General features: G+C 35.5%; 19 protein-coding genes and 3 non-coding genes across 28 annotated transcripts; 11 read left to right on the forward strand and 11 right to left on the reverse strand.

Moving 5' to 3' along the window:
* Window positions 1-1,743: 1,743 nt before the first annotated feature.
* LOC145604954 (uncharacterized) lies at window positions 1,744-3,557 on the reverse strand. 2 transcript variants are annotated; one of them, XM_081660952.1, is made up of 2 exons: window positions 3,424-3,557; window positions 1,744-2,512 (listed from the first exon to the last, which is right to left on the reverse strand). In XM_081660952.1, the coding sequence occupies exon 2, from the start codon at window positions 2,465-2,467 to the stop codon at window positions 1,763-1,765; it is 705 nt and encodes a 234-aa protein (XP_081517078.1). In that variant the 5' UTR covers window positions 2,468-2,512; window positions 3,424-3,557; the 3' UTR covers window positions 1,744-1,762. The 2 variants fall into 2 exon arrangements, with proteins under 2 accessions (XP_081517078.1, XP_081517085.1); XM_081660959.1 differs by having other exon boundaries at window positions 1,744-2,532; window positions 3,424-3,551.
* A 1,481-nt stretch (window positions 3,558-5,038) lies between these two features.
* Window positions 5,039-5,902, reverse strand: LOC145578215 (uncharacterized). Its single transcript, XM_081635577.1, has one exon. It carries the CDS (start codon window positions 5,900-5,902, stop codon window positions 5,039-5,041), a length of 864 nt encoding a protein of 287 aa, XP_081491703.1.
* A 2,962-nt stretch (window positions 5,903-8,864) lies between these two features.
* LOC145578221 (uncharacterized) lies at window positions 8,865-10,059 on the forward strand. Its single transcript, XM_081635582.1, has 3 exons — window positions 8,865-8,941; window positions 9,267-9,416; window positions 9,531-10,059. Exons 1-3 carry the CDS (start codon window positions 8,865-8,867, stop codon window positions 10,057-10,059), a joined length of 756 nt encoding a protein of 251 aa, XP_081491708.1.
* A 1,160-nt stretch (window positions 10,060-11,219) lies between these two features.
* LOC145604971 (uncharacterized) lies at window positions 11,220-16,627 on the reverse strand. The gene is made up of 7 exons (XM_081660970.1): window positions 16,201-16,627; window positions 14,868-15,594; window positions 13,830-14,472; window positions 13,641-13,741; window positions 13,470-13,559; window positions 13,258-13,382; window positions 11,220-11,676 (listed from the first exon to the last, which is right to left on the reverse strand). Exons 2-7 carry the CDS (start codon window positions 15,504-15,506, stop codon window positions 11,529-11,531), a joined length of 1,746 nt encoding a protein of 581 aa, XP_081517096.1. The 5' UTR covers window positions 15,507-15,594; window positions 16,201-16,627; the 3' UTR covers window positions 11,220-11,528.
* Window positions 16,628-17,433: 806 nt separating this feature from the next.
* LOC145591651 (membrane protein PM19L-like) lies at window positions 17,434-18,861 on the reverse strand. Its single transcript, XM_081648167.1, has 4 exons — window positions 18,516-18,861; window positions 18,201-18,420; window positions 17,926-17,971; window positions 17,434-17,799 (listed from the first exon to the last, which is right to left on the reverse strand). Exons 1-4 carry the CDS (start codon window positions 18,640-18,642, stop codon window positions 17,677-17,679), a joined length of 516 nt encoding a protein of 171 aa, XP_081504293.1. The 5' UTR covers window positions 18,643-18,861; the 3' UTR covers window positions 17,434-17,676.
* A 602-nt stretch (window positions 18,862-19,463) lies between these two features.
* LOC145604981 (uncharacterized) lies at window positions 19,464-25,946 on the reverse strand. Its single transcript, XM_081660981.1, has 8 exons — window positions 25,497-25,946; window positions 23,442-23,795; window positions 22,537-22,911; window positions 22,055-22,261; window positions 21,336-21,719; window positions 20,664-20,907; window positions 20,428-20,575; window positions 19,464-20,316 (listed from the first exon to the last, which is right to left on the reverse strand). Exons 1-8 carry the CDS (start codon window positions 25,519-25,521, stop codon window positions 19,942-19,944), a joined length of 2,112 nt encoding a protein of 703 aa, XP_081517107.1. The 5' UTR covers window positions 25,522-25,946; the 3' UTR covers window positions 19,464-19,941.
* A 7,331-nt stretch (window positions 25,947-33,277) lies between these two features.
* Window positions 33,278-38,040, forward strand: LOC145604989 (DEAD-box ATP-dependent RNA helicase 24-like). Of its 2 annotated transcripts, XM_081660992.1 has the most exons (5): window positions 33,279-34,038; window positions 34,911-36,139; window positions 36,952-36,991; window positions 37,192-37,597; window positions 37,865-38,040. In XM_081660992.1, the coding sequence occupies exons 1-5, from the start codon at window positions 33,444-33,446 to the stop codon at window positions 37,914-37,916; spliced, it is 2,322 nt and encodes a 773-aa protein (XP_081517118.1). In that variant the 5' UTR covers window positions 33,279-33,443; the 3' UTR covers window positions 37,917-38,040. The 2 variants fall into 2 exon arrangements, with proteins under 2 accessions (XP_081517125.1, XP_081517118.1); XM_081660999.1 differs by lacking the exons at window positions 36,952-36,991; window positions 37,865-38,040 and having other exon boundaries at window positions 33,278-34,038; window positions 37,192-37,428.
* Window positions 38,041-40,590: 2,550 nt separating this feature from the next.
* On the reverse strand, window positions 40,591-43,370 carry LOC145591661 (beta-carotene isomerase D27, chloroplastic-like). Its single transcript, XM_081648175.1, has 8 exons — window positions 43,167-43,370; window positions 42,993-43,085; window positions 42,717-42,818; window positions 41,559-41,658; window positions 41,357-41,448; window positions 41,194-41,274; window positions 41,031-41,099; window positions 40,591-40,929 (listed from the first exon to the last, which is right to left on the reverse strand). Exons 1-8 carry the CDS (start codon window positions 43,308-43,310, stop codon window positions 40,780-40,782), a joined length of 831 nt encoding a protein of 276 aa, XP_081504301.1. The 5' UTR covers window positions 43,311-43,370; the 3' UTR covers window positions 40,591-40,779.
* TRNAK-UUU (transfer RNA lysine (anticodon UUU)) lies at window positions 42,061-42,132 on the forward strand. Its single transcript has one exon. It is a non-coding gene; the product is annotated as a tRNA-Lys (tRNA).
* TRNAG-CCC (transfer RNA glycine (anticodon CCC)) lies at window positions 42,338-42,408 on the forward strand. The gene has a single exon. It is a non-coding gene; the product is annotated as a tRNA-Gly (tRNA).
* TRNAK-UUU (transfer RNA lysine (anticodon UUU)) lies at window positions 42,411-42,485 on the forward strand. Its single transcript has one exon. It is a non-coding gene; the product is annotated as a tRNA-Lys (tRNA).
* A 793-nt stretch (window positions 43,371-44,163) lies between the features above and the next one.
* LOC145605003 (uncharacterized) lies at window positions 44,164-49,814 on the reverse strand. Of its 3 annotated transcripts, XM_081661024.1 has the most exons (5): window positions 49,586-49,814; window positions 47,262-48,999; window positions 47,036-47,160; window positions 46,824-46,924; window positions 44,164-44,729 (listed from the first exon to the last, which is right to left on the reverse strand). In XM_081661024.1, exon 2 carries the CDS (start codon window positions 48,841-48,843, stop codon window positions 47,293-47,295), a length of 1,551 nt encoding a protein of 516 aa, XP_081517150.1. In that variant the 5' UTR covers window positions 48,844-48,999; window positions 49,586-49,814; the 3' UTR covers window positions 44,164-44,729; window positions 46,824-46,924; window positions 47,036-47,160; window positions 47,262-47,292. The 3 variants fall into 3 exon arrangements, with proteins under 3 accessions (XP_081517150.1, XP_081517143.1, XP_081517137.1); XM_081661017.1 differs by having other exon boundaries at window positions 44,164-44,726; window positions 47,036-48,999; window positions 49,586-49,813; XM_081661011.1 differs by having other exon boundaries at window positions 45,374-46,924; window positions 47,036-48,999; window positions 49,586-49,813.
* Window positions 49,815-50,427: 613 nt separating this feature from the next.
* LOC145591671 (pentatricopeptide repeat-containing protein At4g01990, mitochondrial-like) lies at window positions 50,428-53,968 on the forward strand. Its single transcript, XM_081648182.1, has 2 exons — window positions 50,428-50,998; window positions 52,506-53,968. Exons 1-2 carry the CDS (start codon window positions 50,684-50,686, stop codon window positions 53,781-53,783), a joined length of 1,593 nt encoding a protein of 530 aa, XP_081504308.1. The 5' UTR covers window positions 50,428-50,683; the 3' UTR covers window positions 53,784-53,968.
* A 397-nt stretch (window positions 53,969-54,365) lies between these two features.
* Window positions 54,366-59,400, forward strand: LOC145591682 (pentatricopeptide repeat-containing protein At4g01990, mitochondrial-like). Its single transcript, XM_081648191.1, has 2 exons — window positions 54,366-54,825; window positions 57,935-59,400. Exons 1-2 carry the CDS (start codon window positions 54,511-54,513, stop codon window positions 59,159-59,161), a joined length of 1,542 nt encoding a protein of 513 aa, XP_081504317.1. The 5' UTR covers window positions 54,366-54,510; the 3' UTR covers window positions 59,162-59,400.
* Window positions 59,401-59,522: 122 nt separating this feature from the next.
* Window positions 59,523-61,760, forward strand: LOC145591692 (pentatricopeptide repeat-containing protein At1g02370, mitochondrial-like). Its single transcript, XM_081648200.1, has 2 exons — window positions 59,523-60,072; window positions 60,499-61,760. The coding sequence occupies exons 1-2, from the start codon at window positions 59,761-59,763 to the stop codon at window positions 61,726-61,728; spliced, it is 1,542 nt and encodes a 513-aa protein (XP_081504326.1). The 5' UTR covers window positions 59,523-59,760; the 3' UTR covers window positions 61,729-61,760.
* A 7,346-nt stretch (window positions 61,761-69,106) lies between these two features.
* On the forward strand, window positions 69,107-71,717 carry LOC145591702 (pentatricopeptide repeat-containing protein At4g01990, mitochondrial-like). 2 transcript variants are annotated; one of them, XM_081648209.1, is made up of 2 exons: window positions 69,107-69,626; window positions 70,277-71,717. In XM_081648209.1, the coding sequence occupies exons 1-2, from the start codon at window positions 69,321-69,323 to the stop codon at window positions 71,495-71,497; spliced, it is 1,527 nt and encodes a 508-aa protein (XP_081504335.1). In that variant the 5' UTR covers window positions 69,107-69,320; the 3' UTR covers window positions 71,498-71,717. The 2 variants fall into 2 exon arrangements, with proteins under 2 accessions (XP_081504335.1, XP_081504342.1); XM_081648216.1 differs by having other exon boundaries at window positions 69,348-69,594.
* A 2,941-nt stretch (window positions 71,718-74,658) lies between these two features.
* On the reverse strand, window positions 74,659-76,969 carry LOC145605022 (zinc transporter 6, chloroplastic-like). The gene is made up of 2 exons (XM_081661033.1): window positions 76,084-76,969; window positions 74,659-75,069 (listed from the first exon to the last, which is right to left on the reverse strand). The coding sequence occupies exons 1-2, from the start codon at window positions 76,816-76,818 to the stop codon at window positions 74,755-74,757; spliced, it is 1,050 nt and encodes a 349-aa protein (XP_081517159.1). The 5' UTR covers window positions 76,819-76,969; the 3' UTR covers window positions 74,659-74,754.
* A 2,358-nt stretch (window positions 76,970-79,327) lies between these two features.
* LOC145578228 (uncharacterized) lies at window positions 79,328-79,996 on the reverse strand. The gene has a single exon (XM_081635589.1). It carries the CDS (start codon window positions 79,994-79,996, stop codon window positions 79,328-79,330), a length of 669 nt encoding a protein of 222 aa, XP_081491715.1.
* Window positions 79,997-86,797: 6,801 nt separating this feature from the next.
* LOC145605031 (peptidyl-prolyl cis-trans isomerase CYP21-4-like) lies at window positions 86,798-90,251 on the reverse strand. 2 transcript variants are annotated; one of them, XM_081661051.1, is made up of 8 exons: window positions 89,993-90,251; window positions 89,716-89,891; window positions 88,961-88,982; window positions 88,719-88,757; window positions 88,197-88,282; window positions 87,621-87,758; window positions 87,377-87,527; window positions 86,798-87,255 (listed from the first exon to the last, which is right to left on the reverse strand). In XM_081661051.1, the coding sequence occupies exons 2-8, from the start codon at window positions 89,865-89,867 to the stop codon at window positions 87,169-87,171; spliced, it is 675 nt and encodes a 224-aa protein (XP_081517177.1). In that variant the 5' UTR covers window positions 89,868-89,891; window positions 89,993-90,251; the 3' UTR covers window positions 86,798-87,168. The 2 variants fall into 2 exon arrangements, with proteins under 2 accessions (XP_081517177.1, XP_081517169.1); XM_081661043.1 differs by having other exon boundaries at window positions 88,940-88,982; window positions 89,993-90,249.
* A 515-nt stretch (window positions 90,252-90,766) lies between these two features.
* On the reverse strand, window positions 90,767-96,757 carry LOC145591717 (ribonucleases P/MRP protein subunit POP1-like). Its single transcript, XM_081648224.1, has 10 exons — window positions 96,242-96,757; window positions 95,231-95,327; window positions 94,590-94,697; window positions 94,295-94,513; window positions 93,850-93,968; window positions 93,246-93,767; window positions 92,546-92,654; window positions 91,903-92,465; window positions 91,509-91,673; window positions 90,767-91,271 (listed from the first exon to the last, which is right to left on the reverse strand). The coding sequence occupies exons 1-10, from the start codon at window positions 96,673-96,675 to the stop codon at window positions 91,073-91,075; spliced, it is 2,535 nt and encodes an 844-aa protein (XP_081504350.1). The 5' UTR covers window positions 96,676-96,757; the 3' UTR covers window positions 90,767-91,072.
* A 1,319-nt stretch (window positions 96,758-98,076) lies between these two features.
* On the forward strand, window positions 98,077-103,745 carry LOC145605047 (pentatricopeptide repeat-containing protein GUN1, chloroplastic-like). Its single transcript, XM_081661063.1, has 4 exons — window positions 98,077-100,071; window positions 100,730-100,946; window positions 102,070-102,254; window positions 102,834-103,745. Exons 1-4 carry the CDS (start codon window positions 98,165-98,167, stop codon window positions 103,096-103,098), a joined length of 2,574 nt encoding a protein of 857 aa, XP_081517189.1. The 5' UTR covers window positions 98,077-98,164; the 3' UTR covers window positions 103,099-103,745.
* A 9,268-nt stretch (window positions 103,746-113,013) lies between these two features.
* On the forward strand, window positions 113,014-116,442 carry LOC145591725 (stachyose synthase-like). Its single transcript, XM_081648232.1, has 4 exons — window positions 113,014-114,683; window positions 114,805-114,982; window positions 115,180-115,547; window positions 115,743-116,442. Exons 1-4 carry the CDS (start codon window positions 113,187-113,189, stop codon window positions 116,307-116,309), a joined length of 2,610 nt encoding a protein of 869 aa, XP_081504358.1. The 5' UTR covers window positions 113,014-113,186; the 3' UTR covers window positions 116,310-116,442.
* The last annotated feature ends 5,884 nt before the right edge of the window (window positions 116,443-122,326 follow it).

Consider the following 122,326-nt stretch of genomic DNA (forward strand, 5'->3'; position numbering starts at 1 on the left):
GATAGAGGATATCAAAATTTAATAGCTTTGGTCGTTGGTCAAAATGAATAATTGAATATACTTGGTCAAGCTGGCGCAAGGATTGTACAGCCACGTCATAAGACATTAAGTGAAGACATTATCTATGGATGTTACACCCACCTATGTATCTCTGGACACCTTCTCACTAAGGTAAAAATAATTTGGGTCAATTAGATGACTGTGGTGGCGTTAGTCAATTATTGGTCAACAAATAAGTTCATGTCATAAAACTAAGATATTTCATGATATCGTAAGTAATCTTTCATTATTTAAATAATGGAGGATATCGAATTAGTATTGCCATCGCTTAAAGGATTGAGGTTATCGAATTAGTAGTGATTTAATAGAATTGATCAAAATGAATATACTAGGTTAATCTAGCACAAGGCTTGTATAAGCCACGTCATAATAAGACACTATGGATGTCGCTACAACCTAGGTAATTGCTGGACACACCCTTGCTTGGTAATACTCGTAATAGTAAAAAAGAATTTAGGTCAATTGGGTAAGGGAATTGAAAGTATGGTCATTCATTAATCCATTATCGGTCAGCAAATTAGGTCACATTATAAAAGCGTCATATCTCATGATTTTCTTAAAAATTTATCTCCCATCATTTAAAGAATGAGGATATCAAATTCATATAAGACTAATTTAGTAGAGTTGGTAAAAATGAATAAAATAGGTCAAGCTAGCCCTAAACTGGCACACGCCACGTCTTAATATACTAAGTGGAGGCATTATCAATGGACGTTGCTGCCGCCTAAGTTGTATGTGAAACTATGTAAAATTTGGGTATGTTATCATATTAGTCTTAAGATGAACGATTGGTACCTAAGAATAACTCTAATAGTAAGCTAATTGTCAAATTAGTTTGTTATGCCACATAAGTTTTTTTTTTGTTTTTTTTTTTTTTTGAGGGCATGCCACATAAGATTTTTAAGTTTACCTCTTTTATAGCTATTTTGTGCCCCAATAGTTAATTACTAGCTTGGGATTTAAATGAACCTAAAGTTCTAGCTTTTAAAATTACCTTTTAGCAATTAGGTTCATATAATTATGAATGGTTTGGTTACCTGGTTAGCATTTCATTAACTACAAAGTTTATAAGTTTACTAGCTACAAACTTTATAAGTTTACTTCTCTCTGACTTTCCCAATGCCACTTAAAAGTCTCATACGACTCAAAATTTATAAAGTGTGTACATTTTTCATTCTATTTTAATCAAAAGTTGCTACATTTCAAACACCCCCCCCCCCTCTTCTCACTCACTATAATCAAAAGACAAACTCGCGGATGGAGAGGGATTCGAACCCCCAGTATTCCAATGAATACTTCGGTTTTCTACCGACTTCTTCAACCGCTCAGACATCCATCCCCTTCGCCTGCCGTTACGCCTATTTCTTAGGCGTTAATACTTGATTTAACCCACGGCCCTACTAAGCCACTCACAAACCAATGTCCATAGTCCATAGTCCCAATAATTAATACTCCGTACCAAGTGTTACAAATTCTTAGAGACAGAAATTTGCAACAATCACGTACTTAAAAGAGCATATGAACATACTTACATATATGTTAATATGATAATGTTATCAACATGTATTCCTTTCTTATTTTTAGAAAAAATATGTTGATAATGAAAATACTATCAATGCTTTTAAGGACATCTTCCTGCAAAAAATTGTTCTCAAGTTCTAACTCTAGTACTAAATTTTGAGGTAAATGAACGGCTCAACTTTCAAAATTCCAACCATTTGGTGTAGTATACACATGTTACTGGGGAAATCACACCATCAGGAGCACAATGGTTTATTCGGGGACAAACACCACAGGGTATCATAGAGAAATCTCCCACTTTAGCGCGTTGTGATTTGAGTTTGTAACACTCCGCATTGATAGGAAACGATGCCAACTCCCCCATTCCATTGCTCTTCACTCTACTAATCTGCTTCTCCAAAACCAGATTATCAAGTATATCCTTCATCTGTTCGACCGTAAAATCAACTTGAAACACCCCTGTCATCTTAATCTCATGGCGCATTCCATCAGCTGTAGCAACCTTCTGTTTAGAAAGTCTTTGTAAACAAACGCGCTTCAAATTATCAATTAAATCCTCATCAAGCATACCCTCATGATACCATACACCACCAGTTAACTCCTTTGAGGGCTCAAACTCCATAGCCATGAGTCGCTTCTTCCCCTTGGCTTGAACATTAGGCACCTCTTTGATCATTTGCTTCAATAAGAGAGACTTGACACAGTTATCAATTGTCTTTGCGTTGGTGATGTTCAACTCTTTTCTTATGTCTCCCTTCCATATACCCATATCTCCCTTGCTTTTAATCAGATTGTATACATTGTGCTCATCAGCTGTCAACTCCTTTGATCCATTTGAACCTGGGCGCGGCCGCTTGACGCCTGAAATCCCTCCTCTTCCACTCATCCCTTAGAAATCAAACCTCACTACTGGAAGAAAATTGAATATTCCCTAAAAACAAGCGAAAGCAGCTGAAGAATAAATTCTATTAGGTCAAAAACTAAACCCTACACGGCTACACCCTCATAATCAAATCAAAAGAATCAGCAACAATCAAATTAACTAGTTAAGAGAGAGTTCTCAAAATCCTTCATTTGTTTTTGTAATTCGTGCTTAAAATTTAACTTATTAAAGGCCGAATGGGTTGAAGATCACAAGCAATCATTGGCAAGCCAATCGCAGAGCTAGGGCAACTGGGCAAGAGGGGCGGTCAAGGAGAAAATGTACATTAATAAAGTTCCATCCCACAATAAAGGAATTATGATCTTATGAACAACATCCTGCAACACATTCACAACCAAATTTGACTCGTTTATCAAATTAAGCTCCTAAATTACCCTCAAATTCTTCTCGCTTAAGGACATCAACATAGATAGCACATAGTAAAATTCTAGCAACAAAATTGAGGGTTATGAGCAACAGCTTGCAACATATTCGCAACCAAATTGGACTCAAATATCAAATAAGGAACAAAAATCCACATCAAATAATTTTTGCTTAAGAACATCAACATAAATTGCACAATGCATCATTCTGGCAACAAAATCAAGGATTATGAACAACAGCCAACAATACATTCGCAACTAAATTTGTCTTAATCATCAAATTAGGCTCCAAAAATCAAATTTAATTCTTCTCACCTAAGAATATCAACGTCAATTGCAAATAGCTGAATTCTAGCAACAAAATCGATCGTTTTATCGTTCATAACATAAAGTAATTATAATCAGACGTTCAATAATCCAGCCTCGAAGAACCCTAAATTGACTATACTGACAGTTAAGTTAACAATAAACCCTAGATAGTAAAATTGAAATTCGATAACTTTTTTGAATAAAATAAAATAAATAAATAAATCTTACCTGAGAAGTTGCTTCAATGGAGGAGAGAAAGCTCAGAAGCCGCTTTAATGGAAGATCTTCAATGGAAGAGGGAAATGGGTAAGGGGAGGGAGGTTACAGCGTAATAAAAGTGAAAAACTTCAAAAATAAAAAAATGAAAACTTACGAGAAAAAAATATATTGTCAACCGTAGATCTAAATAATATCAACGGTCAATATTCATTTTTGTTATTTATTTTGGGGTTGGTAAGGAGAAGAGCCCTATCGGGCCGGAAGCTGTCACAGGTACACCCAACCCGGGTTAGGAGGCTAGACACTTTGGGAGTGTGGGGAAGGATAAGGGAATCCCCACCCCAAATTGCCTCTGGTGGGGATTGAACTTCCAGCCTCAAAGTTAGAAGGTACAATCTTTTCTATTACACTAACCTTAGCTTAATAATATTCATTTTTGATTAAAGAGCACTTTTTATACTCCATTCTACGGAGTACGATACCTCTACCGCTCTACGCTCTACTACACTATTTTGGCCTAGTGAAAGCGAGAGTATCGAGAATCCCACTAGTGACAATTTGGAGGTGGAATTCTTTTACCTTTCACCCACTCTCGCAAATTGTTTAGCCCACTACCCTGAATCTGGTTGAATTGTGGAGTTGCTCGATAGAGCCTTTCATCTTACCTAATTTTTTTTTTCTATGATAATATAATGAAAATGTTTGTCATCTCTCGTAGCATCTAAAGAAGATAGGTTTATCATCACCACTAGAGATACATTGGAGAGTGGATTTCATTAGTTTTCCCTCTTTACAAGGCCTAACTCATTAATTTGGCAGATTGACTTATAAGAGGTTTCGACCCTTATAACTCAATAGAGCATTTTTCCTTACGTACTATTATAAAAAAAAAAATTATACACAACTATATACTCTTTCTATAAAAAAATAAATAAATAAATATAGAAAGAGTATTTTTTTCTCAAAAAAAAAAAAAAAAAAAAAAAAAAAAAAAAAAAAAAAAAAAACTCTTTCTATAATTTTTATTCTTAAATACAACAAATTGACTAGCTTATTTGTCAAAGGCATAACCTTAACCTTTAACATTCATAATTGTGTTGGATGATGTGTTTTTAATTACTGGTAGTAAAGAAATCAAATCAAAGTAGCTAGTATATATTTTTGGTGATTGAAACTCTGTCTCAAGACAGAACGAAGTTGGTTTTTCATGTATGACCCTATAAACACCATTCTTGCTGTTGAAGCCTCATAATTCTTCTCTACGAAATATTGGCATATATTATTGCCTTACCAACTTTTGATCGAATTGCTTACCAGTAACACCAAATGCAGCTTTACCCTACATTTACTCTATCTATATTTCAGATTGCATATTATATCGGACATAATGAAGATTTTCTTAAGAGACGAAGGGAGTATGGAGTAGTATATATGCAAGATCAATCAATTGCCGGTCAAGCTATAATTGGATCTGTATTACTTCATTTATATCACATTTACAACTTCTCAAAAAGATGTAATACATTATACAAGTTGAAAAACTTCCCACAAATATTTAAGGAAAAAAAAAATTAAAAACTATGAAAAAAAAAAATGTAGTCTTGAAATAGTTGACTTACATCTATCAAACTTTATCTTCATCCTCTCTAATGAGCTCAATATTAGAATCTTGATCATTAATTGTTACCCTCCTTTTAAAAATAGTCATACCAAACCAAATAATTGACTTTATAATCCTAGCCATCCCAATTGCAACGGTCAAATAATACAACCACAACCCAAGAAAGTCACCCAAACCAACTTTCATCATCATTTCCCTCTTAACCTCCACCACCACCACCAATGACTCAACCTCGTCTCGTAACCGCCACCACGACAACGCCCCGAAACAAGCGGCGAGGGCCCACCTCTCGGCCATCCTCTCTTGGCGGGCCCCACCAAAGATGGTGTCATCAACCACGGGCCTAACTATGGTCCTAGACCAATGGATCATGGTCTCATGTAGGCCCAAAAAGAAAACCAGCTTACTCAACATGGACCTTTCATCACCAAACCCTGCCCCATCAACTCCTGCCTTAATAGTAGCCTCAATTCCTAGCCCTACACACACTTGTAAGGTGCATAGGAAGATCCACGCCGCGTGCACCCGGGGCCTAAAAATAGGCCCTGGGAGCTCGCTTATTAGGCTAATACGGCCCGTTAAGGCATGTATTAACGCCGCTAAGCTAATAACGGACACAAGGGCGTGTAGGATGTTTGGATTAGTGTTTAGAAAAAGAGAGAAAACAAGGGATTTCGGAGGCGAAATCGAGGCTAATGACAAGAGGTAATGAGCACTTGATAATCTTGCTAATAGCAAGAATGATAGAGGTAGTAAAAGGCTAAGAAGAGTTATGGAAATTGCATAAAATGGTTGCACCAATAATGGGTAATTAACTATCTCAAATTTGGCTGAAATTGCCTTCTTTTTCCATAATTTCCAACCCATAATTTTATTTCTTGATGTTTCTAATCTCAATAAAGATCAAACTATTTGAAACAAACAGAAATTCACCTAGAATTTGTTGGGAATTTTGGATCAAAAGGAAGATTATATTGTAAAGTTTATATATGAAATGAAGTTTGGTAAGGCAGCTGGTAAAGGTGGTTGCCACGATTAGATGTTAGTTGACTAAGAATCTTTAATCATATAATATAATTATTAATTTGAACGTAATTAATAATTAAATGATTTGTAATATAAGTTGTATGTTGGTGTATATTTGATTCATGAATCATGGTTAGTTTTAATAATCATAAAATCATTTTGCATCATGTGATGCTTTACCAGCATTGTTGTTAACAACTTCTTATAAGGAAACATTATTATTGATAAATTATTTTGAAAAAATTAAATTAAATTAAAAAAGAATTGATTATGAATTGGATTATTATAACTTGATTACATCAATTATTATTAAAGATTATTATGATATCCATCTGGATCAATTAAAGTGTGGCTAATGACAAAATATTATTTTATAGTTTGTTTGTTTTTATTAATTGATCAATCATCAACGTAATACACCAAAAAATAGGTCATATGTACCACAAAATATATAATAAATGAATGAATAGGTATACTCCTTCATTTCATACTTACGAGTGTAAATATATATATATGGACTATGTATTTTGTCATCTAAAGCTCTACGTGATTATACAAAAATGGTTTATGCGTGAACGAAAAATAATCCTAATGCATGCCCTTAATTAATAACGATACAAACAACATGACAATATCTTGAGGTGGGCTAAAAAAACGTGTTATGTAAGAACTAATTAATTTCGGATATAGGGATTATATATCGTATTCATAATCCAAAAAGTCATTAGCAAAGAAGAAAAAAAAAATGTTTTGGACGTTGGCAAGTCACTAGCAACTAGCAAGCATTTGGTATTTGGTAATGCATAATTGCCCAAAATTAGAATTTAATTATTTTAGAGACGTATTATGATATACCTAAGGATGTGTCCAAAGTTTAAGAGATGACATTAATCATGCTTATAATTATATAATTATGAATGTAAATTTTGATTAGCCTATCTAATTCATTCTGGTTTCTCTATGTGTAATGACAGTGGTCCTGCAAAATGTCTTAATTATATTTTGTGTTTCTAAAGTTAATTGTTGGACGACGTTGGCCTGGTTTTTGTGATCAACTTTATATATCCTAATAATTTACTGTACATAATTATATATACTTCCTCCGTTTTTCTTTTATTGCACCATAAGGACTTTTACACTATTCACTTAATTTCTTTGACCATTATTTGTGATTTATCCATTAGGAAAAATATAGTCATGTGGGATCTAGTTAGATTCGTCTCGAAATTATCTTTTCAAATATCAAATTTTTATAATTTTTACAAAAGTAAAATTGGAGATATTAAGTAATGCATTGGGAGGTGTGAAATCCCTCATGGTGCAATAAAAAAAGAACGGAGGAAGTATATGAAAAGTGTTTACAATTAATTTCAAAATATTGCTTTATTATTCTTATAATTCTAATACGAATGAATACTATTGAGGAATTTATTGGTTTTCAACAGAAAGAAAACTAATCCAAGCTTTATTATTTTTATTTTTTGGCAGTGATATATTGGTAATTTATGTTTAATTGAAAAGAAAACTATGAAATAAATATTACATAATAAAAAATTAATAAAAGACATTCGTAACTTGAGTAGTACTTAAAACGAAAATTTGACCTTTGCTTGTTTAAAAAGTCAATATCCTCTTTTCTCTTACATTACATGCTGCTAAAGATCACAAATTCATTCATCTTTCTTAAACTTACATCAAACTGCATCAACAAACAAGATTAAAAATAAAAATAAAATAAAAAATTGAATAAATTAAATAATAATATGAATACAACAAAAACAAAAAAACAAAATATATTTACACCAAACTTACGATAAGAGGGCATCGATTTAATTGGATATATATGATTATATGTTGGGTGGACCAGCTTGTTGTTACTTGTTAATTAAATTATTACTTAGAAAGATGTACGTATATTACACACGAAATAATTATTTATTTTATTCATTGTTACAAGTTGTTTATGTATAATTGTAAGATTCCTTTCAATCATTCTTATCTCCTAGAAAAATATAGATCATAGTTAGACTCCTTGTATTTACATGCATGATTCATGAAATATGGGGTTAAAGTCCGATCCTAATTTAATTAGTTCGATCGAGTCCCCCAGCTATCGCCTAAATTTGACTTAAAACTTACCATTATGATAATAGTATAATGTTACAATTCAATTCAGATCAGATTTAAGAACTGTAATTTATAAATATGTACGTGTATTTGATTAAAATTATTTATGTTCAAGAGACGGGTGTATAGTGTATTCTTATTTTAAAAGTCATACTTCAAAATTCTAGTCTTATTAATCAAAGTCTCCAAAAGCAACATGTTAACTACTTATCTACCACACACATTATCTCAATGTTTTCATAATTAATACAAATAAAATGACATGACTTTACAAATAGAGAATATTAATCCCGAACGGAGAGAACATTACAAGCCGTGCCCTCCAACCCATCCTTTTTGTAAGTTGTTCAATTCTACTTTCTTTTTTTCAAAATCAAAGTTTGTAAATTCTTACCATCAAATTATATAATATACTAAACATGTGTAGTTAGATTGAGTAGTTGCATGACTTTGCATGTATGGAAGTTTAGTTATTATATTTATATACGGAGAAAAATAGAAAATAGAAAATAGAAAGTGGGGTGGGCAAAGTAGCAAAATAAGAGGTGTTATACAATATATTTGTTGACCATATTATATATCAAATTATGTGATTTGACCGTTATATAAATGTACACTCTTTTTGTTCCAAAGAAATAATAATTAGCAAATCAACCAAAAATAAATTGCTCTTATAATGGATGGTTCTTCTACTTCTACTTCTCTAAAACCATGGAAAAGTTCAATGTCCGAAAATCAGGCCTCCAAAAAAAGGTTAGTTAGTTCTTAATTATTGTATCTAATTCTTAATCAAGATGTTAATAGATTAACTTTTATTCTTGCATGCAAGAAACATAAGCTATATATAATAATGAAGGTTTATGCTTCTTAAGTCTTAACAATGTCTTTCTCTGGCTTCGGTCGTCAAATGCTAGTTCAAATTACGCTATCAACATGTCAATTAAGAATGAGGTGTTAAGAATCGATCCCAGGATCACCTGGAACCGAAAGGAGAGCTCTAGCCACTTGAGCTATCCCTCATTCTAAGAAGGTTTCTTTACGATGGTTTGTATTAATTTATTGATACATTTGATTTTAGGAAGCTAGAGGATGATGAGAAGATAGTAGTGAAGGTTAAGATTGAAGCTAAAAAGGGAGATGAACAACAAAAGAATAATGGGCCTCCTTCTGATTCTTGGTCTTGGAGAAAATATGGACAAAAGCCCATTAAAGGATCTCCTTATCCAAGGTAATTAGTAATATGAGTAACTCGGTAACTATTTTACTTACTAGTTGTTAAGTCCGTGCGTTGTCTCGTACTCGTATATCGTTATCTATTAATCAATTGATTGTATTATTGCAGGGGTTATTATAGATGCAGCACAATAAAGGGGTGCTCAGCTAAGAAACAAGTAGAGAGGAGCAAAGAAGATGCTTCAATTCTTGTAATCACTTACACATCAGCCCATAACCATCCTAGCCCACATTACCAAAATACTCCAAAGAAGAAGGCCCAAGACAAAGCCCAAGACCATGTAAGTGAGGCCCACTCTAGCCCCAAAAATGAAAAACCAAGCAATAAGAAAAATAATGTTGAAAATAATCCTTGTGATGAAGGTCACCAAGGTAATTTCCATCACATGCAATCTCCAACTTATAGCTCAAATGAGTGTCAAAAGATGGTAATACAAGATGAAGAAGAGCCTTATGTGGTACCATTTGACAAATTTACCCCTTATTATCCACTAAATAGCTTTTTTGCCACTTTTCCCCTTGTCAAAAATATTACATCAAAAATAACACAAGAAAACTTTGACTTCTTTGATGAACTTGATGAGCTAGATTTTACTACAAACAATAATGTTTTTCATAAAAGAATGTTTCAACAATAAATTCTCTTCTTTTTATTTTTAGGTATGTATCGGTTAAGGTGAAATGAGCCAGAAAGAGGTGCCAACCCTCGATTTTTCTACTTATTTTTTTGCTTTTGTATGTGCTCATATTACTTTGAGGAAATGTATTGTAAATTAATTAGTAAGACATGTTAGATATGCATGATACTCTGCCTTGCATCCAAATACAAAGAATTTATTGTGTTTTCCTAGAAGATACCTCGTACGGTCGTATTGTATATTATAATATTCGAAAAACATAATCACATTTTCTAAAATGGTAATGGTCGTGATTCATATAGCTAGAGTTATTGATAAAATATTGTTATTGTTGAAGTACACAAGGAATTTTATTTTTGAAGGAGGCATTACAATAGTATATAGTATATACTTCCTCCGTTAACTTTTAGTTACAACTTTAGAGTATTTTATATCTCACAAATACGGAGTAATATCCCAAAGTTGCAACTAAAAGTTAACGGGGGTAGTAGTATAACATGCTATCTTTGATTATGATGAGTATGGAGAGGTGATGCACGTCTTTAGTAGAGGGGACATGGTATTTTCCCTAGAGAAACAGATACACTACTTGAAGAATATTTTGTGTTACGACACTCTCTTTATTTGATAATGATATGTGGGCCCAAATGTTTGTGAACAATTTATAAGTAATACTGTAAATTAATTTGGCACTTAATATGAACTATGGGTTAGTCTTTGAAGACATCAATCCGTTTATACTCGACTCAAATACGATTAACCCATATTGTTTGTTAACTCGACAAGAATTTTATATGGGATGATTAATATTCTATTCGTCCTATAATCCATAGTCGCGTATATTTAGTAAAATCACGGTGCATCAACTTTTTAGTAAAATCACGGTGCATCAACTTTGCTATGAAAGTATGAACTCCACCTAAATCGGTGGTAAAGAGGAAAACAAGACGTCCTTTGCCAAGAATATTTAGTAAAATCACGGTGCATCAATTTTGCTATGTAAGTATGAACTCCACCTAAATCGGCGGTAAAGAGGATAACAAGACGTCCTTTGCCAATAATATTTAGTAAAATCACAGTGCATCTTAATTAGAGTATATGGATATGAGACAAAATGAAGGGGTGTAAATTATTGAAATGTAAACTGTAATACTGAGATATAGAGATAAGCTACTATTAATAAAACCAAATACGAGCTGCTAGAGATCTAAACTACACAGTACTATTCTTTCATATGCTGTAAAAATTTACATAATTTGGCATGATTATACCTTATTAATTCCATAGAAATATGAATCATACAATACTACCAAATTATTCTCACCCGTAATAGATCATCACATATTACGGCTTATATTTTCTCGGTGAATGAGGCCTTTGAAGGTGAACCCTGCTAGATATGAGCAGCTGCTGTATATCCTGCAGGACCAACACCGAAGGCAAAGGATAAATGTATGTATCTGTATATATCAGCAGGTAGCAGCTTGGCTTGGTATATTGCCCTGAACTGCCTTGTAACACTGTAGGCTGCAAAGAGGCAGCTTCGTCTTTGAATCTCTGTACTTGTATGGATTCGTACAAGATGGGCCAGCACATCTTTCACGAGGTGGAGGATAACTGAAAATTAATCCCAGAAACCAAGAAGAAAAAAGAAAACAGGGAAATTGTTATAATGATATTTACTTGGAACTCAAACTGTCAATCATAAAAATAGCAAAGTAATCTCACTCAAAACACTATGGAAGTGTCGAACTCACTAGAAATATACGAGATGGGATCACAAGTTATGCATAAGCAGATAAGCTTATCTTCTGTATCTAAATTATCTTTCAAGGATCAGACCAAAGTATTTACGACAATAAATTTGAGAGGCAGATTAAATATAAGAACTAGGCTATACAATACAGAAAAGAGCTAGTATAGGCTTGTAGCATTCCACATTACCACAAAATGCTTCCAAACTACAGCAGGGCATCTTAAAGGCATTCTCAATAAATCAACATTCAACACACAGTAAACCTTTATCAGGAAAACTAATTACATAATACTACTTGATGCAACCAACGATACTCTAAACTTGAGCTTTTAAGAGACGTAGGCTTGTAATTCGTTTTGATTCAATATATAATGTTCTACGGAAATTAGTTTATAAACTTCTACTTTCCCTATATATGGTTCCTTGATACAAAAAATTATTTCATAGGAAGGAAAGAAAGAAAGGATAGAGGAGGAAGAAAAAGGTATGGGGCAAAATATTGTGCCATTCGTTTCTTGAGTTCTTCTGCAAGGAAAAAACAACCCACCCTAGCAAAAATACTACTTTTTACCAAATAAATTATTTGCATCCCTTAACGGCTTTACATTCCAAATGGAGGGGAAAAAAAAGGGAAAAATAATTTTTTAATAATTTTTAAAATGAAATTAAGAGGGGCACTTATAAAGAATGCCAAGACTTTATAGTAAAGACCATCAAAGACTACAAAATCTATATAACTAATAATCCAGAAAAGGGATAAAACATCAATATACTCCCAACACTAAAGGTACTGCTGAGTTTATTAGGACTTGTTAGAACTTATTTAAAGTAAGTTGCACTTGGATAACCCTTTATAACTCTTATCTAAATTTATCTGAAATAATTAGTCTTGAAATACGTGAAATTAGGTGAATTGACTAAGGCATTTAAATCTGCATCAATAGCCTACTCTGATTCTTCATAACCAAGTCTCACTTCTCCTGGGAAGGGATACAAACTCCCAGGTTTTTGGCATGGAAGAAAATAATTTCTTCTAGACAAGTGTTCTTAGAAACATGTGGCTGAAAATAGCTTCAACCACAAACCTAGTGAACATTGCTTCATATTCATATTAGATAAGATCTCCTCCTCATTACTAACATAATATGATCAATATTCTATCCTCATAGCCAGTGTCCAACTTTGACATTAAAGACTCACATATGACTTTGGGACTTTGGGTTCTTTTATATCAAAAATTTAAAAATAAAAGAAATAAATAAACAAAAACAAAAAGACATTTAATCAAGAAGTCAGCTTTGCCAAGGCAACTGCAAGGTAGTGAAAATAACATTTTAAAAAAAAAATTAGCAACAAACTAGCACTTGAATACAGCCACTGTCCACTACACAAGAAAGGAGAGAGTATAACAAAAGATTAGAATGTGATATATACATATATACCTGCAGGGTTTTGGGTCAAAAAAGCTAGGCAACATTTCCTTTGGAAAGGTAACAGTTGTCCCACTAGGTCCCATGATCATTCTGATACTATTTGATGCACGCATAAGTTCATCAGCAGCCCTCTCCTGCATCAAAAGACATCATCAATGATCTCTTCCATGTTATACTACTCTTTAAAAAGGGAAGTAAATAACCCATAAACTATCCAGTACCTGGGCAAGCTCTTTTACACGTTTCTTCTTTTTGTCTTCCCTCTTTTTCCTATTGGAGTCTTGACCGAGTATTCTTCTAATTGCCTCAGCCTGTAACAAAGCTTCAATACTCAGCTCACTTGAAAAAAATGTCAACCTAGTAAAAATAGAAAAGGAAGTAGTTAAAAAAACCTCAGACTCCTTAGCTGCCTTCTCATTTTGCATTTTACGTCTCTGAGCAGCCTCAACTTTCTTCAATTGTTGATCCACTTCCGAAAGTTTCTCTTTTTGCTCTGTTAACCAATTCATATTAAAAATAATCAACAACTGGATCTGAAAAGATATGAGATGATGATAAGCAGAACAGATTAAAAATCATACTTCTAGATGGTGCAGGAGGTAACCCATTTGGAAATTCAACTGCAGTTCCACCAGGTGTAGAGCAATCTCTCCCTGACTGAAGTGCCCGTTGACGAGTTGTAAGAGTCAATTCCCGCTTAGGCTCAACAACTGCATCAACAGGTTCTTTCTTTGCTTTCTTCTTTTTCTTTCCCTCAGCTTCACCATCAGATACAAGTTCCTCCTCTCCCTCATAGTCAGTATCCTCAGAAGGTGATCTCTTCTTTCCATCTTTCCCCGGCCGTGAAGAAGCACCAACTTCTGAATTTTGAGAAACATTTCCTGAAAACTTAGACAATCTTCTGTGTTTTCTGCTAGATTCCTCATCATCCTCTCCAAATCCATTAAAATACTTTGCATTTTTTAGTTTTTCCAAATATCTGATCTCATCATCGTCGTCATCGTCCTCAAAACCATCAAGTGCACGCTTCTTCGATGCTCGTCTACTCTTTCGCGCTGAGTCAGATTTGTCACCTTGCTTTACAGAGCTATTCTTCCCAGCCCCCTTCGTTGAAGATTCCTCCCTTACAAGGGTAAACCCCACTTTGGAGAAATCTTTCCAAGGAATTCCCTGTAATCCACCCTTTTTATCTCCAGAAGGTGAGTTATCAACTTCTGAATTATCCTGAAGAAACAGAATTTATAGTTCCCATTAACCCAAGATGCTTTTCACTACCAAATTAAAATGAGATAACAACAGAATAGCATGTCTTGGTCAAAAAGAAATTGCTTCCAAGAATTAAACGACATGTAAGCCTCCTAAGCCAGCAGAAAGTAGTTCAACATGCCGTATTTCAGACAAGGCGATTCAAACAAGTGCTGATCCTCATACATACATGAAAAAATCTTAAACCAAACAATTTATCTCCAATGGACATACGATTTCTACTAAATTGCAAAACACCACACACCAAATATCCAGCACAAAGTGAGGAAATCGAAAATAAAGTTGTGGCATATAATGGCAAACTCCAGCACTACACAGAATCATATGTTATTGAATATGCAAGAATCACCTACCTTATGCGCTGACTTCTGCCGCACATTTGTAGCATCCGCAGCACGAGAACTCTTAGAATTAGCATCGATGGTACGAGTGACACCGCCAACTTTGAGCTTGACTTTTTTTACCTTGTTGTCATTTCCCGGCTTATCTTGAGATGGACCTACACTATCATCAGCCTTTCTATTCAATGCCATGGTCTTCTGTGGTTCCGGGCTTTCATTTTCCCTGCTTGTACTTCTCCAATTAGCAGGTGCAAGAACTCCTTCGCTGCTTCTTTTGTGATTTGAGCCAGTCCGTCCCTGCTCTGTAGTGTCTCTTGAACCACTATTGCCATATAACTCATTGAGTCCAATATCTACTTTCTTATTCTTTCTCGAAGATTTTTCTCCCTCCACACCACTAGGTCCAGGAAATCTTGATGCACATTGACTAAGACTAAGCTCTTTCCTCCTTGAATTGTGGTCACCACCGCTATTCTCATCACTGGAGCCTGCCTTTATGTCATCCGATGGAGGAGTTGAGGATAAGGATGAAACATCACGTCCATCCGAAAGTGGTTGAGATGCAGGGCGAGGTCGCCTGGAGGTATGGCTCCGTCTCTTTCTGACAGTGTTCCCTATGCTTTCGAACCGAGAAGAATTGTTCTCTTCCATTTAGGAACAGTATAATCAAACAAAACTTCTAGTACAGCCTCTAAAGCCTAGTTCATGAAGTAGTGATTCCCACAGAATCAATACAACACTGCAATACAAATTCAACAAATAAGTCTCATGATCAAGCATGTGCATAAACCAAACTACTAAAAACAACATTTCATAGAATATCTGAATTAATCCAATAACTTAGAAATTGAAATTGAACACACATAAAACAGGCATAAATCCAACAACACAAAAATTTAGCATACAATGTACACTGAAAAAAGAAAATCGAATTCTAAATACAATATACACAACAGCAGATTTGCATTAACAGCATCAATTTAATCAATTTAAGGAACAATGAAACCAATCAACTTAATACGGAGTATAATTTACAAATTAACAATTCCCATTTACACAACGCCCGAAAGCAAGCAAGCATTAAAAGATCACACATAAACCTCAATCAATTACATTAGCAAAACCCTAATAGCCAGGATTACCCAACCAAAATCCCCAAAATAATTCATCACACAACACAATCAAACACAACCCAAAAACCTAAAATTCGAACAACAGCATCAAAAAACTCAAATACCCACAAAATTACTCCATCATACAAAACCAATAAACAAAAACCAGATGCCAAATTACAAATTAAAACCAAAATAACCAAATACAAAAACAGAATTACAAGAAACGTTACCTTTAAAGATTGAAACTTGGAGAGAGAAAACAACACGAAAGAAGCAAAAAATGGAGAGAGAAAGCTGAGAAAAGGGTAGAAGTGAAAAAGAAGAGAGAAAAAATGAGAAAAGGGGGTTGCAAAGGGCTAAAATATGAAGGAGAGAGAAAAGGGGGTAAGCTTATTTTAGGGCAAAGAAGAAGATTTAAGATGATAGTAGTAATTGGAGAAGAAGAAGAGCAAGAAGTTGGTCTAATAATAATCTTCACCATTTTTTCGATACTATAAAGTTTTTTACGAAAAAGAAAAATAAAATAAAATACAACAATAACAAAGACCACAATTCTTCTCTTTCTCTTTCTCTCTCTTAAACCAGGCAAGAAAAGCTTTTTCGTCTTTCTCTCTCCTACAGTTTTCTTCGCTTCGCTTCTACCAGGATTGTGTTGCGTTTTTGTCTGACTTGTGATACTGCGACTATTTGCGCCAACACATGGCTTGTTTTAAGGAGGCATCAGTCTATCGTTGCGAAACTGAACTAGTTTAGTCGGTTAAAATCGTATGAATGGTTAAAGTCGTATGAATGGTTCTGAGTAAATTGTAAGAATTTGAATATTAAATCTAACTTCATTTGTGTTTGTTGTTTCAACTTGTTCAAGAACCCTCTAAAGACTAAAGCTAAATGAGACTAAATTACTCGGTCCCTTTTTGTTTATACTATGGGTCCACCTTTTATGAGAGTTTTAGAATTAAATGGTGCAAACAATAAGAGACGGAGAGAGTACATTACTAGGGAACCCAAGATCAACAATATTATGCATCTTTGGCTCTTTGCTTAACATCACCCTTTGTTTAAAATTAATTCCTCAACTTGCTTTTCAAATGTCAAGTTCTACAAACTTTTACCTTTATCGTAGAAAAGATTGCTTCATGTGAAATTTTATTTAAGTTCCTTATATTGTATCTTTGAAAATAATAAGAGAAATATAATGCAAACAAAAAGGGACGGATGGAATATTATGTATGGTGTTGCAATTTTAAAAAGGGAAAACAAGTAAGCACAATTTGGGCACATACAAAAAATGATTTCCCAACAAAAAATGATCCACGGTCTTACAATTGTTGTTTATCCCTTTGCCGGTCCCAAATTATCTTATTGTGTTTTTTTGTATTAAATCATGTCGCGTCTTGAGCCAACCCAACCTATTAGCATCTTTACTTATTCTTGGCAACACTCACAAGTCACAATTGATCTCATGAAGAATTTTGTTCCACGTGTTTATTTACACGCGTATAATCGAAACATAAAATGCATAAAAATTTGAGAGGAACAAATTTATCAATTGAGAATAAACACAAGAACAATCAAACGCGATGTTGATCACACTTTATCATATACAAATATACAATGTCCATCTTTGAATTAATTCACTCTTTACATGGAAGGAAAATATTTTTTTTTAAAAAAAAAATAGCACACTTGATCAAACTTGTAACAACTTATACTCTTCCACCAAGCATCCTTCTTGTAGCCGCAGCAGTAGACTCAGCTGCAACATTGATTGCACCAGTACATAGCAATTGTGTTCCACTCACAATAATCATGATTACCTCCAAAGTCCTCTGTTTTTTATACCAAAATCAAAGCAACATTTTAGTTTTTGCTTCATTTTCTTTGAATAGGTTAATTTCATGCTAAAGCAAAAAGATCTAAAACATAAATAAAGGTAAAGATTACAAATTACTCACCAAGTTAGCACCAGTATATCCAATATCAATTTCCTTACAGGCCAATCTGCAAGAACAAAATCAAAGGTTCAGTTAATCTTCGCGTAAGACTTGGTGTGGAAGAAAAAAAAAATTGCATACTCCCTTCGTTCATAGAAGATATCCTCTTTCACTATTTGTAACATTAGACCCATATACGTACTGTTATGGTTTCTAAAGTGGACAACTTATTAGGGATCGAGGGAGTAACATTTTAATGCCAAAAATAAAAAAAAAAAATAATTACTAAGACATACCCCATGGCAAGAATAGTGAGTGCAAATGTCCCTAGAGAAGAGGTAGCAGCAGCATACAAACTAGCAACAGTCCATTGCATTACATTGAGCATTCCGAGAACTGAAGTTGTGATGCCAATAACACCGATAAGAAGAGAGAAAATGATGAAGAATCCGGTAGCCATGTTCCCCATAGGAAAGTAGATTGGGAAGATTCTTGCAGGAGTTTGTAGTACAGAAGCTGCAAGCACCAAATATGCCAAACCATATACATTGTTAGTCGCATAAAAAGTCAAAACAGAAAGAACTTTTAAAGACGAAGGGAGTACTCCTTACCTGACTCGTGGGTTTTTTCAATAGCATGATTAACAGCCCAAGCAGAAATCAGCATAATAATGAAATAGAGTACTAGATTGATAACCAAGAGCAGTAAAGCTGCTGATCGTGGGCCTTCTGAAGCCATTAGTAATTAATTAATCCTAATGATCTAGAAATTGGAAGGGAAGAAGAGTGATCTCTTTTATTCTTTTCTGGACAATTACAAGCTAAGTTTAAGGGAGATATATAGGTGCATTATTATGAGTGGTTCTTTGCTTGAATTGTTTGGCATGAAAAGGAGAATAATTGGAAGGAAACAAGAGCTGGATTGGAATAATAGTTCATTTCTTGAAATGTTTAATGTTTGTAATCCCCACTTCTTGGATAAATATGTTTACATATTTGGGTGAAGGTTTCTTTAGGTTGAAGAAAAGGTTCTAAGAGGTCCAACCTCTTGGTTTTTAGCTTTTCCTTATCTAAGGACAAAGGTTCCCCCGAGAGCTTCTTACACATATACCCGAATGCACATAGAAGTAACTGCAATCATACAAAAGCCATCAATTTTTAAGATTAATTATACATATAGAAACATGATTAATTTCATTTTCTCTGTTTCTTCATCATAAGTTATACTACGTATTTGTGAAAATTAAATTCATAAAGGAAGATTAACGAAATCAACAAACAAGAACACAAATTTTAATGTTTTCACTGAGAAGGCGAGAGGAAAGGTTTATTAAAATTGAGGATAATACGGATAACTCAATATCCTATCTATTATGGTCATTCAGTCATTGTACTCAAATGCACAACATATCTGTCATTCTTGCAATACAATACGCAAAATAATTTTGTAACTTTAAAAAAAAAAAAAAAATTAAATGTTTACAGATTCACACTAAAATCTGAAAATATTCAAGTGGAAAAGGCACAAAAAAATTCTGCTAAGAACTTTCTAGTAATCCATGAAGGAAACAGCAGGCTGCACATTTGACTTTAATTAATGAACTCTGACAATTGAAGTTGAATGTACACGGATTTTGTATTTTTAACAAATAGGGTAAAAGAAGGTAATCCCATAAAAGAGAAGAGGATGAATCAGGTGAGTAAAAAAAGGAATGACCTTAACTCATAAATCTTGTAGGCCCTTGAAAGATAATGAAAGAAACTGATCGAACCATAAGCAATTAGCAATATATACATTTTATCACAGAGATGCAGCAGGCCAACAAAACCGCAGCCTCACCGCCTCAATCGGGATATCACAATAATTGTCCATAGAAGATGAGGATTTTGATTTCCTGCTAACTAAACCTCACTGATTACCCACTTCAGCCTTAAAATGCATAGAACCCTGCAAAGCTGACTAACATGAGCCGATTCTTTGCTTTCTCCCTGAGTAAGCAAGTGTGTGGACAGTAAAATTTAACTACCACCATCCTTTTCATCTGCCTTCATGAAGATCCTCAGAGAAAACAGCAGTTCGAGATATGTTTTCATCGAAGGTGCTCAAACCAGAGTAAGGACCTGATGAGAAGATTGAGGAAGTCCCATCGGATTCAAAAGTAGTAGAAGACTGTCTAAGGTTTGGTCGCATGTTAGCAGATCCCGTGGCAGCGTCTTGATACTCAGTAACCCGTTGTACCATTTTAAGAGATTGCACCACCTCGCCCATCGTGGGCCGTTGATTTGCTTCAGGAGCAACACAAGCAGCTGCAATTGTGCAAACCCGTAAAAAATCTTCCTTAGGGTAATTTCCCTGAAGCTTCGGATCCACAAGCTCTTCTAAACGATCCTTATCTCTCAAAATTGGCCTTGCCTGTAAAAGTGCAGAACAGTAAAATTTTTGTAAATACCAACAGTCACGAATATATTCAGAGCACCCTCACCCAAGAGAGAGAGGGAGAAGCACATGAAAAACATAACTAACCCAGGTAACAAGGTTCTCCTGGCCAGCTGGCTGTGACATATCTACAGGTTTTCTACCAGTCAGCAACTCAAGAAGGACCACACCATAGCTATAGACATCACTTTTAACAAGTAAATGACCGGTCATGGCATATTCAGGGGCTACATACCTGTTGGCATCAATAAAATGCATTTCAGAAACTACAATCTTACATGAGAAATTAATATGGTAACTGCAAGAAAAAGATGGGGGCTGACCCAAAAGTTCCCATGACTCGAGTAGACAAATAAGTCTGCCTGCCTTCAGGTGCCTGTTTGGCCAAGCCAAAATCGGCAACCTTAGCATTGAAGTTATTTTCAAGAAGTATATTTGATGCCTTGAAGTCTCTGTGAATGACACATGGCTGTGAGTCTTCATGCAAGTATGCAAGTCCTCTAGCAGCATCAAGTGCAATCTTCATTCTCGCATCCCAATCCAAGGGACAATTTACCCCCAAAGGACCTGCAATAGAAGGCAGCATTTTTTAATTTAACAATTATATTATACAATCTAAAAGAACACATAATATAGACACAAAGTTCTACAATTGACTCATAAAAAAAAAAATAATAAAAAATAAAAAAAGGTTCTACAATTGACTTAAATCAGAGGTCACTGAGCGGGGCGGGGCGGGCCGAGGCCAAAACAACAACCCACTTCTTGGGCCGGGTCAGGCCAAGCTTTGGGTCGGAATTATTGTGCCCAAGCCCGCCCAAAATAGCCGGGCAGTGCAGGCTTTTCAGACCATTTTCAGGCCGGGGCAAAAAACAACTAAAAATGCATAAAAACACATTCCCAAACCAGCCCAAACAAATAAAATTTCGGGCGGGGATAAGTTTGATCAGGTCTAACTTAAATGTAAAGCTATCAAAGAGTTTTATCAAACCAACCATGAAGCCATGCCTCCAGACTTCCATTAGGAACAAGCTCATAACAAAGCAGATTTTGAGAGGCTTCACGGCTGCTATAGTAGCCCACAAGTTTCACAAGATTGCGATGGTGCAACCTGCTAAGCATATCAACCTCAACAAGGAACTCCTTATCGCCTTGAGGCCCACCATTTGTAAGCTTCTTGATTGCAACAGCTGTGCCATCACTCAAAACACCTTTGAAAACTTTGCCAAATCCACCCTCTCCAAGTATGCTGGATTTTTCAAAATTATTAGTTGCCTTTTTCAGTTCTTCATAAGTCAAAAATCTTGTACTGCTAGGGTGAGCAAGAGATCCTCCTGCTGTGCCTCCATCTGAAGTCCTTGGCCTTGATCCCAGATTCTCTATAGAAAAAAGTTATCAAATATCAATAAATACCATACCTGATTGAAACAGATAAGAAAGGAAAATAATAGGTGGTGGAAGAAATAACATATACCAGGTGCATTAAACTATATAATTATGAACAATTAATTAATTATAATATAATATAAAACAAAATAGCAATGGAGATTCGTGTGAGCTTCAGCAGACAAGATAAACAGAACCATGGGCCAAGGTGCTTAACATTGCTTTAAATCTTATAAATAGCATATCAAAGTACTATGAATTGAAAAGATATTATAAAGGGAATTGCTGCTAAGGTAGATAGAGCTAGTGTTGAGCTTGATACTCATACCTGGATCTTTCATTAATGGTTTTGGCTTCTTATGGGATGAACAAGAGCACAAAACTAGCACAAATATGACAACAATTATCAAAATTCCAGCCCCAATACTAAGGACAAGAACCAAGCTTGAGTTCTTGTTATTAGAAGCCTCTGATGGTGTAGAAGCTGAAGCCTGATGATCTGGTGTTTTCATAGGTGATGCAGCAGATAATGGGGCTGTAATTAAGAGAAAGACTAGTGTTATAACTCGTAATATACTCCAGAAGTTACATATGCAGAACAAGGAAATCCTATATGCTAAGTCAGGCAAGAAATAAAATAGACTGCTCCTCAAATAGTTTCCAAGTTACAATCAATCATCTAGATTTTCCCAAATAAAAGTGCAAAATAACAAATAAACAATAAGAAACAACTAAATGTAATGCGCCAGCAGAAAAATACAACTCAACATATACAGAGCCTAAAAAAAGAAGTATTCGCTGTATAATTACCTGGTGATGGAGCAGGAGGCTGATACCAGGTCACATTTAGAAGTTTGTAATCACCCACACCTACTATTTCAGGTATCGACACCTTATGCAACACAAGTGAGGAGTTTATAGTAGATGCGGCACCAGCTGAGAAACTGATCCCAGTATGTGGAGTAATGTCCAGTGAAATATTCAAGCTTGTCAGGGTAACCCAATAAAAATTATTCATTTGCATCTGAGGAGCACGGAGGCCAAGTGCAGAAGAGAATCCATCAAGGAAAAGACTCCAATTTGGATTTTGTGACACATTGAAAAGCAGAAGATCAACCTTAATTGGATAAACACAGTGGCAACTGGGGGTCTCTCGTTTCTGCACCATATCAGGTTTACAGCAGCCTGAAATGTAAGATTACACACCAAAGTCACAACAGATGAAATAATTAATAAATCAACGGAGGTAACTGAATTTTAATATATTTTGCTAGTTATACGTACAACACAAGAGTTAAGTTAAATGCACATATGCATAATAAACCATTACTATCACAGTCCTAGCCAAGCTATAATGCACAAGGTAGATTGGTGTCAGCATGTGAAGCGCGCAGGCAAGAAATCAACCCTGATGGACGCAAATTGCATAAGAAACATAGAGCACTGAGTGAAGTGGCAAGAAGCAATGAGAAAAGGGAAGGAACAAGAGATAATAATATAGAGTATGAGTCGAGAAACATGCAGACTACTGCGGAACAGAAAAGGTAAATGAATAAGGAATATTTCCACATATCTTTGTGCACCTCATGAAGACAATGCACTTTGTTTTGCAATTGGATGCACCTCATTGGTGCTAGGTGCAGAGGAAATCTTTTTCCGCTTTTCAAGAACAAGATGCTAACAGTGTACATAAGCTTCTAATGAAATACTCTTACTTGAAACTTCTGGAGCGAGAGATGGCATTAGGCCTTCAGCTGGTGGTACTGATCCATTATTATTCTTAGCCAAATTAGGAAATCTAGAACCGGCAGGAGGATCACTAATTGCTTGTAGTGGCTCATGTGGAGCCTGAACTGGTGCTGATGCGAGATTCCGCCTCATGTATTGTGACTTTTCCTTCTGTCCAACAAGTGGTGTATTGGCATTCGCAGCAAGAATGGGAGCTGTTAAAGGCCTTTTAGCTGCTAATACTAATGATGACTGTAATGGAGATTCATAGGATTCCGCATCAATATGGAATGCTGTACAATATGATACCAGAAGCCATATCAAAAGCTTACTTGGCATACCTGCAGTGGTCATAAACAAAATAAGACAACTTTTTAACAAAAAAAAAGTATAAACATTAAACAATTTTTGAATGACAGAATCCAATGGAGAATATGTCAACAAAGAGCATGAAACAAACTAGAACCATTAGAATAATAGAGGCATATACTGTGAGGGCATCCCTAAGATACAGAAACTAAAAGGCAAGGGGTTACCACTTGATATAATTTCTTTAAAACGTAAGGGATTAGCAACTAAAATTTTCAGATCAGGATAGTATTTTTAAGTGCAGTTAACAAGTTAAATTATTGCATTTTTTTTTAATAGAAACTCGTCAAGATTTGTGTATCAAAAACAAGGATGCATGAACATCTAATGGCTCCAGCTAGTGAGAGATGTGACCAAACAATACATTATTTTTTAATACTAGTAAAACGAATACTGCAAACCTCATGTTGCTATGGTTAGCTGTCTTTTTTAGTGTCAACTACATACCTAAAATGTCAAACTAGCAAAATACGTAGCACAAGGTTTGTTAAGCAGAAAATCTTATATCAGCATCAACTTTTTACTCTGTGAGAACTGGCAACTGAATATAATTACTTTTATGGCCTGGCAACCATATACGGAATAGTAGCTTGATTTACTCAATTCAACTAAATAAAAAAAAAAAAAAACAAAATCATCATACTTATGATGATACAAAATAAACCTTAAGCTATTGTCTTTTCTCTCCTGAATGTACTCACTGATCAAACTCTGCCCAATTTTAAAAATGTAGCACATCACATCATAAAAGACATCAGACTTCATACTTCGAAACCCAGGCTTATACAACATCAAAGGCTTCAAGCAACAAATCTTCATATAGGATCGAACCCCAAACATACCCAATTTTATTCAGTGTTCACACACCAAATTTGTATTTTAGCTCTATCTCACTCATTGCACACATACACAATATTCATCAACGGTTCTTGGCCGAACCAATCAATTGTGAATATATAAACAAGCCATCACTAATATATAGAGAGGAAAAGCAACAGAATACCAAAATTTTCAACTTTCCAATTCAACTTTCCAATCTAAGCCACCACCATTTATATCCAACGCGTCAGAAACAAAACCAATAGTAGCCTTCCACTCAGAACACGATTCACTAAACAAACTTCCACCAACAATCTGATGAACGAACAACTAAATGTATCTAACTACAGTACCCGGAGGAAGGATCCTAGAAAGTAGAAACATCATAAACTAAATCAACAAACCACCTCTAGCTCCCGATTCCTAATCACCCATTATTTCTTCATCAATTTGTACAACATTTCATACCTCACTAAACATAGAATAACCAAGAATAGAAACCTAATTCATCCTCTAATTCCAAAAATAAGATTCAAATAAAACCTCAACATCATCCACAATTGATCAAGAACTAGTAATTGAAGAATAATGAGGCACTAAATCTTAATTCCAGACAAAACCCTAAATTCCAAACCCCTAAAAACAGCTAAAATCATACAAAAAACAACAAATTCCTGCAAAATTCCCAACATTTCACAAATTCACCGACAGCAAATTTCAGCTAAACAACAAACAAAATCTAACATAAAATAATAATTAACAAATCAAAACTAAAAGACAAACCACAACAACAAAATTCCCAATAATAAAGAAATCAAATTAAACCCAAAACAAACAAAACCAAATTGAATTACCGGGAATCAATGGAAATCGCTTCATCGCCGCCGACACAAAGAAGAAATGAAGAGAGAGAAAGTAAAAGGGGGAAGAACTAAAGCAGTGTTTGGATCTGAGAAGAAGAAGAAACCCGCATCAAAAAGAAGCTTGCAAGTAAAGCAAACAAGGAGTTAGTAGTAGTAGTAATGAAGGAGTGAATAGTTGTACTAGTACTAGGAAGAGGAGCAGCAACAACCGCCATTAGAGGTGGGAGGAGAGAGAAAAATGGAGGGAAAAAAAGGACTGGTGCAAAACCATGAATCGAAAAAACGTTAGTAATGGAGAAGAAACGTTTCGAAATAGGGACGCCATAGTTAGAAAGGAAAATCGGGGGAAATGAAATCTGGGGAATCGAGGGAACTTTCAAGTTTTATTGGAGGAGAGAGAAACTAAAAAAGAGGACTCTCCTCGTGGTGTGAGGATGTACACTGTATTTAGTAATTTTTTTTTTTTTTATACAAGTAGTCAAGTATATTGAATTATCTAATTCATGTTAAAAAAATTCCAAAACTATTTTTTATGGCTGGCTAGTGGCTACACCGTACGATCAGTCATCGGGAGTTTTTCATTAATATTAGGAAAAATACACTTTATTAATCCTAACTATTGCCGATTTACTTCTAAAAATCCCAACTAAGGTTTATTTTTTAACAATCCTAACTATTATATGAGTTTTCCTCCAGCAGTCCCAAAAACCGGTTACCTGCTCAAAGGGTAAACTTTTTTTTTTTGGTTTTTAAATGCCACATGTCAGTACATGAGTGGCCTAATATTTATAAATAAATAAATAACAAAAAAAAAAAAACAGAAATCTATCTCAGTCAACCCAGCAACCCCACCGTGAAATCTCAGCCACCACAACCAATTGAAAGCCGACGACCACCTCCCTAACCTTCCGAAAACGGCCGAACCAAATCTGGGTTTAATTTATGGTGGTTGTTGTGCGAAATTGCTGCAAATCAAGGTTGAAATCGGTGCGAATCTGGGTTTTAACCTGCTGGTGTTGTTGTGTTTGGAGGTGAATGTTGCGGGGTGGTGAATGGTGGATAAGGAGGTGATTGGTGGTGCTTAATGGCAGCGCCGATGTATAGGGCGAAAAATTGTAGCGAGGTGATTGGTTTGTTGCTCTTAATTTTTCCCAATCTTCCATCTTTGTGCTGCAATTGAGGTGCAATAAGTTGAGGTGAGAGATTGAGGGGTTGTGGTGGCTGAGGGGAGCAATAAGGAAGCAAAGGGTTGTGAGCGGTGGTGGCTGGACGGTTTTGGGGCTGCTATAATTGAGGGGTGCGGTTCGTCACTGCTTTGGTTACGCCATAGCGGTGGCTGCTGCTGGCCTTGCTACTTTGGTGGTGGCAACCGCTACTTTGGTTGCGCCATTGCGGTGGGTGGAGGTTGCTCTTCGAGGGAGGATGGGTGGTTTGGGGGTGGGAGTAAGACGGCTAGGGTGGTTTTGGGGGTTGGGAGGGGACGACTGACATTTTCAGGGGTAAGGGAGATGGTTGGTCGTTTTCCGACTAGCTGGGGGTTGGCCGTGGCGTTTCAGGGTGGCGGGAGGGGAGGAGGTGGTGGCTGTTAGGGTTTTAATTTTTTAAAAAAAATTTTTAATTATAGACCAATCACGTGCTGACACGTGTATTGGTAACCTATTAAAACAAGTCATTGACTTGGTGTTGATCGGTTGGGTCTATTAGAAGCAAACTCATGTAATAGTTAGGATTGTTAAAAAATAAACCTTAGTTGGGATTTTTACAAGTAAATCGACAATAGTTGGGATTATTAAAGTGTATTTTTCCTTAATATTAATGGAATTAATCGGTCTGTGACTTTGTGTTATAAGGTTACTTTGTTAGTGTTACAGAGGTTGATCGGTCAATGTAATAAGATCAATACATATATTTTTACATAAATAGGAAAATTTACAAATTGCAGCCATTTAAAGTTCGTATTTTGCAAATTACAGCCATTAAAATTTTTTTTTGAAAATTGCAGCCCAAAAGTTCGTATAAATTGTAAATTGCAGCCCGATTTAATTTTTTCATCGGTTTACATGTTGAAAAATCTTCGTCTAAGGTTTTAGGGGTCATTTTAGCTCTTAGAGGCCTGAATTGAGCTCGGAATTAGCAAAAAATAACGTAAGTATCTCGTTTTGCGTAACAAAAATGTATCGATTTGTAGGAAACTGTAAATATGAGACACTTACGTTATTTTTTTGCTGATTCCGAGCTCAATTCGGTTCCCTAAGGCCTAAAATGACCCCTAAAACCTTAACCGAAGATTTTTCAACATGTAAACCGATGAAAAAATTGAATCGGGCTGCAATTTACAATTTATACGAACTTTTAGGCTGCAATTTGCAAAATACGAATTTTAAATGGCTGCAATTTGTAAATTTTCCACAATAAATATAACAAAAAGTTGATATTGTTTTATAGTCAACTTAAAATTTCCTTGTAAATATGTGTTAGAGAAAAATAGAAAATGCATCTAACCATTCAACGGCAGTTGGCAAGCCAGTTGAGGAAACATGCTTATATGGAATAGTCTATATGGAATTATGGAGTACTCCTTAAACCATAAATTCCCTTCAAAGTATTCCCAAGTAATGGTAGAAAATGACTACTCGTTAGGGGTGAGCGTAGCAGGGTACCCTGTAAAAATATTAGGACCCGAAACCGGAACCTGTTGCAACAGGTTCCTAAAAATAGGAACCGGAACCTGTTGCAACAGGTTCCTAAGAATTGAGAACTGGAACCGGAACCTGCAGGTTCCGGTTCCTAAACAGGGTACTTTGTCTGTCAAAGTAAGTTTAATAGTTACTTGATAAATTGTGACAAATTTATTTTTTTTTAAAAATAGATATCACAATAAAAGCTTACAACTTTAGTATAGTACTTCAAATATAACAAACTAACACTAATTGTCTAGAATTTTTAATACCATATAGGTTCCGGTTTCATGTACCCTATAGGGAACCTGTACTAACAGGGTACCCTACAGGTTCTAGATCCAAAATTTTATTACCCGGAACCGGAACCTGTTACAACAGGTTCCTAATTTTATTACCCGGAACCGAAACCTGATCAACAGGTTCCGAGTTTGGAACCTGCGGTTCCGAACAGGTTCCGATTCCATATCAGGGTACCCTGAATTTTTGCTCACCCCTACTACTCGTAGTTTTTAATATGAACCTAACCCCTAAGAAGAAACAAGCAAATTGTCACTTTCTAGGATATACAAATACAATCAAAATGTTTATACCCACTTGAAATTGAAGGGATCATTGACTAATTTGGTCACATATTCTATATTCCATGCATTTCTTCAATCTTCACTTGTATATCGTCGTTTTTAATTTCATTTATCTATAAACTAGTTGAATTGACCGGTGAAAGTAAAAATAGAACCTTTATTTTTGTAAAAATATAATTTTAAAATAGTTTTATTGCCTTTTTACTTTTTTTTTTTTTTTTTTTTTTTTGTTAGCATTAGAGTATATGACACTCTATCCAACCATTATTTACTAATACTTTGGGTGTAATTGGCTTCTCTAAGGAACTTGAGCTTAGTTGAGGTGTTTGAGAAGGCGGAGTAGTTGGTGGTTGAGGTGGTGGTGTTTTTGAACATGGTGATAGTTGGTGTGTTCGTGAGAGTGGGGTGGAAAGAAATGGCGGTGATGTAAAGGAAGAAGAAGCCATATATATATATATATATATATATATATATATATAAACCTTTAGAGTGAAGCTATTGTAAAGGTCTATTCTTTTCAGATTATTTTCAGTTCTTAATTTCCTTATCCCATAAAATATTCAGTTTAGTTCAGTTCAGTCAATCAGAAGCCCTAAGTTAATATTGTCAAATTTTCCCGTCAATTTTATTATGAAAATAATGGTGGGAATTAGTCAATTACAAAGTGGTATGTAACTTTTGTACAACTATTTGGTGTTAGCTATAGAGTGCTTTACTCAATAGCCATTAGCCACTACAAGTCTATACATGACGTACGTTTATTGGGTATTTTATTAACTTAAATCAATATTCGCCTAAGCCCTAAGCAATAGGTAACTAAATCATAGTTGGTACATACATATGTACTCCAAATTACTACTCATACCCCACCTTTCTACTAGATGGCAAGCGGTATTATATATCTTGCAAAATATAACTAACTATTTCCCAAAAAAAAAAAAAAAACCCCGGTTTAAGTCACTTAACTAATTTCCTAGTGTGGCGATAGCTCTATGTGAGTGAGCTATAGCTCGACCCTATGAGGACCTGCAGCAGGCATCGGTAATTCGGTTTTTCTAAGATAATTTATGGAATATTTTCTAAAATTATATATTTTTTTTCTATGAAGACTATTTGAGTATAATTAGGGGACAATTTAGGGGTTTTTATTAGGGTTTCCCTGCATTATAAAAGAACCTTTTAGTTGATCAATTAGATCATACCTTTTGAACTATTAGATTTAGGACTCCATGTATTATTCTCTCGTTCTTTCTCCATTATTGTGAAGAAGCTCTCGAATCCCCCACCCATGGATGTAGGCCTATTTTGACCGAATCACACATCATTGTGTTCTTTGTTTATCATCTTTATTGCTTTTCTCGTTCTTATTTTTCATTGATTTGTTCCACATTAAGCAAACACAATTACACCCTTATTTCACTACTAGAAAACAGACAAATAACGACGGAAAAAATCCGTCGGAAACACCTTGTTTTCCGTTGGAAAACCCGTTTCCGACGGAATTTCCGTCGGAACTGGTTGTCGCAAAACCCTTTGTCGGAAAATGGGCGTTTTCCGACGGAATTCAGTCCGTCAGAAGTGATTTTCAGGCCCGAAACAGTCCGTCGGAAAAATGCGACGGAAATTCTGTCGGAAATGTTTTAAAAAAACAAAAAAAAAAAAAAAGCCTCCCACCACCCCCACGGCCCACCACCATCCCACACCCCTATCCCCCTAACCTGTACCACCAGCCAACACCAGCATCAGCCCCACGGTCTCACCTCACACCAGCCCCAACCTCCACCAGCCCTTAACCCACACCAATACACCATGACCAATTTTTTACCACCACCAGCCCAAACCTCCATCCACAAAAAAATAAAATCGAAATATACCACAAATAATACGAAATTAGCACCAAATCAAATCGAAACCAATAGATCTAATTCCGAAATTAAGTAAAAAAAATAATCGAAACAGGGGAAAAAACGAAATTACAGTAAAACTAAATTAAATAAATATAAAATTATCCATAAAATTTATAACCTAATATTACAATTACTTCAAAATTTAAACATAATCAGAAATTAATAAAAAAATAAAACTAGATCTACAATCTATTCTAAATTAACCAAGATCTAAAATACTTGTGCAGTTGTGCGGTTGACGATTCTCGCGATGGTGGCTGGCTGTGCAATTGACGTTGTTGTGCGTAGCCGATGTTGTTGTTGCACGGAAGTTGTGGTGTTGTGGTCTCCGTTGTTGTTGGTTGTTGGTGATGGTGGTGTTGTTGGTTGTTGTTGGTCAAGGATAGAAGAAAGAGGGGAAAGAAGAGGAGAGAAGAAAGAGGCGAACAGAGAGAACAGAGGAAAGATGGAGAAGAAAAAAGAGGAAGGAAAATAGGCGAACCAAGAGGAGAAAGAAAGAGAAGAGAGGAAGGAAAAGAAAGGCGGACCAGGAGAGAGAAAGAGTGGAAAGAAGAGAGGGAAAGAGAAAAGGGGCGGAAGAGGAAAAGAGGGTTAGGGTTGGTATCTTTTATTTCTTTTTTTATTAAAGTAATATTCCGATGCAATATTTATCCGTCGGAAATTACCTTTTCCGACGAAATATTCCGTCGGAAAGTATAAATATTCCGACGGATTTATATTCCGTTGGGAATTTTCGACAAATTTGCGACGGATTGCTTAAATTCGTCGGAAATATATGACGGAAAAAAAATCCGTCGGAAATTTCAAAATTTCCGACGGAATTACGTGTCCGTCAGAACCAGTTCGTCGGAATTTGCCTGTTTTCTAGTAGTGTTTCCTATTAAATAGTATCTAAAGCCAGGTCTTAGGTTTTAGGTGTTTATAAATTAGTTTGATTAAATTATGCCAATGAAATTTGACATTGAGAAATTCGATAGGCAAGTGAATTTTGGCCTATGGCAATTGAAGATGAAAGCCATCTTGGTTCAAAGTGGTTGTCACAAGGCTCTTGAAGATGTATCCAAAAAAAACCTTCGGGCATACATGACGATGGATAAGAGGGAGGAGATCGATTTGAATGCTCTTTCAGCAATTCAATTATGTCTCTTTGATGATGTTTTGAGAGAGGTTGCCGAGGAGACGACTGTTGCGAGTTTGTGGTTGAAGTTGGAGTCACTTTATATGACAAAGAGCGTAACCAACAGTATACTACTCAAATCTAGACTTCATGATCTTCGTCTAGAGAAAGGTAAACCGCTTAATTAAGTCTTATTTCGATGAATTTTCTCTATTATTATGGATTTGCAAAACATCGATGTTGAGATCGATGATGAGGATATGACTATTAGATTGTTGTGTTCTTTACCGCCAACGTATAAGCACTTTCGAGATACTTTATTGTATGGTAGAGATATCAGATAATTTGAGTTTGGAGAATGTTAAGGATGCCATAACTCAGAGAGATTTAATTAATTGACGATAAGTCAGTAATCAGGGTCGTCTCCGACAATTTAGTGGCCCTGTTCTAAGACTTCTAACTATTAAAATTGGGCCCTTCAATTTTTAGAGGACTATTTTAAAAGGTTAAAAATTTTATTATTATAAAATGACACATTTTTTTAAAGTACAGTACTACAAATTATTATAGAGCTAAAATATTCATATTACTAAATTTAATATTAATTAAATAAAACAACAAACAAAAACTTTTTATTTAAAAAGTATCATCCTTCTAATATTTTTTGAAGCAAAATGCTCAATTATATTTTCATATTCAATTTAATTTTGTTTTGGAAATTAAAAAGCAAAGTCAAAGATTTAAGATGATTTTTTAGGTTTTAGTTTGGAAATGGTGGTCTTTAGAAGAAGGTGAATATGTAAGGTTTCTTTTTTTATTTATTTATTTATTTATTTTTTTTCAATTATGGGCCTCTGATTTTTGGGGGCCCTGTACCGTGTGTGAGAACTAACATGTCTAAAGACGGGCCTGAGTTGGTTAATAAATCGAATAATTCGGCTCAAAATAATGCTTTATTTGCTCATGGTGGTAATAAGAATTTTGGTAAAGGAAAAGTTTGTTACTATTGTCATGTGAAGGGTTATATCAAAGCAGAGTGTTGGAAATTAAAGAAGAAGAATGAGAAGAAGTCCAATGAGGACAAATTCGTAAATATTGCCATCCAACCCCGATGATGATTGATGATGATGATTATGCACTTTAGGGTTACGAGCTTCAGGATTGCGGTTTCTACAATCTCTTCATGATAAATAAGTTTAGCAAGAATAACTTAATTTTAGTAAAGATAATATCACTTCAATAATAATAAGGTGAAGAAAACAAGGTTACTTGAAGCCATTACACACCGAAATCAAATTGACATACATTGTAAACAAAAGCACCTTCCATACTAAGCCAATTGGCGATAAATAGTAAGTCGATTCTACCGTACTTGAAAATGATTCGGCTCGTATCGAACCGAACCACCTATACGGGCTATAACGAGAAGCCACCATCCATCAATCAAATCCAACCCGTTTAAAACGTAAACACAACCTGCCCGCCATCGTGTCACTCAACACCGACTTTCCCCCCTCTTTCTTCCTCCCCCTCTACCTCTCTCATTCTTCCCCAATTTTAGGGTTTTAGTGTTTTACTGATAACAATTTGGGGCTTTTTATCTTCTCCCCAAAATTCGCCATTGAATTGAGCTCGACCTCCAAATCCCTACCATGTCGAAGCGCAAATTCGGCTTCGAAGGCTTCGGAATCAATCGCCAACAAACCTACAACTTCGAACGATCTCAACAACAACCTCAACGCCTCTACACTCCTCCTTCTTCTTCGCGACCTCATGACCACCACGAAGATACCGACGTCGACAACATCGACTTCGACGACGATAGCAATAACGTTTCCGACGCCGGAAATCTCGCCGGCGATGAAGAAATTGATCCTTTGGACGCTTTTATGGAGGGAATTCATAAGGAAGTGAGTGAAGCGCCCCCGCCGAAGCCGAAAGAGAAGCTTGATAAGTATAGAGATGATGATGATGATGAGGATGATCCAATGGAGAGTTTTTTGAGGGCAAAGAAAGATGTAGGGTTAACATTGGCGTCGGATGCGCTTCGAGCCGGGTACGATTCCGATGAGGAGGTTTACGCTGCGGCGAAAGCGGTTGATGCTGGAATGGTTGAGTATGATTCTGATGATAATCCGATTGTGCTTGATAAGAGGAAGATTGAGCCTATTACTGCATTGGATCATAGTGAGATTGATTATGAGGCGTTTAATAAGGATTTTTATGAGGAAAAGCCTTCAATTTCTGGTATATTCATTAGTTTTGCTAACATTTTTGTCAGTGGAATTTTAAGCTTGGTGTTATATATGAATGTGCGAATTAGGCTGATGAAGTTTGTTGTGTTTGAGTGTGAATTAGAGTTAGAAGTTTTTACTGATAAGAAATTAGTTGTGTTTGAGTGTGAATTAGGTTGATGATAAGAATATATTATTTGGTATTAGTTGATTGGATTCTTACACTGTTTATACTGTTCTTTGCAAAGTGGCATTAAGCTGAATTGCTCCATTTTTCTGGTCAAGGATTGCTAATTTTACTTTTGATGAATTAACATTAGAATTCTTTTCCAATTGGGTTTAATAATATGCCAATTTTTTTTGAGGGATGGATGAAAATGTTTTTAGTGCCAACTATTTAATAAGGGACTTCGAAATAGCTTTGCGAAATTTGATTGCGAATAATGGTCAAAGAATGAGGCATTCGTAGAATTGTAGATGGGTTTGGAAATCAGTCATGACTTGAGCTCTTCATGACCAAGACTTGTGTTTGGAGGGGCTGTTTCGTTTTTTCTGTTTTATATTCCTGGCTTAGGCAATTTTCCTGTCCATTTGAACAGCATTTTGGATACTGACAATTTAAATTTCCCTGTGAACAATTTTTTGGCAAGGTTTGGTAAGGTTTTTGGAGAAGCCTTGTTTGATTATTGAGGAATTAATGCCAGCATCTGTTGCTATTATGTGACAGTTTATTGTTCGGCATGCTGCATTGCTGCACTGTGATAATTTTCTATATTAGTATGAGCTAACATTTAATTGCTGTTTGTTGTTTGTAGGAGCTAACTTTTGTATTATGTACTTCGTATATAGCTTGCATTGATATACTTATTGCTTTCTTTTAACTAGGCATGAGCGAGCAGGATGTCACAGAGTACCGGAATGCCTTGAAAATTCGTGTTTCTGGTTTTGATGTTCCAAGGCCAGTTAAAACTTTTGACGATTGTGGCTTCCCTCCACCACTGATGAGTGCAATCACCAAACAAGGTTATGAAAAGCCTACCAACATACAATGCCAAGCTTTACCAATTGTGCTGTCAGGAAGTGATATTATTGGTATAGCAAAGACTGGTTCTGGAAAAACTGCTGCGTTTGTGCTTCCTATGATTGTGCATATAATGGATCAGCCTGAGCTGGGCAAAGGAGAAGGACCAATCGGAGTGATATGTGCACCCACCAGAGAATTAGCTCATCAGATATATCTGGAAACTAGAAAATTTGCAAAACCTTATGGGTTACGTGTTTCTGCAGTCTATGGTGGGATGTCCAAGCTTGATCAGTTTAAAGAACTCAAGGCAGGAGCGGAGATTGTTGTTGCCACTCCTGGGAGACTGATTGATTTGCTGAAAATGAAGGCATTAACATTGAAGAGAGCAACATATTTGGTGCTTGATGAGGCGGATCGAATGTTTGACCTTGGGTTTGAGCCACAGATAAGATCTATTGTTGGTCAGATCAGGCCAGACCGTCAGACTTTACTCTTTTCAGCAACAATGCCCCGAAAAGTGGAAAAGTTGGCAAGAGAAATTCTTTCTGATCCTGTACGTGTGTCAGTGGGGGAAGTAGGCATGGCAAATGAAGATATTACTCAGTTTGTTCAAGTGCTTCCTTCAGATGCAGAAAAGTTACCTTGGCTCTTAGAAAAGCTGCAAGGAATGATTGATGAAGGTGATGTTTTGGTTTTTGCTTCCAAAAAGGCCTCTGTAGATGAACTTGAGTCCCAGCTTGCACAGAAAGGGTTCAAAGTTGCTTCTCTTCACGGTGATAAAGATCAGGCTTCTCGGATGGAGATTTTGCAGAAATTTAAGGCTGGGATATACCATGTTCTTATTGCTACAGATGTTGCTGCTCGAGGTCTTGACATTAAGTCGATCAAGTCAGTTGTCAACTTTGACATTGCAAAAGATATGGATATGCATGTGCATCGCATTGGTAGAACAGGTCGTGCTGGTGATAAAGACGGAGTCGCATACACTCTTATCACACAGAAAGAGGCCAGGTTCGCTGGGGAAATGGTCAACAGTTTGATCGCTGCTGGCCAGAATGTGTCTGTGGAACTGATGGATCTTGCCATGAAGGTAATTGCGTTCTGTTTTCTTGTTACTTATCTGTTTTTGAATTCTTCCTTAGTGTTCTTTAATTGTGAAGCAGTTGTAGCTTGAGATATGTATTTTTTTGAAAGTGCTTGAGAAACAATATTGTATTATCTTGTTATAAAAAATCTTAAGGGTTGAATCTTGTGGGTGACTTGGCCATTAATTGACTGGGGTTATCTTTAATACTGATGTTACTGATCAGTTTGTTGTAGGATTGTGCTGTATGTTGCATTTTTATTAGGCATAGATGCTTTGAATTACAGCATTCTAGGATTTAAATAAGCTGTACTCACTTTGGAGTTTATTTGAGTTGCTGCTCTCTTGCTACTGCAAAGTTGCAAACTACAATACCTGAATCATCTGTGTTATTACTTATCAGGCTATGCGTTTTTCTTGTTTTTGCTGTTGCTTTTGGGCAATTCAAGCTATTTATACCTAGAGAGTTTCTAATTTAAGCATTGTATTACTGCCACAATTTTGCAGCTCTTGGTTATTGAGCTGATTTCTCACTAGGTGCATCAAGATGATGTAGTAGATGTAAGCTTCATAGGATCCATTTCCTTAGCCCTAGATTATATATAACGCTACAGAATCATCTGTTATTATTGATATAGCCGAGGAAAAGAATGTTTGCACTTAGCCAGTTATGCTTTCTGCATGGAAGAGTGAATTCTTTTGTTTTGTTACTTATGTTGTCCCTCTTTTTTTTTGCCATGCAGTATTTGGAATTGTTGCTTGTAATTCTATCTGTATGTTTTTCGGCATTTATCTTATCAATTACTCTGTATCCTTAGGATGGAAGATTCAGGTCTAAACGTGATGCAAGGAAAGGAGGTATGACAACTGCAAATTTGCGGTCTTTTAATTTACTTGCTGATTTCTAGCTTTATGCTTGCCTTGCTACTTTTCCCTGTTATTCTTGGAATAATTTCTACAAATCCTTTGTAATTTGCTAGTAATCCTTTCATAAACTCATGCTGAATATTGAACCATATATTTACTATCACTAAATGGTGTTTCATGTATTCATGCAGGTGGAAAGAAGGGAAAAGGACGAGGAGGTGGACGAGGAGGTGGAGGAGGTGGTGGTGGTCGAGGTGTTCGTGGAGTGGATTTTGGTTTAGGCATTGGGTATAATACAGAATCCAACAATGCTCCCTCTCAAACTCCAAGTCGGGCTGCTGCAGTTAATTCACTTAGGACTGGTATGATGGCACAGTTCAAGAGCAGCTTTGTGGCTGCTTCACCCGATTCTCAGAATCAGGCAACTAACAATTCAAACGTGTATGCCAACAAGCGCCCAGCTATGACTGGTTTTGTTTCGGGTGGTACCATTGGTGGGGACACCAACAGACCTCAGGCAACCCCTACAACAAATTTCACGCCAGCATTAGGAGGCAGCATCGGTGGTCAGAATTCTGATCAGAAGAGCAATGAAAGGTGAGCTACTCTCTCCACTCCTATGTGCATTACTTTCATGGTTGGTTACCCTGTCCCTAATTAAAGAAATAATCCAAAATTTAAAGTAGTGATGTGAGTGTTATGACAATAACAATTCATTACTCTGCCATTAATTGAATTTGTTAACTTCTTCTTGATAGATTAGTAAAAAGTGACATAATGATTTTGGATAGTAGTGGTTTGTATCTGCTTATAGAACCCTAATCTTTTTTTTTTTTTTTTTTCCGTCATTTTATGTTATTTCAGCTCCAGAGAAAGGCAAAGGGAAAGGCGAAGGCCCTCAGGCTGGGATAGATAGCAAAATTGAAGTTGTCTATGACTATCATTGTATTCCGTAGCTTTTCGTACAAAAAAAATGCTACATGTAACACTATTTATACTTACTAATCTACTATAGTTACTATGAGAAATTTTGACTTCTACTCCGGTTTTCTGTAAAAAAATTCTGCTCCCAAGTTTCATGTTTCAGGATGCTGCTGTTAAGGAATTGTAAACCAGTTGCAAGCCTTCCCAAATTCAAAATTTTGACTTCTACTCTGTTTGTCTATAAAATGTTTCTGCCAGAGTTTCATGTTTCAGGATGTTGCTGTTAAGGAACTGTTTAGTTGTAGTAATCAAGGGTTTTTTTTTTTCGAAATAATATTGGGCTTCAACCTTTTTGTGTGCAGGTTACGGCATCTTATGCTAGCTATTATTTGTCAGTAGCACAAAATATTGGTATACAAATTGTTTAATTTTGATCGAAATACTGCACATACATTGTTTTATGAGCAGGTTTTGGTGTAAATACAGAATATGATGTATTAAATGATGCATTAAACCCAAAACAAATTTCATCAGGTAATATATATATATATATATATATATATATATATATATATATTTTTTTTTTTTTTTTTGAAGAAAGCGGTTAGTGCATTAATTCAATGAAAGGTTGTCCAAATGTACATACGGGGAAACCTCATCGGGAACAAGGTACTCCCACAATTGCTCACGACCAAACGGCACTAACCTAGCTTTACAGTTTACACTTTGAAAGTATATAATTGTCCTCTTTAGTGTAATATCGAGTATGCTTTACAGTTTACACTTTGAGAAAATTATGTACAATGGGAATTTTTTTTTTACATTTTAACTATTTCTTTGTAACAAAAAGCAAATACTCTAGTTATGTTCAGTTCATCACTCGTATATCAAGCTTGAAAGTATATAGAAATCAAAAATACTCCTTGACTTATTCTTAACCAAAAATCATGCCTAAAAACAATCATCCAAATTCCAAAAAAATAATCATTTTTTTTTTCTTTCTGAAAAATACTAACAAATCAAAGAATCAGTCGACAATCAACAAGGTAGCTTAAATCGGCAGAACGGGCAAAAATGAGTCCTTTCAAGCCACCGTATGATACACTCCGTATGATAAACATGTAAACAGGGTAACACTATCACCTCCATCCCGACACATAATTTTTCCAAACATATCGAACATTCTCCCTCGTCTTCCACCTCCGCCACTCTCTTCCTCTCCAAACCCTCCACTACTGCCTCTAATGGCGGCACCGCCTCCATCTCCGCCACCGCAGCTGCCGCCGCAACTCTCCGAACACCTCTCTCATTCTCTCTCCTCCCTGACTCGATCCTCCTCTGTATCGCCTCCGCTCTCTCCGGCGAAAACTCCTTCGCATCCAAATTCACCTTCACACAAATCGAACCTCTCCGATTACAACCTCTTCGCGATAATCTATCGACGAAGAAATCGAAGTGCGCCGCCATATCTGATCGAGTTGTTTCCGGAACCTCGAATTCCTGCAACGTATCAATCATCATCATCGATGAAGTTTGATTGCGAGGGATTCGAATTGATTTTGAAGATTGTGATCGTGATTGAAAGTTCCGGTACCGGAATTCAATCTGGAAAACATCATCTTCGCCGGCGCACGGTGTCGCCGTGTCGGTTTGCACGACCGTGAAATCATACAAAGTGTTTCCGGATAAAATCTTCATTGCAGAATGAATTCCAACAATCAAGAATTGTTTTTCCGATTATTGGAGAGAGAAAATCGAATGCTAAATCATGGTGATTCAAAGAAAATTCAAAGCTCTGCTATTTCATTATGGAGGAGAAAATTAGGTTTCCATTTTTCGAGTTTAAGAAGAAAATTTAATTGCTGCAAATTGTATGTTATGTAAACAAGGAATAGCTTTCCTAGTTATATAGGAGTATTTACCGAAATTTGTGATTTGTTTTCGTTTTTTATTTTTTTTAAGTGGTACGGAATGTATATTAATTAAAATTAATTGGACAAGGAGGCGGCGAGCCTCAAACACATAAAACCCTACTCATGTCGTTTTTTTTTTTTTTTTTTTTTTTAAAAAAAAATTAAAAAATTATATACATATTTTAAGATGACTTTTTAATTTTATTTAAATAGTTGGTCAGCTTGACTAGCATTGTGCATAAGTGAAATTTTTGTGGGTTTATTAAAACTTGGGATGCAAGGAATTGAAGTATTTATGCTCAGTCTGATTTAGGGCCTGTTCATATTTACTTATTTTCACTTCAGTTCAGTTCAGTTCAGCTCCAATTAGTTCAGTTCAGTTCAGTTCATCTCTAATTAGTTCAGTTCAGTTTTATGCATTTTAATTTTTCAGTTCAGCTCCAATCAGTTCAGTTCAGTTCCAATCAGTTCAGTTCAGTTCAGTTCAGTTCAGCTCAGTTCAGTAAATATGAACATGCCCTTAGTATTTTAAAAACAGATATTATTCTTATTACGAAGTATAAAGGATAAAAAGAAGAAAATACATATGTATAATCGTCAAAAAAAAATTAAAATTGTTACATTGGTATTACATAATGGATATAAAAATAGTGAAATTGATACTTTTACAAGTCTTTGTTTGAACTTGGTGTGCAAGGAACATAAAAGCTCTAGAATATTCTAATGTAAAAGCAAATAATCTTAATCCATACATTATTCCTTAACAATTCAATATATGATTATACCAGTAATCGTATTAAAAGAACACAAATATGTGGCATTAGAAAAATTTTCAAACATCAACAACATACATAATCACACTACATTAACTATACTAATTACTAAAGACTTATCTAAATAATTTAACTACCAATTCAACAACTATTAAGTAGGACTGAAATCTTATGATCTAGGGCATTGTGTGGTTTTTGACATCCTGTTAATACCTTTCGAACCTCCTCGAGCAGGAGCAGCGTATGGGCAACCATCCAAACACGGCTCTTGCAAGGCGCTATCATTTTCCGGTTGAGGAGGGGTAGCCCCAAACTTGAACTGTCACATATACATAGACTCGTTAAAAAATAAAGCAACATTAAAATTAGATGGTGACACACGCATATATAACTATATAAGTAAGATATGTACATGTTTACCTGACAACTATAATCTGTAAAATTAGGTTCCATTAGAAGTGGAATTCCCATATGATCCTTGAAGAAGGTCTAAGGCATACAAGAGTTGTTTGTTAGATGAGCAAAATATGAAGTTCATCAATCAATGTATGTTTAGTTGTCTTAATCTTTTTTAAGTACTAACCTGAGTTGGAATTTTACAAGTATTAACACAAATTCCCACACATTTGCTTTCTTCCAAGTACTTGCATCTCTCTACCAAAACCTGCATTCATGGGAAATCATACAACACCTTCAACAATCGATGGCAATATAGACATATTATTATCCAATATATATCAACCAACCCCGCTTTGGCATGAAGATCCATCGCGAAGCTCAACAGTGTTAATCGAGCAAGGTCCCATGAGCCATTGACAAGTGAATATCGTTACCCTGGCTTCAAGAACAAAGGAATGCTTGAGAAAACAGAGGTATTGTAGCACTAGTTTTGTGTTTTAACTTAGTATTTTGAATGGTTACATGAATTAGCTAGGGAATATCACGTACCAACCATCATAGCCGCGATCCTTCCCCCTCCAATTGGGGTTATAAGCATTCGATAAAGTTCCAACAGGTATGGAGGGAATAGAGACTTGAGTATTCGAACCTGCCATCATCATCAAGGAAAGAAATAAAGAACGTGGAAAGGCATACATAACACAAAATACGTACAATTTTATTACTTTAGAAGAGCTCGATATGAGTTGGTAGGGTTATCTTAGGCTATGATCAACTCGTAAGTTTAAAATTTACCTTACCATACATCTTCATTCTCTCTTGTGCATGATGTAAATAAACGTAGCAAAATTCAAAAGCATAAAATATAGTTTTGAACTTGTAATGGTACCATTTATTTTTTCTTTATTTGGTCACAGATTACAGCCCAAAGGACTCAGCCTCATACGCAGAATGAGAGTCTTTTAGAGGAAGGCCCATTAAAGAAATTTGGACCCTATCACAAAAATTTTAATAAGTAAATATAAACAAGACAATTCGTAGTCATCACTAAGCCTTCTTAGCTCAGTGGTAGAGCGCGTGGCTTTTAACCACGTGGTCGTGGGTTCGATCCCCACAGACGGCGTTTAATATAATTTTTTGAATCAACTTTGTGATTAATTTGTGTTTTTAGCCTAGAATGCAAAGTGTGACTCCCTCCGTCTCTTTATTAGAATCCCATTTTTCAAATATGAATTATAAGGCATTAGAACATGGAGAAGTTCATGTAGCATTAATCCCAAATCTTACTCTTTAAAAGCATACACCTACGGCCTAATACAAGCAACAAAGCGCATCTAGTGTAGTGGTATCATAGTACCCTCCCACGGTACTGACCGGGGTTCGATTCCCCGGATGCGCAGTGCACGCTTCTTAGCTCAGTGGTAGAGCGCGTGGCTTTTAACCACGTGGTCGTGGGTTCGATCCCCACAGACGGCGTTTTTATTTTCAAATCAGAATAGTAAACTATGGTAACAAATTTTTTTATCAAAAGATTAAGGACAGCACATTTGCTATATACTCTAATATTGGAGTACACTGGACACACATAACTATCATGTAATCATATCACAAATTAGCATATATGTTACGAGTACTTGACTTTGGTACACCCGAGTACATCATAGAGTTGATAAAATAACGGAGAAAGTAAAGGCAGTGAACACATACCGCTGCTTGATTAGTTTGCTGAGTAGTTCTGCCGAGCATGAGCCCATTTACAAGTTCCATCATCCCATCATAGCCTTCCTTCTCTGAATCCCATCCAACCTCCTATTAATTCATCACACATCAACAATTTTCAGCAAAAGAAAAAGGGAAAAAAAAAAAAAAAAAAAAAAAAAAACAATTTTCGTTTCTAAAAGCTTTTCCTGTTTTAATTTGTTTTTGCGAACATTGACTGTCCAAACAAGCTGGACTTTTAGAGACGAAAAAAATCACTTTTACCTCAACTAATTTCTTCCTAAATGAATCTAAAAAGAAACCATCTAGCAAATTGGGCTTGTATTCTGATCTAGTCCTCAATTTATCATCTTCAACCTGCCAAAAAATAACAAAAAAAAGTCAATGAACTATACTGATATATTTTGAGAGTTGGGGAAGCTGTAATTCAAGATTTACCAATTTGGATGAGGATGATGAAGAGCAGAAAACACGAAAATTTCGGGTTTTCGAGTACGATTTGATGGGGAGGTATTGATTTACGGAGTGAGAAATTAAGTATGGAGGATGTTGATATTGAAGAAGATAGAAATTGTTCTGCATTTTTCCCAGAAATTCCACCTTAAAATTTTCAATTAAAAAAAAAAAATCAAAGAAAATAATAAAAGGACTGGCTTTGCTTTGCTGGCCTTATATATACTCTTCACTACAAGATAACGAATTTTTAACTGCTTTTAGCGGGTTACCATAATTTTTACTCCTTTTCTTTATACCCTTTTACAGACCTAAAGGTTATAAATACTTTGTATTTTCTATCAAGTCATTTTTTTTTTCTTCAAACGGCCAAATTAATTGAGAAATTCTAAATACTACACAGTCTACAAACAATACTGATAGGCCTTGCTATGCGTCTGCCAACTGCGTGCAACAGTTGCGTGAACTACCAGTGGTTCCTGCTGTCTAGAGACTGCAGCAAGCCAGCACGACTTATTGCATACTCGTACAAAATTACTGTAGTTTTGCTAGGTACAAGTACTCCGTACATGACATCAAAACTAGTGTGCCTAAGGTCGAAGATTCATGCAGCACAAAGGCCTCAAGCTAATAAAAATAAAGTCATGATTAGTTTTAATTTTATAATAGTAATAACACTAGAGTGATATAACACAGAGATCAATATACAACTGAACCAATGATCAGTCTCAGGTCTCAGCATAGCTTTCACATTTCAGAGAAAGAGAGACAGAACACATAAGGGAAAAAAACACCAATACCCTGCTTCATACGGAGTAATATGTAGTCATGTACATAAACGGGAACTTCACTACAAAACCAGAGAGAAATTTTTAGCAAAGACACTACAAGAATTTTGGATACCATTTCACTTAATCGTAGCTTAATCTAAGAACTAATTTTCTAAAAAATTTATTGACCAGAAAAAGCCATCAGCAAAAGCTATTCAAAAAAACATTGAATAAAAGAATAATGTGGTCTATGTTATTCCGATTCTTCACTATTTCTTACATACTCTGTATCAATTTCAAATACCATTACAACTCTACAAGACACAAAACTGTACAGTTACTGACAATGCCAATTTTCACGGCAAGATTTGCTTTAAAACTGAGATAAAAACAGAACTTAAGTTGCACGAGGGGCACCTCCAGGCTCCAGTCGGCTAGTGTGGAATTGTGGATCATGAAATTGACTTGAGAAGGAAGAAGTACCACAAGCACCTCTGAATGTCTACCGAAACTCCAACAACATTGCGTGTGTGTGTGTGCGTGTGTAGGCCTGTACCCATTCTACAGCTTTCCGCCACTACAGTGTGTGTGTGTGGGTCTGTGACTGTAGGCCTGCATTTGGCTATCCTCCAGAATCCTTCTGCCTTTTTTTTGAGTTAAATGAGCCGCTGGACAAATTGGTGCTAGATGGCTCGTAGAGTATATTGGCAGCCAGTACCTCCTGGTCATCAACTACCTCCAAATACACTTCGTCAGGGTCCATTCCAAATCCAGCCTTCTGATACAAATAAAGTTATAGGGGTTAAATGGTCGTATTAGCACAATGATTAATTGATCATATCCAATATTCTATCACGATTTTCACAGTAGAACACATTCATACAGTGTGGCTTATGTAGATCCAGAGTGACATAATCAACTATGCTACTTTAGATGATTTTCTCCAGTATGCACAAGCAATACCACAACATTAGACTATATCCAAAGAGGATAAGAATGTAAGGAAAATCAAGTATAACATACTAATTGATATCGCCACATTAGAAGAAATAAGGTCCAGCATCCAACAAAAGCTGACAGTTACTAAAATTAATCTGCTTGTAGTGCTCAATGTTTTTTATAGCAAAAAGACACAACAATTAATAGTTGCTCAGCAAAGTGACAAATTACCTAGTAGTAACATACACTTGACTTCATCTAGCTGCCACAGATCAAATCCAAACCTTATATTGGAAAAGACAACCTAAAATAGATAAAGAGCTGACATTTACAATATACATTGCTCAACTGACTATCCAAATAGAATCTAATCATCCAAATACAACCTATTTTACTTTGGCAGATGGCCCGACCTACCTGCAGCAAAAACACAAGAAGACACTGGACACAAATACTCTAGCTAGCCGTAGTTACCTCACTAACCTTTAAGATATACTCCAGATTCAGTTCACTTCAAAGAAGACTCCTTCACTTTCCTCCTAACACACCACATGTCCCTTGGCTGCTTAGATAGTCAGCAAATTAGCAACCATTCATACACCGCCTGAATAAAAAAGGTTTAATAGGTTGTACTCAGCTATGTATACAGCGTCTCCAGTCAAGAAAAGGCTTCATCTCATTCTTGTAACAGGAGTGAATGCACCGCAAGACCAGACAAGTTTCTCCCTCAATTTGCAGCAGCGGAATCCATACATTATAACTTTATAAGTCATTTTTTTAACACAACCCTTTATCAATGCATGAAATGTTTCCCAAATTGAATTTCAGTTAATTTCAACTTCAGAGTCAAAAGTTGTACAGAAAACTCTATTAATTTCTTAGCAGAATTGAGGGTAAAAAAAGGGAAAAAAAAAAGGATCATCAAATTTCTAAAACTGTGCCTAAAAAAAAGAATGAAAAAGAAAGATAGATATTCAACAAAACCCTGCTAAAGAATATAATTGAATTTTGAATATAATTAATCTGATTCAATTTGAAAGCTAATTGTTATTTAAATCTAGCATTTGCTGCAACAGGGAGACCTCTTCCTACCTATTTGACAAAATCTATTATTCTGCAAAATTGACAGAAGAATTAACTTAGCCAAATCAGAGGAGAGTGGCAACTCATGTAAGATGATGACTGCAAAATAATACAGCTATGTGAAAGAAAAATGTTTGAGGTGCTAACCTCTTCAGAAATCCATAAACAGAAAGAAGAAAAGACAGATTAAGATCTTATGATTGTCCAGATGAAGGGCTGAGGGGGGAATGGGACAGTGGAAGAACTCAGGCTATTTTGACAATCAAGACAAATGGACTTATTAAACTCATAAGAAGAAGCAATTGTGAAACCATTGCCCGAATTAGCCCCCACATTACCGTGTAATAGTCATAACTTGTTAATAAATGAGTCACATTTACATAACTAAATATCATTAACCTTATACATGTTAATGATCTATTGCAATCTACAGAAAATAACAAGCAACTTAAATTGTTGAACTACTTGTTGGCACTTTTATGGATCCAACAAAGGATGCAAAACTTATGATTGTCAGAGGGGAAGAGGACAAATATTAGCAGAATACTATTATACTAACAATTTGCCTCAATGAAATTGACAGTACACTTGCTGGAAAGTGACAATTGTGAACTATCTGGCTCAAAAAATGTGATATAATCATCAAACACCTTCAAATGGCAAAAGACAATTTAATCAAATCATAATTTGAAAAGATAATGACATAACAACCTGATTTCCCCATATAAACTGATCTTCAAACCAGCAACACCATTGAATGTATAGGAAGTCAAAGTTTTCAATTGAGTAAGAGTATATGTATATATCCCAATTTACAAGCTTAAAAGCAAAGGGAAAAACAACACCCTACCATATCTACTGGCAGCAATGATGTAGGTTATCCCTCTCTTCAAGCACAGTTCCCTTTGCTACTAAACTTGACTTGAACCTCAGTGCAAAAACTAATGAAACCTAAAATGTCAATAGAAGCCATCTTGTCAATCAAAAGCACCCAAATAAACATCAATAAAGGCCATTTATTATGGTTTTGATTGCAATTTTTACACGAGATAAGAGTCTAACCATTGCTGTCTTAGTTTGATTGATGTACATTCTCTGAAAAATCAAAAGCCCGTACAAACATCTCATACTGAGGTTGCAAGTTGCTGATGCTGAATCAACAAGATACAAGTAACCGCAACATCTCCCTGTGCCAAAATTAATTATAAGCAGATTTTGAAGTGTACCTGGCCCGGAACTCATGGAATCTATAGCTACTAATTGAGGACGCAACTAGTTAGCGCCTCACCAACAGGATCAAATAATGCCTTGCTTAACTATCAACTGTCTTTTGAATGGAGTGCAGTAATTAGTTTTTCAGAGATTGATCTATCCAGGGTGAATCCCTTCTCCATCATCTGATCCCACAAGCTACAAGCCACTGAAATCTTGTTTTTTCGTATCAGCCCTGTAATTAACAATTTAAAAGTGACCTCATCAGGACAGGGTCCTGCCTTTTGCATATTGTGATACAAACTCATAGCCTCGTTCATTCTAGAAACTTTACACAGCCCAGTTATAAGAGCATTGTATGAGACTACATCTGGAGTTGTCCCATTCTCAACCATGTCATTGAAAACACTTTGACCCGCATCAATTTTTCCCGTCTTACAAAGATGATTAATAATTATGGTATACAAAACACAATCAGGAAAAATGCCCATTCCTGTCATTTGATCAAGAAGACTCTTGGCAATGTTGGAACTTCCTTCCCTAAGAAAAGTTTTTATGAGGATGGTAAATGTCATAGTATCAGGGGCGATACCTTTCCGGAACATTTCCTCAAATAGCTTGTAAGCCCTTTTCGTGTGTTGGCCACTGCATAGTCCCTCGATAATAGTATTATAAGAGACAACATCACATAATCCTTTCACTTCCATGACATCAAGCAACAAATACGCCTTGTCCATGCGCTTAGCTTTGCAAAGACCCTTCAGAAATTGGTTGTAGCTGTATATATCAGGTTCAAGCTCATTCTTTTCCATCTTTTCCATCAGTTTCTCAGCCTCCGTCAGCATAAGCTGATCACAACAATAACCCAACAGTATATTATATGTGACCCGATCTGGCTCACATCCATTCTTCTTCATGTATGATTTGATAGTGAGTGCTTTATTGATCTGGCCAACCTTACAGAACCCACTGATAAGGGCATTATAAACCAGTATACCTGTAGGTGCTCCACATTTCATCATATCTACTATAAGCTCGTAAGCTAAATCAACTTTACCACCACCACATAAACCAAGAACCAAAGCTCTACATGCTTTGTCATCTGGATTCAATCCAATCTTTATCATAGTATGCCAAATCTCAACAGCATTGTCAAATTGCCCTACTTTACACAATCCACTAATAAGTATAGTAAAAGTTACAACATCAGGTTGTCTGCCCTTCTCCATCATATCCCGTAATAAGCTTAAAGCCGAGTCTATTTTATTTTCCTGGCACAACAAATGTAAATAAATATTGTATGCCCATATGTCCGGCACCGATCCAAGCTTTTCCATATCCTCCAACAGATACTCAATGAGCTGATAATTCTTCACCTCACACAAAGCACATATAAATCTCGAATATGTAAAAGAAATCAATGAAAACCCTTGTGGGATCATTGTGTGGTAATAATGCTCAGCTAAGTCAAGACGGGATTGTTTAATTAGAACCCCGATAAATCGATTGTAATCTATACTAAATACTCGACAATTTGAAGTAATCATCTCATCAAAAGTTTCAATCGCTTGATTTATAAGCCCCACTTTTACAAATCTTGATATAAGAGCTCTATAGACAGATCGGTGTTTGCCAAAACTGCAAATCATATCATGCATTCAACTCTAGGTGGAACGCAATAACACTACCCACTGGGGTCAAAACCATGTCGATCGAAGCCTCGACACAGTTAAGCCAAAGTTATTTCTCTCCCTTATACTTCAGCTTTTTTATTTCCTTTCAATTTCAACACTCAAGCTATCCACAATTCACCCCTGTTCAATGATTTCAACCATCAAAACTTCACAAAATAGAAAGCATCATAACAACAATATCTTAGCTAAAGTAGTACTTAAGCTCAACAATGTAATACATTACTTGTATAATAATCACCCAATATACAAAAATAAATGCCCATATTACTATTAAATAGCTAATCTAGCTATAAAAGAGCTAAAAGCACACAATCCAAAATAAGAAAGCTAAACTCAAAAGATCAAAAAAAAAAAAAAAAAAAAAAAAAAAAACTTCAAAAAATAATACGAAGTATAAATTATGCAAAATCAACAGAACAAGCCCAAATTCATCCAGATTAAACACTAACAATCAAATATATTTTTTTTCCTCAAATCCTAATTAAAAAAAAATACAAATTCTTCAACTGGGTATACATCAATCTTAAATTTATGATATAATTACTAATTAGAAACCCCAAGAAACCCAATAATATGATATGCTCCAGTCAATCACAAACCATTAAAAACCCCAACTGTCTAACACTTACACAGACTAAAAGAAACAATCTTTAAGAAGTTTAAAGCGAAACATAGAAGAAATTTGCAATATTTAAGAGAAAATTACCTTAAACCAAGCTTTAATCTGGAAAGTAAACGAACCCCAGCAATGTAGGAGGAGAGAGAAAATTGGGGAAGTTGGTAGAAGAAGATGAAGAAGGTTGCGCCGCGGCGGAGATTGGGAGGTCAGGTGGGTGGATTGATGGGCGGCAGAAATGTCAAATCAGTGAGTGAAGTTTTGAAACGAGGAACTCCATTATAGGCTATAATAACTGGTTCTTGTTCAACTTTCAGTTCAATTGGTAAGTGGGCTTTTCTGGTAGATTGAGCACAGATGACTAAACGGGCTTTACTAGTATTGGGTTGAGCTGATTCTGTTGATAAATTCTAAGTAAACCCTAGTAGCTCTAGGTTGTTCTTTTTGTTCCCTCTTAAATCACACTAGCGGAGATTAGAGAGGTGTCAATTCAGATCATCGGTTGGACTTAAGTTAACCTTACAAGTAGCTGAGAGTTAGAGTGCATTATATTCATCTGATTTAACTTATTTGAACCGATTTAAACTTATTGAAAAATATTGCTAGGAGTATTAATCTTTATCCTAACTATTTTTTCTTGAATCTATCTTATATTCTTATGTATAGATGTTAATGTTAATATGATTAAACAAAAAAATAGATTGGCATGTCACCATTATGACATGAATAAGATTATTAAACTCAAGAATTACTTCACTTGTCTCTATTGATGTTTGTTCTACTAACGTCTCATGGTGCTCTTTAGCAAGATCTTAAGGCCTGTTCATATTTTGCTAAACTAAACTGAACTAAACTAAATTGATTAAACAAGTACTCGTATAATGTGAGGTAAATAATTACTTCTAATCTATAAAGACGGTAATACCATAGGGGTCCTAGAAAATGGGAATGAAGCTTCAAGTTATCATTTATCTTTTTTTTTTTTTTAAAAAAACAAGTTATCATTTATCGATTTATCGAGTGACATTTTTGTAATTAAAATCCCGTTTTGCTTTACGAAAATGCCATTAATTAAAGTTTTTTTTTTTTTTTTTTTTAATTTTCAAAGACATAATACTCCTTCATAAACCCTGCACTGTTAAACCCTCACCAAAATACCAATCCATCACTATTCAGCAGCACCACCAAATGATGCTACAATCACTGAAACACAAATTAAAGGTCACAACCACAATCACCCGCCTCATCTCCGGCAACTCTCAACTTTTCCGGCGACTCTCCACCACAACATCACCTATTCCGGTATCAAAACCGTCGGAAAACCGCCATTATATCTCCAAACCAGTTTTACAGAAGAAATTATGGGCGGCATTGAACACAAGCCAAACCGTTTCAGATGTTCTACATCATATTATTCGAAATGGCGAGCAGTTCACTAGCGCTGATCTTCTTGCTTGCATACATACTCTCCGCAAATATGGCCACTACAGCCAATGCCTTGAGGTTGATTTTTTTTTGCTTTGCTTCATTTATTTTGATGTTTCTTGAAATGGGTATTTTAGAAATTAGGGTTCTTGTGATTCTATGATTCTGGGTCTTGAGTTATCATCCCGAGACTTTAATGAACTAAGCTAGTTGGTATCGACTCTATTTTTGGTGAATTACTATATGGGTGAACTATATACTACCTCCGGTCCAAATTACTCGCAACTTTGGAATATTTTATATCTCACAAATAATACCTCAAAGTTGCGAGTAGTTTGGACCGGAGTTAGTATATCTACAGTATTGTTTTTGCAATGCTTAGTGACAGATTCTAAGACTCAAGTTAGTGACTTTATTGTTTCATGGTTGTGCTTAAATGAAATATATGGTTTCTTTCTTGATTAAGAATTGAGATTTTATAAAGGAGGAGGTAAGGTAAGGTAAGGGGTGTTTTAAAGGAATGTTGTTGTTGTTAGCTTAGGTTTTGTATTTTGAACATAGGAACGGGAGACGAAACAGATGGGATCATAATAATCTTATTTGCATTGGTTGATGAAGCAATTATTACATTCTGAATGACAAATCATGTAGGACGAGTAGTCGAGAAACCATATACATGAACTGACAGGAGTAACAAGACATCCCTGATATTTGTTATCCTAATTGAACAGGAAACTGATCAATGCTGCTCTATATATGTTTAGTTGGTTGCTTGATTATACAATGGAAATTGGGGAACAAAGTAGTGTGTAACTCTGGAAAATGTACTCTATGCTCTACATGTTACAAAATTTGACCTTTATGTAATGTATTCTATATTCCACTTTGCAAATTTGCATTCATGCTAGCTCTTAAAACACTTGTACTGGAATGAGCTTGATTGTCATGCTAACTTTGACGTTGCTGGTTGAGTGTTTAGGCTAACAGTGTTGCATCTACTTGAGATAAGCTTCATTTTGTTGTACATGATCAAAGAAGGCGACCAATTTATATTTAGGGAGAATATGATTTGGTTTAATTTCCCATGGATGTGAAACAAATGTGGAGCTATTTCGTCTTTGACGACGGGCTTTTAAACTTATTATTCAGACTGCTATCTACAAGTCTAATCTTTAACGGAGTACAAATCATCATTCTAGAGACAACTGGTAAAAGTGTATTCTTTATTACAGAGTATTGCATTAGAAGTGCCCTTTGTCAAAGTTGTTGCTCTTATCTTTTCTATAGCATGCCTTTTTCTCTTCTTTATCTCTCCATATCCTCCTGACAGCATGTATGGATTATGATTTTGACATATGGATAAAAATTGAGGCCAATATGTTTCAGCTGCTGTTAATGTGTCTTTGCCTACTGAGATTTTCATTATGCTGGATATGAAACTTCAATTCCCGCATGATATTTGCATCCAATTCTCTCTCTTTTCTATCGAATTGCTACTTTTGATTTTGTTATCCTTCTGGTCTTGAGTATGCTTTTAAGTTACTGCAATACTAATTGTAGGCACTTCTATCTTTGATTTTTGCAGATACTTGAATGGATGGATAAAGGTAGATCTGAAAATTCAGCTATAGACTATGGATTGCGTTTGCGTTTAATGTGTCACGTTAAGAGCATTGATGATGTTGAGAAATACTTCGACAGCATTCCTCCTGATGCCAAGAACCATTATACATATGGAGCATTTCTAAATTGCTATTGTACTAAAATGATGACGGATAAAGCATTGGCTGTTTTCAAAAAGATGGATGAACTGAAATATGTTTTTAATAATATGCCCTTCAATAGTCTCATGGATCTATACATTAAAGTAGGCACACCGGAGAAGGTGCCATTGCTTGTAGAAGAGATGAAGCAAAGAAAAATCCCACTAACCAACCTCACTTACTACATCTGGATTCAGAGCTATCGACATGCAGTTGATCTTGAGGGTCTTGAACAAGTTATGCATGAAGTTCAAGAGCAGGACTCTGTAAGGGATGATTGGAAAATATACAGCAACCTTGCTGCAGTGTACATCGAGGCTCATCAGTCTGAAGAAGCTAATACTGCCTTGAAACGAATGGAGGAACTTTTTGATAATCCAAGGAGTGCTGACCGCAAAGCATACCATTACCTGATTTCCATGTATGCCAAAACTGGTAATTTAAGTTCTGTTTATAAGGCATGGGAGAAACTGGTGTCAAATTTTGAAGTTTGTCAGAATGCAAGCTACCTTACAATGCTTCGAGCCTTGTCAGCGCTAGATGATATTGAAGGTCTCAAAAAATTATTAGAGGAGTGGGAGATGGGTTGCTTAGCTTATGACGAGAGGCTACCAGCTGTCGTTATAGGTGCTTACCTGAGGCATGACATGCTTGAAGAGGCTGAACAGCTGCTGAGAGATATAAAAGTCAAGGCTGATCGGCAAATAAAGTTTGCCCATGTCCTTTTCATGAACTACTTTTTGGAAAAACATCAATTTGATTCCGCATTGAAACATATGGAAGCTGCAATGGCTGCCAAATGGAAGCCAGTAGTAGAAAAGCTTGATCCTTTCTTCAATCATTTCAAAGAAGAGAAAAATGTTGATAGTGCTGAAGATTTTTGCCAAAAGTTAGAGAAAGTCCAGCCTCTCGACTCAAGGACCTACTTGTGGTTGCTTCAAACTTATGCAGCTGCAGGTCAAACAGCCCCAAATATGCGTCAAAGGATGGAGGGAAGTGGTATAGATATTACCCCTGAGCATGAAGAGTTGCTCCAGAAGATATGCCAGCTATACCCCTTACACCTCCAACTCCCCTGGCAAGTTGGCTCTCTGTTCTGAGTAATGTTTTGAATAGTATTGCTCAATTAGATATGACCGAATCAACTTAGGAGTTACAGTTAAGCTTTTGTTTGGAGTAATGTTGATAATTGTTGTCACATTATTCCAACCTGTAATCCCATATACAATTACTACCAGCCATATTTATCTATCAACAAGTGATATTACTAATATGGATACGAAAATATTCATGTAATTTTGTTTTTGCATTATTTATTTTCCTTTTCTATTAAATTGATCAAACATTTTAATCTTATGTTGAACTAATGCAATAGGAGTCATGTCCATTGAAGACTGTCTAATTGGACTACCTTACTCAATAACCAGATGTAGTTGCCTGTTACAATTTTTTTTTTCCCATGTACAAAAATTGAACAAATTTATTTCGCTCCTTTGCCAAAAAAAAGAAAAAAAAAAGCAAGTTTATTTTGCTTATATTCTCTTAAGTGCACATAATTAGTAAATTTACAAAATTATCATGATAAGAGCAAAATCGACTTGTTAGTTTGTGCAATTTTGTCAAAATGTATCTACGCATTTGGAGCCAAAAATTAGAGTTGGTTTACTCATTTGTACAACCGAAACTTAACAAATAATTGAACCGATTGTATGGTGAAGATGTTATTCGGATCTCGTAATCCCTAATCACTCCTCCATGGTCCATAACATAAGAACATAAACCCTTGATAAACCCCAACTCCACCCGCATTACCAAACAAACAACACAATGTTTTTACAATCACTAATACACAAATTCAAGCTCACAACCACCACCTTCCGTCTCATCTCCGGCGAGTCTCAGATTCTCCGGCGACTCTCCACCGTCGCCCCACCAGTTCCGTCTAAAACTCCGCCGGAAAATCGCCGTCACATCCACAGACAAGATTTGTATCAGAAGTTATGGTCGGTGGTAACTTCAGGCGAAAGGATTCACGATGTTTTATTCAGAATATTGCGAAATGGGGAGCAGTTTCTTAAGACTGATCTTATATTTTGCCTTAAAGATCTTCGTAAGTTTGGCCACTACAATCAATGCCTTGAGGTTAGGTTTACTTTTATTTCTGTTTTGGGTGAATTTATGCACGAAATTTGATTTTTTGTTTCTGCCCAGATTTTGTTTTGCAATTTCCTGAAATGGGTATTTGATTAATTGTGGATTTAGCTAGGTCTTGATTCTTGAATACAATCCAATGTTTAAAGTTTGCATTTTGTTTGACTTAATTAGGAATTTTCTCTCTCATGTATGAACTATGAAATTATGAATGAATTTGTAATGTTGATCAATTGATGGTTGTTACTAAAAACTGATGCATATGCAAATTGCAATGCTTAATGTAGAAAATTCTAGACTCTAGCAGGTGCTGCTGATTTTTACTATGAACTATGAATTAACTGTGTGAAACTTTTATCTTTATGCAATGGTTGATACCTTAGTATATGAACGGTCCATTTCTTATATTATGATTGGGAATGCATTAATGGAGAAAAATAGGGGTGTGAAACGATATTTTGTTGCTGTTTGTGTAAAAATAATAAAGGAATTGGTGGAGATACAATGGAGAGGATCCTTATGTCTATTTGTAGTGCTAAATGAAGCAAATACTACATTCTAAGAGGCAAACTAGTGGCCAACTAAGTCAAGTTGGAGTTCTTGAAGATTTTCAATACCTAATAGGTTCTGTGTGTTTGGTGAAAGTTAATGGAATTTTGGCATTAACTTATGATTTAGGCAATAAATAGGCATATGAGAGTTCTAAAAGGCTCAATTTTGACTAAGTCCAGACAGCTTTAATAAAATAAGGACAGTTTAGATGAGTTCAAACATATTCACAAATTCACAAGTAGAAGTAAGTTCAAGTAATTGTAGATAAGTTCTGATATATTTATAAATATATAGGTCAAAACAATTTGAAGAGAATACACCCTTTATTTTATTGGCAATATGGTAGTTTAAAGGGCTTATATCTTAGCATAATCATAGGGTTTTACTGGTACACAACTCTTGCAGTCTCGCCAATTTACTTGCAAAATTCTACATGTTACTCCGAACAAATCTTCACCTAAATATGTTGGCACTTGGCAAATATGCATACATGCTTGCCTGTCGATTGTGAATCTTACTATGCTTGTTTAGCAATTTGCATGTATCTGACCCTATATGACAAATATAAGTAAATAGATTTGCTTCTACTTTGGTCCTATATTTTTTCAGAGATGATGACCAAATTGATTGCAGGGGGTGTATAGCTTGGTTTTATTTCCCATGTTTATAAAACAAGTGCAGATCATTCTGTCTTGGAAGGCGAGTCTTAAAACTAGAATTCAGCCCAATATCTACAATATCCAATCAAACCTACTATCCATCATATTCTAGATAATAGTAGTCCATAAAACAAGTTAAAATGTGTGTTCTTCAATCTTTTATTATTACACTGGACGATATATCGATTCTCTCTGCTTCATTCTGGCATGCATTAGTTTGTGTTCTTTCTCCCTCCTTTCTATAAATCACGCCCCTATTAATAGCTTCAATGTGTGTTCTGTCTATAAACATGTGTGCATAACCTTCTCCTTAATCCTTTCTCCTATGTACTCTAATGGAATGCTCCTATTAATAGCTGTCTCAAATAGCCATCTAATTTTGACTTTTGGCTGCGAAAAAATGAGGACCTAGAACATCTTAATTATAATCAGGGGATTGATGATCGTAATCCCTCCAGAGGAAGCCGAAGCCATAACCCCATGGCCGTTGAGAAAGTAATATCCTAGGGTAGATTTGTAATATATTAACCCAATTCCCATATTATTCTATTGTAACAACACAATAGCTTATAAAGAATAAGCGAGTTGTTAAAATGAAGCATAATCAATCAATAACAACCTTAATCCCATTAGTGAGGTCAGCTACATGAACCAAAAGTGATTATTCCGTATATTCTCACAAAAATCTTCTTACTCCATCCCTTACGATCAACCCTCATTCTCATGCAAATTCATTTCTTCATATCCTTCCTAACTCCTTCCAACCACGTCATTATCGATCCCCCTCTACCTCATTTAACATCTCCATGATCCCACTCTTCGTACCGGTACACCCTTGGTCTTTGTCTTACATGTTTGAACCAACGATGACGATTTTCCCTTAGCTGCAACACCCACTTTCTTGCGAATAACTTCAATTCTTATTTTATCTCTTAGAGTGTTCTTGCACATTCATCTTAACATGTGCTTTTCCGAAACCTCCATCTTTTTAATTTGCTCATTAGAAGCTCAACATTCTATACCATAAAGTTTTAGTCTCATGGCAGTCCTATAGAATTTCCCCTTCAAAGTGTAAAAGAGAATGCTTTCGTCAGATAACACTCTCTTCTCTATTTAAGCCACCCTTACTTCTCTATTTAAGCCACCCTTACTTAATCCTGTGGGTCACGTCTTGATTAATGTCGCCATTCTTATGAAAGATCGACCAAGATATTTAAAACACTCACCCATGGCCAAATCCTTTATGTCCAAACTAACTACATCATCGCTTATTCCCCTCTTTTACCAAAGCGGCGTACCAAATATTCAATCTTGCTCCGACTTAGCTTAAACCCTTTAAATTCAAACCTTTGCCCCCATTGCTCCTATTTGGCATTAACCCCATCTTGAGTTTCATCCACCGAAACAATATCATCCGCAAACAACATACACCATGGAACCTCATCTTGAATTGGCTTAATTACTCCATCTAGAACCGTTGCAAAAAAAGAAAAGGGCTTAACGCAGACCCTTGATGCAATCCAACTATAATAGGAAAATCTTTTGTCAACCCACCACATGTCCTCACATTTGTTGGCACATCCTTAACTAGGTCCAAATACCTTCGTAAGATACATATCTTCAACATTACCCACCAAAGTACCTCAACTTAAATTACCAAAAATTTCCTTTTTCTTCTTTTTTTCTCTAATTTAGGAGCATTGCTACAACTTTCTTTCTATTCTTGTCAAAAAGATTCGGATTAATCTTCCCATTTAATTAGGAACAGAACACCTGTTTGAGATGATTTGATTTTTTGTATTTATGAGCTACTTGTAGATAAGAATTTTAACTCCATCATAATGTTAATTTTGCATTCAGTTCTCTCTAATATGCTTTCTGCATTGCAGATACTTGATTGGATGGATAAAGGTAGATATGGAAATGCTGCTACAGACCATGCATTGCGTATAAATATAATGTGTAAAGTTAAGGACATTGATGAGGTTGAGGAGTACTTTGACGGCATTTCTCCTGATCTCAAGAACCAATATGTATATGGAGCACTTTTAAGTTGCTACTGTACTAAAATGATGAAAGATAAAGCATTGGCTCTTTTTGAAAAGATGGATGAACTGAACTATGCATCCAATGATCTGACCTTCAGTAACCTCATGAGTCTTTATATGAAAATAGGCCAACCAGACAAGGTGCCTTCTCTTGTAGAAGAAATGAAGCAAAGAAACATCCGACTAACCAACCACATATACTACATCTGGATTCAGAGCTATCGATATCGTGTCAATCTTGAGGGTCTTGAGCAAGTTATGCTAGAAGTTCAAGAACAAAGCTCTGTAAATGAGGATTGGCAAATCCATAGCAACCTTGCTGCAGTGTATATAGCGGCTGGTCAGTCTGAGAACGCTAACGCTGCCTTGAAAAAGATGGAGGAGCTTTTTGACAAGCCTAAGAAAGCTGACCGCAAAGCATATCATTTTCTGATTTCCATGTATGCAAGTACCGGTGATTCAGAGTCTGTTTATCAGGCATGGCATAAACTGAAGTCAAGATTTAGTGTTTGTCCAAACATGAGCTACCTTGTTATGCTTCGAGCCCTGTCAACGCTAGATGATATTGAGGGACTCAAAAAGTTTTTGAAGGAGTGGGATATGAGTTGCATAAATTATGATGACAGACTCCCAACTGTCCTCATAGATGCTTACCTTAGGCATAACATGCATGAAGAGGCGAAGCATCTGCTAAAGGACGCTGAAGATAAGGCTGAACAAAAAATAAGGATCGCTCATGTTGTTTTCATGAACTACTACCTGGAGAAACATAATTTTGATTCTGCTCTGAAGCATATGGAAGCAGCAATGGCTGCCAATTGGAAGCCATTAGTAGATAAACTTGATCCTTTCTTTGAACATTTCAAAGAAGAAAAGGATGTTAATGGTGCTGAAGACTTATGCAGTAAATTAGAGAAAGTTCAGGCTTTTAACTCGAGAACCTGGTTGTTGTTGCTTCAGGTTTATGCAGCTGCAGGTAAAACAGCCCCGGAAATGTGTCAAAGGATGGAGGAAAATGGTATAGATATAGGTGCTGAGCATGAGGAGTTGCTCCAGAAGATATGCTAGGTGTCCAATGCCCTGGACATTTTTCTTATATGTTTTAATTAAAGTTGCTGAAGCCTGAAGTAAGTATCCCTGAATTAACTTAGGAGTCAAATTAAGTTTTGGTTTGGTGTACCCTTAATTTTTTGGCTTAGTGATGAAGTTTTAGAAACATGCAACCAGAGATTATTGAATTCTGTTGGTTAGTGATGTTATAATATTTGAAATTTGATGTCATAATTAAAAGAGTTGTTATCTTTAAGTATTAAGATTCTTATGAGTAAATGCCAAATATCTCAAAATATATCCTAATAAAGTTGTCTTAATTATATGCAAGTTATTTGACCAATATAATATTACTATTACCGCGTAACGGGATATCTGGGAAGATTTCCCGACTGGCGTGAGTGGTTGTACAACACTGCGTGACTAATGTGAGTGGTTTTTACACTACGTGGCTAATTTGAGTGGTTGGTACATTGGCTATTGTGAGTGGTTGGTACAATACGACAATTATTTTGGGAGAGGACATTTGAAATTTGAGTCTAATTATAGTCTTTTAGCTGAGACATCCGGCTATAAAACCCCGATGATGGGCATGGGAGCTAACAAAAACATACAAAATGATGCATAGACTCTTAACCAAAACAAGGTCTCTAAACACCACCAGGCGTATGACGATTCCGGCAGGTTCTTGTTTTTTCCGGATTCTTTTTTCAACAGCACCGAGCTTTACCCCTGAAAATCCACCCATAAGGCGTCCGGAATTCAGCAACCATAATCTTTACAGTAGATTATCGTTGGTGCGGTCCACCGGCGAGAAAGTTTCTGATGTTTTGGACCAGATTTACAACAACAATCAATTGAAAAGGGAGGATCTTGTTCAATGCATTTTGATGCTACGTAAGGATGGCCATTACCAGCTTTGCCTCGAGGTAACTTAACTCATCCTCTTTAATATTGGTATAGGATTTAGCAAACCCTTGTGTTGTTTTGACATGCACAGCATCTGGCATAAATTACATTTCTTATGATATTTATCTCATGATTCATGACAAAATCACATGTCCGATCCATTGGTGTTGTTAATGCTTAATTATTCTCCAAGTCCTGACCCCTTTGCTTTTTCTGTAATTGATACTTGATTGTAGCCGTGCTGATGATGCCTTTTCTGTAATTGATATGTATGTATATATATATGGTATAAAATGAATTTGGAATGAAATTAGTGAGACTGAGAGTAATCAGAGTAATAATTTTTGTGCTTGTTTCACTTGATTATGATTTTGCGATCTTGTTGATTTGTGAGTATTTTGCCCCTATTGATGATATGGGAATTGAATTTTGTGGAATTGCTTTAGATTCTGGAATGGATGGAGAAAGGTCAAATTGGTCATTCAGCGTTACATTTGAGTATGATATGTGAAGTTAAGGGTATTGATGAAGCAGAGGAGTTCTTTTATAGTCTTCCTCCTGATGAGCATAACAGAGCCACATGTGGTGCTCTTTTGCATGGCTATTGTTTTAAGAAGATGATTGATAAGGCATTGGCTCTTTTCAATAAGATGGATGAGATGAACTTTGTATCGAGTGAGGTGGCCTATGCACATCTTATTTCTCTCTATATGAAAGTGGACCAGCCTGAGAAAGTGCCTCCTCTTATACAGGAGATGAAGCAGAGAAATATCCCCATAAGCTGTGTGTGCTACCAACCATGGATCCTAAGCTATGCGTGTCTTAATGATCGTGAGGGTATAGAAGAAGTCATGAAAGAGGTTCGACTACAGAGATCTATAAAAGACGAGTGGCTTATATATATCACTTTTGCTTCAGCATATCTCAAGACTGACCAATTTGAAAAAGCTGACCAAATTTTAATACTGCTTGAAGAAATCTTAGATAATTCATTTGATAATCCTGACAATGTTGGATATCATGTTTTAATTAACCTTTATGCTTCTTTAAGTAGATTAGAGGCTGTCAATAGGATATGGGAAAAGTTAAAGTTAAGATCTGACGATTATGACAACTTATGCTACTTAACTATGCTTCAAGCCCTAACAAAGTTGGGTAATATGGAGCTTCTAAAAAAGTGCTTCATGGAATGGAACTCCAACTATAAGAGTTATGATGCCAGGTTACTTACTGTTGTAATTGGTGCTTTCCTGAGGCATGACTGGTTTGATGAGGCTAATCTGATTCTGAAGGATGCTGCAGATGGAAGTGGAGATAAAGCTTGTGCTGCCCATGTCATTTTCATGGATTACTACTTGGAGAAACGCCAGATTGACCTTGCAATGAAGCATTTGGAAGTGGCGCTGGCTAACCAATGGGTTTGGCATTCATTTGCAGGGAAACTTAATAGATTTTTTGAGTATTTCATAGAAGAGAAGGATGTTGATGGTGCTGAAAAGTACTGTGAAATGTTAGAGAGAAGCCAGCCTCTTGTTCCGACGACCTACTTGGGGTTGCTTCGGACCTATGCAGCTGCTGGGAAAACGGCACCTGATATGTGTAAGAGGATGGAACAAAGTGCTATAAATATTGGAACTGAGCTTGAGGAATTGCTTGAGAAGGTATGCCCTAATTGAGTTAGATGTTGCAGATTTACAAGCTGTGGAATATCCTGAAACAGCTTCACTGTTTTGGGTTGGGGGGGGGGGGGGGTTTGAATAATGTCAGAGAATTGTTTCTCTCTCTTTTGAATCAGACTGTTTGAATTCTAATGTGATGTTATTTATGATTGTGTCATTGAGCCTTGTATCTTTTTTAATTTCTTTGTTCTAATATAAAGTAGACATGATTTAATACTGCAAAGCCTACAACAGTTCAGAATGCATACCAAAACACAAGTCCTCATTCTCGAATGCTCTTTTCAGCAATTAACAATGACTATTGGTCTACAGTAGTCTGTAATGTTTCTAACAAGACCAATAATAATGCAGACAACACACTTTGACCTAAACTGAGGCTCGTTTATGTCTAGATGTGTGTGATGATGCATACTGATAGGGCTGAAGTTAAGATTTCTTCTGTCTGCTTGTTTTGTAATACATTGCTGCATTAGCTTATGTCTTCGTACTGTTTCTTATTCTTTCAACATTCTATTTATTTCTTCCCTGAAATTGCATGGTGTTAGCGAGGCACATCCATGACAGGCTGTTGGTCTAAATCTTTGCAAAAAAGGTTGTTTTGGCCTCTATATTGTATAGATGATTCAGAAGACTATCTGATCTTTACTGGCTTTAACATTGCATGCTGTTGTGATTTCCACCATCAAATACTGCAGGACAATACTCTATATGCCTCCTTTTGTTTTATTTCTTTTATCAAAAAGCTTAAGCTGTGTTACATATGCACTCCAACATTTACAGGTCAGAATTCTTTCAACATAAACAATTTACTAGGAAAACTGAACTTATTCACAGCCTTCTTGTCAAATAGACCTACTAGTTTTACCTGTGTTACATATGCATTCCAACATTTACAGGTCATAATTCTTTCAAAATCAACAGTTTACTAGGAAATCTGAGCTTACTCACATCCTTCTTGTGAAATATGCCAACAATTATAACTTGATAATCCGATAACTTCTGAAGCATATCATTCACAAGCTATTCTTACGACTTCAAGCTATTTTAGCAGATCTCTTCAACAGTTAGATGTCGAGTCTGCATCAGTAATTTGTTCAATTTGTGGAGTGATTTAGCCATAGCCTGTGCATTTTTCTGCAGTTATACCAGTGAGATGGATTGAAATGGCTTCTCAGATATCCTGCTTCTGTTTGAAGTTTGATCATATTCTCTCTATGGTCATATCCTGTAAACTAGATGGATGATTGTTCAAGACAGAATATGATTGCAGTTTCGCGTAATTATTTGAGCTGTATGTATTCTGCAACTTTTCTCAATGGAAGCACAGTTTCAAGCACTTGATATTATAACTGAGGGTCTGTTCTCATTGACTGAACTCAGCTGAACTAAACTGAACTTATTAGAGCTGAACTGAACTGAATATTTTATAAGAGAAGGAAATTAGGAGTTGAACTGAACTGAACTTTACTATTATATTTGGTTGGATACTGTATTTCATAAATTGGGAAAAGCACACCAAATCATTCAATTACCAATCAATTAAGCAGACTTTTGATCAGCCAACTTAAAAATTACAACTCCTAAAATCATTTTTTTCTTCCATATATGCTACTTTTCTGTCGGATTAAATGGGGCAATCTTAATGGGACGAAGAGAGTACTAATTTTACTATAATTATACCCTACATACAAAACCTTTTCAAAGTATCACCCTCAAAACACACACCATCCTGCAAATCGTCTTCCCTCGGATGAAGACGTGACTGCTTCGAAACATTCGAGTATTCATCTGATATTTCAAGGTGGACGTCCAAGGATAGGGAAGCAGAATTATGAGCTTGGTAGTAAGAACACTTGAGAATACTATCAATAACATATGCATGGGAACACTCATCTACCTTCATGTGTTCCAACCACCCTTCAATCTTCTTACATGCATTGGACAACTCTAGCTCAAACTCCGGCCCACCGTGGTTTGGAAAGAATCCACGGGCATTGTCCGTGAATGTCATCGCCTTCTCGGTGTCAATGACGCCTTTGCGGAGGTCTCGGCAATATATATTAACGGTGATGGTGTCTTGGCTAGCCTTGGTGTAGGAGACAACTACATGAGAATTCATTAACACTCCCTTATTTCTCATTTTTTTTGTTTAGTTACAACTAAATTTTAGTAAGGTAAAGGTATACTAAATTACTAATCCGTCTCTAAATTATACGAAGTAGAATTGTAGGGCATGATAAAACCTTGATCCCCAAGGCTAAATATGCAACCCGGCAGTCGGCATGAATGCATGATTACATCCCTCTCACCAAAAACCCTTATCGTGTATTCACTTGGGCTTGGCACAAGATGAAAGGCCCAACAATACACTTGTATAGTTTTATTTATTTATTTATTTTTAAATTTAAATATTTTTTTCCATTTATGAAAGTATTTTTTTTTTACTTATATCGTGACTAGAGCTGTCAAAAGTTGACCCAATCCGAAATATCGACTCAAACTTGATTATCAAACGACCCATCTGAACCCGAAAAAATGGTGACCAAAACTCGACCTGAAACCAACCCTATGCCCGAGTTGACCCGAGTATGTGAGACCCGAACTCGAACATGAACTGACCTTAAGATGACCCGACTCGAATGTAACCTGTAAATTATTGACCTCAACCAAACCCGATTTGAACCGAAAGTGACCCAAACCCATTTTAACCCGTCAAAACCCGAATTTAACCCGACTTGTTACTAACCTGACCTGAATTTAACCCAACCCGTTCCTAACCCTACCAGAATTGACAGCTCTACCCGAAACCTCAAAAGTTTCTCTAAAAGCGTGGATATTAGTCTTCAATTTAAGAATTTTTTGACTTTTTTTCAACCAGAAAAAAAAATTCCAAAATGTTTAACATGATCAATAATACCTTCCGGGAGTCCAATTGGCTGGGTGGAACCATCCAATTTGCCTTCAAATGACCAATTTACCGGTTTACAACTTGCATCAATTTCATTAACTCAAACCTACCACAAACATTTATGACAACATATAATGATCATATATGGTTCCAAACGGCCTTATATGACCCCAAAATGTATCCCCTAAAATCTCAATAATTTTCGACACCAGGCCCCCCGAAACATTAGAAATTTCTCAAAAAGCGTGGATATTAGCCTTCAATTTTGGAATTTTTGGACTTTTTTTCGCACAGATATAAAAATTGCCGAAATGCTTACCATGGTCCCTAATACCCTCCGAGAATCCAATGGGGTGGGTGGAACCATCCAATTTGCCATTATACGACCAATTTACCGGTTTACAACTTGCACCGATTTCATTAATTCAAGCATACCACGAACATTTATTACAACAAATAATGATCATATATGGTTCCAAAAGACATTATATGACCCCGAGATGTATCCCTTAAATTTTCAAGGCTTTTCGACACCGGGCCCTGTAACCTCCAAAATTTCTCAAAAAACGTGGATATTAGCCTATAATTTTGGAACTTTTTTACTTTTTTCGCCCGAAAATAAAAATTTCCGAAATGTTTATAATGGTCCCTAATAACATCCGGGAGTCTAATTGGATGGGTGGAACCATCCTATTTGTCTTAAAACGACTAATTAATCGGTTTACAACTTGCACTGATTTCATTTACTCAAGCCTACTACGAACATTTATGACAACATATAATGATCATATATCGTTCCAAACGGCATTATATGACCCCGAGATATATCCCCTAGAATTTCAAGACTTTTCGACACCGGGCTCCGAAACCTCCAAAATTTCTCAAAAAGTGTGGATATTAGTTTTCAATTTTGGAATTTTTTGACTTTTTTTCGCACGATAATAAAAATTGCCGAAATGTTTACCATGATACTTAATACCCTCAGGTAGTCCAATTGGGTGGGTGGAACCATCCAATTTGCCTTTAAACGACCAATTTTACAACTTGCATCGATTTCATTAACTCCAACCTACCACGAAAAATTATTACAACAAATAAGGATCATATATGGTTCCAAACGATATTATATGACCCTAAGAATCTAAGATGTAATCCCTAGAATCTCATGACTTTTCGATACCGGGCCTCGAAATTTTAAAAATTTCTCAAAAAACGTGGATATTAGCCTTATTTTTGGAATTTTTAGACTTTTTTCACCCGGTAATAATAATTGACAAACTGTTTACCATGGTCCCTAATATCCTTCGGGAGTCCAATTGGGTAGGTGGAACCATCCAATTTGCCTTTAAATGACCTATTTACCGGTTTATAACTTGCACCGTTTTCATTAAATCAAGCCTACCACGAACATTTATGACAACATATAATGATCATATATGGTTCCAAACGTCATTATATAACCCCGAGATATATCCCCTAGAATTTCAAGACTTTTCGACACCGGGCCCCGATACCTCCAAAATTTCTCAAAAAGTGTGGATATGCCTTCAATTTTGGAATTTTTTGACTTTTTTTTTGCCCGGAAATAAAAATAGCCGAAATTTTTACCATGGTCCCTAATACCCTCCGGGAGTCCATTTGGGTGGGTTGAACTTTCCAATTTGCCTTTAAACGACCAATTTATCGGTTTACAACTTGCACCGATTTCATTAAATCAACCCTACCACAAACATTCATGACAACATATAATGATCATAAATGGCTCCAAACGACATTATATGACCCCGAGATGTATCCCCTTGAATTTCAAGACTTTTCGACACCGGGATCCGAAACCTCCAAAATTTCTCAAAAAACGTGGATATTAGTCTTCAATTTTGTAATTTTTTTCGTCCGAAAATAAAAATTGCTGAAAAGTTTACCATGGTTCTTAATATCCTCCGGGAGTCCAATTGGGTTGGTGGAACTATCCAATTTGCTTTTAAACGACCAATTTACCGGTTTACAACTTGCACGGATTTCATTAACCCAAGCATACTACGAACATTTATGACAACATATAACGATCATATATTGTTCCAAACGGCATTATATGATCTCGAGATACATCCCCTAAAATATCAAGACTTTTTTACACTGGTCCCCGAAACCTCCAAAAATTTTCAAAAAACGTGGATATTAGCCTTCAATTTTGGATTTTTTTTTTTTTTTTTACTTTTTTCGCCCGAAAATAAAAATTTCCGAAATGTTTACTATTGTCCCTAATACATTCCGGGAGTCCAATTGGGTGTGTGGAACCATCCAATTTGCTGTTAAATGGTTAATTTACCGGTTTACAACTTGCACCGATTTCATTAATTCAAACCTACCACGAACATTTATGACAACAAATAATGATCATATATGGTTCCAAACAACATTATATGACCCCTAGATGCTTCCCATATAATTTCAAGACTTTTCGACATCGGGCCCCGAAACCTACAAAATTTCTCAAAGAGCGTGGATATTAGCCTTCAATTTTGGAATTTTTTGATTTTTTTTTTGCCCGGAAATAAAAATTGCCAAAATGTTTACCATGATCCTCAATAACCGACTGGAGTACGATTGGGTGTGTGGAACCAGCCAACTTGCTGTTAAACGACCAATTTACCGGTTTACAACGGCCAATTTAATTAACTTGCACCGAACCCGACTTGAACCGAAATTGACCCTAACCCGTTTTAACCCGTCAAAACCCGAATTTAACATGAACATGTCTTGTTACTATTCTAACCGGAATTTAACCCGACCCGAATTCAGCCCGACCTGTTACAAACCCGACCCAAAATCAACCCGACTTGTTATTGACCTGACTCAAATTCAACCCAACTTGTTATTGACCCTACCCGAATTGTAATATACTACCTATTACTTACCAGACCCAAAAATTCAACCCGATCGGTTACTAACCCGACTCGAAATTAAACGACTTGTTATTGACCTTACCTAAACTTCAACCCAAATTGTTCCTGACCCGATTTCAAATCACCTTAAATGCAATTTAGGCCACCTTATTACTGTTGATCAAAGCATTTTGTCTCGGGAGACCAAGTCGGTCCATGCCAGCAAAAGAAAGTAGCATCATCCTAGCTCAAATTTAAGAGTTAAATATAATATGTATTTGTTGTATGGTCAAAGGAGATAATTATCTTCCTAAATTATAGGCTATTGTTCCCTAGTATATTGTCATATACTTCGTATATTATAGTCAAAGGAAATAATCAGCTTGATAAAAATGATAATTATCTATTTATAGTTAGTTGAACCCGAATATGTCTTGACTTGGAAATGACCCGACCTGATTGTAACTTGCAAATTATTGACTTGAACATAACCCGACTTGAATCCGAGAATGACCCGACTTGAAAATGACCCAACCTGATTATAACCCGCAAATTATTGACTTGAACCGAACCCGACTTGAACCCGAGAATGACCTGACTTGAAAATGACTTGACCTGATTACAATCTGCAAATTATTGACTTGAACTGAACCCGACTCAAACCCGAGAATGATCCGACATGATTCTAACCCGCAAATTATTGACTTGAACCGAACTCGACTCGAACCCGAGAATTACCCTAACCCGTTTAAACCTGTGAAAACCCGAATTAAACTCGATCCGAATGTAACCCGACCTGTTATTAGCCCGACCTAAATCCGATAAGAAGTATGACCCGACGTGACCCGACTCAAGTATGACCCAACCCAAACCCGACCTGCATAGGTTATGGAATTAATTCGAATTGATCCAACCCAAGTTGACCCGACCCGTTTTTTTTGAATTGACAATTCTAATCGTGACATTCCTGTATTCCATAGCATGTACCCTTTCATAAAAATCATTCACATCTTTTTTTCAAAAAAAAAAAAATAAATAAAAAAAATTACATCTTCTATTAAGTAAATTTTAGTTAAATTAAGAAATTTTAGTAATTTATCATGAATGATTAAACAAAGCATGCATTAAATACACATATATGCAATTCAAATTTCAAATTATTCTCAATAAAATGTATGATGCAAATTTTTAAGAAACACATGTAATTTACCTGAAAGTCTAACAGTTTATGAGAGATAGTGTGTGACTACTAAGTTCAATCAAGCTTACCAAACCTAAGTTTTGTGACTCAACTACTCATGTTTGAAATTACTATAGTAAGCTTTTATACATTTAGCCTTTGATTGTTAATTGACAACAAGTCTATGTGTTTTCAATAAGACCAACCAACCTCATCGTTATGGATGATTAAAGAACTAATTAGTAATCATTGCAAGATGCAAAATAGTAATGTATAAAAGTTGTAAGAAAAAGGATGACTCTATATGAACTCATTTTTTTTTGTCAAATGGTGCTAATTTATAGGAGCATAGGAAGTAGTCAGTATAAATGTCAAGTTTAAAAGAATTTAAGACAACTAGTTAGAATTTTTAGACCATATAATTAACTAGTGTTAGATTATATAGTGAAAAAGATGGCATCTTTAAAAGGTTCAATTTTAAGCATCTTTAATTTTAAGGTTGAGGTTCAATCCCGAGCCGAGACACTTTTTCATCATTCTACTTGTATGTTAAAATCAAAAGTCAAAACCCTTGTAAAACCCCAATTTGACAAACAAAGAAAATCACACTCTCAAAATGATACATCACTCGATACTCCGCATACTCAAGCTTTCAACCAACAATAACCGTCTAATTTCCGGCGCTTCTCAGATTTTCCGGCAACTGTCAACTTCTCCGCCGGAAAAATCACCTGCATATCGCCGGAAATTCAATAAACATACTCTTTACACTAGATTATCAAATGTGTGGTCCACCGGCGAGAAAATTTCCGATGTTTTGGATAGTATTTCCAGAAAAAATTCCCAAAAATTTAACAAATTTGATCTTATTAATTGCATTAAGAAGTTCCGTAAGTTTGGCCGCTACGACCATTGCCTTGAGGTAACTTAGCTTATTAATTTAATGTTTTTTTTTTTTTTTTTTTTTTATTTTTATAATTTATTATTTTTTTTTTTTTTTTATAATTGCTATATTTGTTAATTGGTTATTAGTAGATATTAAAGATTTTAGCTTTCATTTGTTTGATTATGACTTTATTATGTGGAAGTTAATAGTTTGTTTTTTGTTATGTTTCTAATTGGGTATTAGTAGAAATTAAAGATTGAAGCTTTCATTTGTTTAATCATGATTTTGATTCCATTGTCTGGGAATTTAATTGGGTAATTTGAAGTATGTGGGATTATTCTCCAGTGCTTAATGTTTCAGTGTTTAGTTTCTTATATTGCCACTTTTGTATAATATAATGAGTTTTCTTGGCCTCATTTGTCTCAGGGATTGTGAAATGTGAATGAAATAATGAATAGTGACTATTATTTTTACTAGATGACGTTTTTTTTTAAAAAAATATGGCCCCTATGTTTAGATTTGAGCATTTGTATTGCTATGTCTTTGTGTCCGTGTTTTAGCCTTTAGGTGCTTGCTTGTATGAATGTATGTGTGCCTGACATGTCACTATGATAGTGATGGTTGGAGAAGAGTTTTATCATTTATGATTTTGTGGAATTGAAGCTTGTGATGTTTGCTTCATACAGATCCTTGAATGGATGGAGAAGGAAAATTTTGAGCATGAGTATGCGTTGCATTTGAATATACTTTGTAAAGTTAAGGGTATTTGTGAAGCAGAGAAGTACTTTGATAGTCTTCCTACTGAAGTGAAAAAAGTCTCCATATATGGAGTTCTTTTGAATTGTTACTGTACTGAAAAGATGACTGATAAAGCATTGGCTCTTTTTGAAAAGATGGATGAGATGAAGTATACCAATGAATTGGCATTCAGCAATCTTATGGGTCTCTTTATGAAAGTAGACGAGCCAGAGAAAGTGCCTCTTCTTGTAGAGAAAATGAAGCGGAGAAACATCCCTTTAAGTCTTATCTCCTACCAAATATGGATGCATAGCTATTCATGTTTAAATGATCTCGAGGGTGTAGAACGAGTTATGGACGAGGCTCAAAGACAGGAAAATCTTAAAGATGAGTGGGAACTATACTGCAACTTCGCCTCAGCATATGTCAAAGCTGGTCAGTATCAGAAAGCTGTTCCATCCTTGAAAAAGGCGGAGGAAATTTTGGGTGATTCAAACTATCCTGATCGTTTTGGCTATCATCGTTTGATTAGCCTGTATGCTGGTGTTGGTGATTTAGAGTCTGTCATTCGGGCATGGGATAAGATGAAGTCAAAATTTTCAGCTTGTAACAACTTAAGCTACTTTACTATGCTTCACATTCTATCAAAGCTAGACAATATTGAGCTTCTGAAAAAGTACTTCCAAGATTGGAACTTTAAGTATAAGAGTTATGATCTCAGGCTCCCAACTATTGTTATAGGTGCTTACTTGAGGCATGATATGCTCGAGGAGGCTGAACTATTGCTGAAGGATGTCACAGATAGATCTGGAAATAAAATATGGAAAGCCCATGTCCTTTTCATGGATTATTTCCTGGGGAAACGCCAGATCGATTCTGCTTTGAGGCACTTGGAAAAGGCGATGGCTAACCAATGGAAGCCACTTGCTGGGAGTCTTGATCCTTTTATTGAGTATTTAATTGAACAGAAGGATGTTAACAATGCTGAACAATTTTTCCATTTGCTTAAGAAAGATCAATCTCTCCTTTCGACTGCCTACTTGGGATTGCTTCAGATCTATGCAGCTGCAGGAAAAATAGCCCCTGAAATGCGTGAGAGGATGGAGCAAGACGGAGCAAATTTTGGAACTGAGCATGAGGAATTGCTTGAGAAGGTATGCCCTAATTGAGTTTAGCTGTGGAGTGTTCTTAAGCTCTTGTATTTCAGTTCATGATCCAAAATGGCTTTGTGACATTGTGAAGTTATATCTAATATGGTTGAATTTTTCGGTCTCTTTGTATTCTTTATAATCAGGCTGGTAGATTTCTTTGATGATGTAAACTATGAATCTAGATGATAACTGATGGGGATTGATCTATGATGTGTCATTGAGCATCAGTTCTCTTTATATATTTCAAGTTTGAAGAAGAATGTAGACAAGCTCAAACTTGCAATAGTCTAACATGCTATTTTTTTAAAAAAAAAATAAAAAAATAAAAAAAAATAAAATAAAAAATGTTTCATTTCATTGGATACTGACTAATTTATGTATTCTGGAAGAATAATGGTAATGCAGACACCATTCTGTGATCTAAAGCTGAGGTTCATTCATGTCTAGAAATCTTTTGACTGTACAATTAGTTCCATATCCTTCTTGGTTATACCTGCATGTGTTGTTGAATGGTTGGTTATTAGAATTCATGCCAGGTCTTGATTTGCAGCTCATGCTTAATAAGCATATTTCTTTGTCTTGTTGATTTGCTATCAACATCTTTCATTCTAATCATTTTCTTCCCCAAATGTGGTGTTAGCAAGACACATTAAACACCTTGCAAACTTTTATGATAGGCTGTTGATTTTCTTTGTTTTGAATTATTTTGCATGAAGAGAGGTTTTGTTTAGACAAGGCATGAGAATGGAGGTCATGAACTCTATTTTTAAGTATGAAGGTCCTCTCAACTTATTGCCAGCCCATCCTCCAATCCCCTAACCTTGGTTTCTGCACTGGATACAACTCAGTTGTATTGTCCCTGAGCCTACAACATTTTTGTATTGGCTTCTTTGTATAAGGAAAAACATTGGGTGAGAGAGGACAAGATAACAGGTTGAACTAAGCAAACATGAAAGAAGATCCGGGCTTCCCCTATGTTAGATACTTGCTTTTGATTTATTTTCAAATTTAGATTTTTTATCTTGTGCCTTTTGGTTTGAAATAACTACTAAACAACATAGTTGCAAGAGCAGGGCAACATCTTATGCATACATGTTAAGATGGTCATAGTTTATAGAGAGTAATGAATTCCTAAATGGGAGAATGCCAGCCAAAAAAGGTGCCTGCACTTTTAAATAAAAGTGATATAAGTTAGAAGTATCCGTCTTGGCATCTGTTGCTGACACTGAACAGTCTACTCCTGGGTTTGGATTTAGATTTTGTGATTGTTGATCAGCATATATTAAGGCTGGGAAATTTGAAAATTTTCCAAATTGAATGTTCCTGACATATGCATATCACCGTCTTATAGTAATGTAGAGTATTTCAGTCAGATATGAGATAAGCTAAGATCAAACCTCAAAGCTCTTCAAGGCCAATAGTACTTAAATTACGGCCACCTTGTGCTATGCTGAGAGTGCTGTCAAAGCTAGATGATATCAAGAAGTCAAGAGTCGGGAAAAGTGTTTCAACTTTCAAGCAGTGGTAGTTGAGGTACATGAGTTTCAGTGAACTGCTACCAGTTGTGATTGATGCTTGCCTGCTTGAAGAGGATCAAGTTCTGCTTATAGAGTCTACAGATAAGGCTTGATATGAAATACTCAATGTTCATGCTGTGTTGTAGATTTATCAGATTGACACTCTGCTGTAAGATTCTTGAATGTGGCAGAACTCCAATTTGATGGAGGCCAGTTGCAGAGGTGCTTCATCTCGTGTTTCAAAGAAGAGAAAGTACTGAATCATAAAGTCCTGATTCTCGATTGAAGTGCCTGCTAGAAACTGTTTTAGACCTGTGCTCTGTAACCGATGTCTAGAATCTATCTATCAGCGGATGGAAGAAGATGGTGCAACAATTGGACGTAACACAAGAAGATGCTTTGAAAAGTATGCCATAATTGATTTAGGACTTTAGAGTAAAATCATCTCTGACCTCCTGTGAATTTGGTATTTGGGTGGAAAAAAACTTTGTAATCTGCAATTCAGCAAACATTTTCCTAGAACTGTGGTTGGCTCATGGATAGGGGTGTTCATAAATCGGTCCGGACCGAAAAAATGGACCGGACCACCCCGGACCGAACCCGGACCGGACCAAACCGAATTAATCGGTCCGGTCTTCGGGTCTTGAAATTCATTTTTTCGGACCGGTCCGGTCCAAAACCCTATAAAAACCGGTTTTGGACCGGACCAATTTTTTTATAAAAAATATGTGTGAAACCTTAAATAACGTTTAAAATTATCCTTAATAAGCTTAGAATACTTTAATTTTATAAGTTTTTTTTGCACTAAACATACAAAAAAAGACGCAAAAATGACGTTACAATATCGTTTTTCCAATATTTTTTTTTTGTGTTTTCCTTGACTTTATTAAAAATTAATATTCTTTTAAAAAAAATTCTTAAATCGGTCCAAAATAGTCCGGTTCGGGTTTTGGACCGATTCTTTCGGTCCGGTCCGGATTCGGTCCTAACTTAATCGGTCCGGTCTTCGGTTCTTAAAATTCTAATTTTCGGTCTTCGGTCTTATCCGGGTTGGTCCAGTCTTGGACCGATGAACAGCCCTACTCATGGATACACTGTTAAAACCTCTTAAACCTTTGCTAGCTGCTGTTTCTTAGGTAGCAATATTAGCAACTAAACACGATACTGAATCACACTAATGGCATATAATTTCATTCTGTTCAAGCATTTCAAACATAGATCAGCTTCCGATGTCTGTTCTACTTTCTTACTACAGTGACAACAGGCGAAGCATCAGTGCATCAGCCCTTTGATTTCAATTGGTCTTGTCCAATTTATTTCATGTATATTGTGTACCTGGATTCTGAAATTATTATTGCAATTTTTCTTTCCATGCATGGATAGATTACTTGATTAATCTCATGATTTTACATAAAAAGGTAGCTTCATATGGAAATTTTGTGAGGCTTATACTTCTGTATTGCGGTGTGAATATCCAATTTAAGGACATAAAATTCGTTCTTACGATGTTTTCATCTAAATTTATTGTCTAAGTATTACTCTTGTTGAGCACATATTAGAACGTGCACCCTTTTCTGAAGTACTACTGGCCTTGAATAGGCACCTAATTAAGACTCAATTACCCTGCCTGGACAACGCCATAGATCATAGTACTTTGTAGTATAATTTACGAATGCAAGTAGATCTATTTCTAGCATAATCAAAGTTACCACAGGTACAAGTACATTCTTACATGAGTTACAAATATGCACAAAATTTTCAAGCCCAAAGAGCAAGTATTGACATAGAAGCAGAACCAAGAACCAGAGCAATATAACAACCCTTCTTCATCTTCGTCTCTGAGCTCATCAACTTGTTATGGAAGAAATCTGCAGATATTAGATCGACTAGAGCCATGTATATGAGTATACCAGATGATAGTGAACCTAACAAACCCTCAGAAATCAACGCGTTAGCACTGCTGTCATCGTACCCTGTCAACGAAAATATGATCATCCCCAAAATTATCCCCACTGGCGTCGTAACTGAAAACATGAAGCACATGTAGGCTGTTGTCTTGAAGCTGAATCCTGCCTGGTAGATGGTATCAACACATTCTTAATTTAGTGCTACTTCTATAAATGTACATAATGCTATTAGTTACATTCACTATTTTGAGATGAAAATAGATTATATAAACTGATAGAACATGCATCATAATCAATGAAGTATTATCCAAGACCACTTCATGATGCAAACTGAGGAAATTGTACACATGACATAAGCATTACCTTACCTAATAAGTTAGGAAGAAAATCATATAGTAAATCAAAGAGATCACTTAATTTGAACAATAACATTTTGAGAATCCAATCATAAATCATATACTATTCTTGTACACCATTTCTTATTATTAGGAAAAGCAACAACTTTTTCATGAAATACATAAATGGTGGTAAAATAACAGCAACGTGAACAAGAGTGTGATTTGCTAAATCAAGCATTAAATTAAGCACTATATTGTTCGTAGGTAAGATGAAGGATCTTATTAGATTGGAACCCCCTCTAAGACGATATAGGTAAATTAATGGTCAATGTTACTAGTCGTCATTATAAGCTCTAATTCCATAGTACAACCCCACAAATTACAAAAGATGAGGTCCCATTTTATTTTCCTTGTCAAAGTAAGTGACTTTATGAATCACGGCACTTGAATCATAGTAGTATTGTGACTAGTCTACCCACTATCAACGTCCTATAATAGAACCCCAACTTACACTCCTAACTTATATAGTGAATTAGTGATTCCACCACTAATTAATGTGGCATACTACGTACAAAACTACAATCTATACGCCTATTGTCAAAAAATTTATGGACATCATGACCAAAAAAGAAACCACGACAATGTTCCTAGACACAAATGTCAACAACGTCATACTAGATAAGTTGTTCAATGCAACCGTTGTATGGTAAATCTTTCTACTTCTTGGTTGTATAGCGACGGCCTAATATAAGTTATAACAACCAACAAACCTATTTATAATCTAGTGAACACGTGTAATTAATAGATTAAGAAGTGAAGTTATGACATTTAAATTAGAGTACCTGAGCAATGCAACCACCAAGTCCCATGCCTTCAAAAATTTGATGAAAAGAAAGAGCAGCAACAAGTGGTTTTATTGTACAAACATTTTGTGACATACCCATGGTCACCCCAATGATCACCGAATGAAATATTATTCCTATCTCCAACACTTGTGACACCATTCTCTGCCTCATTTTCTCCCTTGCCTCCTCCTCGGCCGCCTCGGCCGCCACCACTTTCTCACTCTCTCTCTCCTCCACCACGTCACCATTCTCCCTCACCACCACCACCATCTCCACCTTCCCTTCTCCACTGCCACCGTGGCAGTGTGGGCCATCCAGCTGCGTATACCCCCCACGCGCGTGTACCTCCGCGTGGGAGGAATTCGCCGCGAGATCAACTAGTAAAGCAAGTAGCGCCCCGATAAGCGTTACGAGCCCCGCGAAGGGGAAGTCCTTCCAAGGGTGGCGCGTGGCAACCACGCAATCACCCAGCGCGTCGAAGGCGTCGGGTAATACATGCACGAGTGAAGTTGACAAGATTACCCCTGCTGCGTAACACTTAATTACCAAAGTAGCCCTGTCGTAGGCTGGTTTCCCGGCAAATGATTTCGCGAGAACGACTGGGAATGAAATTCCGGCGACACTCGTGGCGAAGATAACGAGGGTTGAGATGAGCTTTATGTGAGCTGCCGACGTGCTGTTACGGCACGTGAGAGCACGCGCCACCGCGTCTGCGTCGCCGCACGTCGGCATGAAGAAGTCACGTGATGAGAGAGAGAGAGAGAGAGAGAAAGGGGTGAGGAGAGAGAAAATGGTGGAGGAAGACGAAGTAAAGAATAAGATGAAGATGAAGAAGAAGAAGAAGAAGGAAGAGTAAATGGTAGCCGTGGAATTTAATCAGAGGAAGGAAGTTGGATTTTAATGGAGGTGGGGTCGGGTTTAAGAGAGCGGTTTTTTAATTAAGGAGGAAAGTGGAAAATGTATGTCAAATTTATTGGGCTTTTTATTAATTTTGGGTGGTGTTGTGTTTGTGTAGGTTGGTGTTGGGTTTTATTGGTGGTTTGATGTGTGTGATTTCCATTGAGTTTGCAAGTACATGTTTTTATGTGTACATGATGATGTGAACTTTGTTTTATTGCCTTCTTTTATTCATGGACTTTTTCTCTTCATATGTATGGACCAAACTACTTACCCTTAACTCTTATTTCATTTGTCAACACTCAACACCCTTAAAAAATAAAAAAATAAATATAAAAAAAAAAAGCCAAAATTTCGTTTAGGCTAAAGATATTAAACATGAATTTTAAGATTTTTTTTTTGGTTGTTAATTGAATATAGTTTAAAATAAGATTAATTGAAAAAAAAAATTAATGAATGAAAGATCGACGGAATATATTGCATTGAATAAGTGGATAAGTAGTTTTTTAATAGGAAAAATATTAGTTGGAGGGTACTTTTAGTGGTGTTGATTAGCAATATAGAAAGGAGCAATTTCATCATTGTTTCTACATATTTAAAGTTCTATATTTTCTTCACATACATAATCTAATTAGTTTTAAATTTTGAAAAAAGTTATTCAACTACATAATTTTTTAGATTTACAGGTGCTTTTTGTGAGGAAAAATAAAATTTCAACTTGAAAAAGTATAAAGACATTAGAGTCATCTCTTTAATTCTTTAAAGATGAGGTCATCTGCATGAGCTTATAATACACTATGTATACTTATATATCTCATGTGATAGTTACATACGTAGTGAATAGACAATTTATTTAATTTATAGATTCATTTTCCTGCCCATTATGCCGAGTAGGTTGAAAGATATGATTAGATTTTAGCTTGAATTATTGTTTGAAAAACTTACTTTTAACTTTATAGTGTCCGAACTAATTCTTTGAATTTATTTTATCTTCTCTAATTAAATTTATTTTGTCTAAAATAAATCAATAATAAATAAAAATAAACAAAATTTCAGTTTGATTTTGTTATATTCATGTATTTGGATTCTTAGCCCTTCCCCAATTAATTCTTGTTTAATTTTGTTAAATTCGTTTTCATTATCGTTATCTGTCAACTGTAGATGTCGTATGACTTAAATTATGAAATTTAGTGTCCTTTAGGACTTCTTTTTTTTTTTAAAAAAAAATCGAAAAATTATATCTCTATTAGTTTTTGCAAATCCTATAAGTATATCCTTAGTGGTTGATTGAAAGAATTATTCTAAGGCTTAGAAAACTTAATCAATTAAATTTCATTAAGCAACCAAAGTAGTTAACCATGGCTTCACCGTTTCCATGTATCCCTAATCAACAACGAGTTTTCCTAATCTCGACATACGAGGTCGGTGAGTCAAGCACTCAAGCTGCCACGGCTTCCTTTTCCGGCGCTAACAATTCTATTCCAAGCACAAATCTTCCATCATTAGGCTTCAATGCTCTTGCTTTAGACAAGACCTCCGAGAGTTTTTACACACATGTTTCGAAGCAGTCGAGGCAGCATCCCAGGGACGAAGAGGCTGAGAAGAATACATGTATTGGCCGTGACTTGAAGAGGATTTGTACGAGGGAGGTACTATATTAATTATCTAGGAAGAATTTTTTTTACATTCGAGTGTTTCACTTATTTAATTTGATGATTTAATTAATACACTTGCACCGTTAATCAAACGAGCAAGAAATATTCTTGGTATACCTTGCACCGGGATGTATATAAGAATTTTCATTGTTAATAGGTTTAGTAGTCAATATTATTGGTTTAGTTTAATTGATGAATTCAATTGGTTTGAAGTTAACTATTGTTTAAATTCCGTATTCTTTGAGTAAATTTACATTTATATGACAATTATATAATTATTGTCCAACATTCATATGAAGTACATAACTATTTTAATGTATAACCCCCCAAAACATCATAACTATGTTAAGGAAAACTGAAATTCTTCATTAATATTCAGCCTTAAACAAGATGGAGCAAGATAATTAACCATGAACATCGAAATTAAAGAGCTCATGCATTATGCTTAAACAAACAAAACCTAAGGGAATAAAAATACCAGAAAGAAAGATATCAGATTCTTTGATACCAGGATCCCAAACAAATTTGTTTCTATTTTCGTAAATAAACCAACAACTTTATTCAACTGTGGAGCCCATAATAATGTAAAAGTTATTGATTTATTCACGAAAATGCCTCCATAAGAAACAAATTATTTGTTTGATTCGTTTCTCACTATGAGAAACAGGGAATTTCCCCTTTGATACTTTCTAGTTTCTAGCATAGAAGTGGTTGCCTATATAGAAGGCAAGATAAGCTCTCCAAGTGGCGGCTTCAATTTGGTGACGAGATAATGTACCACAACTCCAATCACTAAGAGCTGCACCATTACATTTAGTCAATAATTCATCCTTATAAAACACTTGATTACCGACTAAAAGAGCCAAATCAACCAGTTTATAGGTCCTTAAGATGTTAGACTGTGTAACAATTGCTGCCAAGTCGCGCAAATCCATTGCATCCCTACACTTAATCCCAAAAATCGTCTCCAATGCCTCGATACAGTGTTTGATCCCGACACCCACGAATGTCAACTCTTGGAGCTCAAGGAATTTGGAAACCAATTTAGATACCATGCTAACTTCGGGTGAGGACATATTATTACACAGCTGAATGATCAGGCAGAAGTCTCCGCAACATAACATTATTGTAGATACGAATTCTTGTATGGGTATATGGCGGCCTGATATATAAGAGTTTAGGTTATCTAGGTATCGTTTCTCTATGTCCAGCCCTATTGTACGGCTTGCACCGTCTTTTCGGGCTGTTGCTAACAAATCTCTTAAGCCTTGATCTAGCTCAGCCATGTTGGACTTGTTGATTACTTTGGTGGTGATATCTAATCCTCCTATTTCAAACTGATGCTCTAAATTTGACATTGCTTTAGGTGTTTGCATGCTTCGACTATCTTAAGAGGGATACGGCAATTCTTGTGAGATGAAAGGAATTGTACGTGTGTCATAGATTTTCTTAATATATGTGATAAGAAGTGACATTAATTTTGGAATAAGAACGGTCAATTAGGATTTAAATAAGCTAACTCTTGAAAATTCCTAGGAGGTAACCCAGGCCAACGGATTTATTGTTTAATTTATTGGATAATCTCCGTATAATATACGGAGTAAATATAAATTAAAGGTGCATAATTGATTATAATCGTAATAAGAACATTTCAATTGACAATTTCTAAGATAGTGGAGTAAATGTGAGGTATATGAAAAATCTTTTACGAGTAATTTCTAAATCAAATCAATGCATGAATCTATAAAGTTGTACTCCGTACTAATATAAGATTCAACGCATATACAAAGCTACGTAGTTAGTATTCCTAGCACACTAAAATGAACGGTCAATTTTCAAGACTATTCAGCTCTCCAACCAGCAGTTAAAATTTTAAAAACAATTTATGTCTTATTCATTATTTGAGCAATCTATATTGTCCATCCACTTCAATAGTTAAGACATTCCTTTGTAGATGTTGGAATTAATCAATGCGTTGAAGCATTGAATAGAGATTATGTGATCAAGTGTCTGAATACTGTCGATTTGGGTCAGTTTGTTGCCTATGTTAACAAGTCGGATAAATATTTGTCGTTTGGTTTTCTGGACATTTGCGTAACTTTTACGCAGCAGCCAAACATAACAGAATTGGTAGCTGGGGTGCTGCTGCATTATCTTATGAACAGATTGAAGTTGCTACTTGGAGTGCTTTCCTATGCGTGTATTGCTTTTCAATACACTACCTCTGACTCTTTTGATAGGTTCCTGTAATATTCCATTCTACCCCTGTTTCTTTTTAGTTGCAACAGAGAAACAGAGGAACGGAATAGTAATAATCTAGTCTACCAAAAAATTGTTGAAAATCCAGGGTTGTTGTGTAGTCCTTTTATTATTATATTAGGAGCGTCAATATCATCTTTGTTCAATTATTATATGAATGTGGGTTTTTGGATGAAGATTCACTAAACTAATTAGGAAAAAAAAAAATTTGTACTACCTCCGTTACGTATTATTTGCAATGATTAGACATTTTTTCTCTCTATTTTATGTCAAATCATTGCAAATAATACGTAATAGAGGTAGTATTACAAACTGATATATCTTCTCATATATTGTGTTTTAGGCTAGCAAAATAAGTCTTTAATGAAAGCATACAACGAAGAGTACTCTGTAAATGGTTATATTGAAAACTAGAAATCAATTGAGTATCCAAGCCATCAACTATGACACACAAGAAAGTTTCTCATCCGATCCATTTTGCAATCTACTTTGAATTACTTAAAGAACCAAATTAAATTCAACAAGTACTGATATAGAAAAAAAAAAAAAAAACAAAAACCATAACACTAATTAAACTAAAGTAGACATCAAAATCCATGTTCAACTTACAAGCATAGCTTAGATGAAATTCCTTATACCAATCACAACACTAATCAAAGAGAATTCGATAAAAATTCCTACAGATCATAGAAACAAACCACACCATAAGCCAAAACCAATAGACCAAACATTCAACAAATTTCTGAAATCTTGACATCGTATAATAGTGATCATAATCGTGCTCCCAGAATTCAAAACGCTTGCAATAGCCATCATACAAGTAGTTGCTTGCATAGAAGCATAAATAAGCACGTAACGTTGCAGCCTCAATTTGTCGTAACGATAAAGTCGTTACACCCCAGTCACATAGATCAGCACCATTACAAATACGTCTAGCCACCTTTAAGTCCAAAAAGTTGTGCATTTTCGCTACCTTAGAAGCTAAATCAATCAATGTGTACCCCTCTAAGCACTTGTCGTAACTATCTAATATTCGCGGTAATTGACCCAAATCCAACGCGGTCCTACACTTGATTCCGTAATCCCTTTCCAATGCCTCAAGGCAATGCTGAATTCTAACACCTACGAAGGTTAACTCTTGCAGTTGAAGGAACTCGGAGATATAACAAATCGCGTAAAGTGAGTCCATGTGAAGTAATTGGATGATAAGGCAAGAGTTTCCGCAACATAACATTAGTGTAGCAACCTTTTCGGTACCTCCTGGTCTAGAGGAAGAGGAAGTGGAGGAGGTTGGTTTGTAGTGTTTTTCGATATCGAGTCCTATGATACGCTTTAAGCCCTCGTGTTGAGTAGTGAGCCATAGCAATTCTCTTAGGCTTTGATCGAGTTGTTCCATGGTAGAAATTACATGGGTTGTGACCACTACTTTTTCTAGCTGAATTTGGTGTATACTTGACATTTTGAGAGTTTTTTTTTTTTTTTTTTTTTTTGGCAAGTATATAGTTAGAGCCTTATTTTGGCCAAAGTTGTTATATACTTTAGTTAGAAACTATTTGTGTTGAGGAGAATACAAATGTACAGAAACAAGTCTAATTAGAATTGTCTTGGAAATTAGACAATAATGTAATTAGTACATGTACTAATTATAGTACTCCGTAGTAAATATTCAGCAGGTTCCCAAGAGTTCATTTAGTTCATTGGTTAGACCTTAAGAATACATACATGTATATAGGTTGCTTGGAAAACGTTTAAAATAATCCAAATTCGAGTAATATACTCTTAAGAATACATACATGTATATTGTACTTTAATTTGTTGCTCCTTTTATTTTAAGTGTTTTGGGTCCCTCAGCTCCTTCTCACTGAATTTGTATCTATATTAATTTTTTAATAGTCATTTCAAGGGACGGAAGGTGTTTTGGGTCGTGAATTTATCATCATACGTCTTTCTCTCTTCCAATACAATGACATGGACCAAAATTAGTGTTTGGGGTCGTGTATTTATCATCTTACGTATTTCTCTCTTCCAATACAATGACATGGACCAACATTAATGGGACGACTAAAAAGGATATGAAGATTGGGGCAATACTAGTGGGACAAGGAAAGAGTATGCAACTCTAATGCAGAGTATTGAAAAAAGTAGTATTGGACTAATTACTTAGTCAAAATATTAAACGTCAAATTAAAGTTGATCAATGTAGTCTTGTAGACCGTGTGGGAATTGAAAGAAAAATGTACAAAAAATTAAATGGACATGAAACATCTCTTCAATTTTTACAATCAAAATCAATGCATGAATTTGTAAAGTCATGCTAGAAATCACATGCATGCACAAGTCATTGATTAGTCCAATACTTTAACTGTTGATTTCCAAAACTATTCAGTTCTTCCACCAGCAGGCAGCAGTATATAATATAATCAATTTAACTCTTTCCTATTCACATTTACCTAACCCTTAACCCTAAACTCTTGTAAACATGTCTCATTCACAAGAAATTAACGTAGGGTTGATCAGTGTTAAAACCGAGATAGTTGAAACCTTTGATGAGCTTCAAAAAAGTTTAAGAGACTTGCTAAAAATCTCTCGACAAGTAGAGAGTATTGTAGGACTAGACATCGAGAAAGAATATAGTCCTTTTAGCCTTCCAAACTCCTCAAAAAAACGAGCCAATGAAAAGATTAGTACACTAATGTTATGTTGTGGTAATGTGTGCCTGATCATTAGACTTTCCAAAATGACAAGCTCATCACTACATTCTTTTGTCTCAAAATTCCTCAACTCCCAGAACTCACCTTCGTAGGAATCAGGATGCGGTATTGTCTAGAGGCGTTGGAAAGTGTTTATGGGATCAAGTCTAGGAATCCTAGTCTTTTTACCATAGTCCTATGTGTTTTGCTTTTCAACAATAATAATTGTTCCGTCCTCTCAACTACTCTACTAGTTCTTGCGACGACTCTTTACAAGTATGATCGTGAAGTTTTTGTATTTGTTCGTGTTGGTTTGTAAGAGCTACTTTAATTTAGTTCATCTAAGTGTTGTGGTGAACTATTCGTAGTTTGAATTTGCTGTTTCTCATTTCATCCCTTTTTCTTTCATAAACTATATATCACCTTTTTTTTTTCCTCTAACATACCGAGTATTATTATTGTCTTTATTGATTGTATGAGTTTGGGTTTTTCACTCTTTATTAGTTCGAAACAAAACCATTAAACTAATGCTGACTTTTTTGTTTTGATTTTTATTAACATCTAATTACGGAGTAAAATATACTAAGCATCTTGTCTTTCATTTTACCCCAATTTTTTCCAAAGATAAGGCTCGCTCTCAATTTATTATATATGTTTTGCTTAAACTATTTATGGAGTACATTACTATTAAATAAGCAAAATTTTATTGGTATAAACTGAGCATCGCATGGGACTAATATATTATATGCTAACAAATAATTGTTGTCTTATAAATTAAAGTAGAATACATATATGAGTACTTTGTACGTAGAATCACAAGCAGTATAAAACTCACGTACTACTAGTCCTATTTGGTATATATCAATATATGCAATAGTTATCAATCTTAAACATGGATTAGGTAATTTAAATTAATTAATTAGGTTAGTATATTTAAATTTGATACCACCACCCAGAACTGATTCTCGAATCCGGATTAGCTCAAAGGGTGAACCGGGTAGAACACCAAAATTTGATACCTGAGTATCGATCCTGTAGCATAATCTTCGGAGTACAAATCTTTGTAAGATCTTAGGATATTAAAATTAATTAATCCCTAAGATCGGAGTATAATCTTTGTAGGAATGTTTAATATTAATATTTAACATATTTAAGATCGGAGTATAATCTTTCTAGGAATGTTAAATATCAAAATTAATTAATCTTCAAGTAATTTCACACCGATGCTTTTATCTATCTGTTATTTGTTGATATTTTACATTATTTCCTTTTTAAATTCCCTTCAAAATCTACTTGTTTCCTAATGTTAATAATATACCTTTCTACCAAGTAATGAAGCAACAAAATATGTTAATAATAAACACATTGTTTCCTAATTTAACCAACCGTGTTATAAGATAAAATTAATAAAGCTCCTTGTTCATCAATCACTTCTCATACCCCTTTCGTTATATATACATGTACGTATATCTCCTTCACCATTTTAATTTGTATTCTCAATTAAACCTTCAACCTCAAACCTTCAACCTCAACCTCGTCGAATTCGTTTCTACAAAAATGATGGTGAAATACGAACCCGTGTGTATGGAGTTTAGTCTAGGAAGCCATAACCTAATCAAAAACAACGATCCATACGCCGAAGAAACCATAACCATCATCATTCACGTCAAAGACAAACGAGCCGGAATACCCCCGTGTGAAATCAACACGGTACAAACGTTCAAGACTAGTGCTCACACATTCAACAATACTAAAAATCCCGAAGATATCATAGAAGGTTGGCTTAAACAAATGGAACTGCTTCCTGACTTTTATCCAAACACCATCGATTACATCCTTAGATGCTCTTCTTATCAAGTACCTATGGGTTGGTCACTCAATATGTCTGTCTTTCTAGAGTATTCTGATTTTTCGGGCCCTTTCGACGAATGCCATAGGAAGGAGCAACCCGTGCTAATGAAGTGTCCTATGAGAGTTTCGTATTCGGACAATGTTGAAGAGTGCCAAAAAATTGTTGTGAATATATATTGTCAAGATAGTAGAGAAGGTGTTAAGTCGGAGATTTTTTCGGTTTTCGAGGAAGATTGTGATGTCATGTTTCCGGTGTATGGAGGGGAGAAACCATTGGAGAAGGTGCATGAGTGGTTGGCGTTGATGGGTGTTGATCCTAATTGTTATTGGTATGCTATTGATACTATTTTCGAGTTTGCTCGAATTTCGTACAAAGTTTCTTGTGGTAGGTCTCTTGAGTTGGATGTAAATCTTAGAATCTCTGATGCAAAAGGAGGTTGTCCGGTGGAGGAGGACAAGGAGGCCGAGGCCGAAGCCGAAGCCGAGGAGGAGATTGATCGTGTGTGGGAGCTCATGTCAACTCTCAAGAAGTTTCATCATGGTGTGTAGTAGGGAGGTGTTAGGGAACAAACATGATCGTTTGTTTTTTGTTTTACAAAATTTAAGTAGTATGTGATTGATGAATATATACAAGTTGTTTGTTTGTTTAAGATTATTTGTAGTTCTTATGTTTTACCGATTGAATTGAGTTGCTTACATTTAGTAAGAACAATGTATAACGGAGTATTTTTACCAATGCAATGCAATCTACTTTTACTTTTGAATATTCTGTTGATATTGTTAGTACTTCGCTTAGTATTAAAAATCAAAAAGTTTCATTAATAAATTATGATGTTAACTGCTAGTAGTTAGATTATTAAGCTCGTCCAATGCACAATTTATCTCGAATTTTCGATCACGATTAGTTTGGAGAGCCATCAGCAAATTGTTAGACCGATTTCTAGTCGGATAGATTCAATTATAGTATAGGAATGGCTTCGAGTCAATAAATTTCAGTAGTTTTTTGGACACGTACGCTAGTGTGTGCATCTCATTAGGGCCTGCGCAGCAGCTGTAGTGTGTACGGTGTACCTCAAGTGTCAGCACTTGCACAGACCTCACTTGAGGGAGCATCATAGCACAAACACTCGTATGCAATCATGATGTCCCTGCACGTTGGGGTTTTATGCAGCTGTAACCTAAAAACGTCGATCAGATGGAATACAAAGATGTAGTAGAGCCAAATAAAGCAAGAGCCCATAGTTTGTTGGAGATCTGACAAGCTAATTTTTCATTCAAGCCATAGCCATAGTATATTCAAGAAGCAGTAACTAACATTGAACTGACAAAAACGAAAAAAAGAAAAAAAAAAACAAAACAAAACAAAACAGATCAAGAACCATTGAGCTAGAGCGGAAAGTTCTGATTTTTCAAAGATACCTACACAGCAAAATCCTACTGGCTACTATAATCTCACTGCTAATCCGAAGAAAAAAAAAATCTCGTACTATATCATCATATATCATCCCTTCTGTTCAACTTTTTTTCAGCAGAGTTGGAAAGGAACAACATACAACAGACTAGATTTCTTCTAAGTCCCCCAACACAACCAAACAGCGAAAAAGTTTGAGAAGTTCACAAGTATTTGCATCTGTAGACTCTGCTAAAAAAACCCCGGAGAAGGAATTTCTGCAATGGAGAGCAGTAGAGCACAGCTGTTGAACTCAAAACAGGAAGAAAAAAAAAATTGTTTATAACTTCTGTTCAAGGGTCACATCCATAATGCCAATGGCGGATTTAGGTACATAATGATCATCAGTGTCCACCTCCTCAATTTCCTGAACATAGTCGAAAGTAATTACCAAGAGGTATAAGTAACAACATTTACCAAAAGGGGAAGAAGAAAATTTGTGTCTCCTTATAAGTAGATGAACACATCAGTTGGAAGAGAATATTTACCTGGACAACCTCCTCTCCCTTAGTAACTCTTCCAAATACAGTAATTTTTTCATTTAGATCGGGAATAGGTGCTGTTGTTATATAGAGCTCAAATCCTTTGCTATCATGCTTTGACTTGGAGGTTCCAAGCATAAAAGCCTCATGCTTAACACTGCATAGAAATGACATTTTGTATATAGCTGTGCAAAAACAACAATAACGAAAAACCCACAAACACACAGTGATGGATTTAATGCGAGTATACCTTCTATCAAGCTGGCTGTAGTGTTTCCCCTTGAGGGTCCATTGTTCAGCAGGTCCAATACTGTGGATATCCCCTGCCTGTATCACATAATGCTTTATCACACGGTGAAATTGCATCCCTTTGAAATGTCCTTTCTGACTGCAAAATAAAATTCATCAGATATGACCGTAATTAACACAAATCACGCCTAGTAGTAAAAAATTCTACCCGCTACCACTTTCCCCAAACAGGAAAAAGAAAAGACAAGAAAGTGAATGTGTATGAGTGCATGCATTCATGTGACAGTGTGTGTGTGTGTGTGGCGAGAGAGAAAAAGATTGTAAGGCCACAGTCCCATTACTCACAAAAAGCATCAGAACAAAAAAAATTAAGTCAGTGGTCTAGGCATCATAGGGGCAGACTTTGAGATCAACTTCTTGATATTGCAGACTATAAGTCTCATGTATTTAACCTCTACAGGATCGAGGCATCAAAGCAGTCAAATAAACAGAGAAGGCCAACAAAACAAATCACTTAATTTTACTCCAGACTCTAGAGTAATTACTAAGTAACTGAAAGTTCTGATCTTGTACTCACCATAACTCGATAAACTCATCAACAATTTCAGGAGATCCATCCTTAAACAGTTCCACAGCAATGGCGCCTTTTGATGTTTGAATAATCTAGCATAAGACAAAGATAAATAGCTCAGTAAAAAGAAACCAAGGTTTCATGAGGCTAAAGCAAGACCAAGCTGAGGAATATAGAGGAAGAAACTTGCAAATAACCACAAGATTCTCCCTATATCCAGCAATAATAGTCACATATTCCATTTCAGGTTGTCCTGAAACTCTTGTCAAATTTCCCAAGATAGAAGTAGACAATATTAAGTGTTCTCTGAGATAGGCCCAAAAGAATCATTTTAAAGTCATGGTGGAGAAAGGATGAGAAGAAGACAGCTACTGCAATGGGAGTTTTAATAATTCATGGTGAATACTTAGTTATGAGGGTTGGAAAAATATGACTAATTATACTTGACAAGGGGAAGAATATAACAAAGGAGTATCATAACCAAAATACTTTGAGACAAGTAAGAAGAGAAATAAAAGCAACACATACCGCATATTTTGGAACATCAATATTCTTCAATTCACCAACCTATTACATAGGGGAAAAATATAGGTTAAAAGAAATGAGGCATAATTGCATAAATGACCTGATGGCTTGCTTAGTCTGCAAGAGCTGGCAACTAGTTACCAATTGAACAAAAAAAATGAACATTGATCAACACTAGTGGTGTACATAGCATAAATATACTGAATTAATACTAACATTTTTACCTTACGACTAGTATAACGTACCGGTTCATCTGGGTTCACTGACCTAGCAGAGATTATCAACAAAAGAAAAGAAAAGAAAATCCTGTCAATAACCTATTATAGCAAGAAACATCTCTCAAAATATGCACTATCCCCAAAATTATCATGAATTCTGTAAATTACAGCACATTGATGCAGTAAATTACTAAAAAGATCTCATGAAATTAATTAGATTGAAAAAAAAAATGCACCAATATAATACACACTTGCACTCCTCCAAGTTGATCAGCTCTAGATTGATGTTAATCAAACTGAAACCCATAAAACAGAAGCAAGCTATTTCTGAAGCTTCCCAAACTTAAACTCCAAATCAGAAACTAAATTGGGAATTGCATATTCAAGCTGAAATTTCTTTCAATTGAGCCAAGATCAGAGTGAAAACTGCCCCAACAACAAACACAATTGCTCCCCCCCAATCAAAGCAACACTAAATTGAGATTTTCAACTAAAATCCACAGAAAAAGTCAAATTGAGCTCAAATTTTCCAAACTTAAATCTACTTTTTCTCCCTTTGCAAACCCAAATCATCTTTCTCATAAAAAGCATACATTTTTATTGAGCCAAAACAAAAATTTGCACCAATATTCAACCAATGATCCAAATTATACAACCCAAATCAAGTTTCTTTCTATTTTCCCTCAAAATCCCAGAACCTAAAATTAACTGAAAAAGGTATAAATTCTCCAAATTACAAAAAACAAATAAATATTTAGAAAAACATAAAAATTGAAAGATACCTGTGAGAAAAATGCCTATACGCAGAGAAGATGAAGAAGACAACCATGAAAACAATCAAGCTGAACAAAATTATAGTGGTGAGACTGATCCTACTTGGCGCCTTCTTCTTCTTGCTTTGCTGTAACAAAGCTTGGGGCTTTATTCTTGCCATATTTATTTATCTACCTTAAAAATTCTTCAAACCCAGAAAAAAAAAAGGATCAAATTAGTCAATAAATCATCAAAATTAGATAATTTACCATAATTAGGGAAGTAATCAGAGATTTGAAGACATACGCAAATCGAAAATCAGAGGAATTTTTGTGGGGTATTGGAATCTGAATAACAGATATGATGAATCTGCCAAGAAGTTTGATGTTTCTTTCTCTCTCAAAGAAAAAGAGAAGAAGAAGAATAGTTGTGTTGAGAAGTTTCTCTCTCTACAGAAGATATTAGTTGGCGAATGAATATAAATTGATTTTGGATGTATTTGTTTGTTCTGAAATTGGAGAACTTTGGAGGGTTTGGTTGGTTTGGGTGTATTTTTCAATATTCGAAATTTCAAAAGCTAAAAGAGTATGATAGAGTATGATTATACTAGTACATTTATTCCAAGGAAAGTTTCGTTTTACATCAATGATCAATTGACCAATTGAAATTTCAAAGTTTCTTAGAATTAGATTGTGGCTACAAGAAGAGTTTGACCTTGTATAACACCATATGTACTCCGTACATTAAATGTTGGGATTATGGATTCGTTTTCTTCAACTTTCAATAATGTTTTTTAACTTTACTAAGCTTATATTTCTTCACCTTTCATAAGTACATTAGACGTTGGAATTCATTTCTTCTGATTAATCTATCAAGTTCATATTGATTCAGGAATAAAGAGAACGCACGGTTGATTAATAATTACTTAGGTAAAAATGCTCATCCTTGGTAAAGATTACCCATTGAAGTTCCCAATTGAAGTGTCTTTAACTACATCTTGTATGTTGATGACTAGTAATTTGTCCCGTTTTTATGTTTCAAAATATTAAACACCGTATTATTCAAAAATAAAATGAAGACTTTAAATAAAAGATCATAACATCATTTGCTTGATTACATTACATTGCTTTCAAAAAAAAAATGTTACATTGGCTTTGTTCCAAAAAATTAATACTTTCTAATTACGTAATTGGCTCGATCTCACTTCCCTCTAGTCTATGTGTATATCTCGACCATCTCACTTGAAAGAAATTTGTGAAAATGAGAAGAAAAAATATTTCCATTCACAATTGAAATCCAGTAGCACAGCTTAAATTCTAAAGCTGAGAGCCTGGAACTCGTTGCTCAGTTGAAAGTTGCACCAGAATTAAAGCATGAAGGCAAAAATCATAGGGATTCCACGTCTTCTTCTTGTCTTTCCAATACAATGGTAGCAAGAGCAAGTCTATATGCTGTAGATCTCAAATTTCTGACCAAGACAAATATCTCCTTCCTCCTCTTTTTTGCAGGCACCCAACTCCACTGTTCATATCTAAGATGAGCAAGTAGCACAGCTTCACAGAAAGCCACAGCTCCTGGTTTCTTGCTGCATGTTCATATATGTAAAAAGCTAAAAACATTGTAGATATCAAGCAAAGTCATCTAATCAACAATCTTTCCACAACAAACATAGAATAAGTTTCATATACTGTATGAAATAGGGTGAATTAGACAGCTCCTACTCAGCTTACTCTAGAGACTACAGCACACAACAAATCTGTGATTGCTAAACAAATGAAAAACTAAGCCATAACATTAAGTAGCAAAGAGAAGAAGTATGTACCTTCCTCGAACAAATCCGGAGGTAACAAAGCCTATTGGTGGCCTATAAGCTTCCCTAGCAGCAGGGTCCATGGGCATCTGGAAATCCCACTTGCCGGAAGGTAATTTTTTTAAGTATGAGCCAACAAAAGCATGAGGCACTTGGAGGCCCTCGTTATCTTCTGGTCTGTAAGATTCATATTCACACCATGAATAACAAAGGACACAAAACTAAAAGAAGAGCCAATCCATCTTGACCAATTAACATCCACTATATATAAAGCATCATTTAAGCGTGAATTTGTTGCAAGAACCTTGATGGACCACTTAAACATATTTTCAAAACAATAAACTGAAACAGAAGAATACAAGGAGATTATAAGCAAAATTCAAGGCCGAGAACAATGAGTAATTACCTGGATTTTAACAATGTTATATCTGATAAACAAGGAGCACAAACAACTGCTCCCTCATCAAAAACACCTTCCTTGAAAGCATGTAAGACAACTCGGAGATAACACAATCTCCTGTCACACGTCAAGGGTGCCAGGTTTGAGGCACTGATCTTGGCTTCTTTCATCATTAAATGTGATAAAGTCGGTCTATCTTGCCCCTTGGGGAACAACAGCAAATTATCACAAGATAATTCTTTCATGATAGAAATCAGCATTCTGGAAGTCCTAGCTACTAATACTTTAGAATAACCACCATCACTAACAAGCAAATTATCACTAAGCTTGCCAACTGGATCTGCTGAACGGGTTACATTGCTAGAACAATCCATTCCGTTACCCTCTCCAGCTCCTCTGCTTGAAGAAAACCATTTGCTGTTCCAAGGAAGTTGTATAGGAATTTCAAAAGGTCTTGTAGCAGGCGGACACTTTTCCAAAGTTTCGTCAACTGCTGAGGCCTTTATTTCCGTTGAACGAGAATATGCATTGCAATCAGGGAAATCTGACGGAAAACAAGGCAAGCCAACCTGCAAGATAGAAGGCTAGAGTTATAAAACAAACGATGGAACTTCCCATCGAGAGGTAAAGTGGATAGAGATGCACATACATCACAAGCAATCCAATGCTTCTCTCTTAAACCAATGGCATGAGCACCACCAGAAACCAGCGGAATCCAGAAAGCCTTAACCCAACTAATAGGGAGTATAATAGACCATCTGAAAGAAGAGTGAAAGTGGGACATTGTTAGGTATACCAACAAAGGCAAAATAATTTTGTCAAGCCTAAGAAAATCTATCAGTTATAGAGCTGAAAATAGAAAGCCAACTTGTACTAGAAGTGGTAGCTATGTAAGTGATCAGATACCAAGCACAATTGCCTGTTGTGAGTCAAAGTAGCAATCAAACAAACCATAACGACAAACCACACAGAAACCACATTTTAAAACAGAACATTACCCTCTATTTCAACCTAGACTAGGTTGTTAGATGAGGTGACAAGCCCATTGAGGTAATAAGAATATTTCTGGGCTTATCATGTAGTACAATCTGCAATGCCCCCCACTAAAATAGACTTATCAGTCCCTAATCATCAGATCTTCCCCTCTTCTGCACTCCAACCAATGCCCTCCACTATAATAGACTGATCTCTCCTTCTCTTCACCCCCAATCCCCCCCCCCAGGCCCCAACCCCCACCCACCCACTCTACAAGTCTGAAGATAAGATAAACTCAAGTATGGGGATTGTACACTGTGAAGTACTATCAAAACATCGGTTACAAAAACAAACATCCAGGCAAGAGGAGATACCCAGTAAAGTGGTCTGCCTCGTTGGCATTTCTCAGTAACAGAATTGGACAAAATCTTGAGAAGTAACCGTCAGCAGAAGCAAATTTTGTTGAAGATGTATCCTTCAGGCGAAAGAAATCCAAAGACTTTTGATGCTTCTCCAAACAGAGTTTATGCTCTTCCACAGGTGGATGAATCCCATTACTGGCATCCCACAAGTCCTTGCAGTTAGATAAAGAGGCATTGCTGTCATATTTTGACTGCAGGGTAGAAAATACCTCTTCCTTCATTGGCAGGTTTCCTACATAGTTTTCTTCACTTTTATCTTCCATTGAGCCAAATTGTTCATTGGCTAAATTTGCAGCTGGAGCGGCCAAAGACTTTTTGTGACATGAGGAACGTGGATCGATAACAGTAAGTAATACTGCTGCACCAGAAGAAAAACAATCTTCATTTTCAAGGTAGTTCCTAGGCTGAATTTCACATCCATTTGTATAAGCTGTTGCTGAACCAGTGTTTAACTCAAAAGAATCCTCCACCAAACTGCCAGTAACAAGGGCCATATATATTCATCAGTACTAGCAAAATCAGGTCAAAACTGAAACACCAACAACAAATGACTTACAGAGAAATAGGATGCAATATTTTTTGTAGAAGTCGGAATGCTCGAGATCCCATGACTTCTAATTTTGCAAGTTGTCCATCAAGGGGCACACAACCAATCATATTGCCTGTTTCATTCGTCTATAAACAGCTTAAGATATCTTACAAGTCTGAGTAAAGTAAGCAATTTATATCAGAAAATCACATGAATGGAAACTTGAGAAATATTCCTAAGTCGTTAAACCTGATACTTGGACGTCTAAATGTCCAATCATTCATCCAAAATTTTCTGGGAGGAAAATCAGACATAACTCCTCATAATCACACATCAGGATCTTTTATAAGTAACAGAATTATTTTTCAAAAAAAAAAAAGTAACAGAATATTTACTGAAGGATGAGCAAAATCAAGATTAAACAGAAAGGATATTTCTGACTGAAAATTAAAAGGTGTCGCCAGGGAGTTACCATCTTTTGACAAGCGAGTTTTAGACAATCAAGTCCTTCACGAAAAGCTGAGGGATGCATCCATATCCAAAGCTGACGTAATTGAAAACTTGATTCAGTCTCCATATTCTCATCAGCTTCCTTATCCTTTTTGGCAACATTGCTATGCTGATGCAATGGCCGCCACATAAAGGTCACAGGGCAAATGGCATCAAAACCATCCTGCCTGGCATGGTGAAGCTGCAGAGGTGACAGGCCAATCAAAACCAATATCACAATATTCTATGCTAACCTTAAGTAATTAAAGCATACCAACCATCGCACGTCCATATATATCCCCAGAAAGTAAGCGTTGGCAAATGTCTTCAGAATGATCAATCATGGAGGGAACCAGTAACATGCTTAGAATCGATGACAATGCTTCCTGGAAAATTATTGTACTATTATTAGGTAGATTTGTGAATATAAAGCCTAAGCTGAAAAGGTTGGCAGTTGTATCACTCAGCGGGCAATGATTCACTTAAGATTTAGTTCATATAGAGCTATGTGGTTCAAAAAGATGTGATAGTCTGATAGAGTGATAAATATGAGCATTATTCTGCTACTACTACAAAGAGCACTAGTTACCAATGAGGCCTTGGCCTAGTGGCAAAGATTGAGGGCTTAGGTATGAAGTCACAAGTACAAATTACACATGCAAGTACAAATCACCCTAACCCCATGTGTAATTTGTAATGCCCTAGCAGCTCATTTGGACACCCAAAAAAAACAAGGAGCACTATCTAAGAGTAAGAAATATTCATCTCTACTTAGCTATTCCTTTCAATTTCCCATTAGGAATCACAGCCAATAGCTGAACACTATACTAAGAACTTCATTTTGTTCATTACTCATTCAAATGACATAAATACATAGACGTTAATTATTTCAGGTCAAAAGGAAATGAGAAATGCCTGCCTCTGAACCCTCCAACTGAACAGCACTGTAGTAGCTTGCATCATGCACAACAGCCCCTTGTTTGTACCACTTTAAAAGAGCTCTTGATCCCTTTCCACTGCATCACATAATAATCAATTTAGAGCTCCAAGATACTAATACAATTTCTCAAATAGATTTCTTATTAGCACAAACTTCTACGAAGTACTTCTATACAGCAAACACATGGTATTTTAAAGAACCAAAGTACCTATAATAAATGTGCACAATATCAACGCAGCAAAGCATGCCACCAAATATCCTAGCTAACCAAATCATGCAAATTTTGACAATTTGAAGCTTTAACTAGTAAACTTGATAATATCATACAAAGTAACTCATATTTCTGAGTCCATTAAATTCAAAAAATCCCTCCACTTCTTCCATTAAGTTACTCAAAAACCAAAAGACAGATCAAGTTGGTTGCTTTACATGCTGCAAGAACTTGACTTCCTACCTCACAAACACATTACGATCCATTTCAAACTATGAAGTATTAGATATAACTCAATGCACAACCACAATCAAGTTCTAACCTTTTGAGGCAATTGGATTAAAAACCCATGAACTAATTCATTTCTACCCCAGTTAGAGGTCAATTAAGTACTAAACCACCTATCCCATTACAAATTCACAAATCAGGCAATGCAGTCTAGCTGACTACTACCAAATATTTGCTTCAAGCTGACTTTGCTATCAAACCACAACCAAAAACCTTTGCAACCAATAGAAACAGAACAAAACCCACACCACAAGCCCGTGGACCACACTCAAAAGAACTAAGTAATGCTTAGCAACAATTTAGTTCAAGAAAAAGTTCATTAACACAGAGCTAGTAAGTTCTAAAAAAATCAGCTTTTTAGATGGCTTGACCTGATTTTTCCATCAATAAGCCTGTATAATTCATAAGTTCACTATGATTCAAACAACAACAAAATCAACAACAATTAACAAACACAAAAGGAGAAAAACAGAGGGCATTTCGTCGAACACCTTCCATGCAATCCAACAGGAAGATAAAATCCCCAAAACTTGTCCATCGTAAACCGCTTAGCATGCCAAACATGAGTTCTCAACCTCTTAGTCCCATCTCCCGAAGCACTAAACCCTACTTCTGGATTCTTCTTCGTCAACTCAATCCTCCTACGAACTCTTCGCGGCAACTTCTTCTCATTCTCCTCCTTTTCAAAATCTTTGACCGCATTGCCGGAATTCCGGGGTTTCCGGCGGCGCTTGGAGTCGAATCCGGTGGTACGGCGGCGCTTGTTACGCTGAGAACGGAAGTCGTTGTTGAGGCGATTGGAGACGATTGAGTGGAGCGATTCCAACTCAGTGGCGCGTGAATCGGCGTACTTACGGACGTCTAGGGTTCGCGGTGGCGCCGCCGATGGTGGTTGGCGGCGTTGTTTGGTGGCGTCCGAAGCCATTGACAAGGGAAGGGAGAGTCTAGTTGAATTGATACTGCAATGAAGAATGGAAGGAATAAGAATCAAGAATGTGGTTATTCGATTTGCGTATTGATTTGGAGTTACTTAGTCGAAGGTTATTCGGTCGCGTATTGATTTAGAGTTACTTAGTCAAGGGTTAGTCGGTCGGTTTGAAAGGGTTATTCGATTTGCGTATTATTTTGGAGTTACTTAGTAGAAGGTTACTCGGTCGCGTATTGATTTAGAGTTACTTAGTCAAGGGTTAGTCGGTCGGTTAAAGGTTACTCGATCGGGGTTACCCAATAAGTGTCTTGGTGTCTGTCAGCCGACCACACAAAAAATGCATTAAATATAACTTCTCGTATTGGGGCACTTTGTATAATTGTATACGTAGTACATCAATTGACGAAGTATATTTCTATTTCTATACACGTAAACATCATAAAAACTTGAGATTAATATAATGTATAAATGTACAGTGAGACAAATTCAATAAGATCACACATGATGTTGCTCAATATGCGGCATGATGTTAATAAAATAAATTAAAAAAAAATACCCTTTTTGATAATTTCTCAATTTGTGAGGGGAAAAAAATTACTCGTATTTAAGTTTTAGGCTCTATTGAGCCCTTAATTTTTTTTTTATTTTAGATCAAAATTAGCATAAACAAATCTAGAAATGTATTGTTTTGTATGCTAATAAATGTCATGGTTTACATGCTTGTTATTTTCGGGTTGAAAATTACACTCATTAAAGTTTTTGGAAGTCATTTTGACTTTTAACGTCCAATTTAGGGTTAAAATTGGCAAAAGGTCTAATTTCTCATTTTGCATGCCAAAAAGTCTTGACATTTGTGTCTTTACGGGTTGTTTGGCTAATTGTTATTTCATGACAAGAAATACTAGTTAAAAATCTAGGGATCATTTTGACCTTTAATAGACCAAAAAATTACTCAATGTCTCAAAAAGTCAAAATAATATCTATCTAACAATAAATTTCATATACGTAGTACGAATAATAAAAGAAGTCAAATACGTCAATTTTTTATAGGTGAAAGACACCTAAATACCTAATGACCTAAATGGAGTGTTTATATACAGTATACACCAAAAAAAAAAATTTAAAAAAAAAACAAAAAAATGTTAACCTAGGCAGCAAAATGCAATACTTCCACTCAAATACACAAAAAAATAAAATAATAAAAATACGGAGTATAAATAAAAAATAAAAAATAAAAAAATAAAAAAAAAACATTGGGTTTCACTTTGACCATGAATGTCTGAACTAACCTAACAAATCCAAAGGATAGCCGAAGAAGTGAGTTAGTGAGTTTTGAGCTCAACTCAGCGAGTCAGCTTCCTACTCTGTTGACTCTCTTTCTCACCTCACATCACCTCATTTTCTCTCTCCTCTCCATATTTTCTCTCTCTTTCTGGCTTTCTTATCTTCTTCTTCTTCTTCTTCTTCAACTTTCTCTCTCCTAAAAATGGCGTCTTCCACACCACCTCATTGCTCCATTACTGCACCTTCAAAACCCCACCAAATTTCAACCAATTCTTCCCACAAAACCCTTCAACATAATCAACAACACCCTCCTCATCTTCCTCGTCGTTTCACTTCCCACAAAGTCTCTGCTTCTCCTCTTCCTTCCAATTCTCTCTCTAAAGCTCCCACCTTTCTCTCTCCTCTTCCCACCCCCAAAAAAACCCACCTTTCCCCTGATTTTTCCGGCAAGAAATCCACCCGTTTTGTGTCCAAGCTCCATTTTAATCGCCAAAGATCGAATCTTTCTACCCGACATTCCCCTGTTGCTGAGGATGTTCTTGCTCAATCAGCCGCCGCCATTGATGAGGTTCAATTTCAGGTTATTTTGATGGGGTTTGAAGGGCGGCTTTCTGGCTCTGAGGATTACTGCTTTCTTCTTCGAGAGCTCGGAAATCGAGGCGAAAGTTCCAAAGCTGTTGCTTGCTATGAATTTGCTGTTCAAAGAGAGAGGAAGGTAAGTGAAAGAGGTAAATTGGCTAGTACTATGATTAGTGTAATGGGTAGATTAGGGAATGTTGATTCAGCTAGGTTTGTGTTTGATAATGCTGTTAATGGGGGTTATGGTAATACTGTTTATACTTATTCTGCTTTAATTAGTGCTTATGGAAGAAGTGGGTTGTGTAAGGAGGCAATTGGGGTTTTTGAGATGATGAAAACTCAAGGGTTGAGGCCTAATTTGGTGTCTTATAATGCTGTTATTGATTCTTGTGCGAAAGCTGGGGTTAAATTTGAGGTTGTCAATGATATTTATGATGATATGTTGAGTAATGGGGTTGACCCTGATCGAATTACATTCAATTCAATGCTTGCTGTTTGCAAAGGGGGTTTGTGGAAAGAGGCTATGAGGTTGGTTAGTGAGATGGGAATTAGAGGGATTGATCAAGATGTGTTTACTTATAATACCTTGTTGGATGTGATTTGTAAGGTAGGGAAGATGGATTTGGCTTTTGATATTATGTCCGAAATGACGGCCAAGAATATCATTCCTAATGTAGTTACTTATAGTACTGTGATTGACGGGTTTGCTAAAGCCGGTAGGCTAGAGGATGCACTAGGTATGTTCGAGGAGATGAAGTGTGCGGGAATTGCTTTAGATAGAGTTTGTTACAATGCCTTGTTGTCTATCTTTTTAAAGCTAGGTAGGTTCAAGGATGCTCTCAATGTTTGCAAGGAGATGGAGAGCTGTGGCATTAGAAAGGATGTGGTAACTTATAATGCATTGTTGGGTGGATTTGGTAAACAAGGCAAGTACGATGAAGTTAGACAAGTGTTTGACCAGATGAAAAAAGTACGTGTTTTACCCAATGTTCTGACGTACTCTACTCTGATTGATGTATATTCTAAAGGGGGTTTATATAGGGAGGCATTGGAGGTTTTTAAAGAGTTTAAACAAGCCGGTTTGAAGGCTGATGTTGTTCTTTACAGTGGCCTTATTGATACTTTGTGCAAAAATGGGTTTGTGAAATCAGCTGTGCTTTTGCTCGATGAGATGACAAAGGAAGGAATCCGACCAAATGTAGTCACATACAACACTATAATTGATGCCTTTGGTCGATCTGCCGCAGTGGATTACTTGGTTGATGCTATTGTTCCAGTGGATGAGAAGTCAGGGGGTAATACATCAATGATATTGACATGTAATTCTGCTGCACGCAATCTTGAAGGCAGTGAGCATAATAGAGTCATGAAGATCTTTGGGCAGCTAGCAGTTGATAAGTCTCGTAATTCCAAAGAATTTAATGAGAGCAGCCAAGAGCTCCTGTGCATCTTAGGACTCTTCCAGAAGATGCATGAGCTTGAGATAAAGCCGAATGTGGTGACCTTTTCAGCTATTCTAAATGCTTGCAGGTACATCCTCTATTTCACTGAAATTTGTCTATTATTTTAGTACATGAATGAAACTTTGAGGTGAATATGACTATAGGGTAAGTTGCATTTTAACAATTGAACTGACAAGGTAACATTTTGTTATATCTCTACATTGCTTGGGATTTGGGAAAGGGGCCAGGTTAATTATTGCACCACTTCTTGAAAAGAGCATTTTATTCTCTTCCGATATTTTGTTGCTCGATTTGCTATCGTATTGGTCTATTCCTCACAAACCCTCTGAACAAAGTGTATACTTTCAACTTCATGTTCACTTAAAAGGTTACCATGATACATTGATACTAATGTTTTTATAGAGGTTTAGATACCAGATAGTAGTTATATTCTCTTCTATTTAGGCTGTCAGCAAGTATCATTTTTGTCTTGATTCCTGCAGTATAAACTTCTTTGTCTAAAGAGTTTCCTTTGACACCCTCAATAAAAATGAGGATTTATATCTCTGATGAAGAGAGTTTTGTGGTTTTGGTCTAGATGAAGCTGTTTCCTATACACAGTGAAGGATACTCTTGGCATTTGTAGCTTGGATTTTATATAAGTTTGTGCTACATCTTGCCTTACTGGTCATAGACCTTTAATTTATGGTCATAAGGTTAACCAAGTTGATGAATGGAACCTGCAGCCGTTGTAACTCACTGGAAGATGCCTCTATGTTATTGGAAGAACTCCGCCTGTTTGATGATCGAGTCTATGGTGTTGCACATGGACTACTGACAGGTTCCAGGGATACAATCTGGATTCAAGCACTCTCCTTGTTTGATGAAGTTAAGCAGTTGGATATTTCAACTGCATCTGCCTTCTATAATGCTCTAACTGATGTGTTATGGCACTTTGGTCAAGTAAGTTCAACTCAACTCACTATGCATGTTCTTAAATTCATTTAAATTGCTAGGAAAGAGGGAGGATTACATTTGTTTGTGCAAACAAATTACTTACGGGATTTAGAACAGCGTTCTTGTTTGCCTTTGTAGTTTTCATGGTAGCAACTTCTTTGGTTTTGACCACCCTTAATTCTTGTGGAAAGGTAGGTTGTAGGTATATATTGGCATTTACAGATAAAGGGGAATGCTAAGGAGTCAATGTCTTCTATTTTCTCTACACATTTAGATCTCTGGTGTTGGTCCCCCACCCTCCCTTCTGCCTCTGACTTTTTTCTTTTTCTTTTATTTATTTATTTATTTATTTTTGGGTAACTTATGCTACCCTTTTGTGGTATTGAATGATGGGCGTGACTGTAGAGCCTTCTCAACATTGATATTAATATTACCACAACCAGAAAATCTTGATGCTGGTCGTCAACAATTATGTAATATGAATACTTGTCGAGGTGTCTATCTGTTGTTCAAGAGTTTTTTTCCGAAGTCTCCATGTTTTGAGCCGAAATCGGTGTCTTTCATGTTTATGTATTGTAGTTGTACTTCTGTTTAAATATGAGTTCGATAAGAGGATTTGAAGACAAATGGATGGAAGTGAGAATGATGGATTCATTTTCTGTCAAAGAAATGCAGATTGGGAGAAGAGGGGGGGGGGGGGGGGGAGGAAGGAATGGTCCTTTTCCCTTTCCCCTCTCCCTTTTAAAGAATGAAACCCTTCCAAGTTGGGGGAATTTAGAGAATAAACACAAGCTCACTTGTCCCTTCCCTCGTCTTCTTTACCATTGTTATCCAATCAATCTGTACGTATCCAATCTTGGCAGTGATACTTTAAACTGAAATGGTGAGTCCCATGTTATGCAGCGTGAGAGGTTACCATTTATCCAGTTTCTATTATTTGTGGTGTTTAACACAAGGTATGAGTCATGAAAGATTTTCATATCAACATGCATAATCTCCCAATAATTATCAGTCTTGCATGATAATTATTATCAGTAATTCCACAACTAATACAAAATTTCTTGTCTGATAGTGATTTATTGAATAAACATCTGATATTTTCTTTTGTTAACCTTCATTGTATCCTCAGAAACGAGGAGCTCAGCTAGTTGTGCTTGAAGGAAAGAATAGGAATGTGTGGGAAAATGTGTGGTCCACATCTTGCTTGGATTTACACTTGATGTCCTCTGGCGCTGCTCGGGCCATGGTACATGCTTGGTTGCTAAACATTCGCTCTGTTGTTTTGGAAGGACATGAGCTGCCAAAGCTGTTGAGGTAAGTAGAAGTGATTTTCTATTTTTTTTTTTTTTTTTTCCCAATCTTCTTTAAGCTTTCTCCATATTTATTATTTTTGTATCATACACAAGCCTCTAGCAAGTATTTCCATCTCATCACCCTTTTGTTTAATAATTAATACAAGTATTGTCCAAAAAATTAAAAAATAAAGATAGAAGACTCATAAGTATAACTCTTAATAATAAGAGATTAGGTAACTTTATTATGAGCAGTTTGCAGATGTCTTGTCGATGGAATTGATGGATTTTTGTAAAAATTAAACCAATGCAGTATTCGTGATAAAAATTGAATGTTTGAAATGCTTTGATTATTGGTGGCTTTGTGTAAATCAACAGAACTGTTACTATGTCAGAGAAAATTGAAACACAGTGACAGTATATAGTTTAAATGATAAAAAAATTAATAGTGTTTAGGAATTGTATATCAAGTATATTATTATGAATTAACTATTGTGAACTTCAGCCTCAAACCTTCACTAAATAACTGATTATATATCCCTAGTTCAATATTCACCATCATACTAACGAGCTCCCTTTTGTATTTTCAATTGCTTACCAGTATTCTGACTGGTTGGGGAAAACACAGCAAAGTTGTTGGTGATGGAGCACTGAAGCGAGCCGTTGAAGGGCTGCTCAGTGGCATAGGTGCTCCTTTCCATTTGGCAGAGACCAACCTTGGGAGATTCATATCACAGGGAGCGGCTGTCACTACCTGGTTAAAGAAGTCTGGCACCCTTCAGGTGTTACTACTTCAGGATGTTAGAACTCAACCTGAAAACCGAAGATTGGATCAAAGGCCTAATTTGCAGCCCCTCCCTCTGTAGTAGCTTCTAAATCTGTATGCCGTGCATCTACTTCTGCCAATCTACGTTTTGTGCTCACCTATTTACTCCTTGATCCAGTGGTAACTCTGGTAAGAGCTTGGCTTTGTGACTGACAGTTCACAGGGAATTGGGGTGGACTTCCCTCAAGATTCCGGACTTTCACTGGTTTGCAGACTGCGGTAGACCTTTCCGCAGTTTCCAGGCTCGTCACATCTCCTTCCAAAAAAATATCTACTGTGTTTATACCCTGTAATTAATGTGATTTATCTAGGTATCGGCTAATGCTTTCACTCTCATTATCTTGCCCTTCCCGCTACATATATGGGCCAATTTTGTGCTACAATGTCGCCCATAACATGCAAACCTTTGGCTGCATAGACAGTTGCCTGGTGATATGGTTTTCGATCATTCCGAAAATTTTCAACTCCTAGCTTCACCAGTAGCATGGTATGGTAGTCTTTGGAACTTCAAACACTGGTCAGTAATTAGATTTCATCTGGGGCTCTTTTATGTACGCGTGATTCATAAAAGGTAATATGTAATTGAATGAAACAGGAAAAATAAATGTAACAGTACACTGTTTCATTTATATGTACAGCAATGCTGGAGTATTACTGAGTAATGTAGATATTTTACCTTGTTCTTCATTTCTTCATCTCAATTTCAAGCAGTTGTGGTAAATCTTTCTCTTTCCAAAGAAGGCACAAATCTAAGCCACTTTTACGCTATATCTCAAGGTTACTAAGCACAACTTCTATGACGATTAATCCTAGAATTAACTCTACACTCTCTACTATCTGTACTAACTTGCTGAGTTTTCTAGAGCATATTATTCCATGCAAATAATAAGAAATTAGGCCTTATATTTTCTTGTAAAAAAAAATAATATTGTATATCACAATGTTTTGTATTGGTGAAACACAAAGCCATAAATGTAACATAAACATTGTATTTAACACCATCAATACACTTAATAGGGTGACATCAACATCCAAATAATCAAGTTATAACTACAAATAGAAATCATATAACAATGATAATATCACTTTGATTAGGAAGCTATTTAAGTTTAACAATGTCAATTTGCCTAATTGCACATGCTCAATCACTATTAAGTTTCATTTCTGACCAAGTTGAACAACTAACTAACCAATTAAAGAAGGTGAGCTTTAGGTCAATCAAATCAATTAATTAAAGGATATTGAGTAAATTTTCTACTTGTACATGCAAGTATGTAGTAAATAATTAATTTACTGCCCCCTTAATTAGCAAAGACTTGATCTCGATAATTAATGGCATTGTTAATTTACACAAATACAAGAAAGTGGAAATTAATAATGGAGTAAAATTAGGGACCAAGCTACTAATTAAGAGTATGATTAATATCTAATAGGGACAATTTAAATTAATTAGAAATCGACAAAATTGACAAAAATTGAGTTACTTCTAAAAATAATTTACGTGGCATGCCAATATGAAGTTTGTTCGTATGTCGTACCAAATATACGTAGTTATATTTATGAAATAAATGGGAAAAGGTTAGGTTGCACTTAAAATAATCTAAGTTTGAAAATTTGAGAGTGGAGGCAGTTGAAAGTTTAGATTTCTCTACCGCAAAATCTGTCACTCTTAATTATGAAGTTAATCTTTATTCTTTACGCGTCTTCCCTTTTCCTTTTAACTATTTAGTTGTCTTTAATGTCGGTTAATGTAAGATATATTGTAGCAAGTTGTACCTTTTTATTTTCGGATGATTTTACAGGGTCTTTTGAAAAATGACTATCATATTATTTTAATGATAACATGAAAATAGTTATCTTGATTTAAAATAAGCCAATTTCTTTGTAAGATAAAATTAAATTATACTACGTACTATAACGCGCTAGCTATAAATTAAATCTATAATGTAAACATGTTAGTTATCATACATTAAGTAAAGAAAAAGGAAGAAAATTAATTACCTAAGCTCAAACAAAGTAAGATTAAGTACAATGGACTAGCAAAAAATTGGAATAAGATTAAATTAAAATCAAATAAAATTAGATAGAATAAGATGAGGAAAAAAAATCAAATAAAGTTGATGATAAAAATTAACATGTGGTATCCAAGTTTATTTGGAACTAAAATAAGTACGTTGTAACATTAATGTCTACGTATTAATTTACGATTAGTTTTATGACAATTGATTTTAAGATGTAATTATTTTTGGCAAGCTATATTTAGACATGTAGTCCAAGTACTTCTCTTTCTTGAATATGTAGTTCATCTTGCATTTTCTCAAATCTAATAGTTACTCTAGTCTTTCATCGAATGTGGGCAACTAATAAAAGAAACTATGGGACACAATTCTTATTAATGAACATTATTGTCTATAATTCTGTATTATCTTTAAAGCATCATTATTATCTTCATGACTTAAACATTTAAAGGATTTTGTTGGTGGTTCAAAGTTATCAAACAAGGTATTCCATCATTTATTTTTTGAGAGCAACAAGGTATTATTCCATCATGATTCAATTATTTCTTGGTAAATAAAAAACGTTACGTTCATACCGATACATAAATAGCCATATGAGTAACTTCAATTATTTCTTTAAAACAAAAAATAAAAAATCCAAGTACCACAAATATTAATTGAACTTCTAATCTGTTGACAACAAAGTATCAAAACAAGAATTACCACTATATTTTCCTCATCACAATCGCTATATATCAACTATCAAGACCGACAGAAGATGACAAGTGATATCAAAATCAAGATCAAAATTTTCCCATTTTTTTCAAAGATATAATAAAAGAATCACATGGAATTGGAAAACAACTCATTTATTCATGTCCATTTGTTTTCGTAAAAACGAATTTGATCATAAAATCTATTAAGATGTTAACATTTAAAAAAAAAAAATCATGCATTATGAATGATCGTACGTAACATAGTAGTAGTTGATGGCAGATTTCTTCACTCTAATACTCATATGCATGTATGTATTAGTGGGTAGAAAGTTGGTGGTTGGTTAAATTTCTTTATCAAAATTCAATTAAAATAAGCACCGTCATTTAATGTTTTGATAACCCAAGGTCAAGCAACTTTGAAAAAACAACATTGCATGTTTGCCGCACACAATACCACGTATGCAATTAGCATAGTGTACTAACACTATCTTCTGCTATAGTCTTTACTATTCGTACTATACTACAACTAAGTGGGGACATTGTGTCGTTTTTCTTAGCCTTATTTTCCTATAAATAGGCCATGCAACTTCACAACTTACATTGCAATAATCATTTATTAGCAAAAACAAATTATTGAGTAAGTGTTAAAACTATGGGGAAGTTTTTGAGAGTTTTAGGATTGTCGGTTTTAGTGTTATCACTTGTAGTGGTGTTTGTAGGGTTAGCGGAGGGAAGACAATTGGAGGAGACAAATAATGTGGGTAAGGAGGGTTTTGTAGGAGAGGAAAATGGTTTGGGTTATGGGGGTGGTAAAGGAGGCGGCATTGGTGGTGGATATGGAGGTGGTAAAGGTGGCGGCATTGGTGGTGGATATGGAGGTGGCGTTGGAGGAGGTCATGGAGCTGGCGGTGGCTTTGGAGGCGCCCATGGAGGTGGTGGCTTTGGAGGTGGTTATGGAGGAGGCCATGGAGGTGGTGTTGGCGGTGGTTATGGAGGAGGTGTAGGAGGCGGTGTTGGTGGTGGCTCTGGAGGTGGAGTGGGTGGTGGTTATGGAGGGGGCAAAGGTGGAGGGGTTGGAGTTGGTGGTGGTCATGGTGGTGGAGTTGGTGGTGGTTATGGAGGAGGTGTTGGAGGCGGCCATGAAGGTGGTACGGGAGGTGGTGCAGGAGGTGGGTATGGATCAGGAGGAGGCAAGGGTGGAGGCATTGGAGGTGGTGCAGGAGGTGGTCATGGAGGTGGAGTTGGTGGTGGTTATGGAGGAGGCAAAGGAGGAGGTGTTGGAGGTGGAGTAGGAGGCGGCCATGAAGGTGGTGTAGGAGGTGGCGCCGGTGGTGGATACGGTTCAGGAGGAGGTAAAGGTGGAGGCATTGGAGGTGGTGTCGGAGGTGGTCATGGAGGTGGAGTTGGTGGTGGCTATGGAGGAGGTGTTGGAGGTGGAGTAGGAGGTGGCCACGAAGGCGGTGTTGGTGGTGGATATGGATCAGGAGGAGGTAAAGGTGGAGGCATTGGAGGTGGTGTCGGAGGTGGTCATGGAGGTGGAGTTGGTGGTGGTTATGGAGGAGGAGTTGGAGGTGGAGTAGGAGGCGGTCATGAAGGTGGTGTTGGTGGCGGATACGGAGGAGGAGGAGGAAAGGGTGGAGGTGTTGGAGGCGGCTACAGAGGAAGCCAAGGAGGAGGAGTTGGTGGAGGTGTAGGAGGTGGTCATGGAGGAGGTGTCGGTGGTGGTTATGGAGGCGGCCATGGCGGCGGTATTGGCGGAGGCCATGGAGGTGGTATCGGTGGTGGCTACGGAGGCGGTATTGGAGGAGGTTCTAGTGGAGGTGCCGGTGGTGGCATTGGAGGGGGTCATGGGGGTGGCTATGGAGGTGGAGCTGGAGGAGGCTATGGAGGCGGTGCTGGTGGAGGCCATGGTGGAGGATATGGAGGTGGTGGTTACTAAGGTACCACTTCATGAGGCGTTGTTCTTATAAGAAATGTTGCAACATGAAATCATCCATTTATTATTGGATCAATCATAGTAACTAGTTAGGTCGGTGGTATTGTAAAAGTAAGCTATCATGCATGCACATATGCATGCAGATGCATTATTAGTTCGTAAATTTATCTACGTAAGGCTAGCTAAAACTTAGGTATGAAAATAAAATATGTGGTAACTTATTCTACCATAAAGGTACGTTTGCTTTTGAGAAAATGAGATTTACATTCAGCCTTTATCACTTCATAATGTACCAACCATGCATTATGCTCATGTTATCCTAAGCTCATGCTGTTACACGTACTTTCTCATTATTGTCTTATAAGCTTTCGATTTTTCATAAATATGCAAGGAGGTACATTATTTTAATTACAACATTCATATATCCAAACCATAATAATAAAATTAAGACTACTCTAAACACTAGATATTGAAACTAGTGAGTTGCTAATTAAATTATTATTGTTATTGGCACGAGAGATTGCAATAATGACGTACTAATTAAACTGAAGTGAAACAGTTTAATTATCTTGCATTCGTTATAATTTAGGTACTCTATTTGATAATGGCTAGAGAGTTTGCAATGAAGCCAATGATGATTAATTAAATAAGCTAAGTATGTACTTAAAATGTTAGCAATTGATGAGGTACTACAATAATCCCTCGGTTCCCCATTAAATTAAAGTTGCAAGCTAAGTTTACTGCGTGCTAGCAACTCAGAAAATGCTACCTAATTTTGATCAGGAGTTGGAAGATGATTATTGTTTCTCTCATTCTCTGTAAAATGACAATATAAGTCAAGAGAAATATGAAAAACTTTAATTTCTTGTTTTCATGCATGTTAACTAATAGAAATTTCACTGTAGTTAAATAAATACTACAGTGAGTAAAATAATTAATATGAGTACTGTATAAATTTTCAGTTATTGTGATGAAAGTATCATTAATGCATTTTATTTTACAGATTACAGTTTATATCATTTTGGGTTTAGACCATATATGTCCTAATTGTGTCTCATCTTGCATAGATGCATTCCACAATAACATTGTTATGTTTTATTTAACACATCACCTACGGGCCAGGCTATGGCAATTATCATGTTACTCCGATCCATATACTTCCTCCGTACATATTTAGTTATAATGTTTGTTTTTATTTTCACACTTACTGCTATTTAGTACAATAACACTAAATGCAAACATATATATATATATATATATATATATATATATATATATATATATATATATATATATATATATATATATATATTAATCAAGATAAAATTGATAAAATGTTGATGTTTTGAAAGTATATATTGAGACGGATCAAATAAATTTTCACATGACTATATTTTTACTTAATCATCAAAGATAATCATAGCATGGTTAGTGAATAGTGTAAAACTTACGAAGTATAACGTTGCAAACAAAAAAAATCGAGAAAATATCGATTAAAGGTAAAAGGGGATCACGAGTGAGTATAATTGCTGACGTGGCAATACTGTTTTGAAAAATTATTGAGCTATTGACACTAAAGATTTGAAAGTATACCACTTATCTGCACAATTGGGCCTTTGTGATGATTTTGATCAATTCTTATTTTAGGTTGGCCCAAATTTTTGGTGTCAAACCTGGCTAGCACAAGGACTACCTTCTAGGAGTTCTAGCCATCTCAACAAGTTATAAATAAAATGTTTTAGAAAATAGAAACTATAACAGAATCGAAAACTAAAAGAAATAAAAGATAATTCAAGTTTATAAGTCTGATTTACAAATTTCGTAAATTAGAGGTATCAGGATCAGTTCATCCAAAAAACTTATTTTTTTAATTATTATTCCAGCATCCTAACTTGACATGTCTAATTGAGACCTTTGGGAGAATACTTCATAGATTTGATCCTAGACGTTGTGGTTGGGTTAAAGAGATGGGTTTTAGTGGGTTGTTGAGTATCTCTGGTGACTTGCTACTTCCTATGTAGATTGGCTATTGGTTGATGTCGCGCATAGATCCTATCTCTAGGAAATTAATTGGTTGTGATGGGAAAGAGTTCTTTTTTTCAAAGAATTAATGGGTCCTTGGTATACCCCATGGTGGTCTCCCTGTTCCTAGCTACAAAACAATGAATTTTAACGAAGGGGATAAAATGACCACCACAATTGATTCACAAGATTTTATCATAAGCATAAGTATATAAGCATGCAAATAAAAGTACTACCTCCGATCCAAATTACTCGCAACTTTGGGGTATTATTTGTGAGATATAAAATATTTCAAAGTTGCGAGTAATTTGGACCGGAGGTAGTATAAAACCCTTATTTCCTTTTCAACCTTAAGCATTTCCATAGTTTATATCATATTGTATTTTTTTTAACTATGATTAGTGATATACAAATTATTATTTGCAAAGATAGTGTAATTAAACTCAGATCAGATCTTAATTCTTAGTCAAAAGTATTACTCATCACCTAAAATAGTTGATAAAACATTTTCCATAATCAAACATAAGTTGGAGTAACTTTTTCATCATGAAAAAGAGAAAAGAAACTATATATTATTAAAATAATAAGAGAAACAAATATATTCTAGCATTTTCATTGGCCAACTAAAATGTTCCAGATAAATCTATATGATCTACTTCCTTCCAACCTCCAATATTAAAATTAAACTTCGCTTAATACGATATTAAATTAATTAATTATATCCTAAAGATGAAAATGGTTGGAATGCAAAAGCTACGAGAGACGGATTTATATGGTGGCACATCCATATAAATCATGTATGCTATACTTTTAACTCAACTTGCATCTCTAGAATGTTTGTGGCCTGCCATTACTAATTAATTAAAGAATAAATCAATAAATATGAAAATTCTTATACGTATTATTATACTATGTACATATACAAATGTCTTAAAAGGAGACAAGGAGTATAAGTTATTGTACATAAACTAGCCAATTTGTACTAATTGTGGACTAATTTTATACTCCGTATAGTAACAACTTATGAATGACGTTGTAAATTGTAATGTACGTTTCCTTAATAATATGAGCACGATGTATAGACAAAAGTAATTACGAGTGACATTTAATTTTAGAATTATATGATGAATTTAGATACTTTGAGTTATATGAGCACTTAATATTTCTACTTAGAAGTTAACCACTACATACTTAAGTACTTAACTTGCATGCGGCTTCTATCAAGATGAGGGGTAAGGGAAAACCTATAAATTCAGAGGGGCTAACTGAAAATGTTTAGTTTGGTAGGTAAATTATTGACCAAATTTGACAAAATATATGTTTGTTACGATTATTGATGAAAAAACATTTCTTTTTGTCTCATTTTAACTACTTTTATTTCATAAGAAGAATAAACCCCCTTTAATTTTACTTTCTTGTTTTTGTTTTATGTTGTTTTCTTGCCGTCCTAATTAAGATTAGATTAGATACTTAGATATATTGAAACATACAGTACGTGTCTTGTAATTCTAGTGAGAAGAACGTTCTAGTATATTTGATTGAATATAATGTTATTTAAATTAATAATTCCAAACATTGTAGTACAAGCTAAGTATTAAGTATTTTCTTTTTTCTTTTTTTTTTTTTTTTTGGACAAAGTATCAAGTATTTTCATTTACTATACAACATATTAAATATTTACATTTGCTTAGGTTTATAACTTATAAGTATAAATAACTTATATATAGTTTAGAAAATAATGGCAATATCAAGAGGATGCTGGGAATTAAATATATACCAGTATTAGAATCAAGCTTTGTCTATATATAAATACATATCTTTACAATTAGAGATGGGACTATAAAACTTCCTTCACTTCTTTGAAAACCTTACAAAACGATTTTGGTTTAGGAGACAAGTTACTTGTTAACCTCAATTCGTAAGAAATTTATCTTTGAATGATCCGAAAATACACCTCTTAGTTACCTTTGCATGATCAACTAATTAGATGAACATAAATTATTAGTCAATGTAGTTAGATACTAATTTGATCATAAATTGTCAACATACGTAGTTAGCTACTAATTTTATCATAAATTGAACAATATAGCTTTCAATTTTCTTTATTAGACTGAAAAGAAAAGATTGAAAACTCAAAACTCACAACAATAATGGATAAACATAAATCATACAAGTATTACTATTGCCATTTATATTATGAAAACTTGTCTACATCGTACGTTAAAAAGAAAACGTGTACAAAATCACTAACTAGCCAATATTAGCATTATCGAAAACTATCTAACTCTTGGCGGCATGAATAGTTTTTTGTCTTCTCATGCAAGGAAGTTAATTATCCCAACGTATTTGAATCTTGGAAAGGTAATTTTAATTACTTGTTAATCTCTTTTAATATTTTAATATAATATAATTATTTTGTAATCTTTTCATTCATGCATGTCAATTATGCATGTCAATTGACAAGTGTTTTTCTTTCACATCAAAAGATTTAGTCTTCCTCATATTCTCATTTTTTGCCTTATACCCCCTAATCCCCTATGCTGTAGACATCTATTTATGCATGGACACGATGATTGACATAGGCATACTTTCTCCAATTTCTTAAAATTGCAACAATGTAATGTTTATGTTAAATTGACATAGGTATACTTTGACCATTTTCATTAACATCTATAAAGTATGTTATTTATTATTAAAATTAATATGAGTTGTTAGTATGAAAATATAAGTTGAGGATAATTAAATTTACACTTAAAATAACATACGTAATACTGATATTACATATATATTTTACACTTTTAAAAAAGAAGTACTCAATGCATAATAGGGTGTTATATTATTTATATCAGTATATACTTCTTTTTTACATAATACATACGTCAAACTAGTGCAATTCAAAGAAATAAAACGTATAATCTTATATACTCTGTATAGATGTCAGTCCAAATACTAAAATACATATAACATCATAGTAGTACTACGAGTAAATAAAAATATGAATTGTGATGATGCCACAGTACCATGCCCCTTCATTTGAATCATGTTACATCTATAGAATTTTCCTACAAAAAAGAACCAATAAAAAACTGAAGTATTGAACCAATTTCTCTGAATAAATAAATATGATCTAGAAAATACTTATTCTTTGAATCCAATTAGTTCGAGTTAAATATCCCATTATTGTCCTGAAATGGGTCCTACACAATATCATCTATTTATACATTGCATTAGCTTCCCACTTAATCAGCACAGAATTTCAATTTCATTATTTCTGTCTCCTCCAATTTTCCCTCTTAGTTACTTCACAAATTCTTTGCTTACCAGCTCAAATTTACAGTAATTGTATATAAATACAATTATATTAAAAAATTAACCCATTTTAAAGCTTATTAGTTCTTCCCACAATTTTATTTATTTTCTCTGTTTTCCCCTGTTTTCCTCTGTTTTTCTATCATTTATGGCTCCCCCAAATAACCCAATAGTACCAAAACTTAGCCTTACTAGAGCTGATTCTTTAGACCAATATTTCAGCTTATCTGATGATGGAAAATTCAGTGTAAAAGGTGTAACCTTGCTGTCTGAAATCCCTAGCAATGTCTCCTTCACTGAGTTCAACATAATCTGTAACTACTCTGAATCAGATGCTCCTTTTCCTCTCCTTCAACGTGTACAATCCACCTCTCATCGAGGCGGGTTCTTCGGGTTTGAAGTCGAAGAACCCGCTGATAGGGTGATAAACTCCCTAGGAAAATTTCATGACAGAAATTTCCTAAGCATATTTAGGTTCAAGACATGGTGGTCTACTCAATGGGTAGGAAAATGTGGGTCTGATTTACAAATGGAGACTCAATGGGTGTTGCTCGAAATACCCGAGGTTAAGGCATTTGCTCTCATTGTGCCCTTGATTGAGGGTGGTTTTAGGGCTGCCCTTAACCCTGGGGATGATGATCATGTAATGCTTTGTGTCGAAAGCGGTTCGAGTAAGGTTAGGGAATCAACCTTTAAGGCCATAGCTTATGTTCATGTTTGTGACAACCCTTATAATATAATGAAAGAGGCTTTTAGTGCTATAAGAGTACACCTTAACACATTTAGGGTCTTAGAAGAGAAGGGTACCCCTAGTATTTTAGACAAGTTTGGTTGGTGTACTTGGGATGCTTTTTACTTGTCTGTTGAGCCTAAGGGTGTGTTTCATGGAGTGGATGAGTTTTCTAAAGCCGGTCTTTCGGTCCGGTTTTTGATCATTGATGATGGGTGGCAAAGTGTTAATTGTGATGAGGATGATGATTTACATGAAGATAGGAAGAGTCTTGTTCTTGGTGGGGAGCAAATGACTGCAAGACTACATAGGTTTGAAGAAGGTGACAAGTTTAGGAAATACAAAGGTGGTTTGTTGTTAGGGCCTAATTCTCCACCTTACAATCCTATGAAGCCTAAAATGATCATCTCGAAAGCTATCGAAATCGAGCATGCTGAGAAGGATCGTAAGAGGGCTATTCAATCAGGTGACACTGATTTGTCTAGCCTTGATGACAAGATTCAAATGTTGAAGCAAGAGCTAGACGAGTTGATGGGAGGAGAAAACGAAAACGAACACGAAAATGAAGCAAGTGATCATAATAGTAGTAGTAATGAAGTTGAGGAATATGGTATGAAGGCTTTTACTAAAGATCTTAGGAAAAAGTTTAAGGGCTTGGATGATATTTGGGTATGGCATGCTCTTTGTGGCGCTTGGGGCGGTGTTCGGCCTGAAACAACACATCTTAATGCAAGTGTAATACCTTGTAAATTGTCACCTGGTTTGGCTGGAACAATGGATGATCTTGCTGTTGATAAAATTGTTGAAGGTGGAATTGGACTTGTTCATCCTGATCAAGCTGCTGAATTATATGATTCTATGCATTCCTACCTAGCTAGTGTTGGAATTACTGGTGTTAAAGTTGATGTTATTCAGGTAAGTTTTTTTTTACATATTGTATTTTTCTCTAAACTTTTTGTAACATATATCTCCGTTTTATAATGTTCTTAACATTTCACTTTTTAACGTGTGTTAATTTGCTTTGATATATTTGTAGACACTTGAATATGTATCTGAGCAATTTGGAGGTAGAGTAGAGCTTGCAAAGAAATATTATGATGGATTGTCCAAATCTTTGGAGAAGAACTTCAATGGCACTAACCTTTTATCTAGCATGGAGCAATGCAATGACTTCCTATTGCTTGGAACCAAACAAATATCCATGGGAAGAGTCGGTATGAACATGGCTTCGTCTTTTCATCTAATTAAATTGCCTTATCTAATCTCATATGAACTTATTATTATAATTTATTTGAACTTATTAACGCTTCTTTAAAAAATTATGTTTCTTGAAACATATCCTAGTGATTCTAAAATTTGTACTAACTTGGTTGATCTTAATGATGTATGATGTTGAAAACATCGAAAATAGGTGATGATTTTTGGTTCCAAGATCCAAATGGAGACCCAAATGGGGTGTTTTGGCTACAAGGTGTACATATGATCCATTGCTCGTATAACAGCTTATGGATGGGTCAGATATTCCACCCTGATTGGGACATGTTTCAAAGTGATCACGTCTGTGCTAAGTTTCATGCTGGCTCTCGCGCCATCTGTGGTGGACCGATCTATGTTAGCGACTCACTAGGAGGTCATGACTTTGATCTCCTTAAGAAGTTGGTTCATCCTGATGGAACCATCCCCAAATGTCAAAACTTTGCTCTGCCAACTAGGGATGTTCTGTTCAAGAACCCTCTCTTTGATCAAGAATCTATTCTTAAGATTTGGAACTTCAACAAGGTATAACATTTTTTTTTTCATAATTGGGTAATCCGAGGTATACTCTTGTACTGTTTAATAATTAGGTATGAGTCCGTTTTATTAGGTCTAGTCATATAAAATCTTATCAGTTTCATATAAAAGGTTACTTAATTTTTTGTACTACTAAGTATTAACCTAAAGATTTTGGGCTAATTCGGTGTAATTTCTATGAAGTATGGAGCTGTTATTGGAGCATTTAACTGCCAAGGAGCAGGGTGGGACAGGCAGGAAAGAAGGATAAAGGGGTACAAGGAATGTTACAAAACTATGGAAGGTGCAATACATGTGAAGGACATAGAATGGGACCAAACATTGGAAGGTCTAGAAATGGGTTTTGCTGAAGAGTATGTTGTGTACCTTAACCAAGAAGACTCACTCCACTTGGTGACACTCGAATCTGACCCAATCCATGTCGTGCTGGACCCATCATCTTTCGAAATTTTCAGCTTTGTCCCGGTCAAGGTGCTAGGACAAGATGTCAAATTCGCGCCAATTGGTCTAACCAACATGTTCAATAGTGGAGGTACGATCCAAGAACTCGAGTTCATGGACTTGAGTGCTAAGATGAAGATCAAAGGAGAAGGGTGTTTGTTGGCCTATTCAAATGAGGAACCAAAGAAGTGCATTGTGAATGGTGTAGAAGTGGCATTTGAATGGTCTAATGATCAAAACAAGTTGGTGTTTGATTTGTCATGGATTGAAGAGGATGATGGTGTTTCTGAAGTCATTGTTCAATATTGATGAAAAACTGTATTAATAATAATTCTTTATGTTTTGGTTCTTTTTAGTTTTTGTAATTTGGTTTTGTTCATATTTCATGAGTGAAGATTGTAACGAAAAAAAATTATATATGAAAAGGGAATATTTATTGTATCATATATTTTTGACATTGCATAAACTATTAATTACCTATTGATTGATCTAAATTTCAAGTTTTGATTTTAGTTTGAAACTTAACATCCGATTTCAGTTTGTATATATCACTCCAAACTCGTAAATGTCAATATCAAAAAACTGCGAGTATTACAAGTAAATCTTTCAGGCCAAAGTATTTTCCTCATGATGCTTGAATCTCCAAATGGATACAAATAGCAATATTCATCAAATAATAGTCTTAAGTAGTTGTAGAACTTGCAATGAAAATGTCGATTATCGTAGTTCTTAGATTTTAAATTGTGCTATACTTCCTATGTCCGGAATTAAGTGTCAAGTCACGTCAATAATGTAATTTGAACTAGTAATGTGACACTGATATAGAATGTAAATTTGTGATCCAAATTACTTCTGTAAAGATATTAGTTTAATAGTTCTTGCCAAAAAATACTTGCTTGTATGTTCCGAGGGGATCTATAGCTAGAATGTTCAAGGACCAACAATTTTTAAAAATATAAATTAAGCACTCAAAGAGTCAAAGCCTTAACTTTAGGATGTCATTGAACCATACTGCAATTAATGTATAATGTCTTTGTGCTAAAGGAAGATCCATGATAGAAAGAGCATATAGAAATGTAGAATGGAGGGTCCTATGTTAACAGATGAAGACTCTAGAGAATGCTAGCTTACAACCATTAGCCGTTTCCCATGATCTTTTGAGCCAACAACTTCGATAAAAGTATGGTTATAAACTATTTACAAGTGCTATATTATTATTATTATTATTATTATATATGCAAGATGTAGCATCATGATACCTCAACCTCAAGTAATATTAACCGATATATCACGAAAGTTCAAAAGATTATGATGTTCAATGTTATGTTTATCTCTACTAGTCGTTGGAGCACGCGCGATGCGCGTGCTCCCCCGACGGCAAGATAAGTAATATTCGTGGTTGTGTTCGGGGTTTTGTGATATTCGTGGTTGTGTCGGGTTTTGCATTAGTAGGACACATGAATTTACAAGTCATAACAAGAAGTAGTGATAAAGTTTTTACGGAGAAATATTTATAGAAAAACAATTTTAAAAGAACAGGTTTCTAGAATTTGTTAGAATTTAAAGATTTTTTAAAAAAATTATACAAATTCTTTTAGATATTATTTCTGAACGCAATATGGTTTCTTATTGAGTAGCTTAATTATTATCAAATATCTCGTCTTAAAATGATTATGATAATAAGGAGCAGTAATAAGGAAATACAATTTTAAAGGTTAAAGTTCTGTAAAATGGATTAAATGCAAAGCATATGAAAGAATTGTATATTTCTTTGTTATCAGTCTACATAGTTGGTGTGATCTAAACTTCTTCAAAGCTTGTTTTGTAATTTTACATTTTTTCTTCGAGTTGAATGTTGAATTTAGTACTATTTTTATCTTCGAAATTTGTTTTCCCTAAGTGAATATACGATCTAATTTAGGCAAAAGTTACTGTATTCCCTTGGCCTTTGTCTCCTTGTTTTTTTATTTTTTATTTTGTTATAAACTATCTCCTTGCCCTTCTTTTTCTCAACTCCCCCCTCTCTTTCTTTCTCTCTCTTTCCCCCCCCCCCCTCTCCCTCTCGTATGTGATGAGTGTCATTTTGACATTTATAATCTAGTCATGTTCCTAAATTTTTATGTTAATTCCTTTAAAATTTAATGTCTTTATTAAGGTTTTTGATATTTTATGACTTATTTCTCCTTTGTGTGTCTTCATACATTATTGAGGTCATTTTGGAAGATAATAAGATGAACAAAAAAAGGGGATTCAATGTCTTTGAAAAGAAATATGATGTATGCAAACTTAAGGAAATATTACGTAAGAATCCAACACGTTCTACCTTAAGGTTGAAATCATTTCTTAAATATGTTATCAATCAGATTAATTTTCTATACAAATTACAATATTGATTTTTTATCATATGAAATTGACAATTAATTGACCATCCTTTTCTCCCCCTCCCTCCCTCCTTTTCTTTCCTTTCCTATCTTATGATTTTCAAAATTTATAAAGTTATGCTTTATTTGCATTTCCCCCTTTCTCAATCATTCTCCTCTCTTTTTCCATCTTTTGTTACATTGCACCACTTATGTTTTCCAAATTTTAAAGCCTTTTTAAAAATAATGTTTTTTTTTTCAATTTCTAAATCTTTTCAAAAGTATTATACTTCCTCCGTTCTTTTTTACTTGACACGCTTTAACTTTTACACTATTTGACAGTCTTCTGTGAATAATAGGTAAGGAAAAATATATTCATATGCTATCTTTTTTAATTCGTCTCAATAAGTATTATCGTAATATACAACTTTTATATTTTTTATTTATAAAGAATTAAATTTATTCGCTAAAGTTTTACATTGGCAAGCATGATAAAGGAAACAGATCAAGTAAAAAAGAATGGAGGAAGTATATCTTTAATTCATTCGGTTAAATAGAATATTGTGTTTGCACATAACTTTTTTGAAAGTGTTTACATTTTTGATATGTAAGTATGTAACGTTCATGCAAATGAAGGAGCATAGAAAAAAAGTATAACCACTCAAAACTCTCACCAATTCACTTGCCAATTTACTAAAATTAGTACGAATTTCACAAAAAAATTGCATATAACTTCAACTGATCTTGTTTCTCAATAAATCAAAGTGAAATTCCATCAATTCCTCAAAACACAAACATCAACAACAGGAAAAGAAAATTCTAGAAATTAAATACAAAAAACAGGTCGAAATTAACTTCAATGGTGTTTTGTTCAGAGCTCAAATCTCCCTTGCTTCTCTCCCAAGCTTGCAATGACCCTCCCAGTTGATGGGTGTCCCGGAAAGGATCCAGTAGCCTCCAGGCCGCAAGATCTGTCCACTTCAATCAAGTAAAGTCCGTCTGCTCGTTCAAATCAAGTGATTAATTAGCTCATGAATGAATGTGTAGCATATCATGAAAACATGAACACTCACATACACACATATACCTAGAAGCAATTACCTCCCCTAATTCAGCATCCCACATAAGATCAACCTCAATGAGACCCGTATGAGTAATCTACTCTGATTACTTTCGAGTGTTCATAAATCTCTCCTGTCCTGACATGCTGCATATCAGATACAAAATTCAATAAACAAACTTGTATAAGAAATGTTTATGAACATCATAACAAATCCTACACTTGTACATTCCAAAAAAGAATTCAAGTCTGTAAAATCTTGGCAAAGAAGATGCTATACATTATATTAATACTCTTGATATATGAAAAAACTTCTGAAAACAATCACTTTAAATTAACCAAATAGCAAAACTAAACAATCTTTTTCATACCAAACAAGATATGCAAACAAAAAAACAAATTCCGATGCCATAATTTCCTACCAGCAGAATCTACTAAGTAACAAAATAAGTGAAAAGAACCATAACTGCAGAACAATCTAGAAATATCTTTCATTAGCCATTGAAAGACCTCCACAACTATAGCACAGAATATAGAATCCAAAAGATTGCTTAGCACATTATGCTAATTGCACCAAAATGACAAGTAAAGTTTATTAATTTCATAGTCTGAAAAAAAAAAAAAAGAACTTTGTTTTGCACCAAAATGCTTCTTTCATAGGCACTTTAAGAATTATATGTTAACTAATTAATTAAATATATACCATAGAATTACAAATTTTTGTAACTCCATATGTCTTTGTCTCCTCTTATCTAATATGTGACCATTATGGACCAGGAAACCTATGTGAATGACCAATGAGGAGGTAGTGGAGATATATTTAAAGACTTGAGGGAATTATATACATTAACTTAATAGCTGCTACGTATTTCAAACTTTCTCAACTTGTTAGCCTCTTCTGAGTATACAGAAGAGTAGATAACTCGGTAAGCTAGTACCATTGAATGGAATTAAAAAACATAGCCAAGCAAACTTCAACTCTCATCCTCATATTGATTTCAAGACTAATCAGAAGTTCCACCTAGCATATATGTTACACAGTCTGCTAATTGCCTAATTTTTCCCCCCACCCACCCTGGATTCCTAGAACTACGATTCCAAAATTATTATTTGGTACAGTGAGCACTTTTGGACTAATTTAACACATTTAAGTAGCCAATTGTACCCTGTACCCTTTCTGCAACGAATTTTTCCCAAAAACAAAAATAAACCTAGATTGTGAAATTCATATTCAGTGATTAAAAAGAACTGATAATTAGAATAAAAATCTAGTTATTACCTTAAAGCTGCCCTTCAATGGAGGATAAAGCTACAATACCAAAAGGTGCAAAATATATTCCTCAATATCTTCTGGGTTATAGCTGCAGAATGACAGCAGAAACACAGCAGTCAGCATGCAAAAAATTATGTGCTTTCACAAGATTCAATATTACTATATAAAATTTTATAAAAAAAAAACTTTGCAATGTATTACCAAGAAGAGTAGAGAAATAAAATGAATACATGAACCGCATCACGTGAACACCATGAATGATGGTGGATTTGCGTCGATTTTTGCCTTTGGATTCCTTCACCCTGTCAATATACAACTATGAACTATCAGCTGTCTCCTTAAATGACATCATAAAATTTATCCTAAATAAGTCATTTTTCCATCAAGGTAAACTAAATACATGGTAATTCAAGGAAACTCAGAAATTTTCGACCATGCATATTATATACTGAAAGATCAAAGTTGACAAGCTGAATTAAGAATTGTCTGATTTCGTTCAAAAAAAAAAAAAAAAAAAAAAAAAAAATCAAAAAGTCAAATGGGTTCTGAAAGATCTTACCAATATATTAGCATGGGCATAAATTCGGCCACCATCATCTATATGAATGACAACATCAGCTCAATAATCTTCATCAAAAAGGCGGTCATACAAATCCGTTATTGCAGTGCTCACAGAGCCTTGGTCTTCGTAAGATGACACGCCCTTGGACTTAAGCAAAACCCTCTTAGGTTGTGCACCGGGCAATGGAGGTGCTAGTGGAGGATTCACACTCTGAATTGTCGAGCACATCTCAATTATACACATTTTATTGATTTCAACTCCTGCTAATAATGAAAAAATACTCAATTTTAGTAAATCATCAATTTCTTAATCAAAATTTAGAACTCTTCATCTTCTACTCAAAGCTTATATAGATTATATAAGGGTTTTATCAAATACATTGCCTAAAATCAATCTCTAAATTTAGTCCAACCCAACAAATACATGAATTTAACAAATTTTTAAGAAAATACATACACAAGTATATAATAACAATTAAATAAGATCCCTTTTGGGTTTTATGATATAATGATCAATTATACAAATGCAAGCATAATTGAACTAACAATTACTACCATATAAGATCATACTACAGGAATAAGAGATTCGATTTGAAAAGGCTGTAAAGGCCAAAGCCGGATGGATTGCTTGACACGACACCGATTCCCAGATTAGGCCATATCTGATACCGGTTGGACATATTCATTAGTGAAGGACCAGGCCCATGCCAGCACATGGCACTGATAGAAATCTATATGTTGGAGAAGGATTTTCCCGAAGGCAAAAGTAAGAACCATCGCACACATGAAGCTCAAGCCGAAAGCGATCACCTGCTAGCTCTCAAGATATGGGATAAATACGTCGTTTTAACGCATGTTCATTGCAGAAGTACTCTGAGAAACTTCTGGAAGCATCCAGGTTGTCTGAGAAACTCATTTCGGAACTGGAGAAGGAGAGTCTTGATAAGCAAGATGAAGTTAGTGTGTTGTCTGGTCAAGTACAAGGATTGAGAATGGGGATTTTTCATTTGTTAGATGCACTTGAATCTGATGCAGGTTCAGCACTTGATGACTGCGGCAAATCCGGCAATGA

Source organism: Chenopodium album, chromosome 2, assembly GCF_948465745.1.
Source record: "Chenopodium album chromosome 2, dcCheAlbu1.1, whole genome shotgun sequence".
Taxonomy (NCBI): domain Eukaryota; kingdom Viridiplantae; phylum Streptophyta; class Magnoliopsida; order Caryophyllales; family Amaranthaceae; genus Chenopodium; species Chenopodium album.

What these genes read in the sequence shown, in the direction of transcription:
- LOC145605003 (XM_081661024.1), bottom strand. Translation starts at nt 48,843, where the DNA reads ATGCATGATATGATTTGCAGTTTTGGCAAACACCGATCTGTCTATAGA.
- LOC145591725 (XM_081648232.1), top strand. Translation starts at nt 113,187, where the DNA reads ATGGCTCCCCCAAATAACCCAATAGTACCAAAACTTAGCCTTACTAGA. An exon ending in TTAAAGTTGATGTTATTCAG is followed by an intron (nt 114,684 to 114,804) that starts GTAAGTTTTTTT and finishes ATATATTTGTAG; the next exon opens with ACACTTGAATATGTATCTGA. An exon ending in AGATTTGGAACTTCAACAAG is followed by an intron (nt 115,548 to 115,742) that starts GTATAACATTTT and finishes ATTTCTATGAAG; the next exon opens with TATGGAGCTGTTATTGGAGC.
- LOC145605022 (XM_081661033.1), bottom strand. Translation starts at nt 76,818, where the DNA reads ATGCCGACGTGCGGCGACGCAGACGCGGTGGCGCGTGCTCTCACGTGC. An exon ending in TTGGTGGTTGCATTGCTCAG is followed by an intron (nt 75,070 to 76,083) that starts GTACTCTAATTT and finishes ACCATCTACCAG; the next exon opens with GCAGGATTCAGCTTCAAGAC.
- LOC145591671 (XM_081648182.1), top strand. Translation starts at nt 50,684, where the DNA reads ATGATGCTACAATCACTGAAACACAAATTAAAGGTCACAACCACAATC. An exon ending in ACTACAGCCAATGCCTTGAG is followed by an intron (nt 50,999 to 52,505) that starts GTTGATTTTTTT and finishes TGATTTTTGCAG; the next exon opens with ATACTTGAATGGATGGATAA.
- LOC145591717 (XM_081648224.1), bottom strand. Translation starts at nt 96,675, where the DNA reads ATGGCTTCGGACGCCACCAAACAACGCCGCCAACCACCATCGGCGGCG. An exon ending in ATATTGCATCCTATTTCTCT is followed by an intron (nt 93,768 to 93,849) that starts GTAAGTCATTTG and finishes TGTTACTGGCAG; the next exon opens with TTTGGTGGAGGATTCTTTTG. An exon ending in GAGGCAGACCACTTTACTGG is followed by an intron (nt 92,655 to 93,245) that starts GTATCTCCTCTT and finishes CTCTTCTTTCAG; the next exon opens with ATGGTCTATTATACTCCCTA.
- LOC145605047 (XM_081661063.1), top strand. Translation starts at nt 98,165, where the DNA reads ATGGCGTCTTCCACACCACCTCATTGCTCCATTACTGCACCTTCAAAA. An exon ending in TGTTATGGCACTTTGGTCAA is followed by an intron (nt 100,947 to 102,069) that starts GTAAGTTCAACT and finishes TTGTATCCTCAG; the next exon opens with AAACGAGGAGCTCAGCTAGT. An exon ending in GAGCTGCCAAAGCTGTTGAG is followed by an intron (nt 102,255 to 102,833) that starts GTAAGTAGAAGT and finishes ATTGCTTACCAG; the next exon opens with TATTCTGACTGGTTGGGGAA.
- LOC145604971 (XM_081660970.1), bottom strand. Translation starts at nt 15,506, where the DNA reads ATGGAAGAGAACAATTCTTCTCGGTTCGAAAGCATAGGGAACACTGTC. An exon ending in AGGCAGCTAAGGAGTCTGAG is followed by an intron (nt 13,560 to 13,640) that starts GTTTTTTTAACT and finishes GCTTTGTTACAG; the next exon opens with GCTGAGGCAATTAGAAGAAT. An exon ending in GTGTAAAAGAGCTTGCCCAG is followed by an intron (nt 13,383 to 13,469) that starts GTACTGGATAGT and finishes CTTTTGATGCAG; the next exon opens with GAGAGGGCTGCTGATGAACT.
- LOC145578215 (XM_081635577.1), bottom strand. Translation starts at nt 5,902, where the DNA reads ATGGGTTGGAAATTATGGAAAAAGAAGGCAATTTCAGCCAAATTTGAG.
- LOC145578221 (XM_081635582.1), top strand. Translation starts at nt 8,865, where the DNA reads ATGGATGGTTCTTCTACTTCTACTTCTCTAAAACCATGGAAAAGTTCA. An exon ending in AATCAGGCCTCCAAAAAAAG is followed by an intron (nt 8,942 to 9,266) that starts GTTAGTTAGTTC and finishes ATTTGATTTTAG; the next exon opens with GAAGCTAGAGGATGATGAGA. An exon ending in AAAGGATCTCCTTATCCAAG is followed by an intron (nt 9,417 to 9,530) that starts GTAATTAGTAAT and finishes GTATTATTGCAG; the next exon opens with GGGTTATTATAGATGCAGCA.
- LOC145604989 (XM_081660992.1), top strand. Translation starts at nt 33,444, where the DNA reads ATGTCGAAGCGCAAATTCGGCTTCGAAGGCTTCGGAATCAATCGCCAA. An exon ending in GGAAAAGCCTTCAATTTCTG is followed by an intron (nt 34,039 to 34,910) that starts GTATATTCATTA and finishes TCTTTTAACTAG; the next exon opens with GCATGAGCGAGCAGGATGTC. An exon ending in GATCAGAAGAGCAATGAAAG is followed by an intron (nt 37,598 to 37,864) that starts GTGAGCTACTCT and finishes ATGTTATTTCAG; the next exon opens with CTCCAGAGAAAGGCAAAGGG.
- LOC145591692 (XM_081648200.1), top strand. Translation starts at nt 59,761, where the DNA reads ATGATGCATAGACTCTTAACCAAAACAAGGTCTCTAAACACCACCAGG. An exon ending in ATTACCAGCTTTGCCTCGAG is followed by an intron (nt 60,073 to 60,498) that starts GTAACTTAACTC and finishes GAATTGCTTTAG; the next exon opens with ATTCTGGAATGGATGGAGAA.
- LOC145591682 (XM_081648191.1), top strand. Translation starts at nt 54,511, where the DNA reads ATGTTTTTACAATCACTAATACACAAATTCAAGCTCACAACCACCACC. An exon ending in ACTACAATCAATGCCTTGAG is followed by an intron (nt 54,826 to 57,934) that starts GTTAGGTTTACT and finishes TCTGCATTGCAG; the next exon opens with ATACTTGATTGGATGGATAA.
- LOC145591661 (XM_081648175.1), bottom strand. Translation starts at nt 43,310, where the DNA reads ATGCAGAACAATTTCTATCTTCTTCAATATCAACATCCTCCATACTTA. An exon ending in CATCATCCTCATCCAAATTG is followed by an intron (nt 43,086 to 43,166) that starts GTAAATCTTGAA and finishes ATTTTTTGGCAG; the next exon opens with GTTGAAGATGATAAATTGAG. An exon ending in GATCTTCATGCCAAAGCGGG is followed by an intron (nt 41,275 to 41,356) that starts GTTGGTTGATAT and finishes CCATGAATGCAG; the next exon opens with GTTTTGGTAGAGAGATGCAA.
- LOC145578228 (XM_081635589.1), bottom strand. Translation starts at nt 79,996, where the DNA reads ATGTCAAATTTAGAGCATCAGTTTGAAATAGGAGGATTAGATATCACC.
- LOC145604981 (XM_081660981.1), bottom strand. Translation starts at nt 25,521, where the DNA reads ATGAAGCGATTTCCATTGATTCCCG. An exon ending in ACCATTAATGAAAGATCCAG is followed by an intron (nt 21,720 to 22,054) that starts GTATGAGTATCA and finishes TTTTTTCTATAG; the next exon opens with AGAATCTGGGATCAAGGCCA. An exon ending in CGAGTCATGGGAACTTTTGG is followed by an intron (nt 20,576 to 20,663) that starts GTCAGCCCCCAT and finishes TGATGCCAACAG; the next exon opens with GTATGTAGCCCCTGAATATG.
- LOC145605031 (XM_081661043.1), bottom strand. Translation starts at nt 89,867, where the DNA reads ATGGCAAGAATAAAGCCCCAAGCTTTGTTACAGCAAAGCAAGAAGAAG. An exon ending in TACGTTATACTAGTCGTAAG is followed by an intron (nt 88,758 to 88,939) that starts GTAAAAATGTTA and finishes CCTATGTAATAG; the next exon opens with GTTGGTGAATTGAAGAATAT. An exon ending in GATGAGTTTATCGAGTTATG is followed by an intron (nt 87,759 to 88,196) that starts GTGAGTACAAGA and finishes TTTATTTTGCAG; the next exon opens with TCAGAAAGGACATTTCAAAG.
- LOC145604954 (XM_081660952.1), bottom strand. Translation starts at nt 2,467, where the DNA reads ATGAGTGGAAGAGGAGGGATTTCAGGCGTCAAGCGGCCGCGCCCAGGT.
- LOC145591651 (XM_081648167.1), bottom strand. Translation starts at nt 18,642, where the DNA reads ATGGCTTCAGAAGGCCCACGATCAGCAGCTTTACTGCTCTTGGTTATC. An exon ending in CTCACTATTCTTGCCATGGG is followed by an intron (nt 17,972 to 18,200) that starts GTATGTCTTAGT and finishes TTGTTCTTGCAG; the next exon opens with ATTGGCCTGTAAGGAAATTG. An exon ending in GATATACTGGTGCTAACTTG is followed by an intron (nt 17,800 to 17,925) that starts GTGAGTAATTTG and finishes TATAAAAAACAG; the next exon opens with AGGACTTTGGAGGTAATCAT.
- LOC145591702 (XM_081648209.1), top strand. Translation starts at nt 69,321, where the DNA reads ATGATACATCACTCGATACTCCGCATACTCAAGCTTTCAACCAACAAT. An exon ending in GCTACGACCATTGCCTTGAG is followed by an intron (nt 69,627 to 70,276) that starts GTAACTTAGCTT and finishes TGCTTCATACAG; the next exon opens with ATCCTTGAATGGATGGAGAA.